General features: G+C 49.4%; 5 protein-coding genes across 8 annotated transcripts; 4 read left to right on the forward strand and 1 right to left on the reverse strand.

Moving 5' to 3' along the window:
* The first annotated feature begins 1745 nt into the window (after window positions 1-1745).
* TRPC3 (transient receptor potential cation channel subfamily C member 3) lies at window positions 1746-49457 on the forward strand. Of its 3 annotated transcripts, XM_054563504.1 has the most exons (13): window positions 1746-1969; window positions 12772-13543; window positions 19169-19357; window positions 24851-25015; window positions 27679-27895; window positions 29344-29577; window positions 31629-31893; window positions 34569-34764; window positions 36114-36323; window positions 37520-37567; window positions 39215-39298; window positions 47452-47527; window positions 48494-49457. In XM_054563504.1, exons 1-13 carry the CDS (start codon window positions 1746-1748, stop codon window positions 48658-48660), a joined length of 2847 nt encoding a protein of 948 aa, XP_054419479.1. In that variant the 3' UTR covers window positions 48661-49457. The 3 variants fall into 3 exon arrangements, with proteins under 3 accessions (XP_054419479.1, XP_054419480.1, XP_054419485.1); XM_054563505.1 differs by lacking the exon at window positions 37520-37567; XM_054563510.1 differs by lacking the exons at window positions 37520-37567; window positions 39215-39298.
* Window positions 49458-52808: 3351 nt separating this feature from the next.
* BBS7 (Bardet-Biedl syndrome 7) lies at window positions 52809-86834 on the forward strand. Of its 2 annotated transcripts, XM_054563523.1 has the most exons (20): window positions 52809-53009; window positions 54351-54416; window positions 58133-58195; window positions 59702-59877; window positions 62416-62602; window positions 64534-64606; window positions 65000-65116; window positions 66662-66792; window positions 70099-70183; window positions 71244-71346; window positions 72970-73162; window positions 74563-74637; window positions 76848-76913; window positions 79726-79865; window positions 81573-81737; window positions 83564-83673; window positions 83796-83899; window positions 84031-84154; window positions 85901-86046; window positions 86797-86834. In XM_054563523.1, the coding sequence occupies exons 1-19, from the start codon at window positions 52974-52976 to the stop codon at window positions 86032-86034; spliced, it is 2148 nt and encodes a 715-aa protein (XP_054419498.1). In that variant the 5' UTR covers window positions 52809-52973; the 3' UTR covers window positions 86035-86046; window positions 86797-86834. The 2 variants fall into 2 exon arrangements, with proteins under 2 accessions (XP_054419498.1, XP_054419506.1); XM_054563531.1 differs by lacking the exon at window positions 86797-86834 and having other exon boundaries at window positions 84092-84154; window positions 85901-86030.
* A 1670-nt stretch (window positions 86835-88504) lies between these two features.
* CCNA2 (cyclin A2) lies at window positions 88505-93840 on the forward strand. Its single transcript, XM_054561975.1, has 8 exons — window positions 88505-88705; window positions 89429-89672; window positions 90879-90991; window positions 91189-91412; window positions 92090-92297; window positions 92866-92979; window positions 93365-93498; window positions 93778-93840. The coding sequence occupies exons 1-8, from the start codon at window positions 88505-88507 to the stop codon at window positions 93824-93826; spliced, it is 1287 nt and encodes a 428-aa protein (XP_054417950.1). The 3' UTR covers window positions 93827-93840.
* Window positions 93841-94534: 694 nt separating this feature from the next.
* EXOSC9 (exosome component 9) lies at window positions 94535-105960 on the reverse strand. Its single transcript, XM_054563542.1, has 12 exons — window positions 105386-105960; window positions 104975-105069; window positions 104146-104265; window positions 103926-104028; window positions 102933-103070; window positions 101664-101746; window positions 100118-100250; window positions 98942-99030; window positions 98167-98313; window positions 97413-97594; window positions 95019-95097; window positions 94535-94675 (listed from the first exon to the last, which is right to left on the reverse strand). Exons 1-12 carry the CDS (start codon window positions 105449-105451, stop codon window positions 94591-94593), a joined length of 1320 nt encoding a protein of 439 aa, XP_054419517.1. The 5' UTR covers window positions 105452-105960; the 3' UTR covers window positions 94535-94590.
* A 16242-nt stretch (window positions 105961-122202) lies between these two features.
* SMIM43 (small integral membrane protein 43) lies at window positions 122203-122394 on the forward strand. The gene has a single exon (XM_054561986.1). It carries the CDS (start codon window positions 122203-122205, stop codon window positions 122392-122394), a length of 192 nt encoding a protein of 63 aa, XP_054417961.1.
* Window positions 122395-130236: the final 7842 nt, after the last annotated feature.

The raw sequence follows: 130236 nt of genomic DNA on the forward strand, positions 1-130236 counted from the left end.
CAGACGGCTTGGTTTCAACTCTGTGGCATCACGGGACACGGGGAAGCGTCCAAGATGTCAGGCAAGGGGTGGAAGGGTCAGAGGGGCCAAAGTTAGGATGTGTGATGGGGAGGATGGGCAGAAGGACGAGTTCAGACCACACAGGGCTGCGCGGGCCAGGTTTGGGATTTATCCTGAGAGCCTGGGGGCCCCCAGAGACTTCCACGGACCTGCTGGAGCGCCGGCTCTGTCGCAGCGCAGAGGCCAAAAGGCCCAGGAGAGGCAGGCTGGGGTTGGCGGCTGTGGGGGGCCTGGGCTGAGGCGCAGCCCTGCCTTAGAGGCTCCAGAGGGGGAGTATGGGGCAGGGGTTCCACCTCCCTGAGCCCCTCACGCTCACTCCTACCTGTGCCCAATGGGGAAAGGTGCTCCCAACTCTAAAGCACAACCTGGTATCAATTTTTACTTTTTTTTCCCTGTGTCGGATGTATAAGTAAACACCATTGCTTCCTTAAACATACAGATTTATTATCATCTCAAAAAAGAAAAAAAAAACCCACAGCATTTTATTTATTTTTTAAGAATTAAATTCCAAATCGCTACCTTTCCTTGTGGGTGCTTTGTTTAAATTTGGGAAGAACCACTCCCCAAAGAGATGCGGTAAAATTGGACCCAATTAAAAATGAATAACTTATTTTACCTCATCATAGCACGTCTGGTATTTTTGTAATTCTTCCAAGTTGGACGTGCTGGAAAGCTGCCTATTCGAGGCAAGAGGAACTTGGAAAGCGCCCTTGCTGGCCTCGCTTCAGTCGGAGCCTTCCCACTAGCTACCTCCCGTGGGTTGCTCACTCCCCTCTCTAGGCCTCGGTTTTATTATTTCTGAAACGACGGATGCATTCCTTGATCTTTAAGACTCCTTCTGACTGCAATTTCATGAGGCTTTTCTCCTCGAAGAAATACTGCTCTTGAATCTTAAAATGCTTTAAAAAAGATTTTAAATTTTGCTGGAAAATATTCCTTGGAAAGGATAGAAATCCTATGAGATATTTTTTGAGGTTCGTTTTTCTAAAACCCCCAAAGCACGGTGCACATCTAAAGCGCTACCACTCCTGGGGTGCGCGGCCTCGGGGACAGGCACTCGGACCTCCCGGGTTCAACCAAGCCCCCCGGGGGGCAACAAGGAAAAGGGCCGCTTTGCAGCCGATAGTGTAAACAGGCCTGAGGAAAAGGAACTACAAGCAGCCGATTTCCCTTTTTCTTCCTTTGGAAACTTGTGTCTGTAGGGAAAGGAGCCTCTGCAAGAGCCATGGCCCAGTGGGGAGGAGGAAGTCTCCCGCCTCCCTACCTGCTGGCCTGAGCCCTCTCGGCTGGCGGTGTCTGGGAAGGACGCGGTCCCCTCCCCCGGCCCCTCCCGCGCCTCCATCCCGAGTCCCGCTGCCGTCCTAGCAAGTGATGCTGTCGGAGCAGGCGCGGGCCACGGAGCAGGCAGCGCCCGCGTCCCGCTCGGCCCCGGGCCGACTCCTCGCAGCCGCAGCCGCAACCGCCGTGGGCTGGAGGGTGGGCGGCGGCGCGGCGGCTTCGGCTACCTTCCCCAGCACCCGGGTGTCGGCCCGCGCCGCGCGGTCCTCCTCGGTCCCCGCCTGGGGCTGCGCGGGGCCGCCGGGGCCGCGGGAGGCGGGCCGGGGGCGCGGCGGGGAGACGGCGCGGCGGCGGCGGCGGAGAAGGCCCGCGGCAGGCATCTCCGCGCTCGGACCGCGGCCGGCGTGATGTCCACCAAGGTCAGGAAGTGCAGGGAGCAGGCGAGGGTGACCTTCCCTGCGCCCGAGGAAGAGGAGGAGGAGGAGGAGGAAGGCGAGGACGTGGACGCCGAGGCGCAGCGCCGCCGGCGGAGCTGGAGGGGCGTCAACGGGGGGCTGGAGCCGCGCTCGGCGCCCTCGCCGCGGGACCCGCGCGGCCACCGCCCGCCGCCCTGGTCGCCGGGGCCCGACAAGTGAGTACCGGCCGCAGCCCTGGGGGGAGGCGCCCCCGCCGCCCCGCGACGTGCCTGGGACCCCAGACTCAATCCTGTCTGACTCCGGGACCCCGCCCTGGGTCTGGCCGGCCGAGGAACTGCCTCGCGAGCCGACCCCGCGGACGCCGGGCGTGCTCTCCAGCCCGTGGACAACCGCGCGCGACGGCCCGCGGGCTGGGAACCCCCGGGAGGATGGCCCCGGGGTGCCCGCGGGCACGCGGGGGGTTCAAGGCAAGCAGAGTGCACCCAGCCCCGGGCGCGCGCGTGCCCCGACTCATCCCCGCGTCCCGGCGCGGAGCTGCCCCGGGAACGTGGGCCCCCACGGCCGCTCCAGGCCGTCGGGGCGCAGGGAGGGACCGTGTGCGAGACGGAGTGTGGTGGAGGGTTCGCCGGGTCGCCTGGTGCCCTGACGGCCCATTCACAGGGACGTCTGGGTCCGGAGCCCCAGCGGGTCCCCCGGGAGAGAGCGGCGCGGAAACCGCTTCGCAGGTGACTTGGCTGCTGTCCCTGGTCGGCTCGGGGTCGGCAGCTGTGTCTTTTTTAAGGGAAGGTCGCGGTCGGCGCTCCAAAGTGTCAGAAGGAGCAACTTGGCTTCTTCATTCCCAGATCTGCGAGACCCAGAGGGGAGGAAAAGAGGGTGATTCACTGTACTGGGCGCGGGCTCTCAGGTTCCCTCGTCGCGGACCTTGGGCGAGCCGCGGGCTTCACTGTCTCTTTTGGAAGAGCGCGCTCATCTAAGTCGGCAGCCAGGGTCGGACGGGGCCGCGGCCCTGCCCGCCCGGGCCCCACGCTGCCCACCTGGGCGCGGGGAGGTGGCTCTGCAGCGCCCCCTGCTGCCGCCCGGGACCCACCTAGGTAGCAGGGAAGAGAGGCCGGCGTACAGGGGCCCGGGGAGGGTCTGCTTTAGCGTGAACAACGCACCTCGGTATTAAATCCAGTTATTGCTGAAGATTGGCCCGGAGTGGAAGTGGCCCGGGTTGGAGGGGAGTAAAGGGATCCTTCGGGAAGAAAGCACCGCCAGCTCGCTTCCCTGCCTCCCTAGGGTTTTAAGACATGCTCCAATTTTTTTTCTATTGTCAATTTGGCTTTTAGAATGCTGCTCAATTTCTTGAGTCTGGAACATTTTTTTTCTTTCTCCTTAAATTCACACTAAATTGGACACCGGTACGCTCTTAGCCGAGAAAGTAGGGCAGATCGAGATGCCTCTCCCTCTACCTTTTGGAGTTTGAGGTCAGTTACGCAAAGCACGGGGCAGAGGCCTGGGGGACTGGCCCTCCATCAGCTGATGGAACATCTTCCCAGCCTTGAGCTGAGTTTACGGGACTTAACAAGGAAGTGCTGGAGCGCGTGGATTTCCTGCAGTGGCTGAGAAGACCCGGTCAGCCTGAGGAGCGAGACATTCAGGACGTTTCTTCTGCAAGCAGGGCCTCGAGCTCTCAGTGCTTATTTCAGGCCTGTGACTCGGTAACGCCAGAGGCCAGCTTGCCGTCCCTTGCGGAGATTAGCTCTTTATTCCGCCTCAGTCGAGCGGGCCCAGCTTCACAGCGCAGGGAGCGAGTAAGCAGCCCTGGGAGGGGACCCGAGAAGGACGGCCCTGGGCGCTGAGGCTGGAGCCCCTTGCCCCCTGGAAGACTTCCCTGGGGGACCTGGTGGTCACCTCACCGCTCTGGGATTCAGGGTTTTACTCGGGAATTTTAAACAGACTGACTTAGGAGGAGGGATGTCATCTGTTATACCACTGACAAGACTTAAAACAACTTTGATAGAACGCTCGCTGCAATTAGAGATGCAAACCAAGACTTCCTTTATCCTAATTATTTGCTAGCCTAGGACCAAGTCCTGGGTCATTGGCAAGATTACCTCATTCCTGAAGTTTTTTGGTTGTAACGTATCTGATGAACTCCAAAGAGGCATTTGAAGGCATTCTCATGAATTCCGATTCAAAGATATTTCTTCAGCATTTACGTGTGCAAAGTGCAGGCTAGGTACAGCAAGCCGGGAAGATGAGTACTGCACACAAGGCATCTTGTCTGCACGCAAGGCATTTAAAATCTCATGACGGAGAGGTGGAAATAAAACAGACCATGAACGCATATGCCGTAAGTTTGAGTAGAAATTGGAATGAGCACCATAAACACACACACAAGGACAGCGCTATGAAGTGTCAAGTGCAAAGGAGAGAGCGACAATATAAGGTTGTAGAGGAATTGAGGAAGCCTTTGTGGGCCTTAAGAATGGATAAACCTGGAGACAGAGACAGAGTGGGTAATTAATTCAAGCCCTCTCCCCTCCCCTCTCCCTCCAGACCAGTCATGTCCAGGGATGTGAGTTGAGTTCGGTCAGAACGCAGTGTGTGTAGGGAAGCAGTGAGGTCTAGCGGGATGTGTTGGTTTGGGGCATTAATGTGCAGGAGCTTGTATTCCAGGAGGAGGGAATAGGGAGTCCCTGGTTGTTTCAGAGCAGCAGCAATTTGATGAAAGCCACTCTGAGAGCGCGATGGATTGAAGTAGCAATTGGCAGAATGTGAATAAATAAATTAGGGGCTCTTGTAGCCATCCAGGCTGAGATTAGGGTTTGTAGCAGTGTGGTCCTGGTGGGATGGAAAGAGAGCAGGGGATTAGAAGAGAGAACACACAAATGGAATCTTTGGGAATTTGCAACTAACTGCTCATGAGGGCCTCATACAGAAAGCAGGGTCTGAGATGGCTTGGTGATTTAAAACTCAGAGATGCTTAATGTCATTGTTGAAAAGAAAAGGACAAGAAGGAGGTCTGTTTTTTTTCACCTCATTCTGATAGAGACGTCAAACAGAAAGATGGAAATGCAAATGCTCAGAGAATTTGGAAGTCTGCTATCTGATGGGAATTGTTACCGAATCCTGTGAGCCCAAGGAATGTGGTGGGAGAAACAAAGGGAGCTGGGGCTCCCTTATCTAAGGGAGAACATTTTGTTAGAGGGCAGAGGGAGGGAGGGAGAGAGGGAAGTCCAGGGCGCAGGGAAGGAGGGAGGCGCAAGCGGCCATGAGGCCAGGCTGCCCAGAGGGAGGGGTTTCCAAACAGGGGAGGAATTGACCCACAGTTGTCAGATAATCGATTAATCATGAGAGGAACTTGGGCGCCTACTTGTAGCCAGAAGCATCGATCCTTAGAGTAACATCCGTGCAAAAAACCCTGTAGATCTCCGTGCACCGTTATCTTCCGCCGAGAAAGGCTTCTAGAAAAGAGGATTCCGTTTTTTCTTCGGAGGAAGTGCTTCCGCAGTAAAAGCGCAGATTCGTGTTTACGTGATACGGCGTGCCAAACGCAGATTCGTGTTTACGTGATACATCATTTGGCCAAGGAGGACATTGGTACACAGAGGAGGGGAGTCATTTTCTAAAGGTGACTCAACAGACCGGTCGCAGAGCTTCTGTAGTCACCGGAGCGTCATTAACGGTAGTCGCCGCGCTGCCCATCCGCGCTCCCAACTCCCCGCCGCGCCTGACTCCGCTGGGTCTCCTCTGACCAGCCCCCCATTTCCCACACCCCGAGCCACCGGTCTGCTCTCTGCTTCCAGCCACTTGATGTTGTTAGATTCCACACGCAAGTGAGATTGTGCACTGGTTTTCTTTCTGTGTCTGGCTTATTTCACTTTGCATAATGTCTTCCAGGTTCATCCATGTTGTCAAAAATGGCAGGGTCTCCTTTGTTGAGCTGAATAATATTCCACTGTGCTATACATGTGTGTACACATTATCACAGTTTCTTTGTCCATGTAACGTTCTGGATCACCGCTGAGTCAAGTGGCGTAGGATGATAGCATTTCTTTTTTCATTGCTTGTTGTCTTGGAGTCCATACTCATCTTATCTCTTCTTGCCTGCTTCTCTAGGTAAATCTCCAGTCCCTGTGAGTGTTTTCCTGAAAACATCCCTTCTAAAACCCTCTGACTTCTTTTTCAGTGTGATTTTCAATTTTATTTTTCTTCAGAAAGCTTTTAGAGGGAAAAAAAAAAGAGTTGTCTCTTTATCAGGGCTGTTCTGAAATTTCAGCGTGGCGTGCCTTGGTACCGCTCGCTCTTCATTGCGTGGACTGGGCACTTGATGGATCCTTTCACTAACTGGGGGTCCCACCCCGTGGTTCTGGGAAGTTTTCGTGGGTCATTTCTTTTATTACTTGCTACCTGCTAGGCCCCGTCTCCTCTCTTTCTGGAATCCCTATTATTTGGATATTGGGCCTCCTGGACTGAACGCTGGCTTTCTGTCTCTTCTCTCCTGTTTTCCAGGGCTGGCCTTTCCCGTTCTTTCTGAAGTGTTTCCTGGACTCGGTCTCCCAATCTTCCACTGATTTTTTTTTTTTTCCATTTTAGCTGTTATATTTGTGCTCTCTGAGAGCTCTTTCTTGTCTTATGACTCTTCCTTTTTATGGCATTCTTTCTGATTTCAAAAATTCAGTATTTTTAAAAATATTCCTCAGGGGAGGAGGGAGCAGGAGAGAATAAACCCAGCGCTGTTAGTCCGGAACTGGGCAGGGGTCCCCCGGCTTGGCTGCTGCCCCTCGGGCCTGGCACCCCCTGTCTGGAGCATCTCTCCGTATTTCTCCAGCTATTTTACATCCTGGCTTTCTTATAGGGGCGAGGGTTGTCATGTGGTCATATCAGCGAGGGGGTCAGAGATCTGGGGGAAGGGTTTACTACCTACTCCTTACACAGTCTTTGAGCCAGTTCCCCTGTTTTTGGCTCCTGTCTCCTCTCTGCTTTCTGAAATTCCTTTGGCCTTCAATTTCTGGGCCTTTTCTGAGGCTGAGCGGGGACATCAGCCTCTTGTTACAGGCACTGTGGCTGGGCCTTCTTTCCCCTGCTCAGCCTCACTCCCCCGCCTCCGCGCCGGCCCCTCCTGTCCATCCTCACGTGCTGTGGGCGGGGTCACGGGCGTCTCGGATTCAGGAAGATGGAGTCTATGTTGCTGTTCTTTGTTCTCCTTGCTGAGGGGGGTCATTTTGGAGAGGAGATGGGGTAAGAAAGGACTTTATTCCGTCACCTTGAAACCCCGCATCCCTATTATTTGTCTCCGGCATTCACTTAGGGCCTCATGACGACGGTGTTAGTCACAGAAGGGTCGCAGAGGGGAGGATGTTCTGAATCGTAAGTGCTGTTATTAGGCGAATGGAGTAGAGAGTAACCCGTACGGCGTGAACTGAGGGTCGTCCGACGTCCCCACCTAAGCTCATCCGTGCCCCGCCTGAAGATGGCTGGCCCCCTTCGGGAGCACGCTCAAGCGACAGCGGTGGCCGCGGAGCAGCCCTCCTTTCCAACGCGCCTTCAGCACTGCCCAGCGTCGGCCGCTGAGCGGCGGGCAGCGTGGACGTGCAGGAGTCGGGGCCAGGGAGGGGGTCGGGAGTTGTGAGCCGTGGGGTGGGCAGCCTCCCACTCGTGCGTGAGGGGCTCAGCGGTGACTGTACGGGAATAATTAGGACTTGGTAGCGTTTTGTCCTTACTGTAGCATCTAGGTCAGGGATTCTGTCGACAATTATCTGGTCCCAAAGAATCCCCCGTTTTTCCTTTGTACTACTCAAATGATAGGTGGCGATAGGGATTTGGTTTTAGACCTTTTTAAACGAGATTTAAATGTCCACAAGTGTGTGACCTGTTAAGGAAAGAGACGACAGCGATAGTATTCTTCTGCCTTTCTAAACACGTTCTGTCAAGTAGGCCTGATTCTCTGCTGGAGGTGAATTCTCTGTTGAAAAGCAGGTCGCAGGGTGAGGAGACGCGAGTGCTCATCTTCAGACCGCAGACCTGTGACCTTGGATAACAAATGAAGCTGAGAGAACACCAGGCCCCTTTGCTTCTAATAACAGTAGTGGTATATACGTAGTGGTATATACAATATAATATAATATAAATTAGTATCAATTATTTATATAGAGAGACACTAATATATTTAAACAGCCAAATATGAGCTTCTTCGGGGTACGAAGAAGTTTTTATTTTATTGTTGAAGTTTCATCAGCCATGTGAAAGCCAGACACACAGAGCACAGAGCCAGCCTCTTCTCTTAAGGATGCACCGTATCATCAAGGAAGCGGGCGGGAAAGCAGACGAAGGCAGAGCGTGCCCTCGCAGGCTTCATGGAGTCGCTTGCCAAGTGCCCTTCCTGAAAGCAGAAACATCTGAGTTCTGGAAGGCATCTGCTCCGCTTCTTTCTTGGGCACCTACATTGAAGAGACACTATCTAGACACCATGCCGGCAACGGTAGGGGTCCTGCCCCCTGCTCCTGGGGGACTTTCAGAAGGAACACTGTGAAATGGCTTTTTGCCTCTCTGGTCCCAGCTGCCGGGGGCGGGGTGGGGGGGCCGCACAGCTTCCGTCTGCCGGCAACAGGGAGGGCGGTGGAGAGGGGGCCGGAGCCCTCCTCCTGGGACACGCAGATCCCCTGGGCCTGGCGCCGCAGGTGCCTGCCGGCGCACGTGTGCCTCCTGGGTGTGTCTGGGCCGGCACGGAGAGCTCCGGGCGCAGCGCCGATGGCCAGAGCCTCTCAGACGTTCCTGGCTGCGGGGACCCAGCTGTCTCTCTAGACCTGGAAGCGCTGGCATCTCGACGTTTTATGTTTTTGTGGGATGTCTTTAGGGATGGAAGTGGGGCCTCCCTGCTTCTTGACTGGAGTGCTGTGCCTTGCCAGCGGTGTTGCTCCTGTGACATTGTGGCACGTCACCAGTCGTGGTGTCGAGATGCAGCCCCAGAGCGGGAGCTGTGGGACAGGGCCCTGAGCGAGCCCTGCGTCCGGCCCACCAGACTCTGGTCATGCTGGTGGGGCCCCCACCTCGAGCCTTGCATGATGCGCACTTAGGGGCTCCCCGCCCCCCCCCCCCATGTTAAAGGCTGATCCCAACGTGCGTGTTGACATGACCGAGGCCCTTCGTCAGCTGCCCTTTCCTCCTTCCAAGCACACTCACGTGTAAGGTGCCCGCTAGAGGCAGGTGTCCCCAGAGGGGGCTGCATTGCTGACAGGTGCCTGCTTGCCGGGGGGACAGCGCGGTGTGTCTATTTTTGACTTCTCTTCTAGGATTTTCACATCCTTTGTCAGTGCCTGCTGCTGCCCACGGTCATTACCACTTCCAATTAGCACCTGCCCAACACGGTTCCTGGCACGGTGGTTGCTCCCTGACACTGGGTCCCCTCCTCTGTGCTTTCCTCGCCACTTGTCTTCTGCAGCTCCTTCTGCTCTTCGCACCCTTCACACAATGACAGACTGGGTCCTCGCCGGCAGGCGGGCACGCTCACTCTCCTCCGTGCGGCGACCGGGTTAGTCCAAATCACTCGGGTGTGATTCTCATTGCTTTGGCTCACGTGGGTGCTGGTGTCGCTTGGCCCGCGCCCTTGCTAGATGGATGGAGTAGTCGGTTAATTCTTCACCTTTCAACAAAGGATTCCAAGTGACTTCTTTGATAATGTCAGTTGTTGCAGAGAGCCAAAGAGCTGGCGATTTGGGCCACAGAGCCATAGAAACTGTTCTCGGTAGAACCATGACATTCCAACACATAAACTAAACATACAATTTAATACAGTTACCCTGATTTGCAAACTGTTGCTCATTTTTCTTGCTCCTGGGCGCGGCGTGGTAAGGTAGAGAGCACCTGGCACAGGACCTCTGCGTCTCCTCTCCCGGCTCTCGCCTGTCAGTGACCGCGAGGCGGTTACCGTTCTAACCAGGTCTCTTCATCTGGGGAGCTGGTGTCAGATCACAGTATTTTTGAACATCTACTGCCCTGTAATAGGCCCTGTCAAGGTGACATAAGTATAAAACAAAATGGGAAGCATTTATCTTCAGTTGACCTGAGGGGACATGAGTTTCCAAGGAGACAATAAACAAGGAGATGAAATAAAGTTAAGTGCGCAGGTTCAGGGCAGACGAGCAACGTGACAAAGCGCAGGCTGGAGGGGTCGGGGGGGTTTCAGAAAGGCTCAGAAGACTCAGCCTTCCAGAATGAACAGCATCTCGCAGGCATTCTCGTGATGGCCTGTGAAACGTGACCCCCACTGACAGACGCGTAACGCAGGCTGGACGGTGGAAGGTAGGAAGGATCGGAGCCGGCGAAGGGCAGAAACAGGAGTGTGCCCCCAGACGGAAAGAAAAGGAGCACCCAGAGGCGGTGGAGGTCCCGAAACTAGACAACGTGCACGAGCAGCCTGTGGCGCTCTTGTCATTCACCTGTAACAGACTTTCTCCTGAGCCACCCGCCTACTCATTGGCAGAGACAAAAATGAACCCAATGTCCAATCGGTAGTTTAAATTAGTTTTTAAAATTTTGTTTTGTGTTTTCCTTGCTCAACAGACACTTGTTCTCATTCAACAAGTGAATTAAGCAACCGATACATTAAACAAAAGGCTTGCCCTGCATATACCAAGGGACTTGGTCAGCGAGGGCAGGGCCTCTGTGCCTTTAGCCCGTGTCTAAGGGACCTTTGCTTGCTGATTTCTACCACCCCCGCCCCCAATCTCCACAAGGGGTTGGAGTCTCTTTCTGGTCCGCGTGTCCACCCTGGTTCGGGGCTCTCCGGAGAGTTGCTATGAGGCCGATTTCACTGATCTCAGTTTGACATTGTAAAGTTCATTTTCTTTTTAAAGAAATTCTCTCTCACATGGATAAAGTCATTCAGACTCTCGGAAAGCCAGCCCTTCCTCTGCTCTCCTCTGCAGCATCTGGGCTTGGGGGTGGGGAGCCTCTGTGTTCCCTGGAGGGGAAATATGTACTTGGAGTCCTCTGACTCTTCTGGTCTCTGGGTGATGTTTGCTGTCTATTCGGTGCTGCCTGTCAGCGGAAGTGGCTTGATCTTGGCCGACCTGCCTTTGCTGGAACCCAGCTGTGCTCCCTGGAGCCCTGGTTTCGGCTCAGCTCCCACGGGCGGCAGAGCGACGCGCCTGCAGCAAGTAGCCTGGGTCCCGCTCACAGCCCCGGGGGCATCCCAGCCTAGGTGCAGGCTCCCAGGCCCTCATTGAGGGGCCCCCACTACATGGAGCCGCGGGTGGCCCGAGAGAGCCCTCACTGTCCTGCTCCTTGACCAAGCAGGGCGGTCGCAGGCATCCAAATAAAATAAGCAGAGCAGGACCCTGCCCTCCACAGTTCCTCAGCCCGGCGGATCCACACGCTGACTCCTGCCTCCCTCTTGCCCAGCCCTCTTTCTCCTCAGGGACAGGGAGCGCCGGGCTGTGCGACCTGCATGGGAGAGCGTTCTCATCTGCGCGATGAGGGACCAGGCTCCGGCACCAGGCTCCTTAAACAGAAGAAGGGAATGGAGCAACTCCTTCAAGACCATTTCCCTCTTCCCAAATTCTGTTTGCAAAACCCCATTTTTCTTGCGAGAAGCTGCAGATTACCTTGATCTCGCTCTTTGCACTTGCCCTCTAAAATCTGTCTTCTCCACCGCCCCTGAACACACCCACCCACCACCCAACTCTATAGGTCACCCTGCACCCCTGGGCAGGGGCCCTGAGTCAGCCGGGGCAAAGACCTCGTACTGGAAAGGCACAGGAGAGAAGCACCTCACTCATTTCCCAACAAATACCCTCACCGTACAGGCATGCCCTTGACAGCACAGAACTAAGCTGAGTGATATGTTTGCAGGGCCGCAAACAGCAAGGAAAGGTGGGCGGGGCACGGGGTTCGGGGCAGGCTGCCAGTGCCCCTGGAAGTCAGCCAAGGGGTCCCAGCTTTTGTTTTTTGCTTTGGAGAGACGAGTGGCAGTGTGAGCAGAGTTTAAGCAGAGCGAGGTGCAGGGGGCAACTGCGGGGTCCGCAGAGGAAAAGCAGGGCAGCGCGAAGCAGCGGGAAGAGGCAGAGTCGGCGTCTTACTAAGTATTGTCACCTTGGGGCCTCTATGAGCTCGGTGTTCTCGTGTAGGAAATGAGGAGCTCAGAGTGCAGAGACTAACAGGATCGACCTGTTAGCTGCACGGGACCTTGAAACCGCTACGCCTGCCTGAGCCGCCGACCTGCTGGGTGCTGGCTTCAGGGAGAAGGGGCACTTTGGAGGGACCAGGGGACAGAGTTGCACCTGTGGGACCTGAGGTCAAGTGAGCGCACAGGTCCCGGGAAGAGATTGGGGAGCTCAACGGAACAGGGGCCTGGTGAGCATGCCCTCGCTGCGGGGCACTGAGTGCCGACAGGCGAGGCGCCACCTCCCGCGCGGGGGCCGCCGGGGCGGCTTGTGTGAGGACACGCTTCCTGTGTGAACACGCTTTCCAAACGGGAATGTGGAAAACCCTAAGACAGGTTTAAACACAGAGAATAGAGGATCATTGACTTAAAGTCTATGCGAAAAGTCATCTAGGAGGGGGAAGCCTGTGTCCGAAGTTGGGGACAGGACTGTGAAGGTAACTGAGCACGTTTAGAGCTAAACTAAGTTCCTGGATACCACCGGCCCAAAAAAGAAAAAAAAAGACAAGAAGAAATGAAAAGGCCAGGGGTGCACAGTGTCTGTTACTGGATGAAAGGAAGCAAAGGGGTCTGGAGAGGAGGGTGCGATGCCTTGCGTCTCTGCCAGGGTCACGGGGAGGCGTGCGGGTTTGGAAAGGGTTTCTGGTGCGGTTCCTTCTGAAAGCCTTTGTCTGCGGCCCCAGGAGCTCATGTCCGCAGGGCAGGCGGCAGCCCCACGGGTTCGGGTCCGGCAGCCCCGGCGCAGGGGTGCACCTGAGGGGCGCTGCAGGCCGCGGGCGCAGGTGCCGCGGCCTCCAGCAGGGTCCGCCGCCCGCAGGCAGCGCTTCTCCCTAATCGTCTGCCGTTGTTCTTTCTGTTGCTGCTGGCCAGGTCCATGGACGGAAGCCCATCCCTGAGGCGCAAGACGGTGATGCGGGAGAAGGGCCGGCGCCAGGCCGTGCGCGGCCCGGCCTTCATGTTCAATGACCGCAGCACCAGCCTGACGGCCGAGGAGGAGCGCTTCCTGGACGCAGCCGAGTACGGCAACATCCCCGTGGTGCGCAAGATGCTGGAGGAATCGCAGACGCTCAACGTCAACTGCGTGGACTACATGGGCCAGAACGCCCTGCAGCTGGCCGTGGGCAACGAGCACCTGGAGGTGACGGAGCTGCTGCTCAAGAAGGAGAACCTGGCGCGCATCGGGGACGCGCTGCTGCTGGCCATCAGCAAGGGCTACGTGCGCATCGTGGAGGCCATCCTCAACCACCCGGGCTTCGCGGCCAGCGGGCGCCTGACGCTCAGCCCCTGCGAGCAGGAGCTGCAGGACGACGACTTCTACGCCTACGACGAGGACGGCACGCGCTTCTCGCCCGACATCACGCCCATCATCCTGGCGGCGCACTGCCACAAGTACGAGGTGGTGCACATGCTGCTGCTGCGCGGCGCGCGCATCGAGCGGCCGCACGACTACTTCTGCAAGTGCACGGACTGCGCCGAGAAGCAGCGGCACGACTCCTTCAGCCACTCGCGCTCCAGAATCAACGCCTACAGGGGCCTGGCCAGCCCGGCCTACCTGTCCCTGTCCAGCGAGGACCCTGTGCTCACCGCCCTGGAGCTCAGCAACGAGCTGGCCAAGCTGGCCAACATCGAGAAGGAGTTCAAGGTAAGCCCCGCGCTGGCCCTGCCCTGCTTCCCAACCAGCGTCGCCCCCCTGGTTTTTAAACCACCGCAGGGGAGTGGGGAGCCCCTGAGGAAGGAGGCGGCGATGTCCCCGGCTCAGCGTGGTGCTGGGGAAGATTCGCTTTGGGGATGGGACATGCTGGATCCCAGAGCTGTAATCCTGGGGCTGCCCTGTGTTCTGGGTGAGCGTTGAGTAGAACAGGAGGCTTCTCCCCTTTTGTCTAAAGCAGACACTGGGGTGACCGTCTCCCTTCCGAATCTTTCTGTGGTTAGCTGTACCGTGGGACCCAACCTGCGAGTAGTATTAGTCCGCGGCTTACTGGCCCAAGCACTCCTATATCCCTTCAGATTGAAAGTCAGAAGACTAGTAGAGAATGCTCCGAACGTCATTTCATGAACAGGACAAAAATGCCTCTCCCTGAAATCCACAGTCGAATATTCAGCCTGGCCACTGTAGACCCACAGACGTCAGACCCGCCCAGAGATACAGGGACAGAGGCGTGTTTTTGCTTTGGTGGATTTTTAAAACATGAGTGAATTTTATTTCCTGGACATCACCGCCAGGCAAGCAGTATCATTCATTAAAATAGAATTATACATTAATGTAGAACTTTTAAAACTCGACTGCTACGCCCCTCTCTGCATTTTGGATGGTTCTCCCAATATTCGTCCGGAGAAAAGGAGATGGGGATGGCTGTGGAGAGGGTCCGCCGGCCCGGCGTTCCGCGGGGTCTTGTCTCCCCCGGGCCCCCTAAGACGGTGACTGTAAACCTCACTGCCTTGAATCATGTTCTGGATGCAGAGGTGGCCTTCTTTTTAGGTCAGCGTTGTGATGACAGGTCGCAGAGTGATTCTTTTGTCTTTCAGATCTTAACACAGCTTTTCATACTTACGTGAGGTTTACACAAATGCAACGAGCAGTATTATTCAGGCTAACGGGTTGCAAGAAGGTGGTGGGGAAGGTTTGTGGGTTTCGTCCCTCTTCCATACACACCAAATTCCTAGATATCGACCCACCCTCCTCTTGTCCACGTAGAGCTCTGGCTGTACGATAATCTTATTTGTTATCCCATTAAACATTTTTTCCTGACATAAAAACTACACATATTTATTATAAAAAATTTTGAAATATGTGGGAAAATACAAAGAATAAAATAAATATTATATCTACTCCCTTTGAAGAGATTCATTATGGGATATTTGAAAGACTTATTTCCTTGGACCCACAATGGAGAACAAATCAAAATCCTCAAATTAGAGAGGAGAGAAAAACATTCAGATAAAGTAGTTTCAATGTTACTTCTTTATTTTCGCATAATAATAAAAATATAATTCTAAATTTATTTGCCACTTTCAAATATTATTCTAACCTTTTCATGCATTTTGCTTGATATATATTGAAAAGCAAAGAAAGAGATTCTACAAAAGGAAATATTTTCTAAGACTACATTTTGATACTTAAGAAAGGCAGTTAAGTTTGCAATTCTGCTCAGAGGGGGCATCTCAACAAAGCCAGGGCTAAGACTTCTGTCATTCATAGTTTTCCCCTGAAACTGGCCAAATCTATACTGACAGTTCTCAGAATCCCCTTTACTCCAACGGAAACAGTCACCTCTGATAACTTTTCAAAGGTGGGAAAATATTACAAGTAAAGAGGTGGAAAAAAAAAGAAAAGGGAGAAAACACAATTGGGTTTAAGAGGGCAGGCATCAAAGCTCCCAGATATCGAAGGATACGCGAAAATCACCTGGTCTCACCAGGTACCTGAATTACGTGGGCAGCAATTGGGCAGCGGAGCCTGCTCTGAGTCCAGCTGCGGTCAGTTCTGAGAAGCCAGTCTCCAGGGACCGCAGGCCCCGCCCCGGACCGGGTGTTCCTTTTCGTCCCCATTCTCACCCGTCCTGCCCTCCCCCCACCTCTTTGCCCCCTTGTCCCACACCCCTGCCCCTCTGTCAGGGCTTTAGGCGGGCGGAGAAGACGGCTGTCACAGCCCGACCCAGGCCTCCACGTGCCGGCGGCCGTGGCAGTGCTGCTCGCTGTGCGGACAGGCCGCTGACCTCTGCGCCCTGCTTCGTGCAGCTCTCTCTGACCGGCTTCGAAAGGGAATCGTAGACAGCGTGTTCCCCAGTGAAAAAGAGGCGACTGTCCCCTTTGCAGACCGCTCTCCACCTCACCTTCGGAGAAGGTGCCGGCTGCCTGGCTGTTTCCAAAACTCCTGGAAGAGCGCAGGAGTCCTGGTGCTGAAAATACATGAAGGTCATTGCCCCAAGAGGCCGGATGTTCTCAGATACAGATTTAGACAAATTGGCAGAGGGCAGCGTGGTGACAGGTTATTAAGGAGACACTGGGGGTGTGCACGTGCTCCTCTGAGAAACAGGACACTGGGCGGGATGGGCCCGGGGCCTAATCCTCCGCCTCTCAGAGGCGAGCAAGCTGGTCCTTTATTAAGCCGTGAGACCGCAAAGTGAGATTTCCTAGTTCCAAGCCGCTGATGCACTTTTTCACAAAAAGGGGAACAAAGCTATTTGCCTTTCCTGTGCCTCCATTTTCCTCTCTTTAAAGTAGAAAAGCAGTTTCAACTATTATTGCAGTAGGGCTATAAGGAAGAGAGAAAAATGAATATAATCCTAAAGCAAGGCAGCATTTTATAGCAGGAAAATAGTCTAGGAGTCATTTGGCTAAACAGGCCTCTCACTTTACAAACAGGAGAACAAAGGCTGTAGCCTCAGTCCCATCTGCCAGGCCTAGATCTGGGAGTCCAGGGTCCCAGTCCTAAACATTCCATGTCGCACGCTGTACCTGGGAATACCGAAGCCTTCTGTGGGACTTGACATGTGCTAAGCACGCCCTAAGCATTTAATCCTCGCCGTAGCCACGTGAGGCAGGCTAGTTCTCATCCGAGAGGCTGGGTAGCATCCACAGGACCACACGGCTCATGAGTGGCCCACGCAGCATTTGAGCTCAGGGAGTCTGGCTTCCAATGGACGCTGTAAGCACTACGCTGTCTCTGTTGTTAGGGGAAGTATCGGACAGGACCCAGCCTGCTTCCAGTAGAATTTCCATTTTCCTCTTAAGGATTAAAAGGGATTAGGAAAGAGTATGAAGAGGAATTAGAGTGATGAGGAAACCACACCCGGTGATGTCTGCGTGCTGCCAGCCGTAGACCGAGCTGTGGGGGGGACGGAGCGCCACGGTCCCTCCTCTCCCTTGTGCAGCGGCTGGGGCGCCAGGCACCTGCTCAAAAGGGGGCGGCAGTTCTGTCCGATAACTTTGTGACAGGCCCTGGTGACAGACAAGTGAAGGCAATTGAGCAAAACCAAATTAAGAGAAAATTATCAGCAAACGCAGAGCAGACGAGCAGCCTGAGTGGCGAAGTAACGCGAGGCAGGGCCTCCTGGTAGAACTAGCGGCCGCCTCCCGGCCTGTGCGGCCCGTAGGCAGTCCCTTTGCACCCGAGGAGGGGCTGTCTGTAGCCCTCCGTCTCCCCGGGGGCCCTGCCCGTGCTGACAACATGCTACTACCCCACGACCACGACAAAAGTTGCCTGTTGTCTCCAGCTCTGAGTAGCACTGCACTGGGGTGGCGGGCTTGTTCCTGCAGGAAATGTTTAAACTGTTAGGAAAACGAAGTGGTGTCCTTGCAACCTGTAGGACAGATCTTTCTGTGGATGGGGGGGGGGGGGCGGGGGAGAGCCCCCCCACAGCTTTCTTTAAGGCTGGACGATTTACAGAGTATAATTTTAAGAGATCATGAGTCCTTATTTGGGTACTACTGCATTCTTTGGGTTTTCTTCAAGCATAGAAAATGGTCTTTTCCATTTTCTATACAGTGGCCATCCTGGGTTGGACCAAACCTTACAGAACAGCCCGAACGGACGACGAACATAAGGAAATTTCATCTTAAAAAAATGTATTAAAAGGGGAACTTTTGATGGAGACAGAGATGGATTTAATACTTCTTCTGGACGCTATAATAAAATATTTCATTAACCTTTCAGGCATGGAAGGCAGATGGATATGTAACTGACCCTCTGCATAGAAAACAGAGAGTGAGCATTTTATTAATTTTATCAGTTGCCTGGTCCCAGCTTGAATGGAAACCAAAGACTGAAGTTTTTATTCATTTTATGTGTTCCCTTATGAGGGGAAAAGGATTAACTGTAACTGTTCTTTATCTGAATTTCTGATGTCTGTGATGGAAAGTATTCTAGTCTGTGTAGCCTTTAAACAGTGCCTCCTCTTCTTGTTTATTTTAGTTGGTGATGTGATTTTTGCTCATCACATCACATAAATTAATTATTCAAGGGACAAAATTGGAATTCTTCATGCCTTTTTTAAAAGTATCATTTAAAATATGAATTTTGGATGCCCAGGATTTGGAAATGCTGCTGTGCAAAGTGTTATTTAGTTATTAGACACACACGGTGTCTCAGAACATGTTGAAATGAGGAATTCTCTTTTCCCCGAGTATACGAAATTACATTATCACCTGGTTAACTCTCTTAATGAGCTGGGATTTTAGTGAAAGCCATAGAAGTGGAGCTGTGGTCTCCGGAAGGAAGACCCTTGCCTGGGACAGTCATTGACCCGGTGACAGGACCCGAAGGGGAGAACTAGAGCTCCGCCCAGAAGGTGACAGGGTGACAGGCAAGGCTGCCGGGCGGCTTCCTCATGCCGGTCTGTGCACTGCGCGCAGGTGCCTAAGACGCAAAAGGTGAGCAGGTCGTTTTTGGCGAGGTACTAGTTCCAGTGGCCTAGACGTTTTCTCTCAAGTATGGATACACAGCAGCCGTTGGGAATTCGATGGCATATAATCAGACACTTCCTTCAGGTTCTGCAGGGCAGGAAAATGTGCCCTGTGGACAAATGAGGAAAAATACCCACTCTCTCTGCTGGTGCTTGTCCAGCTCTTTACAGTCCCTACCCGCCAGTCATTCCCGGACGTCAGGCCTGGGGCCTGACAGTTGCCCTCTGACGCACGGCCGGACGCTGTTGATGCTGCAGGTGTGCGGGCCGCACTTGGAGAAGCAAAGTCTCCATCAGGGCAGGGGATCGTGAACCGGACACGTCTTCTCACATATGGCCAATCTTCTAGGTCACATCGCCACTTTAGAAAAGTCATCATTTAAATTTTTTTCATTGTACACCAACTGTAATTTAAAAAAAATTTTTAAATGAATAAAATAACGGATAAAAAACTTTTTTCATTATACAAATGGTTTTGTTTGGGCTTTAAGAAAACTATTGTTTATCTGCACAAAAGAGATACAACTCCCTTTGATCCTTTGGTCTTGCAGCTTTAGCATTTATCCAAAATCGCTGAGTACAGACAGCAACCTGCGTGCACAGCATTTCCTGAGCTGTCTCACACGGTGGGCAGGTTACAAGAGGTCCTGGCTCAGAGGCAGGGGATCAAATCCAGCCACATCTAACTCAGCAAGCCTCATACCCACATAGGGACCGCAGCTTTCTACCCAGAGGAAGGGACATCTTTTCTAATGCACAAAAAAAAAAACAACAACAACAACAACAACAAAAAAAGACCCTAAGCACATTCCATGGAATTAAAGCTGATTCTTCGTATTAAACTCCAAACCTCTCATTCTTAGAATGACTATCGGAAGCTGTCCATGCAATGCAAAGACTTCGTGGTGGGTGTACTGGATCTTTGCCGGGACTCAGAAGAGGTGGAGGCCATCCTGAACGGAGACCTGGACTCGGCGGAGCCCGCGGAGGTGCACAGGCACAAGGCGTCGCTGAGCCGCGTCAAACTTGCCATTAAGTACGAGGTCAAAAAGGTGAGTGGCCCACTTTCATTCCGTGCCAGGTCAGAATAGACACAGGACCTCCACCGTGCCGTAATCCCAGGACATTTATATTCGATAAGGGTAGATGTTATTGGGAAAAGGATACTTTCTTCTCCCTGAAAGAGAGTAAGGGAAGTGCCATGGTAACGCAAATACCGAGTTTCTGATCCTTTCCACTTGCTATTGGCTGTGAGACCTTGGGTAAACCATAAGGCTTATTTAAATTTCTGGGGTTTTCTATAAAAGGAGGATAAAGTGTTTCCTATCTATCTCGCAGTTTTGGTGGGGTTTCAGTGGATTAAGGTATGACAGAGTAGGCTGTAAATTGCTTGTTACAATGCAAGCAACAGGCGAGTGAACTGTGAAGACCCTCAGCAGCACTGAAGTGAAATGACGTTTCATGGCCCCGCCAGTTACAAGGTGACGGAGTCGGCCCCACGGACCCCGCTCAGAGCATCCTGGTGGCAGAGGGTTTGCCATCTCGGAGAAAAGAAGATAATTTCGAGTAAGATCGATGCTAACGCACTTGTAGAAATCTGTCTGGACATTTACTCACAGGTCTTGCGCTACACGTCTCTTCTCGTGCATTCCTGAGAGGGAGGATTGGTCTCCGTTGTCACGGGTCCTCGGTCGTGGCTCTGAAAGTGCCGCGTTAGCAGAGACAGCCCATCTAAGGGTGCGTGTGTGTTAACCGAGCTGCCACGCAGAGCCGGAGGCCTCCCGCGTGCTCATTTAAGATAAATTGCGATGTAGATTATAACGTATGAGGTGTCATTAATAATAAACTTGCTGTCAGTCAGCTCTCAGGCACCGACGACAAAAAGAATATATTTGGAATTGAAAGGAGATGGGAGACTTTGATGGTGTTTCTGGTTAGTTTGTCTTATGCTGTATGATGAATAGTAAAGTTTTGATCGAGAATGTTCATTTGATAAATGTATATAAGAACTCTATCCTGGAATGCCCAAAAAAGCCCCAAGTTGCCTTTTTTTCTCTTAGAGGCTACCTCTAACACTCGCCCAGCACACCCCCGTTTCCACTCCAGCGACGAGGGAAAACACGCCATCCGTCCTTTCACCATTTTTTCCCACCACCTCCTTTCTAGTCCCCAAGAAAAATCTCCTCTTGGATGATAAGGATGCCTGAGCCTGTCCCCGCAACGGTGGCCCTGAGGTAGCCAATGGCTGTAGGAAAGGCATTTCAAAATAACTTCACAGGTTGTAGAATATTTCCCCTCCTAACAAAATTGGCTCATATTTATTCAAACCAGCCCATCATTTCACCAAGGAACCCAGTTTTATGTCATGCCGGGCTGTGAGGTCCCGTGAGAGACGCAGGCAGCCTCTCCTGCCACTGCCCAGATCCGTCCCAGACCTGGGTCCGGGTCCGCCGACCTCTCTCCGCGCTCCAGGGTCTGGGCTCCCGGAGCGCCGGTCCTCCCTAAGAACCGCACCGCGGTCCCTCCGGGCCTGAGGGACCCAGTGGCAGTCCGCCCAGGAATGAAAACATAAACACTCTGCATGGGAGAGACCGGAGCATGAATTTAATGAGTTCTTCCCCCTGCTCTCCTGGTTCCTCCCTGGTGGGATTATGTTTAACTGCAGAATGATCAGCCGGAAGAGAGACAGGCAGCAACAGAAACGCACACCGCTATCCCCAGCACCTGCAGAGAAGGCTCAGAGGCGGAGCCACGCAGCGGGAGCCGGGGGGTCGTGTGCCCGCAGAGGCCCCAGGGTGCGGGTGCAGCGCAGCCCCGGCCCCGCACCGGGCAGCCCCTGGGCCGGGCGTGCGCCCGACACCCCGAGGTAAGAGAGCTTTTGCACCCGGCCGCTCGAAATCCAGAAAACGCGTGCCGTGTGAGCTCTCTGTGCACATGCCGCCATTCAAGAACTTTAAAAAGAATACGGCATGATCTCAGTTTTATCCACAAGAATATTTTCTTTTAAAGTGTGTGAACTGGGGCTCCAACAATGAAACTAAAAGCAAAACAGAGCATTCCCACCAGGGTTTTGCCCCCGAGCGCACCCACGAGGACAGTTCTCCTAAAGGCTGATCTGAGGGAAGGGACAGGGTAACGTGAATATTTTTTTTAAGTTGAAAATTATCTACAAATTGTATTCCACAGCCTGCCCTGAATGGCGGTTTGGTTTATAATCTAGTAGTCATTTTTAACAGGAAAAAACCAATGCTTTTTCTCATTGCCACAGTAGTTCTGTTCCATGGAGAGACTGAGATTTTCTCGTGTGTCAATCATTCTCCCTTTAAATCAGAAAACCTCGAATAAGGGTGTTATTTTTGGAATGATTTCAGTTGCCAGCCGCGGAAGTTAGGACGCGGCCGCGGAAGTTAGGACGCAGCCGCGGGATTTCCTGCAGCTCAGGGCCTGGTACACAGCACACGGGGGTTTTTCAGGGGGTAAAGCAATCTGCAGAGATAAGGTCACTGCCCTGTTTGAAGTCCTTTGAAAAGAGCAAAACTCATCTGCCAGAGGGATTAGCTGGTTTGCCCTAGTTTTTTATTGCATTAGTTTTTATTTTCTTTTTCAAATGTTCCCTGTGCCCCCGTGTTAGGATTTAAAATCCCTGGAGGAAGATAGCTGTTTGTGTTTTCCTTCCGTGGATTAAAAGAAATATGGCGGTGTTCATGCTCTCAGTCGGGTAGGTAGATGGCAAAGTTCGTGGGCCAGGAAACACGCCCGTTAGGCTGAGCGGTAACGTATGGCAAGAAAAGTGCGAACACCATGGTTTGGGCATGTGTTTGACATCGATGGAGTGTCTGCGCGGCGCGTACAAGTCACCGTGGGGCACGGATCGACCATCACCTGTGTGCCGTGCGGAAAGGATCGATTTCCGTCAAGTCTTGGAGGCTGTAACCTTATTCGGAATAGTTAATGCCAAACAGCACGTCTTCAAATTTAAAGACCAGCTCGAGGAGGAGGGCCGAGAAGAGGGAGCCATGCTACAACATGGGTGCTTCTGTCCCCGAGGGCTTAAAACCTACGAGAGAAAGGCTGGGCGCTCCCAAGAGGGAAATCTGCCCACCAGTTCCATACGGACACGCCCACCTGCCTGTCAACCCCGTGGGCATTTTCTGTCTTGCTCGAACCCTTAGCCTATTAAAAAGTGCGCGTTGACCTCCCGAGCAGTAATCTGATTTGATGACGTCACATCCCCGACCTGTGGATTTCCCAGGATGTACCACTCCCCAAGCCAAGCCGGGCTGCGGTCACAGGGCTCTGCCTTTGCATCCATCCGACTTCCCACAAATGCAGGCCCTCTAAGCACCAAGCCATTTGGACCAGCTTTCAAATTAAGACTATGTGAAATGCTGATTACTTATCTTGGCAAGCACAGGTCTCCTTTCTAATAGCCGTATTTCCATTTATTGACAGCGTGCTGTGTGCCTGCAGCCAGGGCCCGCTCATCACGTCACGCAGGGCTGATGCGCCCGTTTTCATGCTGATGCACCCAAGGCCTAAGTCCTCGCCAGGGCTTATGCTATCTTGGAGAATGCGTGCGTGCGTGCGTGCGTGCGTGCGTGAGTGTGTGAGGGAGAGCAGGAGACGGCAGACAGCTGGGGACTGGGAGGGGCGGAGGGTTGCTCCGAGGAGGAGGGTGAAACAGAAAGGAAATGATCCAATAGGTACAAGGGCAGGGGTGGAAATTTGCAGTTTTCAAGAATCCCAGGAAATGGTCCCAGAGACCCCTGGGGGCCTTCAGCCTCAATGGCATCCGCACGTCGCACCGTGAGTTCAAATCATGACCACATCGACCTTGAAATACAGCTTTCAAAAGTCAGGACTTGGGGAAAGGGACAAAATCTTGAGTTTGGAAAGAAGATCTCATATCTACTTTGTGACTGGCAATGACCAGTGACTCCCAAGACCTGGGAGTTTAATAACTGAATTGAAAGGAAATTAAAGATCAAAAACTTTTTTTCACGTTGAGCTCATCAAGCCAGAAAAGAGAGCGTCTTCTTTTGAGCATGTTTAACCCTCCCAAGCCCTACCAGTCTGTATTACAGGAAAAAATCAGTGAACTATTTCAAGTCTAGTATCTGTAGACCCAACCTCGACCACATCGGTCAACCGGCTCCTCCCCCCACCACCAGCGTGGTCACTGTCCCGCGGCTTCTGGAGCGTGGGCGCCGGGGGCAGGAGGGGGTGGGGGGAGGGCCTCCACTGCCCGCCCTGGGGGCGAGCTTTTATTCTTTATTAATGAAAAGTGCTGATGGAAAACCACTCGCCCATAAGCGGAAACCTCCTCATTGCCCTGCAGCTGGGCTCTTGACACACAGCCCAGTAATGTGCCGAACTGTCTGGGGTCCCTACAAATCATGAGGCTCGATTCGGGGACTAGGGCTTGGTCACAGGGGGACCCTGCGTCTGCCGGGACCCACGGCCGCTGCCTTTGCCTCTCAGAGTTCACAAAACCCTCTCCTGGGTGCTGCCTAACAGGCGCAGTGTTGGTGTTCATCCTTGACTTTTGTATCGCTAAACGATCTTTTTCAAACCCGTGTCGGCCCTTCTAGTTGATGTGCGAGTGGCCCTGAGTAATTCCCGAGCCTGGACAAACGGCGCCTGGCCATTCAGAGAGAGGCAGATCCGGCTGCAACGGGGCAGCTTTTGGCATAAGGACCTTCCCGTGGGCCTGAGGACAAGTACAGCCGGCTCCCTGAATGAAGTCCCAACTCTCCACAGATGCAGGCAGAGGAGTTAGCAAAAGCAGGCGATGAAATGAAACATGATGGCCGGGGCGAAGGAGATCTAAGTCGCTCATCTTTCCAGATTGGAATTGTAGTTATGAAATCACTACTGCAGATGAATGTTTGTGGTTTTTTTCTGACCCGTGATAGAGGAAGCAATAAAAAGAGGACAGATGACTCAACAGGAAGGAAGCGACGTTTGACGCCGGCTCCTGGAGCCATGCAGTGTGGACCGCACATAACGTCTGCAGCCTCACTGAGTTTTGGTGACTCTTGTGCAGGTTTGCAGCGGCCATGCCTACGTGCACGTAGGCCACATCCTGTATATATGTTCACACAGGTAGTGTTTTAAGAGTTGCTTTTGAAGCTTAACACATTCTGCTTTTAGCTGTAGTCTACCATAAACCACATGAGTTTTCCCTTTTCCATTAGAATGGAGAGCCAGTGAGCGAACAGACAGTAAGACAGGACAGGTCCACAGAAGAGCGCTCCTGTCCGCTCTTCATGGCCAGGAAGGAGTCTGAATTATGGGGAGCTTCAAATAGAAAGAACTGGGTCAGGACAACACCAGTTTTGCCCTCTTGCTTCCACTTGAGTCCTTCTATTAGCTCTGGAGCAACGTGGGAAAATGGAGGGAAGGTGACAGAGAGCAGGACCAGAACATTCCAGCGCCCACATGCTGGGAGCGTGTGCGTTAATAGCTCTAGGAGGTCAATCGTAACATTGAGCAGTTGAACTGTGGCCAACAGCAGGGTAACCGGCTCCCTCTCTCCCCCCCAGTTTGTGGCTCACCCCAACTGCCAGCAGCAGCTCCTGACCATCTGGTACGAGAACCTCTCGGGGCTGCGGGAACAGACGACAGCCGTCAAGTGTCTGGTTGTGCTGGTGGTGGCCTTGGGCCTTCCGTTCCTCGCCATCGGCTACTGGATTGCGCCTTGCAGCCGGGTACAGCTTTCTTACACTCTGCGTTACCTCTGTGTTACCATGTCCTTTGGGGGTGAAGAAGGACAAAGCCTCCTCCTTCAGGCTCTTAGTGGTTTTGCCCGAATGTTAATTGACTCCAGCACACGGATGCTGCTTTGTAACGACTCGATCGATTCAAATAAGGGGTGAGAAAGCATTCGGTGCCCGTGGGCAGCTCGCCTTTGCAGGCACACAGTGCTTAGGCTTCTACAGTAAAATCCCCATGGGAGGCTGGAGGAGGGGCCGCCACAGTGAAGCAGCATGTGCTCTGGACCTGTTGACGCTCACTAAACAGAGAGCCGAGGGGCAGGCTAGGGAGGGACGGAGGGCGTCCCTGCTGTGATGCCACCAAGACACAGTCAGCCTGCCCGCCGCACGGTGCGCGTCGGGCCCGTCCCCACCCGCCGTGGCTGAGTGTGGTAAGCCCAGCTGCAGGCGTGGCGTTCCCCACAGTCCAGGGAAGTGCATGGCAGCGGCCCCAAGCTCTTTGTTCTTCTTCCGAAGAGAAAATGTAGACTTTGGGCTGGGGGCTTCGGAACTTTTCGATGGTGTGTTCCTTTAGTTTTATTCAGGACCCATCCCCATCTCCGCTTGCCCGTGGGGAGGCAGTTGGGCGCGGCTGAGAGGACCGCTGACCACGGTGGGGTGAGGAACGCTGGGCGCGCTCACAGACTCTGCATCAGGCTCCTAGGGGGCACTGCCAGGAGAGCAGGCTGTTCTGAGATCCTTTAATCCTGTTTTCATACTCGGAAATCTCACTTTGTTTAAATTAGAGGCAGTTTCAGGCAAAATGAGCCAAGGCCCTGGAACGACCTGGAAATCCGTCATCTCGGGCCCAGCAGCCTCCCGGGCACCGTGGATGTGAGAGGGCATCCACCCCTCCCCCCTTGCACTCCAGCTGCCCCTGCAGTGGGAGCCAAAATTTTGTCATTTTGATCAGTTTTGACAATGCGACTGAGTTGCGTTGTCCTATATCGTGGAAAAGTATCTTACAAGGCCTCAAATGCATGAATGCTTAAGACTAAAAACTATAAATAATGCAAGAGAGCATGCCTTAATGCAAAAATCATACCCCGTGCAAATAGTTTCCCTTTCTGGGGAAGAGGCGTTGGAGTCCAGTTTGTCAGCATCGGTCTCTCAGGGCACCTTAACCAGGGGAAACATGGCGTTAGGTCCGGCGTGGGCATCTTCAGTCCGCTGCCCCGTGTCTCTCCACCCCACAAAGCCGCGCTCCTGGCCTGGGGACTCTGCCCAGCAGAGAAGGGGAAGGAGGGGACCGAGCCGTTTCTACCCACGTTCACATCTGCTGTAGACCCTCTACCCAATGGTGAAAAGAACGTAGCCAGAATTCTCTACACGTATCCCATTTTTAGGATAAGCATGCTGCTTTCTTTTCATGTTATTTGAAGTTTTAAAAGACCAACCTTCTAGAGACTTGGCAACTCCCAAGAAATCACTCAGTGCTACGAATGGGCACCCCCCCACCCCCCGCAGTATGCAGCTGCAGAACAGCACAGTGACGTGTAAAAGCGTTGTTTATTTTTCTGTAGAAAATGTGACGTTTGCCTGTGTGCATTTATGGTCAATCCCAGAAGGGCTTGACGGCTCATGGTTATTTGTTAACATCAGTCAAGGTTGTGCACATAAAAGAACGTTTGCTTGAATTTGCAGTCTGTTAAATGTGAACCTTGGTACTTGTTAAGGTCCCAGACTGGGTTTAAAAGTAGGGTTTGGGTGTGTGGAAGGGAGAACTTATTTGATAAATCTACCAAATGTACCTAATTCATGGACCGCAGAAGCCCTGGAGACAGGAGGAACCGTTTTCATTTCTCCTCGAACTTGGGGCTCCTAAGGACATCCTAACACATGGGATTTTAAAGGAGTCACCTTAAAATAATTATAAAATGAACTTTAAGATGCTCTTGTGCTATTTATATGCTTTTCCAAATCGGGAATGACTTTCAAGTAAATTAATCTACGTAGAGGTTTAGTCATTGTGTATCTATCTCCCTCTCCTAATTGGGACAGAAACAGACAAAATATTTATCCTGATTATAATATTTTCTGCCTCTTTTTGTATCATACAAAACACAGCTTGATTTTGGACTATTTAGAAATGAGAACTAAAATTTACTTCTATAGTAAAACTCTTTTAATTCTCAAAGAGTTTTTAATGTGCTGCAGATACATCATAACATTTCAGTGATAAATGAACGAGTCTACAAATTTATCATAACATTTCAATTATAAAGCAGTAGAGGATTAGGCACTGCAAGCCTGGAATTTCTTTTCCTAAACCCTCAAAACCTTGACATTGCGTAGTCTTTCAATGTAAAAATAACAACCAGTATGTGCCCTGCAATGCTCAGAAATGCATCTGTGAATGCAGACTATTTTAAGACAAACTGGATATTTGGCAACAGTGAAGTCTGAAGCCTTCTTACATTGTTTTTGCGGGAAGTGTCCTTTAAAAGGGGTGATTTTCACAATGTATAGCTTTTTAGACACAGAAGCAAAGCTTTGCAAGTGTTTTTGCTTTTGTTTTTAAATCCTGTATAGTGATTTTCGTAAGTGGAAGCCAGATTTTCAAAAGTGAAAAGCTGTTTTTGGTTTTGTTTTTGTTTCTGTTTTGGGCCCCGGCACAGCTGGGGAAGGTCCTGCGCAGCCCCTTCATGAAGTTCGTGGCTCACGCCGCCTCCTTCATCATCTTCCTGGGCCTGCTCGTGTTCAACGCCTCGGACAGGTTCGAGGGCATCAGCACACTGCCCAACATCACGGTCACCGACTACCCCAAACAGATCTTCAGGGTCAAGACCACCCAGTTCACGTGGACCGAGATGCTAATTATGGTGTGGGTCCTTGGTAAGCCTTAGCTACCAAAAACAGTGCTGATAGGCCATTTCACTCTCTTTTAAGATTGAATTTCTTGGGGTGCCATTGGTTAACAGAATGATACGGGTTTAACGTGTACGATTCTATAATGCATCATCTGCATGTTATGCTGTGTGTTCTCCGGCCCAATGTTGTCGTCTATTTAGAATGTCATTTTACGTTATGCGGTGGCAATATCGCCATTGTTAGATTAGCGGAAGAGCAAAATAATCCAATAATTTGTCAGCTCGATAATGCTAAAATGTATCATAACACTAAATTAAAAAATTTTATAAGTAACATGAACCTAATATTAATTGACTATGTTTCAGAGATCTAACTTCAATTATTGAATAAAATATAAGTTTTTTAATGCGACTCACTGTGATGATCACATATTTAATTGAAATTCTTGTGAAGTAATGCCAGTGGCTATTAACTGATGAGTAAAGAACATTCCTATCATTTTCGTTTTAGAGATTTTAGGGGAGGGTGTCCATTTCCAGAATGTTTGTTACCTCACCTCACAACAGCCCGTTTTGTATAGCTGGCAGTGTTAAGTAAAGATGGCAGGCAGCGTGAGAGAAAAACAACAGATATGGGAACCCGCATATCTATTGATCGCTAATCCAGAGTTGTTTTTATATGTTCTCTCTGCTTCGCCCAGCGAGTTTCTCGGTGTCTTCTCAGTCCCTGGTTTGATAGGTGGGTTCCTCCCCCTCATTCACACCTGTGGCCTCCGTCTGAGTCAAGCAATTGTTTTATATACATTATCTTGAGCCATTACACTTCTTTGAAAAATCCCACAGTACTTTCCCCTGATGTGGTGAAGGCGAGGAGTGCCCCCTCCCCCAGGGTGGCGTTTGCTCTTCCGGTTTCTCCCTAGCCGCCCCCCGACCCCGCTGCGGGGCCCCTCCTTCCCCCCTCCACCCCCCGCCTGCCTGCTGCCTGCAGGAAGCTGGGCCAGGCCGAGGGGCGGGGCGTGATGGGGGGCTCCGGGAGGGTGGTAGGAGACTGCTCTTGTTACATGTCCACTGTCAGGGGCTCGTTCCGGGGCTGTTTCTCCAGCCATTGCTAGGGTTTGATAAGGAACCAGTGTAATTTCATAAAGATGAGTTTTTCTCGTCTCCAAAAGCCTCATGGGTCAAAGTTGGTTGACGCGCGGAGCCTCCCTGGCTCCTTCCTGCCCCCGCCCGTCTGTCTGAGCACACCTGGGCCCATGTGCGGGGGGTGTTTCCCCGAATGCCAGCTTGGTGGAGGAGGTCATTCCTGGAGTGGAAGCTTCCTTTTCCATTGGCTCTGCCCAGCGCGCCGGATGGTCCGTGTCTTGGGGCGCCTGGGATGGCGCTTCGCAGACAGGGCGTGGTGTCGGTGGAGACCGATGGCTCCCCAGGCCAAGCCCTGAAGGCTAACGTGTGCCCCCGTGTGTGCTGTGGCAGGAATGATGTGGTCTGAGTGTAAGGAGCTCTGGCTGGAAGGCCCGAGGGAGTACATTCTGCAGCTGTGGAACGTGCTGGACTTCGGGATGCTCTCTATCTTCATCGCCGCCTTCACGGCCAGGTTCCTAGCTTTCATCCAGGCGACAAAAGCACAACAGTACGTGGACAGCTACGTCCAAGAGAGCGACCTCAGCGAAGTCACCCTGCCCCCAGAGATACAGTACTTCACTTACGGTAAGTCGCCCGCTGCAGGGTCCCCGCGTTTCAGGAGGGCTGTGGGCACCAAGGAAGGGAACGCCAAGGAAGTCGATGTCAGTGTGAGAGGCGAGCCAGACGCTCGCGGGCCGTGGAGGCAGCAGGAGCTTTCAAGCTGGACTCATGTCCAGGCTGTGGCTCTCCTGGGCCGCGTAGCTTTGCTCAAGTTCATTTAGTTTCCTGTGCCTGAGTCTTCACATCCATAAAAAGAAGGGGCTGCAAGTGGGGAGGAAAGTTGCCCTTCAGCCTAACAACCTGATTTACTCTGATGTCCCCTTAGAACATGACACTGTCTCAACTGGGGAAAATAGCTTGAGAAAGGGAATGATGGGGAAGGTGAGTCCCCGAGAGCGTGGCTTCGAGGGGGCAAAGCAGTATAAGGTGCTGGACTGTGGCGCAGGGGGAGCACGCAGAGACTCGGCCCAGCAAGCGCTGCGCTGGCCCTGCCGACGTAAACCCTGAGAACCGGCAGGGACCACGGAGCAGAGGTCGTGCCCTCCCCCACGCGGTGGTGATGCCACCTGTCTCTGCCATGAGAGCACGAGGCCGGCTGGCGCCCCGCGTGCAAGGACACTGGTGCCTCCCTCCCAGCACACGCCCGCCTTAGGCAACCTCAACCCCCCCGGCCCCCGAGGCCACATCGAGGAGCCGCAATTATCAGATGTTCACGCGGTTGCGGAGTCTCAAGTCTGGAGGAGACTGTAGGCATTCTGGCCTCACCTTCGTTGTACGGGTAAGGAAACTCGGGCTCAGCACTTACGCGTGTCCCGCCTGGGAAGCATAGCTCTTCACAAGTGCAGTGAAGCTCACCTTGCAATGAGGGCGAGCGGCGTGCCCACAATATTGAGGAAGGCTGGGCATCTGTGCCAAAATACGGATGTGCGGTGTACACACCGTGAGATTTACATAGGTCATCTCTTACTGTCCACGAGCAAGGGTGTGTTTGTACCAGGGAGACCAGGTCAAATGGACAAATGATCGCCATGTACAATTAAAGAATTAACTGAGGTTGCATTTGTGTGTACTATAAACCTCAAGTATCACAGTAAGCTATTTATTTAAATGTACTCATGTGTATGTGATGACTGTCATCTGAAGGAGATTTGTGACTTTGGGTTGCACTGCTTCGTAAGTATGTGATTTTGGTCACATTTTTAACCTTTCTTAGTCTTGGTGTCTATACCTCTAAAGAGAAAATAACAATAACACCAGGTCTGTCAGGCTGTTGGAAGCTCAGTGTCTGGTGCATGTTAACCCGTCAATAAATGGTCATTTTTGTTGTTGTTGCAAATGCCTGCGATGCGTGCAGTTTTCTGGGAGTGGCCCAGTTCACACAAAATTAACCACACAGCGCTTCACTGACCTTCCAGGGAAATAGGTATAGTTTGCTGTCACCTTACTAAGCGACCTTCAAAGGCGGTTAGGGGTCCTCGTTTGGAATCTATCTCCAAAACGTGGGCCCCTCGGTGGCAGTTTTCATTTTCCAGGAGCCAGTGTCTTGTTCAGATGCCACGTTGACAGCACCATTGTGATCCTGCGACATTCTTGCTTCTCTATGACATTTTACTTGCATAAACTGTGAGACAAACTCATTTCCCCACGAAATGCAGAAGTTTTGTGCCAACCAGCTTGACAGGAGGAGAAGCTGACTGGTCGATAAATCTAGTGACCGAGGGGGGAGCTCAGGGAGGCCGTTGCTTCACGGTCCTGACACAGCTGTGCCCAATGAAGTGCGAAGCCTCCCTCTTCATCTTTTGCACTTTGTTTCTGCCCAGTTGGAAGTCAGCTTCGTGTCTTTATCATGGTGTTTTCTCCACTGAAATAATTTGTAAGAGTAGAATTCATGTGTTTGTGGTTTCACATGACAAAGAGAGCCCAGACTGGCCATTACATCGAGAGCAGTTTTGACTGAGATGTTAGCCACCTACCTGCAAGGTTACACAAGGTAGATCCTCTGTAAGGCATTGACTTGGCATAGCTAGTGGAGAATGGAGAGTCCCCTTCTAATCCTGCCCTTCCTCTCTCCCCAGCCCGAGACAAGTGGCTCCCTTCTGACCCTCAGATAATATCTGAGGGCCTGTATGCCATCGCTGTGGTGCTCAGCTTCTCCCGGATCGCCTACATCCTGCCCGCAAATGAGAGCTTTGGCCCCTTGCAGATCTCTCTCGGCAGGACAGTGAAGGACATCTTCAAGTTCATGGTCCTCTTCATTATGGTGTTTCTCGCCTTTATGATTGGCATGTTCATACTCTACTCTTACTACCTTGGGGCCAAAGTTAACGCTGCTTTCACCACGTAAGTAAGGTGTCTCGTAAAACCAGTATGAGGAAGAGCAGCTTGAACGCGTCTAGAGGAAGCAGAGGAAAAAGTTGAGCGATGGTAATAAAGATGTTTTTAAGAGCAGGGAAAATATCCACTAAAAACAATTAGCACCTGTGTGCAATTACATTGCTCCCAAGATTCCTCTCGTGGAACTTAGTGACCATTTGGCCACAGGATGAATCAGCATTCAGAAAAATCTGGACAAAATTGGCTATTTTGAGAGAGTGGAGCAATAAAATTTTAATACTGGATGTCTCGTACATTATGTATGACATTAAATTTAGTTTCGTCATTTTGTGGCCATTACTGTTATTTCAAAAAAGAGGCGTCGGCTCAGTGAGAGAAAGGGCGGCTCCAAGCGCACAGCCCACTGCGTCGCAACGCCCTTGCCTTCCTAGGCTCCTGCTGGTTCCCGCAGCAGAGGCTCGCCTTCCCCGGGAAGCCTTCCCTGATTAAGCTTCCTTAGCCTCTGTCCTGTTAAGCTCTCTCAGCATGGAGACGTCCAGACTGTGCCACCCACTGGGGTTTGTTGTCACAGGGGTGGCCCTCCCTCTGCACCGCAGTCCTTGCGGGTGGGGAGGTCATCGCCCTGCCGCCTGCCTTTGTGCCTGTAATGCCTCCCTGGAAACCAGCTGGACAGTCAGCAAGTTCCCTGTAGGCTCGGAGGGAACCTCACACCCTCCCAGACATTGAGTTGTTTTGAAATGAATTTTTTCAAATAGTCAGTATAGAGCAGGTCTTAGAGGTGAAAGGGAACTGAAGCTCACTCGCCTTCAGGGAAGAAAAACCTCTGCTTGAACCCCACAGGGGGGCGCAGAGAGACCCTGCCCACAAGGCCGCGCCCCACCCCACGCCCCCCGGCGCTCTGAGAGCTCTGGGAACACCTGGTTTTCTTGGCGGCTGCGTGTGCGGGCGGGGCGCCTGCTGGGCGGAAAGAACGTGGGCTGGAAAGTCAGGCAGACCTGGGTGTGAGTGCCAGCCTGCTGGGCTCAGCTGTGGCCTTTGATTGCGGTGCTTGATCTTTCCCTGGGTTAGTTTCCCTATTTGCAAAATAAGCACAAAAAGGTTTAAATCAGGTCACAGGGAGGGTTCCGGGAGGTAACTTGTAGAAAGCCTCTTGCCCACAGAAGGGGCTCGGGACCTGCCAGCATCCCCTCCTGCCGCCTGTCCCCTCCCCGCAGGCAGAGACTTCACCGTGTACAGGGTCAGAGACGGTGAGGGGGCAGCGCAAAGGAGCGGGGGAAGAAGGCGGGGATTTTGTCACACAGTTAAATTAGTGGCAGTAACCAGAAGGTCGTAGTTTTTCTGTCTGCATCCGTGCTATGACATCACACGATCAAATGTTTTATAATAGAGAGGAGCTCTGTAGGAGCAGCCAGTTTTTCCTCGTCATCTATCCGCAGGGTCTAGCACAATGTCTAGAGGGGGATAGGAGCTCCATCAATACTTGTTGAATGACTGAATTAATAAACTAGCACTAAAGCCTATAAATCTGTAGAATTATTATTTAGAACCTGTTGTAAGAAACCAACAAAAGTTTTTATAAAGCTTCAGAAAAAGGACTTACTTTTGAGCCCTCCTTTGCAATGGAACTGTACGTGTGTAACTGTTTAATTTAGGGATTATCCTTGCTGTTCACAGCCCGGCGATTACAACTGGGTTATGTGATAAAACCAGCCAAATTCAGCTGGCAAAACCCACTGGAGGGGAAAAGTAGGGACTTAGTCTGGTGAGGCTCCGCACGCTGCTGTGCACAGGGGAAGAGTCAGGAGGCGTATTACTTAAATCGAGAGGAAAGAAGAGGAATCTTTCGTTCCATGGCCTCCTCTCCATTCGCAGTCAAGCGTAAGCTTTAACCAGTAGCAGACTCTCGTCACAGATCATTCCCTTGGGACAGTGTCTGCGGAGCAGCCTGTCCCCTCCCCGCCCTCGGGGCTCAGGCTCTGAGTGCACCTTAGTCCCCAGAGGCACTTGCAGAGACCTGAGGGTTGGTTTACCCCTCTTTTTTATTCAAATGGTAGGCTATTTCTTGCTCACGACATCTTATTTTTTCACCTTAAGACTATGTCGCCGATATCATTTTGTGTAAACCCACGAGGCCAGACCTGCGTCCTTTTCCACAGTGTCTGTGCAGCGTGGCGTCACATGGCCCTACCAGCACTATTCCCCACGCCCCCGCGGGTGGGGGTGTAGGGCGTTTTCTTTCTTCCCCGCCGCCCTGCTGCCAGGCAATACCCGTGCGAGCTTTTCTGGAAGGGCGTGTGTCATCTGAATCCTGGCCTTGTTCTCCTTCGGGAAACCTGGTTCAGATTCTAAGCCCCCTGCACAGTTGCACCCCAGTGGGCGTCCTTCCCGGACCAAGGGCTGGTTAGGGGGTAGGACCCCTCCCCCTGCTGACTCCAAGGGGTTCCCTCTCGGTAACTTGCAGGAAAGCGGGGCGTTGGCGCCGTTCCATCATGAGTCCCCGAAAACCCGAGAGAACGCTTTCTGTGGACTATTACAATAAAAGAGTGCCACTCCCGGGTTTATGCTGATATTTTATGATGGTGTTTTTATCAGTACAGTGTCCACACCCTAACTTAGTTTAACTTTTGACTTAACACCGAAAACTGCTCATTTGTTGACTTGTGCACTTATTCTTTCAACAGCGTGGAAGAAAGTTTCAAGACGTTGTTCTGGTCCATCTTTGGGTTGTCCGAGGTGACTTCCGTTGTGCTCAAATATGATCACAAGTTCATAGAGAATATTGGATACGTTCTTTATGGAATATACAATGTCACGATGGTGGTCGTTTTACTGAACATGTTAATCGCGATGATAAACAGCTCGTATCAAGAAATTGAGGTAAATCTGACACCTACCTGTGGTGTCTCTCCTTGCTGTCTTTTCTAATAACGCCCCACACAGGCCATGCGCCCTGTGGGGAGCTCCAGCTCCTGGCAACAAGGAGGCTCGACCCGGGAAGAGCGAGCCCAGACCTTTCCCTGGGCTTTCCTCCTGGGGAGTTAGCCATGCGCCTCCCGGTGTCTTCTAGGAGCGCTGTGGGGCCCCCTGACCTTAGCCTCACTGTCATGGTATATTTCAGAAGTTTTGAAATTAGTGCTAGAAGTGCTGGCCGTTGGGAAATTCCTCCCATAGGTTAGCCAGCCAACCACCCGAAAGACCCCGGGGGAGGGGTTCCTGGGTGTCTGGCAAACATTGACGATGCTCTGCACGCTGTCAGAACTCCAGTCTCCGGGAGACCCCTTTGCTTTGCGTTCTGGGTTGGGCGGGTGTGGAACCTCTCTTCGCCGGTGTGTACACGTTCCCTTCTGTCCTCCGGTGTAGTGTTCAGCATCTTCTTAGTGCTCTGTGGCTTAAGTCCATTGAGACTCTGGGTGCTTTAGAAAGACGCAAGACAGTGTTGCCGAAGCAGAAGTCAGGTCCTCCAGGAACGGAAGTGGGCCTGCCTAGGTGTGGCGATGGCAGTCCGGGCGGTGTGAAGTGGGCGGGCCCGCTTCCCCCCGCCCCCGTGGGGACCTTCCCCTTGTCCATTCTTCTCTCCACCCTTCTCCCAGTTGGCATGGTCATGCCCGCCCCTGTGGGATAGACTGAGGATCGGAGGAGATAGAAGACAGGAGTCGGCCACAGAGGGCCTTTTGCGACACTTGAGGATGTAAGGCAGACTCAGAAACCCCAGAGCGCAATTTCACCTGAGTGCATCCCCCGTTGCTCTCGGGGTGTGAGATGCTCTATCTACAGCCTGTTGGCTGGGACTGCGGGAAGAAGGAGGGTGGTTAGAGGGTGGGGACTGTTGCTGAACGCGCAGAGCTGGCAGAGGAGGGAGGAATGAATTTTCCCGTCCTCCCTTGGTCCTGAATTTTTCTGGTGCTTTTGTTTTTTGGGGTAGGGGACAGAAATTATGGTTAAATTTCAGTGGAAACACACAGAAGCATATGGGAGAGAAATTTTTTTAAAAAATGAGTATTAAGGAAGTGCTAGTCAGAATAGTATATAGGACAATAGAGATTATATGCAGATAATCGTATATAAGCCACTTATCTATTTCAAAAGCATAATTTAGGTTCATTGTAAGACGGGAATCAATTACTAGAATTTTAGTTTTTAAAATGAGTTATTTACTAGATGTTTTTAGTTTTTACTAGAATCAGTTACTGTAAAATGAGTGATTTCTTTTCTGTCTTGTGACACAGGATGACAGTGATGTAGAATGGAAGTTTGCTCGTTCAAAACTTTGGCTGTCTTATTTTGATGATGGAAAAACATTACCTCCGCCCTTCAGTCTAGTCCCCAGTCCAAAGTCATTTGTTTATTTCATCATGCGGATCATTAACTTTTCCAAATGTAGACGGAGAAGACTTCAGAAAGACATAGAGATGGGCCTGGGGAACTCGAAGTCCAGGGTAGGTATCGGTCACTCACCACGATCCTGCGATAAATGTTGTCTTTCTCCTTGTCTTTTGACGTGTGTTCAGTAATTTTTATGTGTGAACTTAGAAGATATTGAAAGTATTGTCCATTCCATAGTCTTTCATAGACTAATACTTAATATCTTTATAATGTTTCAAGAAGTCACTTCGTCCATGCCTTGCTTTAGGTCATAATTTCATGTAAACTAATAGATTCAAAACAAACAAACAAGAAACTTCTTTAACTTGTGAAAAGTAAACAGAACTCTGTTTCTTGTGTTCCATGCTTCTCCGTTGTCCTTCTGAACTGAAATGGTTTGAGGAGCACGTTTTCCTCATGGTTGTACATACAGCCCCTCGACCATGGTCTTATTTGTACATGCCCCTTATTGGGCTGAATACTTTTTCCTTCATTATAAAATCGATGCAAGCCTAAGAGCACACTCAAATATTAACCATAAATACCCCCTTTTATAAATAATCAAGAATGGCTTGTCCTTGACTGGTCCTGCTAGAGTCAAACTCAGTGAAGATGAGTTTCATGATAGCAGTTCACTATCGTAAACTTAACTCTCAGAGACAGACTTGGCACAGGAGACAGAAGGGCGTGGGCAGAACCTCAGGGAATACTGAACGAGGCAGGTAGGAGCAAATGTGTGGGGCCGTGAAAACAGCCTGAGCTGGGAGCCACGAGACAGCAGTGCCGCCTTGGTGCAAGGCGGGCTTTCCTGAGCAGAGGGAGATGGGGCTGCTCAGTTGCAGCTGGGTAAAGCCTGGATTGGTGCCATTTCACTTCTCACTTCTTAAAATAGATGTGCCTTTCCAAGATCGCGATACCCTGGCCTCTTATTTTTAAAGAAGATGGCCTTTTAAACCTTTACACCTGGAGGTGGGCTCCTCAGGCCATGAGGTTGCAAGGCAGCAATTGGCTGCGACAACCCAGTTCAAACGGTGTCCCATCTGTGCGTAGCGAGAGGCTGTGTAGTGTAAGGAAGAGGCCTCTGCGTCAGAGGCCTGGATTTCATTTCTGCGGCTTGTGGCTCTCCAAGTACCATGGAGAAGTCCCTTCGTCACTTTGAGCCCTACTTGTCTCAGCTGAAAGAGGAAACTGCGTAGGGTTCTTGGGAGAATGACAGGAGATGTACAAAGTTCCAGCCTCAACAAATATCAGTGCCCTTCCTCATTCACAGTTTACAAAGTGCTTTGCTGTACGTTTGAACCTCATGCAACGCTGTGAGGTAGGTGTGGCTGTTATTCCCATTTTATAGGTAAGACCACTGACGCCGTTAAAGCGGCTCACTCATGCAAGGTCACGGCGCGAACCAGCGCCGGGTGGGCGTGGGATTCACGGCGGCTGGGATGCCCAGCCCTTTCTGCTCCTCCACTTGCTCTGCTGCACCTGGCTGCCTCCTGCTCACAGCTGCTCTCCAGCGGGGCCACTTCCCCACCCCCTCCCCACCAGCTGCACCTTCGCTGCTGCTGCTGCTCCAGGGTGGCTGGTCTCTTAAAGGGGCCAGGCTCTGAATGCTGTCTTGGGCAAATTCTGCTACTGCCGAAATGGACTTAGTTTCTCTGGGCATTTAGTCACTGAGGCTTTATTATTTTCAAAGGAGGCCTCCCAAGAATGGGAAGACACAGCTCTGACACTTCACACCTTAAAGTCATCTTTTGGGAGGCAGCTGGTTTCACTGAATCCGAGCCTGATGTTGTCCTAATGTAGAAGGACAAGTACTAACAGGGACGGCACGCAGGTGGCCTGCGGCTGCCTGGACCCCGAAAGGGGGCGTGCCTCACTCGGTCGACAGGAAGGACAGCGGTCCTCCTCGGAGGGGCTGCTGGAAACGCAAGGAGGGCTGGTCTGAGTCCTGGCCACGCCCCTGGATGCCCCAGCTCCTGCTCGGGTTAAAAACTGCCATTTTGATTTTATTTTTTAAATTGTGCATGGAGCTTTTTAAAATCTCAGAAACAGACACCGTCTGTGTACTGAATTGAGCACAAATTGGGAGAAGTCACGTGTCCGTTTTTCTTTTTTAGAAGAACGGCCGGCGCCTCCAGAACTTTTGTAATCCAGCCAGCCTCGGCCGCGGGCAGAGGCTGACGTCGGGGGCCTCCTAGGGACGCTCCTTTCACCCGCCGGGTTTCCTCCTGGCTGCGCGGTAGTAGGACGGACTGGGAGGGCCCCCCTCCGCCGACCGGCACCCACACTGCCTGAGTCATTCGGGGTCTGCCTTCCAAGCTCACCTTGTGCCGGTAGAGGCGGCCCCTTGCTGCACAAGCAGAGCGGCGATGACCTTGTGCGCCCCCTACCTCTGGTTCCTACCCACTCAAATTAAAGCTGAGAAAGAAAAAGGGAAGCCCACATTCGTTAGCCCAGTTCTCTCCGAAGCTGTGAACCTGGCTCAGCCTAAGGCCAAGACACTCGGGAAGATGTGTTGTTTGGGTAGATGTGGTGGGTGGCCAAGTACTCAAGGACGCCGCCCGAACTTGTGTGTTTCTGCACACCCGTGGGAGCCGGGACGGCTCGGCGCAAGCGCAGTCACTCCTGCGCGGCCGCACCTTCCAGGTGCCTGAATTCATTGCAATAAAGCGTCCAAGGGCTCAGGAGCAGCGATGCTTGCTTAGCACGAGCCGACCTTTAAAAGAGGCTTTTCAGTCGATCGGCTCGGTTTCAGCGCGCGCTGCCAACACATCGGTGCCTATGAGCTGCTCACGTTGATTTTTACCTTTGGAAATATCATCCAATCACTTGCAAAACTCGGCTTCCACAGAAGGGTCCTCCAAAGGGTTGACTCCAGGAATGTTATCAAGGAGAATAAAGTAGATGATGTTTTTGATTTCCAAGTGAATGTATTCTAATTTACTAGGTTAATTGTATTTTTTCCTAGTTAAACCTCTTCACTCAGTCTAACTCGAGAGTTTTTGAATCACACAGTTTTAACAGCATTCTCAATCAGCCAACACGGTATCAGGTAAGCATTCATTAGACATTTCTCTTTGTCTGTAATTCTGTATGTGTCTCTGTGTGTATGTGTGTGTAGTGAGTAGAATTTGATTTTTTGGACATACTATGGGGATAGAAGAGAATAGAATATGTTCACATATGGAGGGAATTTTATAAATCAGAGCCCAAGGTCTTTTCTTTTTTTAGTTGAGGAGGAAGTTTTTTTGCTATATTGAAAACCAAGTGTTACCACAATTTCCAAAGGACTCTGACCCCTTGAGCTGGAGAAAGCAGGGTGAGAGGTGGTGTATTTGGAAAATCGTGCTCTCATTTCTCCAGGTTTTTCTTCCAGGCGATCCGTGTTTCAAATGGGTTCTTAGGCTGTGTTGTTTCATTCGTACTACTTTAAAATACCTTTTGCATGTTGATCTTGGATGTGACGTTTGAACACTATTCTCCAGCTCGGAAGAGGTTCTAGTCCTTTATTGCCCATCTGGTTGGTCATTTTTGATTATCCAGTCTTTAGATTTCTGATGTGTCCAAGTTCGGAAGAATTAGGAACAAGGAATTTATAATGTGTGGTGATGACAATGAATGATTATAGGTCTGTTTGTACAGTTTTCTTGGAAGCAGCAAATTCTGCCAAGTTGTTTGATACACAGCCAAAGCCTGACTTTTTAATGGTTATATTATATTCCATTATATGATTGTACTTAATGTATCAGTCTTCTGTTGATGGGAATGAATGCTATTGCCAATTTTAGCTATTGCAAGCCGTACTGCAGTAAGTAACCTTCTCTGTGTGATGTTTGAAATGTGCCAATCTGTAGCATTGTCTGACTGAAGTGTAAGTGCATTCTGATTTTTTAACTATTATCAAATTGATTTTGATGGAATGTGGGCCAATTTAAATTCTTAAAATAAGTGTATGAGAGGGCCCATATGTGCTTTAATTTTGCAATAGTGTGCTCCCAAAGGTTTTTATCTTGCCCAGACGGGTGAAAATGGTATCACAGTGTAGTTTCACTTTGCATTCTTTATCATAAATGAACTTGACCATCTTTTTACCTTCAGTGTTCTCTATACTGAAGATCCAATATATATTTGCCTTTCTGGGTGGCTTTTTTGCTGTCAATTAAGAGGAATTCTTCTAAGAAGTATTTTAAGAAAATCAGTCCTTTGTGATATGAACTGAACTTTCCCCACAGCATGTTGTGTCTTTTTCATCGTTAGGGGTTTTTTCACCCCAGCTTTTTGATTTTTGTGTAGTCAACTTTATAAATTTTTCATGACTTCAGATTTTGTGTCCTATTTAGGAAGACCTTCCACCATATTAGAATATTTTTTAAATTTTTTTTATATATTTAGTACTTTTGCAGTTTCTTTTTACTTGAAGATATGTGATCCACATAGTACATGTTTTGATGCAGCATGCGAGATAGGGACTCCAAGTTATTTTCCAGACGAGGACACAGCTGGGCATGTTGAGTCACCTACCTTTTCTATTGGCTTAAAATACCACCTTTATCCTTTGCTAAATTCCTGTATCTATTTAGTTGTAGTTCTGGGCTTTCTAAGCCATAGACCCACATTATTTTAATTATGAAAATAATGTTTAAAACAAAATCAAACAAATAAAATACATACACACACATTCATAGTCCTTACTTCAGCACTCTCACATGATTTTTCAGGCTCTTCTGTCTTGTTTATTTGTTTGAACTTTAGAGTCAGCTTGGCTGGTTTGCAAAATATCCTGTTGGTATTTTTATTGTGATTGTGTTGATCCATGAGCTGACATCTTTATAATGTTGTGCCTTTCTTCTCAAGAACACGGTATTTCCCTTGCCCTGTGCTCAGGTCTTCTCTCGTGTGCTTGGAATCATTTCAAAGTAATCCTCACAACGTTCTTATTAGGTTTGGGTTGGGTGCAAATCACACAGAACCGCCAAATATACCAGCCACTGAGTGGCACAAAGAAGGTAGAAATTTCTCTCTCTCACGTTCAGGAAGCCAGGAGGTGGCCGTCCAGGGCTGGCGTGGTCCCTCACGGTGTCAGGGACCCGAGCCTTTTCTCCTGTGCCATGCACTGCTTGCCATCTAAGCGTCTTCTCAGGGCTCAAGAAAGCTATTGGAGCCCTGGCTATTATTTCTGGATTTCGAAATACAATTAGAGGCAACAGGGAAGAGAGCTAGGCCTCCTTCCTCGGAGCAATTTCTATCAAGTCGCACAGATGGCTTATCTGCAATGGAACCTAGGAAATAAAGTTTCAATTCCAAGTGGCCTCATGCCAAGCTAAAAAACAAAACAAAACAAAACAAAACAAAAAACAAAACAAAACCAGAAACAGGGAAGAGAAGTGATAGTGGCTGCTGAGGTGGATTGTATTGTTTGTCTTGGGCTTATCTTTATGTCTTGACACATACTGATATCTCTGCTACTTGGTTTCCAAGTTTCAAGTGCTATCTTTTGACCCCGGGCCCTAAAATATGAGAAAATCAGTGTGCTTATTTATCTTGTATCATGTGCATCCTTCTTCCCCATTGTTGCCAGTTAAATCATTAGAACTGTGGGAGAGGGAAAAACTTTCCTCTGCCCATCGCGTTCAGTACCTAAGGCTTGTGAATTAAACTAACCAAAGACAGATTAACAGGAGGCGAATCCCAGTTTATTGACACACGCAGAGCTCACAGGCACCGGAGAAGAGGAGTAACTCCAAGGGGCAGTTGGAATGTGGGGCTTAAAGACCCTCATGGAGAAGCCACAAGACGAAGGAGCAGAGGTTTGGGCTCCCAGGGGTGGGAACTGTGCGAAGGTACCTAAAGGCCCGTATGGAGAGCGATGGGCCAGGCTGACGGCGGCGGCTCCAGGAAGGTCCGTTTGTGCAGAGCCCTCCAGTGCCAGCTTTCTGTCCTGGTAAGGACACGGGAGGCGGGAGGCGAGACCTGCCCTAGGGAGGCTGAGGTCCTGCTCTTAGGCAGGTAGGACGGGGCAGAGATCTCTTTCCTCGTTTCTGGCTCCTCAGTCGCCTCCAGCTCAAAATAAGCCTTCTGCTGATTTTTGATCCCCTTTGCTACCTTGTTAGGAGAACAACCCGCTGTTGTTTTGTTTTAGCCAATTAAGCAGTCAGTTGGTCAGCTTTTGGCCATAGTTTTCTCTTCTGCTCTTGGTTGCCAATTTGTCTTCTCGTAGAGTCTTCAAGAAGAGATCATGGAAACTGTGTTTTCTGAGTTACTTCATGTTCTCAACTGGTTTCTATCTTCCGTATGTTGATACTGACTAGCAGTGAAATTCTGGGACATGACTTTATTTTCTTGATGCATTAGTGAATATTGTCCCCGCTCCCACGGCAGAGTGTTCATGCTGGAGAGTTTGAGGCCAGTCTTTTTTGCTTCTTGGCTAAGGTTGCGGTTTGAAGGACCCAGGTTTTGTTTGTTTGTTTATCTTTTAATTCCAATAACTTGCTCTTGACTGTTCTGTAGGTGGGTGTGTATGCATTGTTCTGGCGCACTGTGTGGCCATTCAACCCGCACATTCAGCACATTCAAGTCTTCTCTCATGTCGGAATGCCTTTTTGAGTTATATCTTGAAACACTGTTTCTGTTCCATTGTCTGAGATTTCTTCTTCAGAGGCCAACCAGACGCCTGCTGAGTCTTCTTTGCATGCCTTCCAGGGCTACCCTTTTTTTCCCCTCTATTCCTCTTGAATTTTCATGCATTTCTCCTTTTGCCTTCCTTTCTCTAAACTGTATTTTATCCTATCTTGATGCGTGCTACTGATTTGCCGTTTGTTTCTGCAATGATATTGGATTTCCCTTCTTGAAATTTTTCAGCTTATATATCATCTCTATCTTACCAAGTACTTCTGGAAAATATGACTTTTCTTTATAATTTCCCCCTCAATGCTGTGTTCTAAGCTTCTGTAGACTTCACATCAGAAGGTCAAGGGAAGTTCTCAGCAATGAATGTTAGCTCTTAACATTTCCCCACACCCCCAGTTGGCCTCTTCATATAATCTTACTTAAAAAAAAAAAGCATAAGGATGCTTCTGAGTTCCATTGAAGAAGGAGTTTGTTTTTCTCTTTATGATTCAATTGTTGCTTTTGAGTAATTGAGAAGCAGTAGAGAAATTCCTCAATTCCTGGTTCAATTCAAACTTCTTGTGGCTGAAAATTGTTTTGCTTCTGAATGAGATGATTCTCGCTAAAAGAACCTCTGGATTTCTGCACATTTTGTGTTTTCTAAGGAAGAGGGTCCCCTGTGCCAGTGGTGCGGTCTTCTGTGCCTCCCAAAAAGTGACGTAGAAAAAGAGAAACTCTGAGAAAAAAGTTTCAGTCAGCTCTACGTACACCAAACTTGAGATAAATGTCTTCATTATATTTAGATAAAATCTCTTTATCATGGACTCCATGAGTGATAACAACAGTTGGTTTAGTTATTATGGATTTTTGTTTTATGCCATGTGATTATAATATACGACTTACCTTAAAGAAATTTGAGGTCTTAATCTATTAGATGGGGATTTCTCCTTTAAAATGGTCCCTTTGGGATGCAATAATTTCAATTCAGAGTATTTTTGTAATATCTCTGAAGAATCACCTAATGCCATGGCAACGGAGCTGACCTTTGCCCCTGACCAGAGCTGCACATCATTTTGACTTTCACACAAGTTGTCTTCCCAACATGAACTAAGGGACAGACCGTTTCCAAGCAGCGTCATGTGCCATGGATTTCCATCCAGCGTGTGGTGTCTTCTCGCCTTGTAGAGAGGCTCACGTTTGGTGCGGTGGTGGATAAGAATACTTCAGCTGTAAAAATTAAGGTGAAGTTTTTTGTGGGATGCATGGAAAGCTGAAAACGTACCTCATTTCAAGCGCTAAGATGGGAACCACAGTTTCCCCTGCAGCTAAAAGATGAAACGGAGAGAAATGTGTCCCTTTCTCGGTGAGGGAAGGAATCCGAGGGGCTTTGCCTGGGATATTTCCAGGGATCCTGAACGCTGTGTGAATTTTCCAAATATTTCCTTTTCTCATTATCACCCCTCTGGCCATAAATGTTAGTTTTCATGGACTTCTTCTAGCACAGTTTCAGATAATGTTACATAAATAGTTTAGAGAGATTGTACTAGGGAATGTAGCAATCTTAGTCTTCAAATTTTATCTTTGCAAATAATACTAACAAGAGCTAACCTCTTCTAAGTGGGAACTACGCTTTTACATGCATTTGATAATTTAATCTGCACAATTTAGAAGTCGAGTTTTGTTGCCGCCATAAAATAAATGAAGAAATGGAAACTTTAAGAATTGAAGCCAACTTTTTTTCACTCAGCTAGAAAAGAAAGGTCCACATTCAGGAAGAAGCCAGGGGGCAGACATCCTTTCACTTGAGCTAACTGGGGGTTGTAGTTGCTTCCTGGTCACTACCATCTTACCAGTGACCACATTCCGATGTCCCCTGTCCCCGTGTGTGGCTGGCACCAAAGTGCCGCCCCTCGGACTGGGCAGGGTTGTGTTTTGAGGCTTTGAAAGGCCATGCTGGCTGCTTCCCTGCACAGCTCCCTGCCCTGGAAACCTGGCTCTGACTTGGGGAGGACCTAACTGTCCGCCTTTCCGTGCGGACAGCCATGGTCCCAGGCCCGCCTACTGAGTAGACGACCCTTTCCCGTTGATGGGGATGATGGCCTTCCATGCAGCCCAGTGGAAATTTATGTTCACCAAGGGAAGAAAGCACAGGAGGGCTCAAGGGCTCTTTCTCTCTTATCTTGGTTCCTTTTTCCTCCCTGCCAGTTGCCAGGGGCAGCTCAGCAAGCGTGCGGGCAGGTCTGCAGGCAGACGCTTGATGGGGAGCAGGGCGCCAGGCCCCCTCCATTTAGGCAGCCCTCACCTTTGTGAGCGATCGCCTTGGACGCCCCTTCCCTTGGCTTGGGGGGCACCCCCTCCTTTCTGTGCTGGGACAAAGCTCATGATCCCTCTCACGTCTCAGTCTTTTTCTTATGGGGGTGAGGAGTAAGCACGTGGTGAGTTCAGTGCTGGTCTGGGTATTGTCACTAAGGCTGAAGGGGCGGTGGCTGGCCCCATCTGCTAGTGGCGACCTTGTCTTAGATCATGGGATACTTAGCATCCTTGGTCATCATCAGTTTGGGGTTTAGCAACAATTCCAGGACAATAGGAGAAGTCCCATTTGATATAAGGTTATATTTCATTGGTATCTATAAAAGTTTTAAATTGTCTTAACAGAGTCAGATTTATCAATCTTTTCCTTTCAGTTTATCCTCTATGTTAGCATTTTCCAGAAGCGTTTCCCTTTTCCTTTAAAAGTTTTTAAAACTTTTAAAGTTTTATAAATATTGGCTCATTGCACAAGTAGATCATCCTAAAAATGCATTAGATAGACTGACTTCTTGTTGGGATTTGTAAGAATGATTTCGTGCTTCGGGAATTCAGTTTGCATTTTCCGTTCAGCATTGATGCTCCTAAGATTCTCTCTACATTGTTGTATGTGGCTATGGCTCATTAATCTCATCAGTGATCATGGTGACATTGTACTATGTAACATACCACAATGTGTCTAGTCTCCTGTTGATACTCGCTTAGATTGCTTTGTTTCATTTTTTGGGTTTTTTGTTTTTGTTTTTTGCTATATTGGACAGGACTGCTATACAGCCCTCCTGTTTAGGCCTCTCGGACCACATGCACAGGCCAAGTCTCCCTAGGCATAATCCCAGGGGGAAGGCTTTCTGGGTGGAAGGGTCTGCCAATGTTCAACTCTAAAAGAAAAGGCCAGATTGTTTGCAGAGTGGTCTAGTTACACTCATGCCGCTGAAGCAGCGATTCTCAGCTGGTGTTCCATAAGAATTTTTAAAACATGCAATACCTGGCTATTTAGTCAGGGACACTGACCTCATTTCCCTTAGATTGTCAAAAAATACTTTTTTTTGGCGTGCTGCAGAATTTTAGTAATTAGTTTATGTGTGCCATGAGATGGAAAAGGTTGAAAATTGCTGCACAAAAGTATAAAAATCCCATTAGTCCACACCCTTCCCATCACTTGGCATTATAAGATTTATTAATTGTTTTCCCCTTTTTAGATGTAAAATTCCCTTTTCATTGTAATTTGCATTTTCCCAAGAAAAGAGCTGAGGACTATTTTATATATTTATTGAACATTCATGGTTCTTTTTCTGTAAAATGTCTGCCTTTTGCCCCTTTTTCTATTGGATTATCTGAGTTTTTCATATGGAATTAAAGTTCTTCATATAGTTTGGATCCAAATTCATTATCAGTTACAAGTATTGCCAATATTTTCTCCCAGTTTGTGGCTTGCCTTCCCACTTTGTTTATGGTACCTTTATCAACAGAAGTTTTAATGAAATTTTAATTGTAACAAAGTTGAATTTATTAATCTTTCTATTATAATTAGAATTTTGTATCATGTTAGAAAACATTCAGCTCTACATTGAATTTATATTGTTCTGTACTGTCTTTTGAAGAACTTAAAAGCTTTGTCCTTCACAATCAAGATGCACGTGGAATTAATTTTTGTGTGCATGGTATAAAGTAGAGCTCCAGTGTAAATTTTTCCATATGGATAAACAGTCATCCTATGAGAGCATTTATTTAGACTGAACATATTCACACTGTATCTTGCTACAACAGGAAGGCATACAACATAACAGAACACAAGAAAAGGTGTTGGAAGGAAATACACCAAAATAACAACCGAGAGTCCCTTTGGTGGTAGGATAATCGATGACTCCATTTCTTTTGTTCTGCTCTGTATTTTCCAAATTCTCTTTAGTGAGCATAGATTCAGTTTTTTTTTTAAAAAAGGCAGAGTAATAAGGTATTATCTACAGATGACAATGTAGTGCCAACACACCTTGAAGAGAATTCATATGCAAAAAAGAAATCAGAACTTCAAACTTTCCAACTTAACCTTTTTAAAAAGCGTCTTCTTCCGTTCCTGGGGGTGGGAAGGTGTTTGTGAATGATGCAGTTAGTCTCAGCAGAAGGTAAAAGGGAGTTAAATTCTGAAACGTGGGTGGTTCATCTGCAGACAGTTATATAAAATGTCGCTCCCCGAGTCGTTCGCTTTGCAGGTATGTGAGGCTCTTGGGAGGCTAGGACCCAGGTTGCTTGTGTGCCTCAGTGGCCATGCACCTCTCTCTTCTTCTCCAACAGCAGATCATGAAAAGGCTTATCAAGCGCTATGTCCTGAAAGCACAAGTGGACAAAGAGAACGACGAAGTGAACGAAGGTAAGTGTCTCCAGGCTGAGAGACATCCCCTTCCAGGTAACATAGGGAACCTGGAAAACCTCACGTGGGAGGAGACTTTAAAAACCCAGGCTCGGGTAACAGTTCGGGTGCCTCTAAGACTCACAGGGGAATCTTAGGTTACGTTTCTGAAGTTCTGTCTTTTTAAAAGAAAAAGAGTTTAAACACGTCAATCAGCAACAACTTATCACCACTCAGAACACCCTGATTCTTAGAATGTGAAGACTACTGTCTTTCTTTTAATTCCCCGTTACATAACCTACTTGGTAGTTTCATGAGTTCACGTGAGTGTTAACATTTTTTCAGTGATGCAGGTAAAGTAATGGTTGACTCAAACAGAATCCACACTTCAGAAAAATCTTTACTTTTCTTGTCCAAAAAGAAATCCCTACCCCTTATTCCCATCTGTTTTCCTCTCTTGCCTTTCATGTTTCTCCTTGGCTCCTTTCTTAACTGTGCCGATTTTCCCCAGTAAGTCCTGGGCAGGGCACCTGTGTGAACTGGGAAAGTTTCTCAGGAAAGGCTGGCGTGTGGCCAAAGAACCGGCCCAGGGTTGGAAAGAAATCAGCCTGGAGAAATATGCTGAAAATTACAGCTTCCCGCCCCCATGCGGGCCGCCAGGCCTGTTGGTGCTGATGAGAGAAACAGAGAGCGCAGGCAGCGAAACTTTTGCGGGCTCTGAAGCCAGCACTGGGTTAATGCCCGGAGCCCCTTGCGAAGCTGAGTCCGTCCAATGGTGGTGTTTGTGGAAGAGAAATCTGTGGATACGTGAGTGAGAACCAACACAAATCCAGTCCTGGAGACCTAGAAAAAATCTACCTTGGCAACGTTAGGAGGCAAACGTATCTACATTGTATGGCTTTCACTCTGTTCTTTTCTAAATCCAGAGAGCAAATTACCAGTTGTGGTTTGTTTTGTTTTGTTTTGTTTTGAATACAAATACTTTAGGTGAATTAAAAGAAATCAAGCAAGATATCTCCAGCCTTCGTTATGAACTTTTGGAGGACAAAAGCCAAGCGACCGAGGAACTAGCCATTCTAATTCACAAGCTCAGCGAGAAGCCGGCCCCTGCGCTCAGCGGTGTGAATGACTCGGACCCCGGAGGGCAGCTTTGACCAGAGCACAAATGTGGGCGATAATGTTTCTAAGTGTGAAGTACTTGAAAAACCATGGTGTCAATTTTTAGAACTAACTACCTTTATCATGTGAATCTTTAAAAGTTAGGTATTAAGGATTTTACCATTTCATCACATGCGAATGGTCTTCATTTGAATTGTCTGCCTTGACATCATGAACAATTACAAGCCATTGCATTTAAAGGCCCAATTACTGCCATTTTTGTCCCTTTGAGAATGACCTGTACGACATCTTTGCACTATCTGTTTGCCTCCAAGCGACTGTGAGGAAGCTCCTTGGGGACAGGGACCACATCTTGTTCATCTTTGCGTCTCCAGCATCTAGAACAGTGCCTGGTACAAAGTAGGTGCTCAGTAAATGTTGTTGAAACCAACTGAACTGAACTGCCAACTAAATACAAATACAAATACAAATAAAAAGGCCATCACTATGTAGCACACCCTCTCTTTTGTCCAAGCGCTGAAGAGATTTTTTTAAAAATAGAGACCGAAGACATTTTACAAGCAGTAAAGTCTTGGTCAGATTTTCTTAGAATTTTTGGCATCACTGATAGTCCTAGAACCTTTCAGTCCCAAAGGAAGGATTTAACAATGAAATGGGTTAATAGAAAATATAATTATGTTACATATTTAAGTTTCATAGCATTGTTCAAAGTGACACATTAAAGATTTTTCTAAAGTATATAGTGTTTGTTTTCTGTCTTAGGTTTTCGTATGTCATTTTTCAGTCATGTGACTTTAATCAGTGGGATGGGGACTTTTTATAAGGGGGCTCTGCACAGTTATTTTATTATAACCCCCCGATTTCTGCCTCTGATGCTTTATTGCTAAATAAGGTATCAACAGCTGACTTCCTGTCTTGCCCATTTGCTCCTTCCTGTTTTGGGGGGCACGCTCCTGGGCAGAACCAGGGCAGAGCAGTGGCGGGGCACCTGGAGAGGTGTGTCCACGCATGGCCAGGTGGGACCCACTTCCCTTTGACACCTGTCATGGCCCTGGCTTCCGATGATCAACATCCTTTTTCTGCTCAAAGCATTTCAGTTACACTCTCTATGCAAAACAGATTGCAATGTGTCTGTATTTGAATTACCATGTAACTGAGCTGAAGGCCGGTAATGGCTACGATGCCTCATGACTTTAATAGGAAAGGGGACACAGGCCAGTAGGTTCCCTTGCCTCATAGAACACTCAAAGTACTAAAAAAAATAAATCCAGGTAGGTTTAAATGTCTGATAGAGTAATGCTTAACATCCTGGTTCTCTATTCCTGTCAAGTCTTAGAGGAATACGAATTGTGATCATACCTCAAAGATAGTTTCATAGGCCCTAAACACCAATTAAATACATGATGCTTTAAACAATCATTACTTTCACACAGCAAGCTTTCTAGACATGAAGACAAAAATGAACGTTAAGTGGAACTACATAATGCTCTTTCAAGGCAATTTCTTAACTTCTACGTCTTGGGGCTTAAAACAATTAAAATTAAGAAGAGAACTTTATACATTTTTGCTACCATTGTAGACTATTTAATTACCTTTTGTGCTATTCTAATAGTACTTTGTCTTAAAGGTTTTTCAAACTTTATGTATTTTATGTTATGCCTCAGAACTGAATAAAACATTGAATTTTTTCATTGTCATATGTTACTCTAGCATATGAACACAGTAAAGATACAGAGTTTGCATAAGGACAGTACTCTCAGCCCGGCAGTGTTGTCTAGGGTTCCGAGTGTGGGCATTTTTGAATGGGACATTGAGTAATATTCCTGACTGGGAGTTGGGGAAATGTTGAGCGGAAACGTGTCAGATTCCACTGGAGGCACTCAGCCTCGGACCCTTGGAGTCTTGAATAAGATGAAGCGCACAGCCTGTGTTCAAGTCCGTGCCTCCCACAAGTGCAGAGCACTCAACGCAGGTCGCACATGCTCTCCTCCGTCCCGGGCCGCGTTGTACCCTCCCCCAAACCCCGAGGTTGAAGTCCTGCCCCAGGGGCTCAGAATGTCACTGTATTTGGAGATGCGGCTTTAAAGAGATAATTAAATTAGAGTGGGTCTTAATCTGATACGACAGGTGTCCTTATCAGGAGACGAGGACATAGACAGAAGACCAGGTGAGGACACAGGGTGAAGATGGTCAAGGAGAGATGCCTCAGGCAATTGGTTTGGTTCCCTTCTGACACCTTGATGGTGTACTGCTAACTAGAGAGATCCTGTAAGAAAATGAATTTCTGCTGTTTAAGCCACCCAGCTTGTGGGACTTTGTTATGGTGGCCCTCTCTTTTCAATGTGCATTCAAACCCCCTAAATTCTATAAAATTCTGTACAATTCTGTGTTGGTATCTCCTCACGGAGATTTTTCAACTTCTAAAATTTATCTGTGTTTTTGTTGAGCCTAAATTAATATATATTTTTGAAATCGCTACACGGCTAACCCATCTCAAGGCATTATTTTAATATGGTTATTTTAGTCTCAGAAAAAGAATTGTCTGGAACAACTTGGAACCTAGGCAAAACCTCATATCCTTCTGTTGGAAATAATGTGTCTTCCCAAGAAGCAACTCTTTTCACGGGTTTAATTCTTGATTCACAATCATTTGTGAACTCTTCTTTCGTGGACCCCATAAACCAGGAAAGAGACAGTATCCTGTTCACCTACGGTATTTCTGCAGGCAGAGCACACTGCGTGCACAATGGAGGGACTGATGGATAGGAATCAAGGAATGTCAGCTCCGGGTCAGATCCTGGGTCACCACAGGTCAGAGTGGTCTGTGGGTCCCTGAGGCCTCTTCAGGGGTCCTGTGATTTTGAAACTACGCATTTTCATGACACAAACATTATTCGCCTACAAAAGCCATGCAGGTGAATGCTGCTGGTACTCAAGCATGAATCCAAGCAATGGCTTTAAACTGGAGCACTAGTCTCTAGCCTTCATGCCACATTGGCAGGAAACGAAAGTTCTATATAAAAACATTCATTATGAAGCAGTTAAAACTGTTCATTTTAAGTCTTCACTGTTGAGTGTATTTTTAAATATTCTGGGTGATGATATGGTGAGTGTGTACAAAGCGTTTCCACTAAATGCCGAGGTGCACTCGTCTCAAGGAAAAGCAGGGGTGTGTTGTTACTTGGGCTGCCAGCTGAACTCATTGTGTTTTTTCCTGGAACACTTGTCTCTTTTGAAAGCACAACTGACAAATCATGCTTACTCAGACTTGGCTATTTGTCTGGCATGCCCTTTCTTATGAACTGAAGAAGGGAACATATTTCAAGGAAAACTATTGACATTTGTTGCCAAAGCTTAAAATTTGAGCCTTTGCTCACAAAGTAGAGTTTTGCAAAATGTGTATCTACCGTCTGAGATTAACAGCTTCCCAATACTTAAAATCTGTTCCGATGAAATCCGTGGTGATATTCACAAATGGGACTTTGGGATGTTGTATGATGAAGCCACATTCCACATTGCCACCAACCTTTCAAAAACTACACCCGTTGAGTTTGGACCACATTTCCTTCATATACTTCAAAACAATTCACACATACACCAATAGACTGAATGTAGAAGTAGACCTGGGAATCCCTTATTTACTATCCCGGTCGGCAGTGAATCGATTTGCACAGAACGCTAGTCTTTTTACGTTTTTTATTTAAAAAAATAGTTATTTTTCATTGAAATAGTTATGTGGTGATTTTAAGATATATTTTTAAAATTTCAGTTATAATTTCTAATATGGTAAATAGCAATAGATAACTCATAGAAACAAAAGGTCTGTGGGTTCCTCAAAAGTTTCTAAGAATATTATAAAGGTGTCCTAAGGCCAAAAGTTGGAGAACTGCTGCCAAAAGCTGACGCCTATAACGGTGGAACTTCATTCCTTGCGGGATCCCTTTGCAATGTCAGAGAACTAGGTACGAACGTACCCGTCTTCACCTCGATCCTTTCCATTCAAGACGACTTAGACGTACGGCTCAGGGCGGCGGTGCGCGTGGAGCCAAGACTGCGTCTCCGCTCCCCATGGAAACCACCCTACTGGCGCTCAGTTCCTCTCCGCCTCTGATTGGAGCAACTCGACAGGGGGCCGGGCTTTCCTTTCCTCCGCGGCCCTCTCGCGGGAACGTATGACGTCACGCCGGACGCCGCTGCCCCGAGGCCTCACGTTTGCCTCGCCGCCGAGGCCGCTGGAGCTAGGGTCGCCCCTGAGAGAGGGCGACAGCTGTGTCCCCTCCGAGGCCCGGGGTCCGGCAGCCTCTGTGCGTCCCGGCCCGGCGCTGCCTGGCGCGTCCTGGCTGCCGGCATGGAACTGCATTTGCACCGAGCGGATTATTTACAGGTAAGCCCGAGGGGGCGGGGCGGGCCCGGCTACCCGCGGGGATGCGGTCGGTGCTCCCACTGACGTTGTGCGGTCGCGGGAAATGGGGGCCGGCGGCGACCTGCAGGGCCGGGAGCGGCCCCTCGGGTCGCCTTCCCCCCGGGCAGCTCCGGCTCTCCCGTGACGGCCCACGGGAACTTGGAAGGAAGCTGGCGCCTCGGGCCCCGCCGCGACCCCGCTTCCCTCTGACCCCGAACCCCCTTCCCTCCTCAGCCCCTCTCGCAGCGCCCCTTATTTTGTACTGTACGCGGGACCCCACCGGCCAGACCGCCGTCAATGCAACAACGTCCACAACACCTAAATCCCCATGAAAGTCCTCGAAGTAGGCCCCTTGACCGATGAGGACCCAGGGGCTCGGAGGACGCAGTTGCTATAGAAACCGCCTCCGCCCGCGGAGCAGGCGCAGCTTGGGACCCGGCGCCCCGCCCCTCTGCTCCCTGCGCGGGCCCCAGCCGCTCGCGTTCCGCCTCCGGGCGGGCCACCGGGATGCGCGCTGGCGGGCCGGCTGCCCCCACGCCCAGGAGTCTCGCGGAGCACTCCCCCGCCCCCACCTTGCTGGCGCCAGGCTCCCGCTGCTGGCCGCATCCTTCCGCGCTCTCCTCACCCTCCGTTACCCGCCCTTACGTGGATCCAGGAATCAGCTCCCAGCCTCCCGCGGCGCCTCCCTCCAGGCCCTCCTTCCCGCCCCAGGCTAGATCAGTGTTTCAAAATGCAAATCCACATACAGCCTTTTACACTATAACGCCCCCGCGTAGAGAATAACAGAGAGAGGACCACACTGGATGTGAGTTCTTCCCTGATGGGCTGTTTTCTCCAGCTCGTCCGTAGCCATCTGTGCAGGGCTGTTTTTATCTCCCGCACCTTCTGTAAAATCATCTTCAGCTTCAGTTTTATTGGACGTCATTGCCATCAGGATGTTTGGTGTTTTAGGAAAAATCTGTTGCATTTTTAATAATTACTCTGTTTCCAAAGATGTTTAAATCACTTTATAACACCTCTCTCTCTCTAACAACTGCATGAACTAATAAAAGGCTTCTAGAAATATATTTTCATGAAATATCTTGTCAGTAATGTCAGTTTTTGGGGGGGGGGGGGCTTGACAACATAAATTTTGATAAGCGGAAATTTTACTCTTTGGGGTTGTTTCCTGTCTTCTGATGTTTGCAGCTTGTTTCATTAGGTAAGTTCGTCGCTGGTAACAATGAAAAATAACACTGCGATCTGACTCTGCTGATCTCTGAGGCAGTGACTCAGATCACAGATGGCCGATGGCACCCACTGGGCACTGCTGTGTTCCCTTAGGTGGGAGTCACCTCTCAGAAGACCATGAAGCTGCTTCCGGCTGCAAGACACAGAGCGGCGCAAAAGGTACTGTAGACACCCGGCTCTGCCCGTCCCCTTAGCTCTGACACAGGCCGGGGTTGCGGGTCCTTCGTCAGGGGTAAGTTCCTCCTTTCAGCATGGAAATGAATTTATTCATTTGATAATTTGAACAGCGGTTGAGATACCAAGGAATGTTTACAAATGGTAGTTTTTTGGACATTATTATAGACAGTAAATAATATAAGCAAACTTAATTAAAACTATATTCCATTTTTCTGGAAATAATTTACCCTGTGTGTGCTCTTGTGCCCCAGATTGTGTATATGAAACAAATGTAAAACACAATTGAATATAGAGAAAAATGCTCCTTTGAAACCTTATATTTTCAAGAGCAATTAAGTATTTTAATGTTAAATTTTATATTTAACGATATTGACTTTTATGGATATATTGATCTTATTAGACAAGACAATTAAAATGTCCCCAAGACAATCATAATTTCTTGGGAGACTACTAGGATGTTTCAATAGCTACAAAGTAAATACAGTATCCTGATATATCAACATTTGTCAAGATAAGTCAATAGATTTCTGATCGTCATTTGTTATATTCAGTCCACTAGATCAGCACATCTCAAACGTTTAGGTCTTAGGACCCTTTTACTATCCTAAATTATTGAGGATCCCAAAGAACTTCTGTTTATGTAATTATTTCTGTCATAAATATAAATACTTACTGTATTAAAATTCAAACTAAGAAATTAAAATATTTATTACTCTTTTTTTAAAAATTTTATTTATTTATATTTAGAGAGAGGGGAAAGGAAGGAGAAAGAGAGGGAGAGAAACATAAATGTGTGGTTGCCTGTCGCTTGCCCCCTACTGGGGACTTGGCCTGCAACCCAGGCATGTGCCCCAACTGGGAATGGAACCAGCGACCCTTTGCTCCGCAGTCCAGCACTCAATCCATGGTGCCACACCATCCAGGGCTATCACTATTTAAAAAATAATAAACCTACTACATGTTTATGTAAATAACATTTTAATGAAAAATACTATTTTCAAAAACAAAATTTAGTGAGAATAGTGACATCGTGTTACATTTTGCAAACTATTTCATCTGGCATAAGCAACAGTAGTTGGATTCTCTTATCTGTTTTCCTGTCATTTTGCTGTGATGTGTTGTTTTAGTTCAAGTACATGACAGAGATCTAGCTTACACAGATACGTAGTTGAAAATAGGGAGGAATATTTAACTGCCTTTTTATAGAAAATTATCACTCTTCATATTTGAGGCTATACCTACATTTGACAAATAGTGGTCCCTTAAACATTAGGTACAAAGTGGAATCTCAAACCATATTGATTGATTTTTCATATTTTGATCCTTAAAATCCATTGGTTCATCTTGTATTTTGAATGGATCTTTTACTCATGCATGAATTTATAACATCCTTAACCGTTATTTGAGATTATTGTCCCTCCGAGTTACACAAATCTTCCAAATGTTGACACATTTTATTATAGAACATCAAACATGTCACATCTATTAGTGTCGCCGCTAGTCTCATCCGCAAAGTTAAGTATGGTGAGGCTGCCAGTCTCGCTGTGGCAGGTACAAGTCTTCCAAAGCATTGTGTTGGCCAGCAAGTTTGTTTGTTTTTTCCTGTAATATGGCTCTAGTAGCGCTTAGTTATCTTTAACTTCATTTAAAACAGTTTCGTTAGATTGTATTGTGACAGCTGTCATATCTGTGTGCATTTTAAAAACATCAAAATTGGTGAATTTTTTGTGGCTATTTTAATATTAAAGATGGAAGAGAAGTGACATTTTCAGTGTTTTATGCTTTATTATTTCAAGAAAGATGAAAACACAATTGAAACACAAAAAAAGATTTGCGTAGTGCACGATCGAACATGTCAAGAGTGGTTTGGAAAGTTTTGTGCTGGAGAGGTCTCGCTGGACGACGCTCCATGGTTGAGTAGGCCACCTGAAGTCAGTCAAGACATTAATTGAGAATAATCAGCATGAGACCACATGGGAGATAGCCGACGTACTCAAAATATCCTAATCAATAAAGTTGTTGGTGAAAATGAAAAATGTGTCTTTTATATTATGGGAAAAATATAATATATAAATGGAACTTTTGGCCATCCCAATACTTACTTTCACTTGAAAGTTCAAACTGTACCATGTTAGCAAATACTGTCAGTTGTTTTCCTTTGAAAAAACAAGCTCACTTCAATTGTTGATTGTTCGTTCATTCTTAAAAGTGGTATTTCTTGAAAAAAGTGAGTGGTTCAGCTCATCACGCAATGATACAAGTGCTCTTCCTAAAGACTGTTTGGGTTGCAGCAAAAGTGCTTAATGGGTACTTCCTGGTTTCTCATGCTAGATATTAAGGAGACATGTATTCTTGTTTCGAATGAAGTTAAAGACCAAAAAAAGACATATATTCAAGGGTCAAGATTTAATAAAAGTAATAATTTTTATTGCTTCACCGAGGACATTCTTACATGAAACTGGATTTTTTTCTTTTTCCTCAACTCTCAAATGGTGGTGAAAATTACAGATTACCAATTTAGTTTGCTGTCATTATTTTGTTTCTTGCCAGATACCAGTAATTTTACCCACCATTACTTCTGTACCGCCATTGCAAGTATCAACCTAGTGAAAAAGGAACATAAGACTTTACTTGGAAAAATGCCATTGACCAGGCAGATTCCCTAAAAGGTTCTTGTTGATTTCCAGATGTCTAGGGACCACACTTTGGGAATCCATGTGATAGATTGTTTACAAATCATTGGAATAGTGTATTGTCAAGAAGTAAAACCTTAACTATGTATTTTTCATCTTTTCCAAGATCCATGAATCTGCAAATGTGAACATAATTATTTGTGAATGCTCATTGTCCCGGGGGGAGAGTCCACAGCTTCCATCACACACACAAAGGGGTTTGTGATCCCCGCAGAAAGTTAAGAATCAGTAGCCTAGGAACAAAGTCTGCATGATATCAATGTTTTTATACTTAAGACTTGTTTTATATCCTAATACTTGGCCAATTTTTTAATGTTCCTTTGTGTGTGAACATTTATACTTTAATTTTTGGGATGAATGACTTACACACGCGTGTGCACATGCACGCACGTTCCTCCATATGTAAATGTGTGCATATATATTAGATAAAAGGTAAGTGTTTTCCTAATCCATTTCTTACCTTTTGTCTTCTTGATTATCAATTTAAGAGAAAGAGATGTTAAAATCTCCGTCTGTTCACTTCAGAGTAATTCATTGGCCACATTCAGTCATTGTTGAAGCTGAGTGATGGATACATGGGAAATCTTTAGAATAGTCTGTTCACTTTTGCAGATGTTAAAATTTTTCCATTAAAAAGGTTTTTAAAAATATCAAACAGGTCAGTCATAACCTTATTTGGTAATGTTTTGAAAATTAACCTTAAGATGTTCTTATGCTCCAGTTAAGGGAAAAAACATTTACTTCCGTGACATTTCTGTCCCTATTCTCTTGTTCTGTTTACATTGTAGGGACAGAACATGTGGCCAGCTACTTGTGTAACGACTCTCCACGAACTTCTCTTTGGCTTTTTCCTATAATTCTTTGGAGGATTTTCTTATGGGGGTGTCCTAGATTTTCTGATTTCTGCTTTCAAAAATCATAATTTATATATTGAGAATATTGTTTTCTACATACATTGTTAATAGGGAATAATAATAACTTTAGATTCTCCTTGATGTATTACAGGTGGTTATTGGAGATCATGATGGGGTACTTTTGTGCTTTGGCATGAAGAAAGGAGAAGCAGTGGTATGTATAGCTTGTTTCCAGGGGGGGAAAGGGAATTTCTAAAAGAGAAACACACTGCTTAATGAATAATCCTAAGTTAAAAATTTTCTAAAATACAATGAAAAATGGGTTGTGAGGGAAATAGTTATGTAAAGGGCAAAGCTACAGACAGCACAAGAGTCACTTGCCAGCTATTTGTAAAACACCATTTACTCGTTTTCTGTGCTGTGTTACCTCAAACTTAGAGGCTTAAAACAACACATTTGCTGTCTCAGTTCTGTGGGTCAGGAGTCTGGGCTCCCCATTCCTCTTGGCTGCAACACGGTCATGAGCCGGACTTGGTTCCTTCCCCAGGCTCGGAGTCGTATGCCAGCCTCACGTGGCTGTCCTTGCTGTTGTAGGACCGAGGTCCCCCCCTCGATTGCTGTCTGTGAGTCAGGGTGGGCTCCGCATCTCGAGGCCCCCACAGTTCCTCTCACGGGCCTCCCCCAGCACGGTGCCCCCCTGCTTCAGAGCCGCGAGAAGATCTGTCAGGCCTGCTAGGCTGGAGGCTTTCGGGACAGAGTGTGGCACTGTGGGAGTGGCCGTCCCGTCACCTCCGCCGTCACATCGTCATATTCACAGATCGTAATTTACACGTCATAGGGGACTCATAGGCACTGTACTTTACATGGGATTTACAAGACGGTGAAGAGGGTGAAAGCTATCAGAAACTCAGTGTTTCCAATATTCACATATCCTCTCAGATATTTTAAAGTCGCAGGGGAGGAGAAGAATCTGATGGCGATAATAAAATGGAAAACAAGCAGGAAGAAATTAATACACGTGTTGTTTCCCATTAAATAGAGAAATAGTAAGTCAAGGTTTCCAGTAAATTATCTAGTTCTTCATTTATACTCTTAAAACTTAAAAAACTTTTAAAGAAATCAGGAGAGATTGGTGTTAAAAAGATACTCATAGTGTAAAGACATGTCCGTTGGGACCAGCTGAGGAATCTTGTTAAAGTGCAGATTCTTATACTGTAGATCTGGGATTGGGCCTGAGATTCTGTGTTTTTAACCAAGTTAGTGATGTAATGCTGCTGCTTAGTGAACTCCACTTTGTGTTGTAAGAGTTCAGATTTTTTTAAACTTTATTTGTATTATTGACACTATTACTGACATCCCTCCCCATTTCCGCTGCTCTTGGCCCGCCCCCACCCAGCCCTGCCCGCGCCTGTCACCTCGCTGTTGTCTGTGTGCGGCTTATGCGTGTCCTCTGGCTCCTCCCTTCACCTTCTTTCCTCCAGCCCCCCTCCCCCGCCCCCAGATTTTAATGGTGCCACTGAAATGCGTGTGGGAGTAAGTATTCCAAAGTCTGAAGATATTTAGCAACAAACCCCACTGAAGTAAATGTATTTGTATCTAAAAGTATTCCTGTACAGTGGAACGATGGCATTTTGGTAAGTTTAAGATGCCAGCATTTGCACAGCAGAGGAAAATGCTTACAATAAGTGTGTCTACTTATCTTTCCCCCATGGTGTTGCAGGCCGTGTTCAAGACCTTACCAGGGCAGCAGATCGCAAGGCTGGGACTGGGAGGCGCGCTTAACACGCCCCAGGAGAAAATTTTTATTGCTGCAGGATCTGAGATTCGGGGTTTCACAAAAAGAGGGAAACAGTTCCTCTCTTTTGAAACAAACCTCACTGAAAGCATTAAAGCTATGTATGTTTATTTTCCTTTTTCCTTTTCTATATACATTTATAATGTTTTGGATAGGTGACATTTGATTAAGTATCATATCTTAACAGGTTCCCTGGGACATAAAATTGACTAAAGGTATTTTTATAAGTCAGAAATTAAATTTGACCTAGAATCAATATGAAGTCAGTTGGTTGTTGAAATGTTTTTTGTTAAGACTTTTACAATATTTATACATTTATTTTTGACTGGTTGGTTCAATTAAGATTCATGATCAAAGTATAAAAGAAAAATGTGGGAAAAAATCTCCGGACATGTAAGGTTCCGCTTCTCGGCTGCCTCTGAAAGTTCTGGTTTCAAGGTGGCATCCTTTTCTGAGAAGGCGAGTCGTCCACGTCGGCGATTGCCCATAGGGTATGCCTTCAGCTGGGTCGGGGGGACTCTCGGAGAAAAATAGCCCCTTTAATGGCTTCCTGAAATGGGAGATTTTGCAGTTAAAATTTTAGTTTTTGAACCATGGGCTGGAAAGGGCTTACATACTGTCCCTGCTGCTCAGGGAATCCCTTGGAAGCTTACATCAACAAATCCCTCGTCCTGCCTCATGCCTGCTGACCCAGAATCGCTAGGAGCGGGTGAAAGGAAAAGCCCTTCACCTGAGCCCGCCGCAGCCGAGCTGCATGAGCGGTCCGACCTCGGCGTGGCGGCCGGCGCCCGCTCCCGGGCCCCGTGTGGCGCGGCGCTTGTTCAGTGCCCGGCTGTGCCCTGGCATCTGGGCTGTAAACGCGAGCGCGGTGGGTTGGACCAGAATGAACGATGGCGGCTGGAAGTGCTGCCAGTGGGTTGGCCGAAGTGTGGTTCTTCGGAAATGCTCTTGTAGACCAACGTGGCCGATGAGAATTGTGAAATACTAAAATCGAAGTGCTGAAGTAATTAATTAGTGTACCTCCACATTTAGAAAATATGTGGACAGAATTGGGAAGATGAGTCTAGTTTTTTTTTAATTTTGTTTTTTAATTATGGTTTACATTCAGTATTATTTTGTATTAGCTTCAGGCATACAGCATAATGGTTAGACCGTTGCGTGCTTTACAAAGTGTTACGCCGGTATTCCCAGCACCGTGCACACTGACTCTGTTCCCTTGGCTGTACTTGGCGTCCCCGTGACTATGTTTGCAGCCAGGAGTCACGCCTTTAAAGTGTTTTTATTGGAGTGGCACTTGTGGGGTGAAAAGGTCATTGGCTTAATGTTTGAAAAATTATCTCAAGGGGCGTAAGGAAACTAAATGGTAATGGAAAAGATACAATAAAGGTTGTATATATTTTACCTATATATATATATATGATCAGAGTCTCCACATTTTAATAAGATTGTGTAGGAAAACAGGTTATAACTCGAAAATATTCAGTAAGGAAGTTGACCACTTACAAAAGTGGTCACCACTCAGGCATCCTTCCCAGCTGAAAGTTTCCATCTGTCTCACTTTTGTCAACGATAGTGACTGCCGCCTAGTACTTTGGACAATGCAATGCAAATATAACAGGTGAATTTCAGAAGGAAATTTCAGATCTTGAAAAAGAGAAGGAATTTCATTAGGTTGCTAGAAATGATGTAAAGAGGTTGACTGAGACAAGATGCAGAGCCCCAGAGTGAGGCCAGCTGAGCAGTAGCTGAGGAGGAGGAGCTCAGGGAGCATCACCGCAGGACTGGGAATGATCTCGGTGCCGGGGAGAACTGTAAGTGTGCCTTGGAGGGGAGAGGAGGTGGAACCTTCAAGGAAAACCACAGCAGTCTCCTCATGACCGCATGGCAATCGCAAACAAAAGTGAGAGATGCACATGAGTGCATAGTGTTTGTCAAAAAGTGTCGGCTCCTCCCTTGAAAACTTGATCCAGTCTTACGATTTCAGAGCATAGTTGTAATTATTACCTAAATTTTACTAAATATAGTTTGAAATGAACTGGTTTTCATTTCTTTTTTCAATATGCAATTCTAATGAAGACATTTTTTCCACTGCTTATCATTTAAAGTAGATCCACGTCAAATAGACTCTTCTAGGCAGCACAGTGTCGTGGTGAGAAAGCCGGCGGAGTTACAACCGCCCAGGTGGCAGTCACTTGGCTGTCCGCTAGCTGGGTGCCGTTAGGCATGTGACTTAACATCTTACTACTCAGCTGGAGAAGGATGATCATGGTCCCTAGTTCATAGGGACTCATACATGGGGGTCGCTAGGACAGTGCTTTGCACATGGTACACATCAGAAAGTTACTTTCTCATGGATTATTTGTCTTCAGATACAGACATTTACCATTATCTTGTCTTTGTTTTCAGTTGTTCTGACCTCAATTTTTGAGAAGCCTGGGGCCTTAAGATCCTCATTTTCAAGTGTTAAAATCAGTGCTCTACCAAAAAGCTAAAAAAAGCAGGGGGAAATTCATTAGGGCTGTGATAAAATGATAGTAAAACTGTATAAATAAACTTTTATTTTCCTCTCCAAAAAAATTTAGATTTTTATGCTTATTTTTAAAAATATGGGTGTTTTAAAGTACTTTTGATGTTCTCAGGCACATCTCTGGCTCAGACCTCTTCCTCAGTGCAAGTTATATCTATAACCATTACTGTGACTGCAAAGACCAACATTATTACCTTTCCGGGGACAAAATCAACGACGTCATCTGCCTTCCAGTGGAAAAGTTGTCTCGTGTTACTCCAGTGTTGGCCTGCCAGGACAGACTTCTCAGAGTTTTACAGGTAGCTGCTATTTGCACTTTTATAATTTTTCATAACTTAGGTTAATGAATATTGATGAACAGTGTCTACTTGAGATACATTACTTTATTGATTACTACCACTTTTAAATGCTCTACCTAAAATTATGCCTGGAAATTTAAAAATAATACTTTTTAATTGATGAACTAATTTTTTTTTTTTTTTTTTTTTTTACTTGAGGCAAATGTGTTTAAACCTTGGGCAAGTTTTTAGAGAGGCTTACATGGTACAAAGGATAGGTTTCCCCACCTGCATGATTTTTGAGCTACCAGCAATCAGAATGGAGTACCTTCAAAGAACTCTTTCCAGTTTTTATAATACTTTCCTTTTTTGTTTTTGTTGCTTTTTCCGTTGCCCTCCCCTCTCCCAACAAAGCAAATTGAAGGGCTCTAACAAGGGATAGTTGAGATGAGGGTTGTACCATTTGGGTTTATCTGCTCTTTATGACTGTGTGTGGAACAAAGTAAGTACTCAGTACATATTGGCTGGATCAGTGAGTGATAGAGGAAGCATGAAAAACCATAATTTGCCAAAACAGCTGCTTACAGCCATTGTATAAGTAGTGATAGTAATGACTAGGTTTTCTTGAAACTAACTTTTCAATAAAATACACACACCAGGACCCATAAAATAAAGTTTAAGTGCAAGTAACATAGAACCGGGGGGATGAATTGGTTCTAAAATGCAGGCCGAAGGCAGTGTGGTTGGACAGGGTTGCGCTGTTTGCGCCGGGCACCGCTGGCTCGCTCAGACTTCCTGGCCGGTGCCCGCTTTGTGGCATGGCCTTTATAACAGGAAACATCAGTGGTTCTGTGAGGTTTTTCCTTCGGAATTAAGTGATGTTTAAGGTTCATTTCGGAGGCAAGAACGGTTCATTGCTCCCCTTGCCTGGGCTCCCAAGTCCGAGTTGTTTGTATACAACTTTTAGCAGGAACGGGCTGGCATTCACTTAGAACGCGGTGTGGCTGAGTTCTAGGATTCTGCTTCGTTTACATTAAGAAGCCCATAAGCTTTTTTTTTTTTTTTTTTTTTTAAAAAGCCACTAAGGATTTATGGGAAGCAGAAAGTGGCAGTCTCTGCCCTGCCCTCCCGGCTCCCATCCGCCGTGCTGTGGGGTGCTACCCCAGAGGTGGCCTTTTTCAGGCAGTCTGTGTGTGTCCTGTTGTGCTTATGTAGTTATAGGTGGATATCTAAATCTTTAAGCGTTACTTTAAATAAAAGATAAAGCTTATGGCTCTCTTATGTATGTTACATATATTTAAATTTTTTACTGTAATTTTGCATATTTTTTTCATTGAATGGTTTACCATAGATGTTCTTTCCATGAGAGAAAGAGTACTTCCGCCTCATTCCTTGCAGTTTCGCAAATACTGTGCACTAAGTAAAAGCGTTACCAGTGGTAACATGGGAAAAATGACAAAAGGGCCTAACCTGCTTCCTCATCTAAATGCAGGTCTCCTGCCTCCCACGCAGAGAGTTTTGGGAGCACCCAAAGCCAAGGCCGGGGCCTCTCTTAGGAAGGGACGGGGGCCTGTGTGAGTGGCCGAGGGCGCTCTGTTAAAGCCCTTTGGTTGGCCAGAAGCAAGCGTGTTCCCGGGCAGTTTCATTAGGATGTTGACCGGTGTCCTAATGTCGACAAGTTTCAGGCGCACAGACATTTAAAATGAAAAGCACTGAAAGTAGAGACTGTTTTAAATATTTATCATCTTGATCCTTACATTTTATATATTATATTTTAAAATGTGTTAACACATGCAAAATTGCTGACAAACACAAGTCATAATTCATGACCTAATTTTTTCTGCAGTTCTATTCTGGAGTTCCTTAACATGAGTATTGACGTTACTCCTGCGTGCCTGTTTTCTTGTAACTCTGTATCCCGCTTCCGTTTTAAAATGCGTGCTCTCCCCCAGGGGTCTGACGTGGTCTACGAAGTCGAAGTCCCTGGCCCGCCCGCTGTCCTGGCCCTGCTCGACGGGGATGGTGGTAAGTCAGCCTTTTGCCCCACACGGCCCGGCGGGCAGTGCGCCAGCCTGGGGTGGAGGCGCTTCAGGTTCTGAGCCTTTCAGCTATGTTTGAAGTGGAAGTGGGGACTTGTAGAAGGAACGTGAACTTGAATTGAGACCACGGTGTTGTCTGGCAACTTGCCAGTCACTCGCAGTAATGTTATTGAACTTTAATTTTCAGTTTTCTTGTCTTAAAATAGATGCTAAGGAAGCTCAAATGGTTGTAAAATTACATGACTATATAACCATCCTCCCGAGTTAAGTTTTCTGTCTTTGTATATTTTTTAAACGGGATTATTACATGAAAGTCCATATGTATGAAAATATTTTAACAAGATGAGTGGTGGGACAAGCACATGTTGACTCTAACTAGGTGACTCTGGAGAAGACCTCGTGTTTGGAACATCGGACGGGAAACTCGGACTTACGCAGATCACTGCATCCAAGCCAGTGCACAAGTGGGAAATTCGAAACGAGAAGAAGAGGGGAGGTATGTTTTTCATATAGTTCAGATTCTGAAATTTTGGTAATTATCAAATGAAATACCCTAGATTACATAGCCCGTTCTGTTTTATTTATCCATAGTACATATGGAACAGGCTGGCTATTCCCGGAGCCACCGCAGCTGTGTTTACTGTTCATTACTTACCAGGGCTACCATATTTTTGGCATCGTTTTTTAAAATGAGATACAGAGAGTGATTTGGGGCAGATGGGCTCTCAGGGGCGAACGCCTACCTGTAACTTCATTCTGCGCCCCCTCCGCTTTTCACTGCGCAGCGGAGGGGGTTGGATTTCGGAGTAGTGCTTGGTCTGAGGCGAGGGAGAAGGGCGGGGGTTCGGGGAATTACTCGTTTTCTCAGGGACATGTCCTTTTCTAAGGGTAACTTACATCTGACTTGGTGGGTAGTGAGATAGGCCTTTACAAGGACAGCATGGTCGTTCATATATATATCCCCTCAACAAGTCGCCATTTGTTAGGGGAGACAGAGGATACACAAATGAGTAAATAAGGCAGCTTCAGCCAGGCGCCTGCGGGAAGTCGGAGGGGCCGCCTGCAGGGGCGCAGCGCTGGGCGGGAGGGGGCGGCGGCCTCACGAGGTGTGGCACTCGTGCTCAGGTCCGGATGAAAAGAAACAGAGTAAGGTAAAGCTCTGGGGGGAGCGGTGTTCCCGGAACGGGAAAAAATGGGGGCAAGGGACTCGAGGTAGAGGCAGACGCGCTCCATCTGGCAGACAGTCGGCGGGAGGCCGGTGTGGCCAAGGGCATTAGCTCGGCTGAGATGGGGGGGGAGGCAGCAAACGCGCAGGTCCTTGTGGGCCCGGGGGAGGGGTTTTGGGCTGTCATCTCCGTGCAGTGGGAAGCCATTGCAGAGTTGTATGTGTAGGCAAGGACATGATCCAATTTACCACGACGAGCAAAACCACTCCATGGAGAACGGGTTTTGAAGGAGGCAGGTCATTGCTGGAAGCATGGAAGTCAGTTAGGAAACGACCGTGGCAGCTGTTACCGTGTACCCTGGCCTGGGCTCTGGGTGCCGGCGGAGGCACAGCAACGGACTTTGCCGGTGGGTCTGATGTGGAAGTGAGGAGAGAGAGCAGCCAGAGACGCAGCCTGGGTGGCCGGCCTGAGCGAAGCGGGGGGGTGTCACCCTGCAATGCGGGGAGCCCAGCGGAGGAGCGTTGGTGCCGGGGCCGAGGAGAGGTGTGCAGAGTTCGGTCGGGCGCGGAAGGTCTGACCTGCTCGCGATGCCTGGGAAGGTGCTGGGTGCAGACTTCGCTCTGCGGGCCTGGAGCCCTGGGGAGAGGCCAGGGCTGGAGACGGAGACTCGGGCCGCTGCCGCCTGGGCCCCACTGACAGCCTTGGGCACAGGCAGAGGTGGGCAGGAGGGGAAAGGGCGCCTGGTAATGCTCCAAGTGCTCTTTTGTTTGCTTTCATGTCTTGTTTCCCATTCTGATTTTTTCATTCTTACTTGGTATATACTTGACTGTAATACTAGTATTATTATTAACTTACCTCCTAACGTTTTTTTACAGGTGTCTCGTGTGTTGACAGCTTTGACATTCTGGGTGACGGGGTCAAAGATTTGCTTGCTGGGAGGGACGACGGCACGGTGGAGGTGTACGCTTTGGGTGGCGCCGGGGGGCCCGTTCTGCGCTTCGAGCAAGTAAGCTCCTGTTTAAAAAGATTATGAATCAAATCATGAGTTATAGAGATGACTGTGATGGTTTGGACTTTATTAAATGAAATACATTGAAATCTTGTGATTGGCTTAGTATATTGCTGCTTTGATGCAATCAAAATTTTCTCTACTCTTGTGTTTGAATGTAATAGACTGTTGCCTTCAAGCTGAATAATAAGTATTTTCTCATTTGGTTTCTAAATATTGTATATCTAAGTATTAAATGTTTTGTCTTAGTTTCTGTAGTGCAAAGTAGGTTACAGGAGTCACATGTGTTTGGATAACAAATGAGAGTGTTGTGGTAAATGAGGTTTCAGGGATGAGCCTCGTGTTGTTAGGACAATATAATAAATACCTGAGAGGAGCCGTTTCGCTTCCATCTACCCAAGGGCCCGCTGTGTAAGGAAAAACACTCGGTAAGAGTGACTTTTAGTTCACAGGCTTTAGGTGTAACTAAGCTTGCTCATCCCAGAGCACAAAGCCATGTGGGAAGCGCGCTGGCATAGACGGAAGCTGTCATCTCCGTGGGGGTGTTCCCCTGTCCCGGGTTTCCCCACCCGGCCTGTACCGCAGCTCAGTGTCAGTTTTTTTTTGTCCAACTTCTCTAACAGCAGTGCCTCCCAGTCTCAACTAACTGCACATCAGCAAATACAGATGTTTTGGTGTGTAGAGAGAGTATATTACATAGATAAAATGGGATTAAAAATATTTTACAACTTATTTTCTAGATTTATTTCATATTTGTTCATTGATGTAAAAAGTTCTCTTGCTAATGATGCAAAAAACTGTTTAGTCTTAAAAATATGCAATAATTCTTTGTTGGTGATCTATTTTTTTCTCATCAACGCCTGAGAAACTGTCCTTTTTGGGCGTAAGTCCCGTCTGTTCCAAACGGCAGCAGGGACGGAGCGTCCCATCCGCCACTGGGCACGGCCCTAGGACACCCCGCCTTCCCCTCTTCTCCCCGGTGTGTCTCATGGCGGAGGGGCTGCTCTCGGGTTCCGTGACAGCTGCAAGTGAGCGGCCTCGTCGTGGGTTCCTGACCTCCCTCTGTTGTTCTCCTGGTCGGAAGTCCTGACACCGGCCGGACACGGGGCCGCTCAGTCCAAACAGTGAGGGAGCAAGTCGTAAAAAGACTGTAGATGCACCTTCACCAGGGCTCCCCGATGGGCATCCCGCGTTGTTGTTTACGGAAGCCATATCCACACTGCGTTGTCTAGCATCTCCTGCTTTACCCGTACTTGGTTTTTAAAAAACAGAGTTGAATTAGCTAAATCTACAACTCTAAGACTTTTACAAAAATGTACTTGAAGTATAAAAGGTAAATGAACTTCAAAAATACTGTTTTAGCAAAAAATATAGAAAGTAATAGTTTTTTAAGTTTTTGTAACTTTTTTGAGTACATTGGGCTAATTGGGGAACTTCTAAATGAGTGGAAGAATAAAAGTCACAATTAACAGTCACCCAATGAACGGCCCGGGGAGGGAGAAAGTACCTGGCTACCACCCGGTGAAGCCTCTTCCTGGAAGCCGGCTGCCTTCCAGGTTTGCTCTCAGTGAATTGAAGAGGGACCTGATCACGTGGGAGATGACATGTCATTAAAAAACATTTTGGGTCGTAGATCAGCTGGTGATAGTAGGTGCTAAAACAATTGAGCAAATTTCTATAACAAATTTCTTTTTTTCTCAACATCGTTATGTGACTAACGTTAATTAGTGCTTATATCTATGAAAATGAAAAATAGGAATAGAGCTGATGTTGAACCCAGTCTTATTTTAGCAATATGTAAATAATTTTCATTGTGATACTTTCATTGTGATGAATAATTTGGAAGAAAAAACATTTTATTCATCTCCTGAGATACATTTCCTGTAGTATTTTGCTTTTGTAGCAATTATTTACTAAATTGTGTCTATGTATGTCAACTATGTAATACTAACTATAATGACAAATTTCTAATGCTTAGAACTTTCTGATCACAGATGATAAACATTTTCATTTGTTTTTCTTGGTTGCAAGAAGTATAAAAGAATTTCAGGCTTACTAGTATGTTTCGTTAAGTATATGTCGGGGAAATGGAATGAAAATCAGAATTCAAGGAGAAAAAGGAACAGTGTAAAATTTCGCACTGTTTCTCCATTTTTTGTAATTGTTTCTCCATTTTTTAAGTTAAGAGTTATGAATATAAATTTGTCCCGTTATTTAGATTCATTGGGTTCGATGAAAGGATGTGACAGTTTTATTTTAAAAAGATAATCTCTAAAACTTCCAGAAATGACTTTCTTTGTAACTGTTTAGAGTTTTGATGAAAAATCTAAAGGGCAGCTTTAAAATGGGGGGGGGGGGGGGTGATGGTATATAGTTTGTTTCAGAGTTACTTCAGCAGCAACGAGACCAGCAAGGGGTGACGGCCTCTGGCGCCCGTGAGGGCCGCTCACTAAGAGCAGGCCTGTGATGCAGACTTCGGGCCGAGCCCGTGGGACTGGGACCCCCGAGGTGGTCGTGGTGGAGAGGGGCGGCCTCTTTTTGATATGCTGTCCCCTTCCTTCACCTTCTCCAGCCTGTCCTCATGAGAATTACCTAGTGGTGTTTTTCACACCGCTGGTCAAAACCCGGTAGTGGGCCAGCACGTTTTTTCCAGGAATCAGAATACATCAGGGTGCACCGCAAACCTTTTACGTTGTGTATGCTCGTGTGTGAAAGGGTACCTGGCTGCAGTGTGAAGTGCATCGCTTGCTTTCCGAGTAGCTTAGAAGCCACTGACCTAGAGTGCTGGTTGAGCTTGGATTGCTGGTCGGCTCACTCACGTGGTTATTACCAGAGAGCTTGGGAAGGAGCTGCCTAAAAGAGCATGTTCCCCACAGGTTCTGGCAGGTTCCAGCATCATCTTTATTTATCTGAGAAACTCTTGGAGAAAACACGGGAGGCCGGGTCCCTGGACATCGGGCAGTGGACCAGAGGTCTTGAGAGTTTGCTTATGCAGCCTTTCAAAACTTCTTTTTTATATATAGATAAATGATTCTCATTCATTCGGTTACTGTTGTAGCTGATTGGTACACGCAAATACCTGAGTCATTTTCAGTCGTCTTTCCCCTAATTTAAAAACACTGGAATTTCCTGAGGTTTGTGCAGGGTTTTTTGCCCTTCCAACCTCAGTGTCTACATATAGGAAGTATTCAGTAACCGTATGGTGAGTATCTGAACACAGGAAAATGAGTTTTGTGGCTTACTGTGACATATCTGTGAAAGCTTTAGTTGTTAATGAAGTACTTGATCTTAAATCTATTTTAGGCGCTGTCTGAAAGTGTCACATCTATCCAGGGTGGTTGTGTAGGGAAAGATGGCTATGACGAAATCGTGGTGTCCACATACTCAGGTAAGGTGAATGGTAATAGGTAGTTGAAGAAAATATCGATAATAAAAACCATAAATTTAATAAATTGCTTTGGTGACATTTTTAAAAAAGTATTAGTAAGTCACTATTTTTTTATTTTAATTTTTTTTACTTCTTAATTGAATTTATTGGCTTGCCATTGGCTAATAAAATTATATGGGTTTCGGGTATACAATTCTATAATACAATATATCATCTGTATATTGTACTGTGTGTTCACCACCCCAAGAAGTAAGTCACTCTTATCTACAGCATGAAAAGCTTTATTGGTTAAAAAAATAAGTGTGTCTTGATTTATAACACAGTTAACATTTGAATAGTACTTCTTAAGAATGCATGGGCCCTGGCCAGTGTGGCTCAGTGGGTTGGGTGTCATCCCGCAAACCTAAAGGTTGCAGGTTTGTTTCCCAGCCAGGGCACACGGCTAGGCTGTGGGTTCGTTCCCTGGTCGGGTACAAAAGGCAAACGATTGCTGTTTCCCTCTCATATTGATGTTTCCCTCCCTCTCTTTCCCCCTCCCTTCTTCTTTAAAATCGATAAACAGGTCCTTGGGTAAGGATTTAAAAAAAAAAAAAAAAAAAGAATGCTTGGCATATCACTAGTATCTTTAAAAGTTAAGTGATATTCGTTGGTTTAAAAATTAATTTAATTTGTGCTTTGTTATTTATTACACATTTGTATAAGAAATAGGTATTATAAAAACAAGAGTTTAACTTAACATGAAAATAATTTTTGAAAAAGTTTTTATCAGCTATTTTTGCATTTGCCAGATTGTTGATTCATACTGTAAAACTGTAAAACTGTAAATTAAATGAAAGTATTTCAGGCCAAGCAAAAATAGTCTCACAAAATGCTCCAGTAATGTATTTGTGGTTTGAGTAGTTTGCAGCTTAGTTTCTTTTGGTTTTCATTTTGGCCTGGATTTTGAAGAGGAGTAAGTGCCGGGAGTGAGCGAGGGCAATGCTGTTGGGGGGTGGGGGCACGTGGCGGGGCCCCCTTTGGCCGGCAGGCCTGACAGCACTGCTGCCCTTCCCCTTGGCAGGCTGGGTGACCGGGCTGACCACGGAGCCCGCGCACCGGGAGGGCGGGCCCGGCGAGGAGCTCAGACTCAGCCAGGAGATGCAGAGCAAGATTTCCTCCTTACGGTAACTCGGGGCTTTTCTTTGCCTTTTTATTCTCATTTCACAACATGTGGGGCTGGGAGCGGGCGGCGGGGGGGGGGATAGAAATTCCTTACAGGTGCAGTATATTAATTATATAGGAAGAAATTACACGGTAAATTCGTTTATCACTTACTAAATGAAAGTTTATCAGTTTGAGAAAATCAGCAGGCAGTCCTGCTTAATATTTTGGGGTTTAGAAACATACCGTTTGTATGCTTTATTGTGTATTGACTTTCTTAGATCAAGAATTACATATTTTTATTTAGTTACCTGGAATCGTAGTGTGTGTTTTTCACAGGCATTAGAAGGCAGCCAACATGGATGGCTCTGTTCCTCACCGATTCCCGCGGTCCCTGCTCCCACGGGCCTTTCACATCTCTGACTCTGGCCTGTGAGCTTTCTCCCTGGACATGAGTCGTGTCCAGGGAGACTTTGTCGTGTTGACTTCCCCAGGCACAGCGGTTGCTTTTGTGGCCTGTTGAATTCGACAGGAGAATTGCTTCATCCATGAAGCGGGAGTAGCTGAAACTTTGAATGAGTGCCCTTCCTGCTTCAGTCCTGGCCGGCCTCTTGGGGGAGCGAGGCCCGTATTTCTGGGCAGCAGCTGAGGGTCACAGAACTGTTCAATGCAGCAAGTGCCGCTAGTTCCCCAAAGCCACACCCCAGGCTCTCCTCACGCCTGCTCACTGGAGCCGCCAGGACGGCAAGCCGGGACGGTCACACAGCAGGGACAGCATGGATTACTAGTGACAACTGGCTCACGCCCTCAGTACGACGCTTTACGTGCACAGCTAGGTCTGCTCACCGCCCCCCGCCCCCCGCTCCCCGCCCACCATGCAGCCCACGAGAAGCTTCTGTCTGTCCTGCTCACTCAGCCCCCGGAGCATAGGCTCACGTGACACGCTCAGCAGCTATTCCCAGGACACCTGGGTCCCTTTGTTCGCAGCACACATCCCTCCCGAGCTCCTCCCCAGGCTTCCCTCCTAAGCCGGGGTCGCCGAGCCTCACGTCGTTCTGCCCCGTGACTGTCCGCTTTGTCTGCCCGTGGCCTTTCCCGGCGACTGGAGTGACTGCGCCATGCCCGTGCAGCTCAAGCTCGCAGGACCCTCTCCAACGCCAGACAGGGCGTCCGCCGCGCCCCTGGCTCCTGAACGCCCCTGTGGTCCCCCCCACGGGAAAACTCCACAGCCTCCTTCTATGTTGTCTAGTTGTCCTGAGGTGAAAGGGGCATGTTCCCTGGTTTCTCCGTACGGAGGCTGGTTCCTGAGCCCAGGTGCCACCAGGCTCCCTCTGATTAGCACTCCGGGACCCGGGACCAGCTGCAGGGTGAGAACTGGCTGCAGCCGCCTGACCCTCATAGCTTTTTACTGCTACTGCTGGTATAGGGCTGAGCAGATGGTTAATTTTTAGAGTAGAGGTCAATACTGTGGAATTGTTTGGTCAGTCCTAGAAGCAAAAATTTTGTTCCCATTAGTGTTATAGTTCTAGCTCAACCAATAAAAATCCATTTTGCAGAAGTGAATGTCTCCAAATTATACAATAGACACCCTCAGGACCTCAGATGTTCAAACTTCCAGGTGACAGAGTTACACACTTCCCCTGCAGGAGTGAGCTGGAGCGCCTGCAGTTTAAGGTGCTGCAGGAAAGAGAGAGATACCAGCAGGCCTCGCAGTCGAGCAAAGCTAAGTCCGCAGTACCCTCCTTTAGTATAAATGACAAGTTCACGTTAAATCAAGATGATGCCAGCTACAGCCTTATCTTGGAGGTGCAGACAGCGATAGACAACGTCTTAATCCAGGTAAGCAAAATGTCTAATTTCTTTGGGTTTTTTGGACTGGGCCTACTTTGCACACCAGCCAGTCATGTGCACTAATTATCATTGAACACTTTTAGTTGTAGAAGGTAATTTTAATGTTTGTCTTTTAAATGTTATATTTAGTTTAGTGATTTTTAAGGTTTTCTTAGTCTTCCATTAGATTAACAGTTTTCTCATAGATTTTCTAAATTACAGCTTTACGGTTATCCTATGCATGTTAAAGAAAAGACAGATGGACTTAAGTTTCAGGATGAGTCAGAAAGGATGTTAAGGATTTTGCACTTTGGCTGGCCTTTAGGAAAATCGTCAGAGACGTGACTTGGAAAATTCCAGTATTTCATGCCCGTATTAGAACCTTCAAATGCCAAAATAAATAGCCTGCAGTACAGCTCGCCCATTCACCACCAGTTCGTAGGTGGGTCATTGGGCAACAGAGATAACCCCAAAGGTGAAATTCAGGGATAACCATGTACTGCTCCATTCTTCAGTATATTTAATTATTTTTTTTCTTTAAGTTGGAAGATATTCAGGGAGTGGAAAAGGATGGTAGTATGACGAATGGAAAACAAGCAAATAATAGAAAACCCATCAGAAAGTGAGAAAAGAATAAAGGGAGGAAGAAGACAAGGCTTAAGAAGGTGTGGGGGCGAGATCAGACTATTAGTCAAACTCTGAAGGCGGAGGCCCCCTCAGCCAGGGCCGGCGCAGGGGCCGCCGCGCGGACCAGCCGGGCGGGGCGCCCTGGGCCGCCTCTCGGGGCCGGGGTGAGGGCGAGGCCACTGAGAAGGGCCGGTGGGCGGCCCTCAGCAGCCCCGGGGCCGCGCAGGGCCGCGCGGGGGTGGCGCGGCTCTAGGAGCTGTGTGCGGGGCCAGGCGGGCCCCGGAAGCTCTGGGCCCGTCGCACAGGGTGTGACTGACCGCTGCGCTGTGCGCCCCAAACGGGCACAAATGACGGGGGATGCCAGCTCGCTGAAAAATAACTGAAAAACTGCCTCTCCAGAGGAGACCCGGAATTACGCTTTTTCTTGCATTATAACTGCCGTTAAAACTGACAAACATGAACTAACACAGTCAGAATGGACACATTTGCAGCCTATGGTAAAATATTTAGCACCAACAAAAACAGGGAAGATGATACTTTTAAGGGGGTAATGAGATGATATTCTATGACATCTGATATTTCAAATTAGAAAAAGAACAGGTTATTATAACATTTATTCTCTATTATATGTATCTTCTAGAAGTACATATTATCAAATATAAATTCAGAGATTTTGTGCTCTCCAATTTAAGGTGAACATGAGGAAAAACCCTTAAGAGAAAATAGGTTTTGGAAAAAGTGTCAGTTTTCCATCTGAACTTTTTTTTAAATGTTGACTGTAGAGTGATGTTCCAATAGACTTACTTGATGTGGATAAAAATTCTGCTGTCGTCAGCTTTAGCAGCTGTGATTCTGAGGTGAGTAAAACTAAAGAATCTCCGGACACGCTCATTTCCACCTTGTTACTTTGAGTAAAGCCTGTAAACGCCAGTGGGGATCGTGTGCCTTCTTCAGTCTCTCCTTTCAGAACCGTTCCCTGAAACCGGCCTCTGCTCCCCCTCCGCCCTCAGAGGTGTAACCGGGAGCCTGGGGAGCGGTCCCCCTCCCCGCTGTCCCCACTCTGGAAACCCCGTGGTGCGTAGCGCGCCCCGCCGCCCCGCCCGGTGCGCCGCCTCCCCTGCTGGTGGCTGCTGTGCTCGCTGGAACCGCGTCCCCTTCCGTCTGTCGCCCGGGGGGCCCCTCCCTTCCAGCTGTGCTCACGCTGCCACCAGCGAGGTCCTCCTGTAGTGCAGGCATCACTGGGTCATTTCTTTCTCAAAAGCTTTTAAAGCTTTTGTCGCATGGGAGTCTAGATTCCTCGCTGTGGCGTAAAATCCGCCTTCCCTTCCACGCACGTGGTTACTGCCACGCGGACTGAGGTTCCTAAGAGTTCTGGGAAATGCATGCTGCGTGGCTTTACACATCCCTGCATTTCTGCCGCGTCTGTTCCTTGTGCCGGCCCTTGCCGCCCTCGGCGCGCCTGGTGAGTCCGACCCAGCGCTCCTTCTGCCGGGCCCTGGCCGCGTGCGCAGCCCTGGGGTGGAGGTCGCCCTCCGAGCTCCTGGACACGCCCACTGTGTGCCCCCTCGGTTCGGGGCTGGTGGGCAGCGCCCTGAGGGGGGCGCCCCGCAGGAGCAGGGCCGGCGGGCGGGCCTGGGACGACTTGGACTGCGGCGCCGGGGCTGCGTCCGAGGTCGGCCGGCGGTCACGCGGAGGGAAGGGGGGGGACGAACAGAATAGGTAAGGGACAAAGGTGACAGCTGTATGAGGGGCTCATTTTCAATATAATATAATATAGTGTAATTTCATAGTAAAGCGTTTTTTTCTTGATGAGAGATTGGATAGCAGTTGTGTTATATTTGATTTGTCCCTGGTTGTGAATTAAATCATAAACATAAAACATTAGGGCCTTCATTTTTATCATCATTTTAAAAAATCAAGTTAATATAAACATAACATCTTTCATTCTTAAATTACTGTGAAAGATTAATGTGTTTTAGTTACATCGGCTAGATTGTTTGGAGTGAGTATTTTATAGTAATTTAAAGCCTCTTTTCTGGAATGACAGCTTTATAAAAGTCTTACTATGGAGATTTTGAGTACACACCAAAGTAGAGGGACAGGGTGATGGCCTTCACGGGCCGGGCGGGGGTGACGTCGCGTGCGGCCGGCCTTCTGCTGTGCTCTCCGCCCGCCCTGCCCTCCCGGTTCCAGACCTGATTCCAGGCGCTTTAGCTCTTCTAGCCTCTATCATTTTATCCGTAAATACTTAAGTGTCTAACACTTGTTTTTAATCACACAAAAATGTATTTATTTTTAAGTTGATTGATCCCCTGTGTTTACTGAGTTTAAATAATTTGAAATGTAAATGTTCAAATTTTCTTTTTGATATTAGCATCTTTTTTATTTCTTAGGTTATTTATTAAAAATAGGGAAATAGCAGTACGTGAAGATTGCATATCACATATTTCATGTTCCTATTTGCATTTCAGGAACCCAGATATATTTTTTATTTTAGTAGTTCAATATTTAATTTTAAGAAGTTACAATACCTGAAATTACCCATGCAATTTAATTCAACAAACCTGTACTGAATTCCTACAGTAAGCCATGTGCTGTGTTATTTGGTGGGAATACAGAGAGGAGATATTTCTCAGTCCTCTGTAAGTGTCTGTGAAAGTCAAAGACATTCTATTCCAAATGTAGATGTCTTTGTCTTTATAATATAAACGTTAAGAGTTTGCACCATCCGTGACATTTTTAGCAGAACAATTAATATTTTAAAACATTGTTGTAGAGACTCAAAATGGAAAGAGCGTGAGCTTTAGAGTCCTAACGATACGACTGGAATTCCAGTGTCATTACTGACTGGCTTTGGGGAAATCGACCCAACCTTCATGCCTCCGTTTCTTCATCTGTTAAAACTTAGTACAACTTGCCACATAGGGCTGTTTGTAGGAATAAGCAAAAAGCATTTAGCACAGTGCCACCCAGGTGACAGCTGCTCAGTAAGTGGCAACCATCACTGATGCTGCCTCTTGTTAAAAACATGGATTCATCAGTTTCCCTAACTTTGAATTCTTCCCAGTCCGGTGACAACTTTCTTCTCGCCACATACCGGTGCCAGGCAAACACCACAAGGCTGGAGCTCAAGGTAAAAATGTTTGAAGTTTTGTTACTTGAAAGTCTGAACTTTGGCTTTCGTATTGGTATAACCTGCGATGTATCATTTCTTTGTATTAAATGTCGCCCTGAAATGAGTGGTTTGAGAGCGATGACTTTGGAATGATCGGTTAGTCTCAGTTCAGCCCCGACCACTGTCTCGGACATTACCACTTGACCAAGCACCTGCCCTAAGATGACCAGTCCTTAACCTCCTCCAGCTGGAGTGTTTTTTCTAGCTCTCTATTGCGGGAAGTTTCACACATAGGGGAAAGCAAAGACTCCAGCTTCAGCAGGGAGCAACTGATGGCGACCTTGGGGTGTTTTTTTTTTTTTTTTTTTTGAAAAAAAAATTGAAAACTGGGATAGGTTCATTACAGAGGAATATATTTAGGCATATTTTATGTGACCTAATTAAGCATTTTAAATTACATTTTTACTGAGCAAGATAGTACCAGTTAATTTGGAAGTAGGCCTAAAAACTATTAAAAAGCTATGTTTTTTTTTAATTGAGTACAATAATTTTTGAAGTTCAGGGAAAAGACCAAATGCCTGAAAAGAACCAAGAAAACCATGAGAAAGAAGAAAAGGTGGAAGTTACCTAGTCATGTGGTAAAATGTACTATAAAACTATTTTAATAGTATTGTAGGGTATTTGCAAGGCCCAAATAAGTGGGCCATGCAACAAAGTACAGTCTAGGAATAGAGCTCAGCACACACTTAGGGAAATGTAATGCCTAACATAGTTATGTAGGGAGAAATTTTTACTAAGTTACTATTTCTTTTTAAAAACTGATGTTGGCACAACTCGCATCCACCTGGAAGAAAATTAAGTAGATCCTTACGTTGTATATTAAAATATGTTTAGCTCAATTAAGTACCTAGTTGTTTTTTTAAAAAAGAACATTTACTTGTCTTCCAGAGAGATAATGGGTGAATATCAATGAAATATAAAGACTGCCTGTAAGTTACAAAAAAAAAAAAAAGACTACATAAGAAGGAAAACAGGCAAAGCCTGTGGATGTTTAATTCACAAAGAGGAGCTCAAACTAGCTAACAGATATTAAAAGAAAACATTCTACCTCATTATTAGGGAAATTCAAGTTAAAATACCAAACAAACAAAAACCCCTAAGAGTTTGGCGAGCAGCTTTGAAGAGCAGCCGCCCCAGGTGGCAGGGCCGCAGGCCACCTGCAGGGCTGCTTCGAGGCCGAGGCCACAGTGCCACCACACCGAGGAGGATGACGACGACGACGCAGGGCTGCACCGGTGTTTGCAGAGGCAGAAACGCGGGGCCAGAAGGGCAGCTGGTTGCCGGGTGGTGGTTCAGAGCTGCGCCCTTGCTCCCAGGGGCGTGCACACCTGCAATCAAGGGGCCTTGGCAACTCTCGGCGCGGGCTCCACAAGACCTGCAGCACGCAGGTGAAATCCCTACATATGTATGTGTTTGAAACTTGACAAGGGTCTGAATATAGAGAAAGGGGCGGGAAGGAGCCCCCCTGTCCGGTTCGATGGGTTAGGTGGGGGGGTGGGAGCGGAGAGAGGCAGGGCTTCAGGACAGGCAGCGCTAAGGGAAGAATGTGGCGGTCAGAGGCAAAAACAGGTGCTTATGACAGAAATAGAAGTATTCACGTGGAATCGCGGACTTGTCTCTGTGTATCCGTGTAGAGAGAGGGCTGAAAGGGTGGGGCTGAAAGGGTGGTCACCCAAGGGCAGTAAGGACTGTCTCTGGGTGGTCGGCCTTCAGGTGGCTTGTGTGTTCGGTCTGATTTTTCTTTATTCAGATTTTTTAAATAATGAATATGAATTATGTAACCAGAGAAAGCATTGTGACCTTTTATTGTGGAAAAATTATGTTCAGCTTCCCCTCTATGATTACATGTAAGCTTAGCCATTAAAAAGAAACCTTTATCAGATGTATTTTTTAAATTTTCTTTTCAGTGTTTTTTATTTTTTAGTATTTTTATCTTTCCTGTCTTCCCATGCGGAGCGATAGTTGCATTGTAACATTTGCAAAATATCTTGCTTTAAACATTTATTTCTGTCTCCATTCAGGTAGAGTATTGCTTTTTCCCCCCTTCACATGGCAAGAAAAGTGTCAGTTGAAATGTCAGCTTAGAGAAGCCACCTTGGCGACACAGGGACCGTGACCCCTGGCCGGGCTCCAGCAGAGGGGAGTTGCAGGGGCCGGACTCCTTCCCCTCGGCCCCATCCGACCTCTCAGGGCTGCCGCCCCGGAGTCCCCGGGCCATGTGCTTGGGGCAAGAGTGTGAGCGCCGCTCGGGCTGCACCGCAGGCGGGAGTTAAGTTCTCGGAGGTGGTCTCCTGTCAGTAGGGTTTTATAAGCGCCACTTTATGGTCTAATACCCCCATTTCTGAGAAAACGAAATATTCCATGTACATTTTAGTTATTTGGAAAACTTATCCCTTCCACAAAAATGTCTGAATTTTAACCATTTTTGATGTGATTCTTTTATGTGTTTTTAAATATGATAGGGTAGTATGTGACAATGTATGTCTTTTGGCGTGACATAGCATTGCTAAATATAGACATGTCACCTGAAAATATGTGGTGGGGATAACTTTTATAGACAGATTAATTTTGTTTACAACTGCCAAAATGTTTGAAAATCTTCCTTTACTCTAGTGATAAAAAGTAGTTGTTTATAGAATGCCACTATTTTCTTCAAAATTTTACAGAAGAGATAAAGACCTAAGTACTTGGTTACTTGTCTCGAACACTTTAAAGAACGTTTATATGGCCCAATTATTCTTATTTTCCTTTCTCTCTCGTGTTGCCTCAGATTCGCTCCATCGAAGGCCAGTACGGCACACTTCAAGCCTACGTGACTCCACGAATCCAACCCAAAACCTGCCAGGTCCGCCAGTACCTCATCAAGCCCCTGTCCCTCCATCAGAGGACCCACTGCATTGATCCTGACAGGTAGGACAAAGGAGGCGGCAGTTTATTTTTAGGGTATCACATGAGGCAGATAAACGCGCCTTGCATTCCTGTAGTGTCAGTTCTGGTCAGGATATGCACATTTTCCTTCAATGCTGTGGATGAATATTTCCGGTGGACATCAGGTTCTCTGTCTCCTGTCAGAGGCCCTTTGGAGCTGGACTTGCCTGTCCTTCCCGCAGACTTCCTTCCGCTCTGATCCATGGGGTGCCATTCCCTCTCCCAACACCTATCCTGAGCGAATGGCCTTTTTAGCATTTGAGTTTTCTGAGAACAGGACCTTGGTGTGTTAGCCTCAAACATTCTATTTCCTTTCTGTTTCAGCTCAGGAAATAACTCTAGAGCAATTGATCTGGGTAGTCCCTGTTGGTTCTGACTTCCATTCTAATTTAAGAAGCCTCCTGTCTGTGGTTTTTTGCTTTCTTTCCTGAAGATGAGAGGCCAAGACTTAAAATGAAGGAGAATTCATTTCCTTCGTTTTAATGAAGGAAAGAACTGATTTATTGAACATTCTCTCTGCACCACGCCTTGTGCCAGGGGCTTAGGCATCCTTTCAGCCTTACAGCAAGGCAGGCAGGAATGTCTCCCTTTTCCAGATGAGAAATGGATCTTCGGAAAAGAAGTAACTTGCCGACATAAGAAACAGAGCTATGATTTCAGACTAAAGCCCATGTTTTTCCTGTTGCAGCTTATTATTTTAAAGATAGGTCATTTAAATAAGATGCGACAAGAAATAGTCCTAAGGAAAACTTTTTTGAAAACATTAAAGAGGATAGAATCTTTTTGGGGTTTCTTCCTCCTTCAGAGTCAAAGTTGTTAATGGTGGTAGGATGGTGTGCTGGAAAGAAAAGCAGACAGGGAATCAGGAGGCTCAGATTAAGGTCTTCTGTCTGTTCCTGTGTGGCTTCAGGGAAATAACTTTATCTCTCTGGGCCTTAGTTCTCTCATCTGCAAATGAGAGGGTTGTTCTGGATGATCTCAAAGGTCCCTTCCAGTTTTAGATTCCTTAATTCTGTTTCTTCCTAAGATATCTTTTGAATCTTAAATTCCACAAACTTCACATTTTCTTAACTCTTTATAATTATTCATTTGATTTATTTAAACTGCTTGATATATTTTACTCCCTTGTGTATGTGTTTGTGTGATTTTGCAGAATAGAAAGCATCTTCCCACATCCCCGTAGGATAGAAGGTGGGGTTCTCCGCCGCGGCTGGGGAGGAGTGGGGCGGCTGCGCACGGGTCTCCCCAAAGCCCCGCCGGTGCTGGCCTCCCCTCTTCCCCTCGCACTCCTTCTGCCCTCAGGAGGTTATGGTGTTCATGGGTTTAGGTAGTTTTTATAGTAGAAATACTAGGCGAACTTTAGGAATTATCAAAATATAGCGTGATGAAAAATGAAATCCTCCCGAGTAAACTGCGTTTTATTTGTAAAGTGTGTTGCAATGGAAACAAGCCATTTATGCCACTTCGCTGACTATTGAAAGCAGAGGTGGAGACAAGCACTCATTTTTTTCCCCATGGAACCAAAATGTTCACTTACCTGATGGGTGAGATTAATCTGAGAAAAATTAAATGGGCACTTTTATATTTGTTTAGCTACTATTGCACAGTTCTGCTTGTTAATGTGTTCTGTACATGTAATACCTCCACAAGTTTCCACACACAAATATGTATGTCTGCTGTGAATTACAGACCCATGAACACGCTGACTTTAACGGGCCAGTTCAGTTTTGCTGAAGTTCACTCTTGGGTGGCGTTTTGCCTCCCTGAAGTTCCTGAAAAACCCCCAGCAGGAGAATGTGTGACATTTTACTTCCAGAACACCTTCCTGGATACGCAGCTGGAGAGCACCTACAGGTAAACACAACCTGGCACCGGGTCACCAGTGTTTTGATATAAATGGGGCTTCTAAATTGTCTTCTGTTTTCAGTAACAGAATTGAAACCTATACTGTCCAGGAGAATCTATTGAAAAACAAGGAGAATTACTGAGTTTTAAAAAATGACTGCATAAAGGTGAATATGAGAGATCAATACATTTCCCGTTCCCGACCATAACCAGTTAGGAAAAAGACCCTCTCAGGGTGGCAACGACAATAACAGAACATCCCTATAAAAGCAGTCGGAACAGTCTTTATGAGAAATATGTAGAAGTCACATGAAGAAACTTTCTAACTGTATTGACGTAAAAGCCGTAATTCAGTGGAGCAGTAGGTTCAGCAGCCCTCAACATGAAGACGCTGTACACTTGGCAGGCCTTCCCACGTGGATCTGAACGTTATCCACCCTAACTCCAGTAGAAATTCCAGCGGCGTTTCTGTATGCAGAAACAGGAAGCGGGCCAGGACCTCAGAGCCGAGGGGGCGCAGGGTTCGAGGCACGGGGTCCCGAGGCACGGGGTCCCGAGGCACGGGGTCCCGAGGCGGGGGTCCCTGGCCGCGCGCCGCACTTCGCCAGCCGCAGCACCCCCGGCGGAGGCGGGAGGCCCTCCCCCTCGGTGCCTCTGGGGGGGAAGGGACTTCCTGTCTCATGCTCACTTTATCTGTGGGTTGTTTTTGTTTTGCTTTTTAAATTTTGTTTTCTTTGGAAGGGACTGGGCTTCTCGTCCTCTCTGCCCTGTTGTTCAGGATCCTTTGCCTGAGCAGAGTGTTGGGAGCTCCGCGGCCTGCTTCCTAGTCCCGGCTTCCGCGGCGGGTTCTGGGAGCGGCAGTGAACACGTCGCTGCGCCGCCGAAAGCAGCCTTTGGGGACCCAGAATTCTCCAGAGCCCCAATTGGTGTTGGGATCGGTCCTAGGGAGCAGTGCCACTGCGCCCCCGGGGGGCCTCCGCGTCAGACCTGTAGTGGCCGCACGGAAGGCCCTCGGCAAGTCCCCCGCTTCGCTCGGAGCCGCCCACTCGGCGTGGCCCTGGCGTGCTGCCCGTGTTAGTCCGTTTCCGTAATAACGTACCTTTGCTCTTCGCCACCTGTGCCGTTTGCGCTTCTTCCCATTCCAGTCAAAACTCTACTGACCCGTCAAGGCCCAACTCGATAGCTGCATTTTTAAAGCCTTTCTTGGCTCTCTCTAGTCCCATAGCATTTTATTCTTACCTGTCTTAGGTATTTATAGATTTTTTTTTTAGTATATAGTAATTTTTGCAATGGACGCTTATATCTCTAAATTAGATTGTAAGCTCCTCATAGGCAGAGTCTCTTTGTTCATTATCTCGGTACATACCCTGCAAGTACCGAAGGCACGGCCGCGAGCCGCGCGCTGCTCAGCAGCCCTGTTCGGTGTCGGGGTTAGGTGCGCACGCGCGCGCGGGGGAAGCGCAGGCCCGCGCGCTGCGGGGGCGGCCTGCCCGGGACTGGGACTCGCCGGCGGGGTGGCCGCGCCGCGGCACCTCGCTCTGGGGGCCTCCGCTTCCTCTTCGAGGGCTGCGCGTGGCCGCACTGCCGCGTTGGCCTGTGGCAGTAGAAGATGAGCTGTGTGGTGCTGTGTGTTTAATGTTAAATAGCAGCAGTTAAAATTAAGGACTAGTGAAGAATCCCATACTTTCTAAAACAGTTGGGGTCAAAATAGTAAGTCTGTATTAGTCATCTTTCTATTAATAAAAGAAAGTCGTGTTTGCCTGTAGCTCGTCAATATAAACTACTGGGTGTATTTTCTTCTAAAGCTGTGCTTTTAAAAATCATTAATTTTGTAGAAAAGGAGAAGGAGTTTTTAAATCTGACAACATTTCTACTATATCCATCCTAAAAGATGTGCTCTCTAAAGAAGCTACAAAAAAGAAAATTAACCTCAACATATCATACGGTAAAAAAAGAAAAAAGAAAAAATCTTTTTTTGTGTTTTTTCTTTTCTTTTGTTTGTTGTTACAATAAGAATGTTTCTGATCAAAATAACTTTCTAATTGTTCCTGGCTCGACTCCTTCTAGACATAAACGAAGTATCAGTCAAGCACACCTTAGAGCTCATCCACCCAAAGCTGGAGTACCAGTTGCTTTTGGCTAAGAAAGTACAACTAATTGATGCTTTAAAAGTAAGTATATGTGTCCTGGACTTATGATCGTTATTTTGTTCTGATGGGATTTCTAAAATTGCAAAGACTTTAAAGTTACACTGGACTGAAATTTGGACACTAAGTTACTTCTGTTTTTAATTTAAAATAAGGAATTGCAGGTTCACGAAGGAAATACAAACTTTCTGATACCAGAATATCGCCGTATTCTAGATGAGGCAGATCACCTACAGGAAGAATACAAAAAGCAACCTGCACACCTTGAAAGACTCTATGGTTAGTGGACTCTTCTGGAATACCTTGCCCTGTTTCCTTTCTGCTGGCTGTCTATGAAGGACCAGGTGGGAGAAGCTGGGCAGGGGAGACAGGCAGAGATTATAAGTAGTCGTAAGTATGTCATAAGTTTGTCATAAGTATGACAGCCGACTTGTTGCTTATAATACTTATTTTGTCAAGTTCATTTTAATATTTAATATTTTTACTTGACAAAATGCAAGTAAAATTAAGAAGTGAAATAAGTTGAACAGTGTGGATTTAGGTATATGAATAAACCTGATGTGGAATGAATATAAACTATGAAGCATTAACATTTAGGCTGTATTTCATACCAGTAATTTCACACCAGGAATCAGGTTTTGTTGCTATTGTGAAATATCAACATACAGTCTTTAATTTTTGAAGCATAACTTAATGGACATATATGTGCTGTGTCAGCCCAAGACTTGTTTTGCTTTGGGGTGGAAGTTGGGAGTTGCGCAGGTTGTATTGAAAGAGAGCAAGAGCAAGGGGGAAGGAACAGCTTCCATTTTGCCATCTTTACAAATGAGACCTACTGTGCACAGCACACCTGTTTATTTATTTATAGCATCTTTATGATCAGGTGGGATATTCAGTCCTTACAACCACTTTGCAAGGTAGATGATGTTATCTGCATTGTTCATATGTTTTAATGTGAAATCTGAGACTAAAGAATTCATTGTTAACATTGGTAGGTAGTGGCAAATCCTGTAGGCCTCACCCTAAAATACACGCTTTTCGCATTGTCTTCTGTAGCGTTCACTGGTGTCGTCGATCTACATTGATCCTTCAGCCTGTGCAATGAATTTCTTGTTGTTACCCAGAGACCCGCTCACAAACTGTAATAACAATACCTAATATCTTAGTATTTACTGTATGGCAGGCACGGGATTTTATCCTTAGAGAACTGAGATGTGCGGAGCAGACCCACCATCTCTCTTCGCCAGTTCCAAAGTCCAGAGGGCTTTGTAAAACAAAGCTTTCTTCTTAAATAATTTTGTATCCAATCTGACTTGGTTTGAGTTAATTTAATGACAAAACCTCACTTAAACTGACATGAGTGTGTTTATTTATGGTCTTTTTTCATTCCACCTAGTGTGATTGTTTGTCTACATACTTTGTTGCAGAAATAATGCTGTGTTTTGATAGCAAATGCTACCACTCATTCCTCTTGGGTATTACGCCATATATGCTGTATTTCTTTTATTATCTTTCCAAACTATGAAAAATTCTGAAACACGTCTTGCATCTGGCTTGAATTATTCCCATTGCACAACAGAGAGAACTGTAAAGGTGAAATAATTTGCCCAGACCTTTGAACCTAGAAATATTTGCCTTCTAGTCAAATCCCAAGAATGGTCACCATATAGATGGAATATTTTAATCTAAATAAACCTGTTAAGGACGGAATCTCTACAGTATGTCAAAATAGCTTGTTCTGAGAAACAAATGACTTGCCAATGCCATACATACCAAGAGCAGTTCAGAACTGGTCAGCAGTTGATTTGGTAAGAGGGTTATTAGGCAAATGATTTATATTTTGAAACTTGCCTTAAAATGCCCCCAAAATAAATATTTTTAAAGCATCGGTCCTTTTAGGTTTGTGTATAACCTGTGGAATTACAGCTACTTAGACTAGATTATCAAACAGTCGTCTACTTTTATTAAATCCTGTGTCATTAATTACAACTAATCAGTGACAGGAAATTAACATTTTCTTTACAGGCATGATCACCGATCTTTTTATAGATAAGTTCAAGTTCAAAGGTACCAATGTGAAAACCAAAGTACCTCTTTTACTGGAGATTCTGGACAGTTATGACCAAAATGCACTGATTGCTTTCTTTGATGCTGCATGAAATAGAAGCAAGGTAAAGTTTCAGAAAAATTGTCTGTTTAAATGAAAACGTTAAAAGTACAAGCTAACTGTACATATACTTTTACTTCAAGTACTTTTAAATATCTAAAAATATTTCAGATATGACTTTTTAAAGTAATGTTTCTATTTTGACAAATTCAACCATTTAAAAATAAATAGCATTTTTATTTTAAAAGTACAAGTGGAATGATTATAAGGAATTTTAATAAAGTTTTTGCAAACTTTATTATGTTTTGCAGACATGTCTTAACTTTTACATTGAGAAATAATATTTGGAAAATAAAAATACACAATGTGGGACAAAAGTAGGTTTACAGTTCATGTGGAAAATAATACAATAATTAATAAATGAAAATATTATACAAGAGTAAACTGTTTCGGGCACTCACTACTGTAAACCTTCGCTTGCTCCACCCTGTATTTAAATACTTACAAAGTGACACCTACACATTATATGTATAAACTGCTTAACATTTTTCAAAATGTATTAACATTTATTAACTCATTTGATTTTCACAACATATAATATTTTGTCAAATCATATAAGAAAACTGATTTTCACTGAGGTTAAGTGATGAAGAGGACATGCTTTTATTTTGTAAAGCTGGGACTAGAACCCACATTCGGGCCCCTGGTTTGTGTCCTCGTTATGACGTATGCTCTCAACCAGTGGAAATGACCTACCAATTATTTTGTCTAGGAGTTGAGGTTGGTATGTAACTGATTCGCTCTTGCTTCGTAGTGACCGCGCTCAGTTTATGGACTGCCTGCGGGGGCTCCGCGGTATAAACTGTGGACCTGCGGACTGAAACGGGCAGCGTGGTGCGGATTGGGGGACGGGGCGGGGCGGCGCGGCACCCCCGACGTGCAGCTCGGGGGCCAGTGGCGCTGAGAGGGGCAGGAACCCGCGCGACTTGCTAGGAGTTCCTGCACCGGGATCCACTCGCGTCTTTACATCCTGTGTGAGGGAGATAAGACCTCACAGCTGTGGTCATTTTGTTCATTGCTCTTAATTCACATTTACCCATCCATATTCGGGGAAATACTGTATTTAAAGCTTGCTTTAAAATGGCATAAAGGTTATAATGGAAAATAAACTATATTTTTAAGAAGGGCACACTCATGAATTTGTCAGAAAACAATCATGCTTCTTAAATATATACCATTATGTTTATTAGTTATGTGCAAGCCTCGTTACAGATTAAATGTGCAAATTTGTTGAAGGCACATACAGCTAAAAGACTTTTATTTTAATAAGCTCAGATATTTTACTATAATCAAACAACGTTCTTCTTTTTTAATCTTCATCCAAGGATATGTTTATTGATGTTAAAGAAACGTGAGAAACAGCGATCCGATCCGTTGCCAGCTGTACCTGCCCTGACCGGGAAGCGAACCCGCCACCTGCTGGTGCACCCGGCTAGGCACGGCCCGCCTTTCTAGTGGAACACACAGTTGTAGTTAGGTCACTAGGACTTAACTGGGCGCTTTCAGTGGCTGCGACAGCTTGAGGGAGAATAGATAAAAGTTCATGACTAGTTGAATTTCTGGTAGTGCATTACTCCTTGCTACATATAGACCAACGGTGGTGGTTCAGGGTGGCACCTTGTCAAATCAATTGCCTCTATGTTAGGAGAAGTAAAAAGCCTAAGGCTGGAGAAGCACCTGATGGGAGGTGACAGTGTAGTCGGCCACCTGGGAACCTGTTATAGAACGCGGGCCGCGTGGGCCGACTTAGGCACTCCCTGTGGCCCTAAGGACAACCTCATCCCCCTCGCAATGGTCAGAGAAGAGAGCCCCGGAGAGTGAGGCACACGCAGAGGGGCTTGACCTGGCAGCCGGCCAGTGAGTGGCCCGGCGGGTTCTAGACCTCGGCGAACCGGTCGGTCAGGCTGCCTGGGGGCCCCGGGAAGAGGCAGCGCGGCCTGCCGCTCCCTGCGGAAGCCTCGCTAGGATCCAGTGGAGCGGCCACGATCTTGAGCGCCCGCGGGCTCCAGTTAAAGGCCGCGTCCGGCCTGGCCCCGCCCCCGCCCGGCGCCGACGGGTTCCCTCCCGCCGCCCGCGGGGCTGCCCCGCCCCGCGCCGCCTCGTTTGCGGGCGCGGCCGCCTTCATTCGCCCGCGACGTGTCGCTCGAGTGACGTCACGGGCCGCGGCTCTTGTCATTGGTCTATTTCAATAGTCGCGGGATACTTGAACTGCAGGACCGGCCGCGGCTCCGGCGGGCTGCTTATTGGGTCTCGGGGTGTCCTTGTCTCTCCACGCCCGGCGGTGCCTGCCCCTTTTGCGGCCTCGCCGGTTCTCAGCGATCCCTGGCGGGAGGGCGGGCGGGCTGGCCCGGGCTGCGGCGGGCGGCTACGACTGGAGCGCTCCTTGGCGCGGCCGGTCGGCGGGACCGAGTGCACGCTGCTTGGCGCCGCAGGCTGATCCCGCCCTGCCCTCCGGAGCAGGGATGTTGGGCAGCTCTGCGGCCCGCGAGGCGGGCTCGGCGCTGCTAACAGTGCAGCAGACGGCACCCCACGAGGACCAGGAGAACATCAACCCCGAGAAGGCGTCGCCCGTCCAGCAGCCCCGGACCCGGGCGGGGCTGGCGGTGCTCAAGGCCGGGAACCAGCGGGGTCCAGCGCCGCCGCAAAGGCCCAAGACGCGAAGGGTAAAGAGAGGGGAAGTTTTGCATGGGTTTAGCAGGCAGAGTTGGGCGAGAAAGCACCTCTGGTCTTTTAGGGAGATCTGGGTCTGGAGCCCCCTTGATCCCTGGTTTTTGGCGTGCTGGGATGGGGTAGTTTCGTCCTCCCATTACTCTCCCTGCCAGCACTGCGTTTGCCGCTTGTCTGCCCTGTTGCGGTTTTTTTCTCTAGATAATGGGGTGAAACCAAGCCCTGCCACATGAGTGTGGTCTTTGCCCGCCTCCGCGCCTTTCTCTTCGCTTTTAAAGCCCAGGCACTGCTTTGGGACCCGGACCTCCTACCGCTTCCCAGTAGAGAGAAGTTAACTCTACTTTAGGAAAGATTACAAAAAATACTTGGCTTTCGGTAAATTCCGCCATTTTACCGGAATTGCTCTGTTGCTCCACCCCAGGATGAAAATGTTTTTGCCATCTCTTTCCTAAACTTGTCATCTTTCGTCTGCTCCATCCCTCTTGTGGCCTTGGTTAGTTTTTCCATAATTCCACTTACTATGACACTCTCCCACCTTCCCACACATGCCTGTGACAAATTGGAACATCCCTTCTTTTCCTTGACTCAAATTTCTTTGCCCCCAAAAGTTAATTTTTCTGATAGAGTAGTTGAGAGTAAAAGCAGAGACTGAGACCCAGAAGGGGAAGAAAGCAAAATCTATTTAATAAGCTCAAAGCCAGTTACTGGTTTCGTTTTAGGCTGCACCCCTTAAGGATCTTAACGTAAATGATGAGCATGTCATTGGTCCTCCCTGGAATGCAAACAGTAAACAGCCTGCTTTTACCATCCATGTGGATGAAGCGGAGGAAGAGACTCAAAAGAGGACAGGTGAATCCAGAAGCACAGAATGTGAAGATGGCCTGGCATTTAATTCAGCTATTGCGTTACCTGAACCAAGAAAACCACTGGTACCTCTTGATTATCCAATGGATGGAAGTTTTGGTAAGTTTTAACAAACATCTGTATTTAATCAGTGTAACCACAATTATTAAATAAGTTGGATTAATGATATTTTGCATGTGCAGGCGTTATCTTGCCCAATCCTTACTATATAATGAGTTAGGTTTAATGTCACATGTTTCAAAGGGTGTGACTTATCTCTGACCCCCACAGCTAGTACAAGACCCAGTGACCTACAAAAGGACCCAAACCCTAACTGGGTACTCTGCCAAGCTCATGAATTTAACTGTATCTCAAACACTGATTCGAATCTGACCCCAGAAATGTTCCCACTGTTGGGAGAGTAATTTCAGCTGGATTCCTCACCAGGACTCCCTGTGCACACCCCCTCATGGAGGGCCCTGTGAGGGTGCAGATTCTGTGTGTGACACCCAACCCTCCCCGGCCTGAGATCCAGCTTCTGTGAAACCAGCCTGAGCAATCCTCGGATACCAGACAGGAACAGGGTCCTCCTGTGAGCCGGGAGTGGAGCCATGGGCACTTGCCCACAGCCGCGCACGAACAGGGGAGCGGCGAGGCAGCCGCGCACAGGCCGGGCTCCCGGCACCTCGGCTCTGGGGCCGCCGCACAGCCCACGACAGCCCATCTCATTTTACTCTGTTGCTGGGGGGTGGGCCGGAAGGAGCAGGAAAGTCCTTTGGCATTAAAATAATTTACGTGTTTTTATTTAAAATTTGCAACAAATTTTAACCTCAAAGTGAACCTTGAAGTGGAAAGAATAATGGATGATGTTTTTACTTCAGAAGATAATTTGAAATCACACAAGATGACACTTGTTGAACGTGGTGTTAGTCCTGCTCAGTCGTTGCCTAGCGTGCGCTTTGACACCGGCTTCGGGGTCTGCGAACTTTCAGGGGAAACCCTAGGTATCACCTCAGAACCTGGGTTCTAACCGTCCTCGTAGAACCGCAGTGTCACTGTCCCATGGAAGGTGAATGCTACTCTAACGTGATACCTGGTCCTCCTCCTCATTTTCCTGTTAGTGGCCTATGAGTATTTTTTCTTGTTAATTAAAATCACTCTAAAGCTAAGTGGACAGAGGTACTGAACACCAGAGTGAAATATTCTATGTAATTTGTCATGGGTGCAATGCATGCTTTGATCGCGCGGGACTCCTGCAAGGACCATCACTTCGGGCTATTAAAAAGATTAAACTGTGACTGTAATCGTACTTTTGAATTCCCGCAGAGTCACCACACACGATGGACATGTCGATCGTACTGGAAGATGAAAAGCCAGTGAACGTGAACGAAGTCCCAGACTACCACGAGGACATTCACACGCACCTTAGGGAGATGGAGGTAAGGGGCCTCAGAACGCACTCGCTGCGCTGCGGTGTGATCCCTGGGGAAATGGGAGTGAGAGGGCGTTTTTAAGGTTTTCACCTGCCGGTCCATCCCTCTACTGCTATGCTTAGGCTCTAGCATATAGCGGGTTTGTTCATGTAGAATAACCTCACCGCAGCGTCTAACGCTATGCTAAGCAGCTTTCTCAACAGATGAGATGTAAGCCTAAAGCGGGCTACATGAAGAAACAGCCGGACATCACCAACAGCATGAGAGCCATCCTCGTGGACTGGCTGGTTGAAGTAGGAGAAGAATATAAACTACAGAATGAGACCCTGCACTTGGCTGTGAACTACATCGATAGGTTCCTTTCATCCATGTCTGTGTTGAGAGGAAAGCTTCAGCTTGTGGGCACTGCTGCCATGCTGTTAGCCTCGTAAGTCGGCTTGGTTTGTTGGCTTAAAAGTGATCAGTGCCTTTCTGTGTGGGGAAGAAACGTGGTTTTTAAGAGTGTGACCTAACGTCACACAAGGCAGAGTCGCCCACCACCTCGGCGGTGACAGGTGTGGAGGAGGCTGTTCTACTTTAGGGCGTAACTTCTCCCGATCTGGGTGCCAGGGTGCCTTGGCGAAGGGGCGTGCAGGCTGGCTACATTTTGACACACTGAGACTAGGTTACCGAGATTGAAAACGTGGTTCCTTCCATTAAAAAAGTGCTTTCCAGCATATGAGCAAAATCTTACCTCCTCCCCATTAAGACATGGAAACTTAATTTTAAAACTTAAACATAAAATGTTTACTTTTCTAAGAAAATGTCCCAAATGTTCAGTTACTTGGCGGACTCGGGCACCGTTCCTGTCCTGGGAAGTGCCGGGCCTCCCGTTTCCTTCCGTTGACTGCACTGGGGGAGGCGTCTCCACGCCCCTTACTGCTCCGGGTGTTCAGGGTGACACTTACCCAGTCTCTGCTGGACACGGTCAGTTCTCAGCGGAAACAGGCCTTTGGAGTGTGTAGGTTTTGGATTCATTGCATGTATTCTGCTAGAGGGGTTTCAGAACTGGGATACTCGCGCATCTCTTTTAGGACTGACAACTTGAAACTTTTTCCATTGCAGAAAGTTTGAAGAAATTTACCCCCCAGAAGTAGCAGAGTTTGTGTACATTACAGATGACACCTACACCAAGAAGCAGGTCCTCAGAATGGAGCACCTCGTCCTCAAAGTCCTCGCTTTTGACCTGGCTGCGCCAACAGTCAATCAGTTCCTCACCCAGTACTTCCTGCACCAGCAGCCTGCGAACTGCAAGGTTGAAAGTTTAGCAATGGTAAGTCCTTTTTATGTTGCTGAAGTAAGGTTCTTCAGGCACCATTAGGGGCAAGCCCCAGTTTTATGATACAGCCTTGGTCAAGGGGTTTAGTGTGTCGGGCAGATTCATGCTGCAGTATGGGAGAAAGCCTACCAGTGACAAAAGATGGTAGAGATTAAAGGCTTGGGACATGCTAGCCAGCACAGTTGTGTTAAAAGTGATTAAAAGAGGGGCCCCGACTCGTGTGGCTCAGTTGGTTGGGCGTCATCCCGCAAAGCAAGAGGTTTGTCGGTTCAGTGCCCGGTCGTAGGTCCAGTCCCCACCTGAACACATGGGAGGCAACCAACGGATGTCTCTCTCCTTCTCTTCCTCCCTCCCTCCTCCTCTCTCAAAAAATCAATAAATAAAATCTTTAAAAAACAAGAAGTTATAAAAAGAGGGAAAACAGGGAGAGGATGGAACAAAACACTGAGATAGTGGACGTGTCTAAACGTGGGGCAGCAGGAGAAAATGAGGTCGGAAGGCGGAGATCTGAGGTCTGAATTCCAGGTCTCGCGGTCACCGAGCGCACCCCTTTCCGTTCCAGTTTCTGGGGGAGCTGAGTCTGATAGACGCTGACCCGTACCTCAAGTACCTGCCCTCAGTCATCGCCGGAGCGGCCTTCCACCTCGCGCTCTACACAGTCACGGGGCAGAGCTGGGTACGTATCGCGGCTTGCACGCGGCCTCGCCACGGCAGCACTGGGGCCAGAGAAGTTCAGTGACTGTCCTATACAGTTGGCAGTTGTCTAGGTGTACTGACCTGGAAGAACGGTTCAATACTGTTTCAGCGTGATAGGCAGAAAGTGTAGTTATCACTCAGATTTGAACGGTGTACTTAAAGAATCCTGGCCGTCCAGCCAGCTGCAGGGAAAGGAGTAACATCGATCCACGCCCGTGGGAGAGGTGGCACGCTGGCCTGAGCCAGCTGGAAGACCCGTTGGTGCTAGTACTGAAGGTTGACAAACTCAAGCTCAGTGCCAACCATTAACCTCAGTGCTGCTCCTACAAGCACCTCCACGGTGTTCTCCCCCTCCCTCCTGGCAGCCTGACTCCTTGGTGCAGAAGACGGGGTACACCCTGGAGAGCCTCAAGCCCTGCCTCCTGGACCTGCACCAGACCTACCTCAGGGCCCCGCAGCACGCCCAGCAGTCGGTCAGAGAGAAGTACAAGCACCCCAAGTAAGACGGGGCCTGGGGGCTTGGGAGAGGCTGGCTTTTCCGGGCTACCGCGCGGTCGGAGGCCCTCGGCGCTTGTGTCCCACCGAAGGGTTCCCGGCAGCCGTCCTTGGAGCAGGCCAGGCGGCTGTGGCGAGCCGCTGTGGGGGGCCGGGGGGAGGATTGGGGCACACTGGTGCTTGGGGACCAGACAACAGCTTCATCCTCCTTTATGTAGCCAGATGGACAGAAACGGCGCCTCGCAATGAAGGTTTCCTGAACACAGGCTTTTCCTTCTCCCAGGTACCACGGCGTGTCCCTCCTTGTCCCGCCGGAGACGCTGCAGGTGTAGCGGCGGGAGGCTGCCCTCGCCACCGGGCCCGACTCCCTCCCTGGACTGGGGCGCGGTTCTCATCCGGGGCCTTTACAGTCACTTCTGAGTGTGAAGTTATCGTCAAGTACAAATTATGGTATCCATTCCTTTTAAAGTGGTTTTAATTTGTATATCTTTTGTACATGTAACTATCTTAGATATATGCCTAATTTTAAGTGGTTTTGTTGAAGTATTAATGATGCCAACTGTCAGGGTAGTAAGAATAAGAATTAATAAATTGATTTAGAAAACTTGGATTTTGTAAGTCAAATTTAATTTGAGGTAAAAATTTGACTTCAGGATTTCACTCGGAAAAATTTCTCCTATGGGGACTAGGAAGACTTCTAAAATATTTAAAAATTTAACTATATTTTATAGTTTCAGGAAAACAGACAATAGTTCTGACATTTTCTTAAGAATCTAGGCCATTTGCTGACTCACATAATCGAGGCCTGTCTGGAATAAATCTGCTTATTTTTGGGTCGTGATGATCCTAGACTCTTTGGGCCCTTTGGACACTCTTAAGAAATGCTTCTTCACTCCTCAACTTTTACACTTTACTAATGGGACAATTATTTAAACCTGTTAAGTTCTCCAGAAGTTTTATTAAAAACAAAATGTAAAAACTATATAAAGAAATGGCTAGATTTTATAATGGATTTGTGAATAAAATACCCACGGTTGCTAGCACTTAAATAAATATCCTTTTAATAATTATATACACAAATACAACCATGTGAGCTTTAATTAGCAGGTCTCTTCTTTTTTCTCTTCTTCACTGGCTTTTTACTTGGTGCTTTTTCTTGTTTTGCACTGATGGTCTGCGTTCTGTGAATGAAGGGAAAGCACAGTTTACTAATAGCGTCAGCACCGCAAGCTGATTCCGTGGGCAACCCCATTGTGACTGTTGGGTTCTGGAACCACAGAACAGGAGGCCTTACCCCGCGCCCCCCCCCCCCCCCGTAGAAAGTAACGTTTGCCGGCTATGAGTAAAATGCAATGGCTTTGAAAGGCATCCAACAAGAAGTTTTACTGATTTAGGTGCTAGTGCTTATAAACCTCAGGCTGAAGACCCCAAAGAGCAGCTAGATTTCTAACGAAAGGTACGTCTCTTTGTTCACAGTGGGGCCAGATGAGAATAGGGCCAGAGGAAGGAACCAGAAGTCGTTACCTTACTTTCCTCGGACTCTTGCCTGGTTCTAGGATGATCATGTCCTCCTCTTCACTGTCCGACAGCACTATGGGGGCATCTTTAGGGGGACATTCAGAAAGCAGCGTAAGCACAGGCAGGCCTCGCTCGCTGTGCCTCGAAGATCATTTGTTTTCCACAAACTGAAGGTCTGTGGCAGCCCCAAGTTGGGCAACTCAGTTCTATCAGCAGTGTTTTTCCAACCGGCTCGGGTGATGGCTAGCGTTTCTTTGCAGTAAGGTATTGTTTCAGTAAGGTGTATGCGGTTTAATTGACTGGGAAGCCAAAAAACGTGGGCCGCGCCGCGCCGCGAGGGTCTGGCTGCGAACCCGCGGCATCTCTGAGGGTGGCTTCCGTTCTCTGCGGAAGTTTCCTCTCTGGTTTCCAGGTGGCACCTCGAAACCGCATCTCCTACTACGAACGGCCCAGGCCGCTCCGGGTGCAGGCTGACAGGACGCCTTGCTTCCTCCCTTCCCTCACGGAGCCCGAAGCCCTGGCACAGCATGGGCTTTATTCCCCAAACGCTCCCGGACCACGCCATCGTTCGGTCGCATCCCAACAGAAGGCAGGGGACCTCCACACTTCGCAGACAGACGACACGCAGCCCCTCGCAGGGCCAGCGTGGGGACCGGATGGCACGCCGCCCTCGGAGGTGCCACCGTCTATCTGGAAGGGGCCCATTCTGAACATCGAAATTTTAATTTACCCTATTATAAGCAACACTGGAAAGAAAATGCCTAGAAACAATGATTCACATTGCTTCTAGGTCAGTGCGCACATACATTCTGAAAGATTTTTGTTAACTCCCCCCAGAATTACTGTTCCAACTTACACTCCCAGAAACAGGAGAGGAGGAAACCCCTCTGCCACACAGCCTTGCCAGTGCCGGGGTCTGCAGTTGAGAATTACTTTGTATCTTTTGCTCACTTCTCTCTTGAGCCTTCACTAATGATATGTAATGTGAATTAACCCTTTCCTCCGTTGGTTGTTGGTTTATCAGTTTATATTTTGAGTTCTCAATTAGTTTCTACCTTTGTTCATGTGCTTTAGAAAGACTATACCAATTATCTTAGGCCCACCATTACTATTTAGTTGAAATTACTCCTCTTCACATTAATAGAAGATCCTAGCTATTAACCTTATTAAGCTTAGAAAAACAGCTCACAAATACGTAAGGGGCACATGCGAGGCTGCTCACTGGCATGGAAATAGTGGGAAAGTGTTGTCAACATACAGTTACTGTCAATAAGGGAATGACTGAACCAGCGAGGGCCATCCAACACGCCAGGATGCTGTGAAGCATTTACAGACAGGCTGACGTGCATGTGACCCCACAACAAGCCTGCAGCTTCACTTAGGGTGAGGGCACACACGGACCAAGACCAGGAAGAGTGATGTCCAGCAGAGCGACCTGGGAAGGCAGCGAAGGTCCCGACCCGTGGGGCTGTTTTCGTACAGGAGGCCCCGCGGGCTCAGCCACGCTCACCGGCGAGTCTCGCCTCCTCCTGGCAGGCAGCCTTGGGCGGCGCACGGACTCCGGGGCGCTCCCGGCCCCGCGCCCCGCGCCCCCCTGCAGTTGCTGTTCCCGCTGCACAACCCACCACCCACGATCCGTTCCCAGCACGGACCAAGCACAACACTGGCCTGCTTAAAAGAAAACGTCCACAGGCACAAGCGGTTTCTCCAGCACTACGGCCTTCACAATGCCAGGGACACCCAGAACCACCCGTATTCCAGGTAATTCCAGCTTGGTACTGATACCACTCTCACGTGGTGGCCACATGACGCTACTTAACTTTTATGTTAACCAGAGTTAAGGTTCAGGGTCCAGTTCTCAGTCACACAACCCACATGTCAAGTGCTCAACAACTGCACGTGGCTAGCGGCGCTGTGCTAGGGCACACAGGAACCGGACGTTTCTGATTCGCGGAAAGCGCTACTCAAGAGCACAATTCTATAATGTATGTTACGTTTCCGTCTAGAAACCACGTCAAGAAAACAGCACGCAGGGGTAAGACCTTTAAGGAACCTCCCTGTGATCCAGACAGACATATATAAAAGAGAACGAAACATTTTTCAATTGAAAATGCGACTCTGCACACACACCACAGAGCTGCCGCTGCCCCACAAAAGGTAAGCGTGGTCACTGGAGTGAAGAGTGCACGTGGCTTCAACAGTTCAGGTCAAATTTAAATCAAAATATTTCACCCCTCTAAAAAGAGGAAGTACTAATATATAAAAATAAGGTCCCTATTTTAGGGACATCTATAAACAGGGCTAGAACATATCTACATATGAAGCATATATAACTTATGCCTGTACATGTATGTAATATAAAGCGTATAATGCATAACAAAGCCACGAAGCAGCGCCTACCCCGGCTGCCAGCGCTGGGGACGTCCACGTCCGTGGCCACTCTCACGCTGTCGAGGACGATGGCTTCGTCACTGCCTCCTCCCTCCTCTTCCTTCTCAGAGTCTTCCAGGTCGCCCCAGGAATTTTCTATTCCTTCTCCAATCTGGGCGGTGCCCGGGGTCCAGAGCACAGGGTTAGATACACTTGCCGGTTAAGGAAGCGGAGCGACAGGCAAGGCCGCCGGGCGCGGCACCGACAGAGAAGGGGTGGAAGGGCTCTCCCTTCAAGGCCGGAGCGAGCCTCAAACTCCCGAGGAAACGGACTAAGAGCTACACTGAGGACACTGCACAGCGAGGAAAAGTAAAACGTCTCGCCTCCAGCGGGGCTTCCACGGGCATGTGGTGAGGAAGCGCGTGAATAGGACAGGGACAGATTCGGTGAAGGAAGGAAAAATGTCGAAAACATCATGTGCTAGTGGATGGAAGGCTTGACCATGCTGCTGAAATTAAAGAACCATTTTCCAAGGGAAAATGAGATGCTCTAAATTGGTTCTTAACCTAAGCACGTGCAGGGCTCCGCAGGACGGCTGGAGAGGAGGTGGGCGTCACACCACCTGGTAGCCCCAGCGTTCCCTCTCAGGAAGCGCAGCGCTTCAGAAGACAAATTTCAGCGCGCGCACCCTGCACATGCGCCTAACAAATGCCACAGTGCTCTCAGTCTTGTTACGGGGAAGAGACAACAAACAAACAAACAAAACAGGCCCAGCTGAGGATACACTTCAGGAGGCGGCGCAGCTTCCGCGATGATTTCCTCTGCTTTCTCCTCCACGTCCGACGTGTCCACAGGGGCCTTCTCCATCCTAAACGCCGTGATCCTGTGATTTGCTATAGACTCCGCAAAGCCAAACTTCCCCCCTTCTTTCCTGCGTGGGGTTTTTGGGAGGGAGGGTAGTGGGGGGGGGGGAATGGGGTAGACAGCAGATGGAAAAGAAGACAAGTGAAAAGGTTAACTTCTGATGGATGAGAAATACTGGAATAGCTATTTGACTAAGGTACCTTCACCAGCGTCTGACACCTGTCGAGAGGAGTAACACCAGGCCCCCCTCGTCGCCATTTACTGGCCCAGGCACTCGCACTGCTCGGCACCCACAGCCCATCGCTCTCCAGCCCTCTGGCCAGCCGCGTGGGCCCGCGCCCGCCTCCCAGCGACAGAGACGCCGCCTGCTGGGCCACAGGCCCTGCTTCCTGGCACGTGCTGAGGCGGCGGAGCAGCCCGGTTTGTGTCCTTTTTTGCTAATGTGAGTTACCAGATTCTTTTTTCCTAAGAAAATGTTTAACTTTTTTTTTTAAGAAAAATACTATGTGGCTTTTCAATACAGATTGTTTAAATTGGAATACACAACTGGTTCACTCAACTTTCCAAAAACATCGGGTAGAGTCGACTGAAATTAACAAGAAAAGATCCAACTGTGTGGTTACCCTGGGGCAAGAAGGATCCTTAACAGAAAAATCTATAAAAACACCATTTAGTTCTAACAATATTAAACCTACCTCACTTTCTCGTCATTCTCCAAAGCCTTCTGTATTAGCTCTGTAATTTCTGCCACTTTCACGCCAGCGATTTTACTGCACCTCAAAACCTATTTATAATAATGAATTGTTATTTAAAGACATTGAATAAAGAAATTCAAGGTTTTCTCTAACAAAACCAAGAACACGAGATTAGTTTTTCTAACTTTGTAATTTAAGCCTGACTTTTTTTCAAATATGAAGTTAATACAATGTAAACACAAAGCAAATTGTGAGAGTTGTTTCAAAACATCCGAAGGACAAGCAGGTTAAGGGAACAGCCCTGGAAACGTGCTTGTTACGCTACGGAGCAGCCGTGAAGAGGCCCCAGGCCCGCACCGCAGGCTCAGGGCGCCCGACCTCCTCCCGGGCATGGGCCCCAGCCCCGGCCCAGCCCCGGCCCAGCGGGGCTGCAGAGCACCCGGGAGCTTTCAGGAAGCAAGTGTCCGTCCTCGGGCTTCAGAGGCCAAAGGACCGGTCCCTCCGGGAACAGGGACCTGGGAGGGGCACGATGCCGGCAGAGATGGGCGCCACACAAAGCCTGGCTCTACTGCGCACTTGACACAAGCTGTGCGGTGCCACCCAGCAGCTTGTCCTGTGCTCTGCTAACACGGTCTCGACAGTCATGTTGCCCCTATTTCACAGATAAAGAAACTGAGGCGTGGAAACGGAAATCACTGGCCAAAGGTGAGTCAGCACAACACAGCGCCGGGACCCCACCTGAAGCGGCCCGTGCACCGGGGCGGCTGCCACGCGTGGCGCCCGGTGGCCTGTTTCTGGCCCCATGTCAATCCAACACGTAGCTGGGTTTGAGGGCTGCTTACTGTACCAAAATTCTAAAAGATATCTTTTAACCTCATTTCTATCTTTGACCCCTTTCTGTGGGGAGAGACATCTGAGTCTCTTCTTTCTCTGGAAAGTACAAAGTGCCCCTCCACCTGGAAGGGTCCAACTCTGAAGGGCCCCACTGGGGTCAGCAGGAAGGGAGGAAGACACCTCGTGGCCACCAGTCAGCAGGCCAATGACAGTCCTGAAGCCGGACTCTAACACATCCCAGAATCAGACACTGGAAATACCCTTGTTGGACGTTAGTCACAAAGAAAGAACAGGCTTCTGGGAGAAGAGACTGCTGGCCACGGGCCGGAGCACAGCACGGACCTGCTCGTTCAGCAGCATGATCCCGCCGCTGGACTGGAGGGTGCAGATCTCGCGGTGCTTGTTCATGGCGATGACCAGCAGGCCGTCCATGACGCGCTCCTCGCGCTCGCTGGGGTCCACCAACAGAAAGGTGCTGGAAGGAACATGCGGCGGGCCTGAGCACCTGGGGCCGGGCGCCCGTCCGCCTCCCACCAACGGGTGCCCCTCAGGGATGGCATTAACAGGGTCCACAGAGTGACGGTCTCAGCCTGGGGGTGTGAGTCACTTTCATGGGAAAAGATACAAGGGAATGTTTGGTCTTATGGCCACGAAATAATGCTAAGTGGATATTGTGAGTTACTGCACCAAAATCACATTAAGTTCCTAACAGTTTTATTTAAATGATATGTAATTAAAACCTGATGCTATCGCTTTGATTAAATAACCTGTGGCTCATTAATAAAGATGACTTGATTAATTTAAGTCTCCTTAGTGACCTGTCCTCGGAAGCTCTTCCAGGTTCTCCTAGTGGCTCACGTAACAAACGCTGTGTTTCGGCCCTGTCGCCTGGCAGCCTCCAGCCCCACGAGGCTACTGAGCCCCAGGACGTGGCCGGCCCACACAGACACGTTCTGTGCGTGTGCAACACTGGGTCCCCAAGATGCAGTAGGAATAGAGAAAGTAAAGCATTTCATGCATAATTTTTTTAAGACATTGATTACATATTAAAATATCTTAGATATATTAGGTAAAATACGTAAAACTTAAATGTACCCGATTCCTTTTACCTTTTTAATGTCTGGGAAATTTTAATTACAAACATGGCTCATGTACTTCTGCCTGCCAGTGCTGGCCTAGTTTCCTCTAATGCAATTCTGCCCTACAATGACTGAATGTTGAAAGCTTTTCCCTAGTTCTTATTCATAAAACTGTTCCAACATCTCATCTGTGCCTCCCTCTGTTTCTAAAATGGTGCAAGGCTCCAGCTCCTCCCTGCAGGACCATGCTGGGGACCGGGGACCAGGGACCAGGGACCAGGGACCAGGGACTGGGTCGCTGCAGCAGGAGGGATCAGCTGAGAACCGTGAGGAAACGGCCGGAGGCCGACAGCTCCACCACACCTCCTGCCGTGAAGTGTCCCCCGTGACGGCTCCCAGGCTACTGCAGCTCCCGCGCTTCAGGTCCTGCCTCCATCTATCCGCAGTAGTTCCCACTCCCCCTTCCCAAAATGGACCCCGACACGCAAGTCTCTTAACACCTGCAAATCGAGAGATGTGGCAAGATCACACACCACCACGCGGCAGTAAATTCATGAATTTATGATGTGCCTTGAAAAGACACAGGTGGAGTCCCTAAATTACAGAGTTTGTCATGTCTATCGAGAAAGCTCTTCGCCAACTAAAGCCCTTACAAAGGAAGGGCTAAAATTATAAATGCAAAGCTCTTCTCTGAACCATGAGCAGCTGGAGTATTACCGGAGGGCTTGTTCACCTGCCCGGGTGTCGCGGGAAACAGCCCCACTCCCGGCGGCCCCGCCCGCTCCAGTCGGGGCCAGGATGAGACTCACCCTTGCTGGAAGAAGGCAAAGCTGACGCAAATGGGCATGTGGTGGATGCTCAACGGCACGGGGGCCCGCTCCTCTGGAGTGTACTGTTAGAAAACAAAAGACAGGAGCTGCAAAAGCAATCACCCTGCACATCAAGTATTGAAGTACAAGATGACGTTCCTTGAGTCCTCAGTGAGTACCTAAATCGCTTCTTTCATAATTACCTATCTGACTTTGCCATTCATGTGCCTTTTAACTTTATGCATTTGTCAAGCGCTGTATTGAGAGAGACTGTACACACTGTAAGATCCACGCATTTTTAGTGCATTTGCAATACATTTATGGTTATGTAACTATCACCACAATCCAGTTTAACATTCCCATAACCCCCCCCTGCACCGCCCCCCCCACTTCCCTTGAGCCTGCTGCAGTCCGCCCTCACTTCCGGCCCCAGGCAGCACGGGCGGACTGCCCGCTCTGTAAACCTGCCTTTTCTGGGCACCGCACAGAAGTGGAGTCAAACCATTTTCAGCCTTTCACATCAGCCTCCTTTCAGCTTAGGACGCGTCATCCACCCTGCGGTGCGTGTCAGCAGTCCGGCTGGGCTCACCGCTGAGCTGCCTTCCGTGGCACGGACAGGCCATCCGGTTCTCCCATTCCCCAGCTGATAAACTGGACTGCTGCCAGTTTTTGGCCATTACAAATACACTATGAACAGTCACGTAAAAGTCTTTTGAGTGAGTGTATACTTTCATTCTTGAGTATGGAATGAAATACCTAGGATTCCATACCTAGCAATTTACTTTCGTTCTAGGTATGGAGTTTCTGGGCTGTAAACATTTACACTCAGCTTTTTCAGAAACTGCCAGGCTGTACCATTTTACAAAATACCATTTTACATTAGCACCAGCAGTAACTCCCAAGTGTTTTTTTTAACTGATACCTTTTTGTGTGTACTAATCACTCTCTACTTGTTTTTACTTCCTTACACCATCTGCCTTCTCTAAAAGGACATGTCTCCACTGTTGAAAAAGAAACCTGGGTCCCAACCTCTGAGTCTTTAAAAAGAGGCTGCTCCAGTCTGATGCCTAAAAGCAGCGCCCTCACTGGCTGCTCAGAGAACTTTACAGGAGATTTAAGAGACTTCAAAGACAACTCCGACCACCTGTAGTTTCTGCCTTGTGAACAAACTGTAGAACACACCTAACTTCCAGACAGTGAGACTCCCCCAGTAACAAGCTCATTCACCCACAGAGAGGTGCACGGCTCACGTCACGGGAGCCCACTCACCAGCGTGACTTCATCTCCTTGCACAGAGACGTCAGGTCTTCGGAAGTGACACAAGGCTACGATTGCAGCAATGCTGGCAGCATCAATAATATTCCCATCGTGGTTTAGTAAGTGTAGGTCCACACGTATTTGCCAAACCTGAATGCGAATTTAAAGCAAAAGTCAGTCCTACTGATCACGACTACTGGCTATTTAAAAGGAAAAGTAACACTATGTGCCAATTTTTCTCTGGCTGTTAAAATGTGGTTACTCCTTCTCTTGTTATCAATAAAACTCTACTTAGAAAAATGCTAAGCCAGACCAACAGCTGAAATACCAACAGCAGAGTCATTTGACAACAGTAAAATATATGCTCTAAATACGTAGAACCATTTTATATTTAATACTAACATTTCCCTAACTCCAAGCATTTATGATAATTTTACAAGTAAAACAAGACGTGCAAATAGGAAGCTTCACTTTCAAGCATGGAATGGGGAACAGCTGAGTGACTGTTCTGGAGTCAAAAACAATGGTCAAAATGCCCTCATCCAGAATAAAGTTCTGCTATTTTCAGGCTGAACAGTTTACAGAGAGTAAGATTTGCAATGTCAGCCTACCCCTGACTCATTGTGCAGTGCTATGGAAGTCAATAAACCCATCCAAATGAAGGATTTAATCCATTCTTCAGTTTGACATCCACAGAAAAAGAAAATATTACCTGTGTCTATCAACTCACTTAAATAACATAAGACAATAAACAAAAATATATGAAAAACCACAAGTTCTTTGAGTAAGACATTTTAACAAAAATGCAAGTTGTTATTTTCACAATGTTTTTTGTCCCTCTTCAGAGCAATGACATGAAGTGCTATGGGTGGCACTCAGGAACATCTGAAGTGAAGTGAGCCAGTGTGGAAATGAATTAAGCTTTGAGAATTAATGGGCAGATACAGGGATCCATGAACCAACAATATTCATCCTAAGATTAAGAACTCTGGGCACATTCCCCACCTTTTCACCAGCAACAACACAGAGAGATTCAGTGTCTATACACTTCGAATTTCTTAGACATCTTTCCAAGAGGCGATTCAACTTCACCAAGAGATCTGACTGCCTATGAAAATAGGAACGGGCTAATGTCATGAACTGTAACACCAGGCATTAAAACAATACCTCGCTGCAGTTACATTCTCCTCTGGTTAAAGCAGCTAGTTTAAGAAGATTTAAATACCTGCCAGGTTCAAAAGCCGGGGCAGCCATCTGAGAGAGTTCAAGGTTAAAAAATAGAATACCTTCTGTTGCCCTATTGAGTTTTGGAGAAACAAGTTCACAGGAAACCTGTCCAAGAACTCTGCAAAGATAAAGTGCAAATCTGTTGGCTATATACAGTTCCTTTCCAATTAAAAAACAAAACAAAAACTAATTACATTTCAACCTTACTCTGAGTAATAAGACAAAGACACTCAGCACGATGTATCATTAGAGGCTGCTATTATATATGAAGTAGAGTAAAATATATACAGGAATAAAATACATGGCATATCCAAAGAGATGACAAGAAAAAAATCTTATACTTACAATACTAATTATTCTGTAGATCCTTAAAAAAAAAAATTAATGACCTCAACTTTTCTTTTCTAAAACAAGTATCTATTGATACAAGAGAGCATGAAAACTCGAGATTTTTTCGGAGTTTTCCTTGGCATGGTTCACTGACACTATCAGACCAATATCTTCACGACTTCCAAATGGATATTAAAAACCAAATCCTCACATGACTCAAGAGGTAAGTAGCGTCTATTCACTGACAGGACATGCAGAAAAATTTAGTGCAATCAAGAACTATGTGATACCCATGTGACAGAAAATATACTTCTGATTAAAAATGTAAAGTGTTAACTACAAAACAAAAGAATCTTGCATTAAAGAAACGATACTTCTTTTTGGCAGCGAAACAAAGTACCGTGCAGACTTCCTAGCTGCTCTGTATACAACTGAGCCATTAGGTTCTGGAAAAGGTCCCCGCGCTGAGCTTCTATCCAGTTCGAATCTTTTGTTACCTTGTTTTCCCAAGCTCCACAATACAGCACCCGTAATCTGTTCCAAACGAGATCTTGATGCTCCTGTAGTCATAGGTTTGCCTGCCATCCAGGCGCTGTAAGCACAACAGTCACTCGCTCACTCCTTCAACAGCGGGCAGAGAGCAGCCGCTCTGGGCCGGGCCCTGGGCGCCCACCCACCCCCACTGGCAAGTGCGAACTGGGAGCCGGGGCGCTGGCAGTGGCTGGGGTGACTCGAGCCTTGACGAGAACACACTGGAGCCAAATAAAACCTGGGGGGCTGGGGACGCAGCAGCCGCCCCGCAGGGGTTCCCGGGGCCAGCGAGGGGCCAGCGAGGGCCCAGCCAGGAAGCTGCGGGCGGCCGGGCCACCCGAGGGCCCACGCACCCCCAAGGGCCCGGGGCCGTGTACCTTCTTCTCCTCGATAGCGCGGAGGAGGAAGCGGCGCTCGCAGTTGGAAAGCGGTGTCTCCTTCATGTTGGCAGTCCCGGGACCCACGGACAGCGTAACCCGTGGGAAAGAAACCCGAGCCTCTCCACGCGCGCCCCGGTCGCTGGCGGCGCAGGCGCTTACGTCATCAAGGCTCGACGGCGGGACTTGCGGAGGCCGCGGCGGCGCGGCGCTACTGCGCAGGCTCGGAGCGAGGCCGGCGCCGGCGGGAGTGGCCGGGCGAAAGCCGGCGGCTACGCGAGGCGCGTTTCCGAATCCAAATACCTATCTCTTTTACCTGAAAACGTAGCGGTGGAGGGGACCCCAAAAATAAGCAATAGAGGTAGAGATTAACTTCAGTGTCGAGCTGTCACACCGCACCCTTCCCTCAGTCGTAGCGGGGCGGGCTGGACAGGGGTGCCTGCCGCCTTGCAGGTGGGGCAGGTCAGGGTGGCCGCTCGGGCGCCGGGGGGCCGCGCGCGCGGCAGGTGCGGTGCAGGAACACCGGCAGGAGCGGGCGGAGGTGGAGAGTGGGGCACACGGAAGGTGAGCTGGGGTGCAACCTCGGAGACCTGAGACGGCGACAGGCGCTGAGAATGCCCCTCTGTCGTAACGAGTAGTGTCGTAACTACCCTCGGGAACAAAATGTGCTGTCACGCCTTTCCGTCCCTCCGTTAGGTTAAACCGGTGGACGGACTTTTATGGGCATGAAGGAACCTTGGTGTGTCGGTGCTGCCACTCAGTCGGCTCCTTTTTCTTTCTTTTTTTTTTTTTTTTTTTTTTTTTTTGAGCTGCAGCATCAATCATTATTAAAAGCAAGAGCTCGGGCCACCTGGGTTCGGATTTGATCCTGCCATTGGCTCGCGCTCGGCCCTGGCCAAGTTAGCCCACGTGCTTCCCTGTCCTCCTCTGCAGGATGGGAGTGACGGACGTGCATGTTATCACGAGGGGTAGAGACGAGTGAACGCCTGTGAAATGCTTGGAGCAGAGCCGGGCGTGGTGTGAGCATTAGGAACGAAGTGTTTGCGCGGTATTTTGCTTCCATTTGCTGCGGGGGTGAACGGCCGTGAACGCCCACACAGGCTCCATTCCGTCTCTTTGGTCTCTCTTCACTTTTTTTCCTACCGCGGATACAGTGTAATCTCACTTTGTGCTGTTTACAATTCATGAACTCGATAAACTCCCCACATATTTGTGAGGGCCTCCTGCGTCCTAAGAATAATTCAAGGGCTGGAGAAACCGGGTGGACAAGATCCTGTTCCTCAAGAAATTTATATTCTCTTTGGAGGAAATAAGTGGTAGAAACAAAAGAATAACACAAGTCACAAGCTGAGAGCTATCTGAGAATAGGGGTGCTATTTTAGGAGGGGTATTTGCAGGAAGGGCCCACTCTGTGGAGGTGACATTTCAGTAGCTGGATCCTCAGTGATGAGCCGCCGCAGTAGCATCTGGAGGAGCTGGAAAGTGTTTCGAGCAGAAGACACCACATGAGCCAAGGCTGAGACAGGCGCTGCTGCGAAGGCGGAACAGGGGCAGAAATGAGGTCCACAGGTTTGGATCGCTGGCTGATTCTCAGAAGAAGCAAGGGGATTGCAGGCTCCAGGGCATTAAAGTTCTCTAAACGGCATATGTTCATGTTTATAGTTCAGTTTCACAACAGAACTGGCAAAGTTCATCATGTAAACCTTGGGTTCTTTTAGTGGGTGTTTAGTAACTTCTCTTTCCCTTCAGAAATGAAATAGACCTTTACCGAGACAGGCTGTCCTGTCCTGGGAGGCAGCCTGGGTGTGGAGGAAGAATGGACTCTTTTGGCTTCAGATGGACTTTGGGTGAGTTACGTAATTCTGAGCTTCAGCTTCTGTATCTTTAGTTTGGAAATAATACACAGTTTGTGTTAAGTGGTCAGACTAAAAGCCCCTCACACAATGTTCTGGACACAACAGCTATTCAGTGTTAGTTTCCTTCCCTTTTTGGCTGGACAGGGCTTCCCGTGAAACTACCTCGGTTCGCCGGGGCAGCGTGCTCTCCGGGGTGGACGCGTGGTTACCTTGCCCTGTCTTTCCTTCCACTTCTGCAGAATTTCCACTGTTTCTTCCTCCTTCCGCTGTTATGTTGTTGTAACTTCAACACTGCAGCATTTGCTCTCGTTCAGGATAATCTGGGGGTGTCTAACCCATCCTTACTCCCATGTACACACCATCTTAAAATAGATGTACGTCAGGAAACTTTGAAGCACTGAAGGGACCTTTGTTTTATGCCAACAAGGGGGAAGCCTCTGAAGACTGCGGGGCCGTTCAGGCGATGCTGTGCAGTCTGCTCTTTAAAAGACTCAGCTTGAAGTAGGGCGTTAACCTGGATGACCTGCCTAAATGGAGCCTGGTTTTCTGCAAAACATTTGAGTATTCGCTCCTCTTTAGTGGACATCTGCTGCTTTGTCCTCGCCCAGCGCCCTTCTGTTTCTGCGGGAAATGTCCTTTCCCTGACCCCCAGGGATTCCCACGTCACTGTTAACAGCGGACGTGGGTGTGGCTGGGCCTTGCTCCCATGGCCCCGGTCCTCTCGCCTCACTGCCTCTTCACCCAGGCAGGGCCACACGGAGTCCTTCCGGCGGTCTTGACCCTGAACTCTGGGAGAGAAGAGCTCTTTCCTTCTCCAGGATGGCCCGCCCTGAGGGCCAGGCAAGTCGGGAACTGTCAGGGGCCACCCTGCCATCGCGTGGAGAGAACCTGTTTGAGCTTGAGGTCCGACCAAGGCAGCAGAACTGAGAAATAAAGGAGACAAGTGGAGCGCTTAGGTATACTCCACAGGGGTGCCGATGGTGGGTTCTGACGCTGGCTCCGCCTTTTTGAACTGTATTGTTTGGTTTTTAGTGTACCTCAAGATTTTTTGTTGAAACCACACCTCGTGTACAGGATAAAAGGAACTGGGTGACGTGGGCCCTTAGCTGTAAGATTTGCTCTCAGGCATTCGGTGAGCCTGAGCCCCGGGGCTGGGACTTTTACAAGTGGCTCTCAGTCTCCTGCCCCAGCCTCCGGAGGGTGAGACAGGAAGTCTGGGGGCGCAGGGTGGGTGGGGATGGGCCGGGTCTCCCCCTTCCTCCAGGACAGGTGGGCTCTCGTAAAGCCCCCGCCTGTTAAGCAGCGGGCTCTGGAGGAATCGATTCTCTTGAGGGCAGGTCTCGTTAAGAGGAACAGAGTGTTCTGGCCCTATATCAAGACAGATGCATCCCCCACCTTTGCGAGAAACGAGGGGAGGTGTTTCCCCCCGGGCTTCGCTGCAAGAGGCTGGCAGGGCTTCTGGGGGTGAGGCTCGCCTTTCAGTGCCCCCGGCTGGAGCTCTCACTCTCAGGCTTCTCTGCACGGAGCCTCCAGTGGCTGCTCCGTTGCCGCTTGGCTTTCCTACCCCAATGGTGCCTGGAGAGCTTTCTGTGCGTGAGCCTCTGCCCTGCTGAGTGCAGAGCCGCTGGTTTTCAGTTTGCTCATCCTGGGCGTGTGTGCGGACAGCAGTCCCGGTCCCGAGCTGACTGCGTGCTGGGCCAGAAACCGGAAGTCGCAGGAAGTGAAAATGGAGCCAGGTTCTCTCTCTTGACAAACGTGTGTGACGCTGACTACCTGTCAGACCCCATCTCAAGTGCCTAAGAACATTAACCCTAATAATTGCCCTACAGGGGAGGCAAAGCGGTTGTTTTACAGATGGGAAAACCCAGGCACAGAGAGGCCGAGCCACCTGCAGTGGGTCATACAGCTGGGAAGTCACAGGAGCGGGCCTCGTGCCCAGGAGGTCGGTCTCAGGACCATATCCAGGGTGAGGCCGAGAAGGGGAGGGGACTAGAGTCAACAGGGCTGCCATAGGTTTACCCGGTGACAGGTGATCACTGGAGTTAGTGGGGCGGTCACATCACAAGGTGCGAAAGTGTCCAACCACTGTATTGTACACCTGAAACTAATAACTGTGTTGCACACCAACTGTACTTAAAATAATTTTATAAAGAGACTGTAGTCATACCCAGTACACTGTGCTGCCTCATAGACAGGAGTTCGCTCGGATGCCAAGTGGGTGGCCTGCGCCTGAACCCTGAGCCAGTTCTCTCCCTTTCGCTGCACAGATCTTTGCTTCCTCTCTTGACTGCTTTGCAGTGGACACTTGTACAGAAAAGACAGTCACTGTTACTAGATTAGCCAACCTCAGTCTCTCGTGCTGAGACTTAGCAGGCAAGTAGCTGTGCACGGGTGAAGCAGGGCTCGCTAATGCAAAGAGACGCCAGAGGGCCGCCTGGAACCCCAAAGCTCTGGCGCAGGCGGGAGTCAGGTGACTTTCTCCAGGTCACACAGCCATTTAAGTGATGCTGTCAGGATTTGAACGGATGCTGTCTGGTTCCACGTCTGTGTGCTTAAGCCACACTCTCGACTGCCTCTTGATAATGACAGTTTCTACCTCATAGGTAGAACTATATTAAAAGAGGCGGTTATAACCCTCAGCATAGAGCAAGATGCAAAGTAAGAGCTCCATAAACGTTTGTTGAATGATTGACTCTGCAAAGTCGTAGTAAATTATATCAGAGTAAATAGAATGCCTGCATACTCTATTATGGCTAAATAATTAAGTTACGTTTCACCTTTTTAAGTCCCTGTGTATATTACATCAGCTTTGTAATCTGTTAGTCTAAAGACCTGTCGATGACCTATGTTGATAGGACACTGGATTACCTGGCGAAATTTGTTGGTACCAAGCCTGTGCTGGCTCCTGATGGTCACCTTCACATTTCTAAATGCTCACAGACCATCTGTTTGAGGATCTGTTTCAGAATTTTGCTCGCAATCAGTGTCAGGCTCATCATTTACATCTTTGCATTTTTGGAATTTGGGGAATTTCTAGTTCTCTTCAGGATGAAAATGCGTTCATTGGTTGATTCTTGCATGTGCCCTGACCAGAAACCCAACCCGCAACCTTGGTGTGTCTGAACAACACTCTAACCAACCGGGCCACCGAACCAGCCAGTTTCGGTTTTTATCAAAGTGCTGGGCTGAGTGCACTATATTCAAAAAGCATTTGAATCACAGCCAGCAGCTCCTATTTCAAACCCGTAATTGTATCCAATTGTGAGGCTGATCCAGGATAAAGTTAGATTACTCATCTGTTAGAGGAAATTTAGGTAGGATATGAGTCATGTACTGACATTCTTGTGCTATCTAAATAATTCTATTTTTTTTTAACTAAACCATATGTTTTAAAGGTGTGAAAAAAAATAAAATGTAAAACTTTTGTGCATCAAAACCCTGAACCAATCAGACCTTTTATCCATTTGCATTTCTGAGTTATACTTGGACTTTGAAATAGGTCAGTCATTTTCTTTGCAGTAAACCTTTCTCACTGCATTTTTCCTTAATAAATAATGTCTGATCACTTAGATATAGCAAGGAGATTAAGCTGCATGTGCTTTTCTTTTGTTCTCTGTCCAGATGGTACTGCCTAAAGCCAAAGGTAGCAGTAAAAGTTTTGAAACAGTAAAATGCATAGTCCACAATCCCCCTTCCTAAATTGTCGAAGGTCCATTGTAGGAGATGAGAGTTAAACTTCATAAGGTCATTTGGTCACATCAGCCTTTCATCTCAATATTTACCTGTAAAACACTTAATTTTCCGTTCCATTGGGAAGTTTGGGAACAGCAGGTAACTCGGGGTCGGGTCGCAGTGGGATGGATCTGGCCGTGCTGCAGAGCTTGAAGTCTGGCCCGCCCTGTTTCCCTTGGTGGGGGAGGGGAGGCTGCTGGGCCCCTCGGAGGACCGGTGCTGAGAGGAGGAAGCCCAGGGGGCCCTCGGGGGGGTCTCAGAGGGTCACTCGCCTGTGACCTGAGGATTTCAAGTCTCTGTGCGCGCGCGTGCATGTGTATGTGTGAGTTAATGGACTTGTCATACCTTCTTGTTAAAGTGATCATTGAGCCTCTTTCTTGACTTTTTAATATAATTTGATATCATTTACCTTCCTGAGATTCTTTCCCCGTGACTTTCATGATCTTCTTAAAATACTGTTTCTCTGCCTTCGGAGACTTCCAAACGCTCCGGGTTTCTCTGCCCGGTCTGGCCTTTCCTTTCAGTCCCTTGTCGGATCTCTTTTCCTCAGGGCATCTCCCACGTGTCAGAGTTCCAGGGGATTCCGCCCCAGAAAATGTCTCCCTTCGTGTGCGCTCCCCGGTTTTCCACCCCCGTGATCTCCGTTACCAGCAGTGCACTGGTCGCTCCCAGATACGTTGCCCCCCGGCCCCTCCTGCACGCCGGGCGTCGCCCGGGGCTCTGTGCACTTTCCTGTGAGCTCCTGCCGCCTTCCTTCCCAGCCTGTTCTGCCTCAGGCGGCCCCCGGTGAACAGGCTCGCCCCCAGAGCCAATAAGCTGGGGCGCCACCCTTGGCTCCTCTTCCATCACACACCCCGCTCCCCGTAAAGCACCACGTCCAGGGGAGGCCGCCTACTAAACCGCCCCCCATTTACTCGCTCCAGCCCCATCGCCGTGACTGCAATTCAGGCCATCGCATCTCCTGCATACATTGTCGTGTCAGCCACCAACTTAGCCCCCAGGCTCCGTGGTCTTCATTCATTTTCCAGGTTAGGTGCGATGCTCCTAAAACACAAATCTGTCCTTGCTGTTGTACGTACGACCCTTCTGCGACTCACCATTGCTTTTAGGATAAATTGCAAGCCCTGCACTGTGATCTAGTCCCTATTTACGTCCAGTCGCATCTGTAAACACCTCCGTCTTTATCTAACCTTCTGCTTCATTGAATAATTTTCAGTCACTCGAAGGCGCCAGGTTCTCTCCCACCTCCAGGCATTTTCGTTGGGGTCCTCCCCCAGCCTGGGTACTTTCCCCCCATCTTCTGCCTGGCCATGTCCTAGCCATTCTTCATGGGAGCCCGGAGGAAGCAAGAAGCCTCCCCTGGGACCGCGGGCTGGCCGAGTGCCCCGTGCTTCGGACCGTGTGCGGTGGATGCTCGCGGAGCTCCGCTTGCTGGCCGTGCCTGAGCGGCCCCAGCGGGGGAACCGGGGCCGCGCCCTCTCCGCTTGGCCGCACGAGGCAGGTGCTCCACGACCGCCGGGCCGGCGAGGAGAGCCAGAGCGGGGTGAAGACGGGCACCCACCGGCAGCCACAGCCCGCCCGGTGCTGCCCAGTCAAAGTCACCTTCCCCGCCCTGCGCCTTCCTCCTGGGTCCCAGGCACCGTTCAAAGCAGCTTCCAGGGGTTGAATTTTTTCAAAAGTCCTGAGTAGATGGGGATTTTCATGCTTAGATAAATAAGGTAACTTGCCAAAGATCAGACATGTGTTAATTGGATGTTTTCTCCTTTTTGGTAGGGGAGCTGTGAATATATACCCTGTCTAACAAGATAGGTTATTCTGTAAAAAAAAAAACAACAAAACACTATAATAATTGTGACAGCCTTCAAGGTTAAGGCTTTAGTTTCTCAGAAACCAATCACCAAATACCTTCAATCTTTAAACTAGAAAATGTCACTTTACCATACATCCTTGTTATGAGAACACTGTCCAACAAAATTCCCTTCCAGAACTTTCGCCAGCATTATAGACTAAAATTTCAATGAAAATAGTTCCTAAGCCCTCCCCCGACGGACAGACGGCATTCCCGTCATCTGCAGTCACGGGAAGGCCACCACGGCGTGGCATCATGGAGCACCAAGCACCTCCAAGCCGGGCTCCTGGAGCAGACGCACCACGAAGTCTGTCCAGAGCCGGGAAGCTGTGCCGACTCCGCACGGCCCACGGCACGTGGCCGCCCAGCCCTGCTCCGCACCTTCTGTTTCCCCACAAGAGCGTCATCATTTTGGTAACAGAGCTTTGGGAAGGCAGCTTGAAACTCTGCTTTTCACAGAGAAGGTGGAAGGTGTGGGCACAGATAGCGCGGTTTCAAATGGCAGCGCTCAGCCTCGCCCGGAGGACTGCAAGGCTGTTGGCTGAAAGGAAATCCATAGCCATGAGCACGGGAAAGAGCCGCATAAGCCCGAAACCAGTGAGCGCGTAGGAACGGCAGCAGGACCTGCTGGGTTTGTGGCGATGCTTTTGGCGCTGTGGGTAGTGTCAGGGAGAAGCCGGGGACAGACGCCGTCACCTGGCTGGTGCCTGCCTGAGCTCCTAGCAGCCCTGCAGCCTGCATGAGGGGCGGAGTACCTGACGCTTGGTCATCAGCTTCAGTGAAGCCGGACTGGGCTTTGTTCGTGGGCTCACTGACCGCACACGGGGAGGGGGTCCCAAGACTGGTACAGGGCTCCTCGTGCGTCGCTGTCAGGGCGGCCTTGGCGCAGAGAAGGAACCTGTCAGATCAGCAAGGCTCTGTGTGACCTCTGGTCCCGAAGTCGTTCCTTGGGTTTCAGGGGGACAAGTTGGAGACCCTGGGACCCAGCAGGCTTGCCAGAGCCGGGTGAGCAGCCCAGTGGAGCAGGCATGGCGCCCTGGAAAGCGTGCCTGCCTGTGAATGGGCAGCATTCCCCGGCAGCAGGAGTGAGGGTCAGGATCCCGCACGTCAGCCCCTTATCTGCAGCTGACTCGGTGTGGGTAACGGCCCTCCATGCAGACCTGCCGTGTCTCCGCGGCACCTGCCCGGGGCCCAGTGCCCACCCTCCTCTCAAAGTGCACTGTTCCTCTCTGCCTCTTTGTTCACCCACCCACCTTCCTTCCTTCTTGGCCGCCCAGTAAACAAGAAACCAACTAGAAAGCCCTGAAGTTGATGTTTCTCAGCTTTATCTTCAGTCCCACTCCATTCTGCTCGTTTATATCACTTTGATACATATGCTATTATGTGGCCCTTTTCCATAGTCTGCCCTGTAATTGTTACCTATTTCTTTGATCTCTGAATGCAGTTTTTTCTGAAGCAGAAAATAAAAATTCCTTAAAGATGGGGATGCATCTTTTATTTGGTATTCTCTCTAATGAATAAAGGGTGAACTGTGGACAATACAGAGTTAATACCAGGGGTTTTTCTTCTTGTCACTTGCTGCCTGAGACATGCAGTCAGCTCCTTGAAGCCCTTGTGTGGCTGTGCTGGGAACTCTGCATGTGTTTGTGGTTCTATCTTGGACAAGCTACCTGACCTCTCCCATAGTTTTACTAACATGTTTTCCAGATCAAGATTTTTATCACATAATAAAACCAAACCACCCCCAAATCACTACTGGATTATGTTTTTGTGTTGCAGCCTCTCGAGGCTGGGCAGGTCCGCTCAGGGCTCAGGTGGACGGAAGAAGATGCGAGGAGCCTTGGGGATGCTTGACCTGCCTTTATTCAGGAGAGTCACACAGGCACAAGCCCAGTCCAGGGAAATCGCACAGGCCGCAAAGCCTGTGTCCACACCGTGCACAGGCCACAAGCCCCTGTCCAAGTCGGTGCCCGACTCCCCGTCCCATCCAAAGCTCCTATTAAATACTAGCCCCAAACAAAGCAGACAACCGGCAAGAAGGTGAAGTAACTATCCTGAGCTGCACCTGCGAGCCTACTCAGGGCTACAGGGCAGTTTATCGCACCTGAGCTCAAGACCATGAGACCCAAGCTCGAGGCCGTGGGAACACTGCTTTATCAGGCTCCTTCAAGGTTGTGAGGGGCTGCTCCCTCCAGTTACCCAGGCATCTGGGTGAGGGAGCCCGACCGCCTCCACGTACCCTACAATCCACCCCTTCTGGGTTCCTCACCGCACACGCTATGCCAGGATACCTTCCCCGGAGTTCCCCTGGCGAGGAGGGCAGAGCCCTGCCCCCATAAACCACAACAGTGACATAAGCTACAGCAACAAGCAAGCGATACACAAGCGCTAAGGCCACCCGTAGGTCCATAGGCCGGGGAAGTCCCCAGACTGGTAAGGCTTCAGCCACACACCCAAAGGGCTCCAGTGGGGACTGCACCCCATGCATCCTCTCGCGCCTTCCAGAAACGTTCCAGGGCCAGAGACGGATACAGACTTGCTGGAGTCCAGCCCACGCGGGCTTCTCCTTTGGGGTTCTCAACACAAAGGGGGCTGCTCCAGCCAGCTCCCCAGCTTCAGCTGTGAGCTCCCTGAGCCATCCCACACAGGGTAGCCGGTCAGCGGTCGGGGTCGGTCCTGCCGCTGCTCTGCCCCAGCGCAGGTGTCAGTCCGGGTGGCACCGGCCTTCGGACGGCCGCTGTTCCACTTGTTCTGGGGCCGTGTCCAGCTCCCGACGGAAGCAGGAGCAACGCGCCATGGAAGCCCAGACGAGGTGCTCACTGGGAGTTCCGGGCAAACCCGGCGCGCGGACTGATTTGCCACTGAGGGATAGGGCTAAGATGTTACTTTGCACCCTAGGGGAGGAAAGACAAAACAGAGGCACCGGCAGGGGCAAATCACGACCCCCAGGTCATACGCAAGCCTCCTGGCAGCCGACAGGAGCGGGGCGGACAGAGGGGGTCTTCCTGGCGCGCCTTCCAGACTTCCGTGCCTCGCCTGGGGGCTCCGCGACTGCTTGCAGCCACGGGAGAACCCCCAACAGGCCAGAGGGAAATTACAAAGCTGCCCGGAGCAACCTCCCGTGGTCTGCTGGCCCTGGATATGTCACTTTTAGGATTGGGGCCAGGTCCCCACCACCCAGGGCACTATTTCCAAGTCCTGCTCCACCCCTTGTCCCCAAGGGGCAACGAGAGCCACCCAACGATGCGGGGGGGCTTTCATTTCCCAAGGCCGGGCCCGAGTAGCTGTTTGCCCTGGCCCCGGCCCCTCCGGAGCGGGCAGGGGGACGCCCCCGTTTCCCGTGCCTGGTTTCAGCGAGGCCCCCTCAGCCTGCACGGGCAGCCGCATGGGAGCTGCCGTCTGGTGGAGCAGGGCTTCCACCGGAGCAGGCCCCCCAACCCGGCCCCTCTCCTTCAGAGCCCGGAGAACGGTCCGTAAGTGCTTTGTCCAGCCCCTCAGCGTGGGGGTGGCAGCCGCGGCTCAACGGCCCTGCTTTAAGAGACCATTGCACTGTTCCATCATCCCAGCAGCTTGGGGGCGATAGGTCTTGTGGAGTTTCCAGTCAATCTGCAGGTCTCGAGCCCATGGTTGTACCAGGGCCCCAGTAAAATGTGTCCCCTCATCACTTTCAGTGATCAATGGGGCGCCCATAAGCAGCACACAACCGCTCGAGGGCGGCTATGACTGCTCTCTGCTCTGGGTGCCCTGCAGGATAAGCAGCTAGGAGTCCCGTGGCTGTGTCCACACCTGGAATAACACACTTACGTTGCTCTGAAGGGGGCAGGGGCCCGAGGACACGCACGGGCCACCGGGTCGGCGGTACCCGTCCTCGCACCGCTCGCCCCCCAGTTCCCCCAGGCCTCCCGTGAGCAGACAACACAAGCCTCGCAGGCGTCTTGTGCTTCTGCCAAAGTGACAGGGAACCCCAAGTTTGCGACAGACCGTCCAGGCCCTCGCATGGGCGCCCGGAGGCCCGCGCTCGCCGCAGGCTCCGCTTCCTCCCCTTGTGAGGCCCAGCCGGTCCTGGGACTCCTGCCACTCTGGCTGCTGCGATTCCTGTGCCTCTGCCCTGGGCTCCGCCCGTCAGTACGCCCGGAGGCCTGCTCCCCTGTCTCGCCGTCTGCGCCCGTGTGCTTTCTGGCAGTCGCTGGGTCGTGCCACCAGCTCTAGCAGCTGTCCCACCAGCAAGGCCTCGGGCAAAGCGAGCAGCGTGGCTAGGCAGCTCGGCCCAAGAGCGCACGGGGCCAGAGCCAGCGTCCCTTGTCCTTTTACAGTGGCCGGCAGCCCGGCCACTCCCAAGCCAAAGCACATCCCTGGGGCAGCACCCACTAACATCCAGCTCCGTGCCTGGCCTTGGCCCACAGACCCAGCCAGTGCTCGCTCCTCACCCACCGGGCCGCTGCCTCTTCTCATCAGCGCGGTGGGAGCCGGCAGTGCCGGCCCCGCCGCCAAAGCCCTCGGCCTGGGCCGCAGTCCTCCAACTGCGTGTGGCGAGGGAGGGAAAGGGGATTCTGGGCCACCCAGATTCAGACCCCCCCCAGGCCTGCACCCAGTTCCATTCCCGCACCCATTTCCTGTGAATTGCTCAGCACGACTGAGGAGGGGATTGGCTGCAGCTCAGCCGCTCAGAGGCTTTTCTCCAGGGTGCAGATTTGAGCCTTCAAGCCTTTTTTTCCCTCCTCCCTGGAGTTTTCATAGTTTTGCTGCATCAGAAAGTGCAGTCTTCTCTGCTGAAAGAAACACCCAGCCCATGCCCGCACCCACACGGGTGCTGGACCACGCCAGGCGCGACCCTGGCTCAGCAGCAGCAGCAGGTGACTGGGCAGTTGCGTGGCTGCTCCCCTGCGTGCGGGGTTCCTTCCAAGGCCTCAGTTCTGGCTTCCAGGGAGCCTTCTCGTCCCTGGAGTTCCCTTCGCTTCGTCGCATCATGAAGCTCGGCCCCCGCCTCGGCTCGCAAAGCTGAAACAGACACCCAGCCAACGGCCCCAAAGCTGCTGGACCGTTGCAGGGTCTCCCCAACCTCCCTTCAGGCCTTCTCCGCGGTGTCAGGCGCACTGCTGACATCAGCCACTCCCCAGGGGGAGCCCACGATGCCAGGAGGCGCGTCACCCAGCGCCGTCTCCCAGTAGGAGGTCAGCCCTCGGGACCGTCCTCCTGGACTTCATCTTCCATCTTCCTACCCAGAATCCCTCCTTTTTGCGACGCCACTTGTGTTACAGCCTCTTTGGCTGGGCAGGTCCGCTCGGGCCTCGGGTAGACGGAAGGAGATGCGTGGAGCCTTGGGGATGCGTGACATGCCTTTATTCGGGAGAGTCACACGGGCACAAGCCCGGGTCCGGGGAAATCACACAAGCCACAAAGCCCCTGTCCAAGTCGGCGCCCGACTCCCCGCCCAGTCCAAAGCTCCTATCTCTCAAATACTAGCCCCAAACAATGCAGGCTGCAGGCCAGAAGGTGAAGTAACTATCCTGAGCTGCGCCTGTGAGCCTATTCAAGGCTACGGGGCAGTTTATTGCACCTGAGCTCAAGACCCGCGGTGCCACCTGGGCTCAAGGCCGCGGGAACACTGCTTCATCAGGCTCCTCCAAGGGTGTGAGGAGCTGCTCCCTCCAGTTACCCAGGCATCTGGGTGAGGGAGCCCGACCGCCCCCACGTACCCTACAGTTTTGTTCCCCAAAATCTTCTGGAATATAAAAACAAGATAGATTGGAATGAAGAGCTTTGATGTAATTAAATTTGGAAATAATCCCAAATGCCTTTTTGGACTTAGAGTGTGCATGTCTTCGAAAACAATTCAGGAGGCTGCACCTCTGCCTCACGGTGCTGGAATTGAGTTTGTGCACTTTGCAGAAGCACTCTGTTCCTAAGTGGAAGCCTGGAGCTGGGAGCAGATTCGATCGTGTGCGGGAAAGCGCTCCGTTAATTGGTCCACGGACGTATGTCGTTAGTATCAGTCGTTTCTACCAAGCTTCCTGGGGACGACGAGCTGCCGACCCCCAGAAAACACTTGGGAGAGCAAGGTTCTGAGCCTTCAGAAAACCTGCCGACCAGACAAGGGATAGGAAGGGAGCGGGATAAAGCCGAGGACGACGCATGTTCTGCGGAGTGCAGCGCCCCGTAGCCCTCTCGCAGCCAATGTGAAAACAGAGAGGCAGAGGCTTCATGCCCTGTGCGCCTTTGTTTTCAATGTAAACACTTTATTTTTCTGTTCCATTCAATTGATTGTAAGAAACATTCACTGAACAACTGCTGGGATGGTTGGGTTCATATTACCTAACTTTTGTGCTTTGCACCCCAGTCATGCACATACCCATCCGCGCACTTCCCTGGCAGCGCCTGGCCCGCTGGGTGAGAGAACGGGGCGGGGGCGGGGGGGGGGCAGGTAGGGGGCGTGAGAAAGCCAGCGCTCTAGCATGCGTTTTAGGATGTTTTGGATCACAATCTGCCTGAAAAACTGTATTCCCCCTACAATATTTTAAATTGGCATCTAAAAATTTGTATTAGGAATTTAAATAGCAGAGGAATTTGTTACAGCACGTTGGAAATATCTGTATTTTAAAATAAGGCAATTTTATCACTCTTCATTCGTATAAGTACCACAGTGATTCGAATATATCATCTCCCATGTAGAACATCAATGAACAAGCTGCTGCCCTGGCTGGTGGGGCTCAGTGGACTGAGCGCCGGCCTGTGAACCAAAAGGTTGTCAGTTCGATTCCCATCAGGGCACAGGCCTGGGTTGCGGGCCAGGTACCCCGTTGGGGGCGTGCAAGAGGCAACCAAGCAATGTTTCTCTTGCACGTCGAAGTATCTCTCCCTCTCTGCCTCCTTCCCTGCTCCTCTCTCTAAAAATACATACATACATACAAGCTTCTCTCTCACAGAGAAGTTCCATATTGCTAATTTTCCCCTTCCGACTTCCGTTTCTCTCCCACTCCTCCCGGAGACTGTTACCCCTAAGGCGGCCGTCTTGTATGTTGAAAGTCTTTTACTGGCAATCTCGTCATGCTTCTCTCTGGATTGCCTTACGAGTGTGCAATGTGCATTTGTTAGAACAGCACAACCTTCCTGTGTCTGATGAGCCGCCATTGCCTGACTGTTGGTTGGCGGGAACCCTGGGCCTGCAGGCAGAGGAGGCCCAGAGCGAAAGCCCTGGGGCGGGGGGGGGGGGGGGGGCGGTCTCCACCCAGGAGCCCGCTGCGGAGCCCAGGGCCTCCCAGGCTGGCGCGGGAGAGGCGTCTGGCCTCGGGCCCGCCAGGTGGCGCTGGGGCGTGGGGAGAGGACAGGGAGCACTGACCTGGATTGAGTCACTACAGGGACTTCTTCGCAGCAGCGGCTGGCTCCTGAGAGGAAAGGAGCCCGTGGAGCTCATGAGGCTGAGAGCCGCCGGAGCCTCCCGCCCTCCTTTGGACCTGGCTCCTGGCTGGGCTGCCCAGTGGGGTAGGGACAGAGCCCCTGAAGCCGCTCTGCAGACAGAAGGGCTGTTTCTTGCTGCCTAGAAAATAAAATGTATCTCTTAATGAGACAGGCAGGGAGACTGTGTTCCCAGCCTGGATCAAAGGGATCAATTGCTTCAAGGGCTGTTCCTTAGTGTAGCAAGGGTCGGGATTAAGATTAGGAGCAAGTAAGAGAGATGTCTTTCTCGTTAACATGAAAAAATTTGCAAAGAGGAGTACGTAAGCGGTCCCTTAACACAGGACTAAGTGGAAGAAGCCGGTGTGACTCGGCTGCATACTGCCTGGCTCCAACTACATGGCCTCCTGGAAAGGGCGAACTTGCGGAGACCGTGAGACGCCCGGGGCAGAGGGCTTTCAGGAGAGGGAACCTACTCTGCACGGTCCTGTAGGGGTGGCCGCATAGCATCATCCGTTTGCCCAAACCCAGGGAGCGCACCAAGAGTGAGCCCTCCCGGAGAGCCCGGGCTTCGGCGGATGATGACGCGTCAACGCAGGCTCCTCCGTTGTGACCAATGTAGCACCCTGGGGGGACGTTGATGGGGGGAGGCCTGGGTGGGCGGGGCAGCGGGCCTTCAGGAGCTCCGTACGTTCTGCTCAATTTTGCTGTGTATTTAAAACCGCTCTTAAATATAAAGTCGGGAGAGAGAGAGAGAGAGAGAGAGAGAGAGAGAGAGAGAGAGGCCCCCTTGATGATTTTAGGAAAAAGTACCTGAGAGATGAAGATCTGGCTGTGACCGCAGCACTAACCAGGCCAGGTGCCCTCGGGGAGTCTCCATCTACCCGCAGGGGTGCCGGCATCGGGGTCTGAGGACCTCCGGCCCCAGGTTATAGGAGGGTGAAGAGAAGAGCGAAATGCAGTGGGAAAGAAGAGTTATGCGCTGAATAAATGGTTTTGGGGAAACAGGGTAGTTGTATGGGAAAAACAAGGGCGGTTCTACCTTACACCATCAAACACTGAATTCTGTGTGTATAAAGACGCACACCCTGGAGAGCTGCAAACCCGGCGGCAGAGGCAGGGCCTGAGAAGCGGTCCCCGCCATCCGCGGGGTCGCGGTCAGCCACTGCGTTTTGGGGTGATGTTACACAGCAGGGGGTGAACCGATTTCCTCCCAAGCTGCCCCTATGGGCTGTGGGGGGCTTCGGAGGGGAGGCAGGGACTAGAGGAGCACTTGAAGGAAGTTGTTTGTTGTTGCGTTTTGGTTTTGCTTTTTTCCAAAGAACTGAGTTTCCTATCGCCGCTGGAAAGCTTGGCGCCCTCCAACTTCCTTACCGCGCTTTGCTGGTGCGCGTTTCCGAACGGCCTGCCGCTGTCCGCCGGAAAGCGCGCCCCGCGCCCGGCGCCTCTCAGCCGGCGGGCAGGGCGGCAGCGGCTGGAGTTCACCGGCGCCACAGCCTGTTCAGCCCACCCTCGCTGTCCCCTTTAATTCCTTTCGGTCTCTGGCCACCGCGCCACCTGCCCTTTGGGAAAGGCAGGACCGGGGGAACGAATGAAAGAAATTATCAGCAACGGCGAGAGGAGGCCAGAGAGACCCCTGGGCGTTGGGGGTGGGTCTGAAGATCATTTGCAGCACAGCAGCCCGGGCCCCTGGGGGCTGAGCTGGGGCCTCTCCCTGCCGTCCCGGCAGCAAGTCAGCTCCTAGGACAGTCTGCCCGGGTCCGGGAGCTCAGGAGAGACCTCGGCGATATGGACGGGAGGCTCTCCTGCCTGCTGCGGGAGAGTCGAGGGGCAGGCAGGGCTCGCACCAGCTCCTGGGCTCTTTCCCCAGCCCGGGAGGCCGAGCGCGGACCGGAGGAGCCCGGAGGTGGGGGCGCAGGCGGCGCGCCTCCCCGCCCGCGGCACCCGGCGGCGCGCGCAGGCCGGCCGCTGAACGCGGCGCCTCCGGCATGGAGTGGGAGCTCAACTTCCTGCTCTACCTGGCGCTCTTCTTCTTCCTGCTCTTCCTACTCTTCCTCCTGCTCTACGTGCTCATCAAGCAGCTGAAGAACTCCGTGGCCAGCTCGGCCGGGGCGCTCCAGCCGGGGCGCCTCTCGCTGCGCCGGGAGCCTTGGAGCTTCTCCCACGAGCAGGCGGTGTGACCCGCAGGGCGCGGGACGGGCGGGAGGGCGCCGAGCGGAGCGGCTCGGCTGGATCTCGGTCTCGATTTTCTGTGGGCACGGCCGCCGCGGTCCGGGCCGGGGAGCCGGCTGCGTGGGCAGGTGGGTTCCGGCGCGGGAGGGTCGGCGAAGGGGCGAGCTGCTCCGCTCCGCGCCCCCGGCCGCTCAGGCTCCGTGGCGCCCTGGTGCTGGGGACAGCAGGTGCGCGGGTCTGGGCTGGTGCTGTGGCCTTAGGGAAGAGCCCGGGCTTCCCCTTCTCTGGGGCGGGGAGAGATGCAGAAGAGAGGACATCAGCCTCTGGAGACGGAATGGCTTTGGGCACCTGCCCGCCCTCCTTCCAGGTCCAACTGCATTTTAGCTTGTACCCAAGGGGTGTGGAAAACCAAACTATTTAGGTAATTCATTCCAGCCCCTTCCCAACAAAATGGGATGTCAACCCGAACATCCACATTGTGGAGAAAGAATGGGGGTTCGGGGAGCAGGAGGAAGCAGGGCGCACTCCATGTACTGCAAATGCTGCTTCACCATCGGCGCTTTGGTGGGCGCTAAATGCCGTGCGACCCGGGTGCCAGGGAGGGAAGAGCAGGTGGCCCGATACTTATGGGGAGTCCTGTTCTCCCCTGAACCGCCGCTCCTGTGCTAGCCACCCACCCGGTAGGCGTCCGCAGTTGCGGCGCGGGAACCGCGGGCCGGCGCGGTAGGGAACCCTTCGGGGCTGAAACGGGCGCTGGCGAAAGAGGCGCCGTTCGCGTGTTGTGGGGCCGCGGGACAAACGGCGGGAGGGGCGAGGCTCTTTCCAGGGAAGGAGACTGGGCATCTGCGGGGGGTGGGCGGGAAGGAGCGGCCTTCTCACCGGTCCAGACAATGTTCACTTTGGAGACACCCCCTTCATCTTACAGGTGCTGCTTCCCTCGTGCGGTCTGGAGCCCCGAGGGCGCCCAGGACCGAGCCTCGGTTACAGCTGGGCCCCGGGGCCTGCTCGAGGGCAGGGAACCCGAGGAGGCGGCTTTCTGACCGTGGTGAGCGAGCCGCCCTGGGTTTTACCAGCTGTGGCTACACTTATGAACACCCCGCGTCTAAATAAGCGAGAGTTCGGAGGGAGGAGACGTGTGCGATGAGATAGAGGTCCAACCGGCACTGAGAACCGGGGAGCTTCGCCAGGACCCAGGGCCGGAACCGGTGCGCAGGCGCCAGCAGCGCCCGGAGGGTGGGGTGTGGGGGTGTGTGCAGCTGTTCCGCGGCTGCAGCCATCAGTCCCTCTTTTGGAAAACAGCGTGGGGGGTCTTGAACTTGACCTGGGTCATAATACAGGTGTGTCTTTCACAGGGAAGACTGGGGTCTGGTCATGGCAGGCTGGAACCAGCCGGCCGTGGCTTGTCCGTAATGTTGAAAATATGGATTCATTTTTTGGCACAAAGAAGGACTATACTGAGAGGCTGAAAACAATAGAAGACTGAATTTTGCCTGAGTCGTTAACAGAGAAGCGAAGGGGAAGACAGTTATTTTGATAATTCAAGTGAAGGAAAAAGTCATCTCACTGAGGTGAGTCATTACGGGGCGAGTTTTTGCCTGCGACAGTCAGACAATTCCCTACATTTTCTGTTTCGCTCTGCTGGAATAGACCGTTGTTCCTGAAGTCCGTGGTTTATTTTCAATGTGATGTCACGAGCGACGTCTTCCCTTCGTATGTGTGCACACCTGTCCTCCCTAGAGCTCTGGTCAGACGTGGTTGGAACCCCGACTTGGAACCCCAGGGTCCGCTGCGGTGATTCCATACGGTGCTCTGGACGGTACTCCTCTACCTGGTCGCCACCTCCGCAGTGGTTTAGGTATAGGCTGCGTGGTTACGATGCGTGTGGGGGGACTTCATTAGGAGTCACAGTCGTTTACAAGGAGGGAAGCCAGGCACTCTGTACTTCATAAATGACCGGGATGCAAACCCGTTTAACCTCCTGCCGGGCTCCCTCACTTTGCGACCCCCCATGCTTCGAGCTGCTGGTTCGGGGTGTAGCCCCCCGCCCCTTCTCCATCGCAGGCTCGGGGAGTCCCGGGCGAGCGGTCTGCTGCCCTCCGGGCACGAAGCCGTCTCTCTGTGGCTCTGGCTCAGTTTCCTGGGCGGGTGGGGCTGCCTCCCTCGCCTGTGCCCAGGGCCCTTCCGCAACCTTCTTGTCATCCAGCTCACCAATGACTTAGTCCGCACTTAGCCAGGCCCCACCTGGAGCGCGGCCCTGCCTCTGGGGAGCCGGGCTCCCCACATTGGCTCTCAGAGCCCGGTGCCCTGGTCTCCCGCCCTTTGCTCTGTGAGACCCCGCTTTTGCAAGTCGGACGCCTGTCTGTCCGCTGCCTTGTTCTAGTCATTTATCCAGTCATCATTTTTCCAAAACCCCACATGTCCTGATCCCCCACGGTTTTGAACTCACACTTTTGCTACCGCTACACATTCTGGACCAGAAGCCCAGACGCCCACAGGGGTCCGGGTTCCGGCGGCACACACCCGGTGGCCACCCCACCCCCTGACCACGCCCTGGCCCCGAGTCGCCCGACCGCACCGTCTCGAGGTCGGCGTGCACGCGGGCTTGGCATCAAAGCTCCCGGAAAGTCGGGGACTTTTAAAGTAACCACTCATTTTATACAGGCAGCCCGATTATGGAAGATTCCTCTGTTTTATGTCTAATAAAAGGTTTTGAGCGACTCTTCCTCAATGTTCGAAGCTGGGTTGAATTTCTTACATTGTAAGGAAATGGGCCATAATTCAATTATTATGTAATATCAGTATTTTCCTTCCAGTGCTCTTACTTCATTACCGTTTCTAAATTTCGGCAGTTTAAATGACCCCAAATCTTACTAGGGTAATTTCGACTGTTTCACTGAGAACCAAATTTGTGAGCACAATGAATGCGCACTTGACCTTGAACAGTAACCCTCTGCGGCTGAGTGTGAATGGCATCACGCGGACACCTGTGGGATCCGAACTGTGAGGCAGGGCGGTTCCAGGGCCGAACTCCAGCTGTAGGGCCCGGCTGCAGGCACAGCACAGTGCCAGCCGGTTCGGTTCCCCAGAACCAGCAGGAAGACCCGTGCGGAGTGCACCGTGCCCTGCGTGTTCTGGGCGCGACGCCAGCATGTGCCTTTGGTTCGCTCCCAGGGGTGGAAGCAGGAAAGTAGGTGAGTGAAAAATACGCAGTTTCCCATTTTTAGCCTCACATTTCATGTTTCCAGTTTTGTCTGCAGCTTCAAAATAAATGGAATAGTTAAATTTTTTGAGTGGCCCAAATTTTAAACACGGTGCTGTTTAAACCGTTAAGGATGGCGGGAAATACTTGCTTTTCCTCACGCAGACCCGCTCACCTGGGGACTTGCAGAATGCTAGGGCCGCTTCTGCGGTGCACGGAGGGCGTCTGCGGAGCGCGGGGCCTTGGCGCTGGTCTCCACCGCCGCTCTCGGGAACTCGTGCCCGCGTAGGCTGAGTCCATAACTGAAACCCGGGGATCCTTCGGAAATCGCCGCCAGGCCTTTGTGCCGCACACAGGCGGGAGGGTTGAGGGGTGGGTCTTCGGCGCTGATTTATTTGTTTGTTTGTTTACATCAGTGAAATAAATTCTCAACTCTCCATTCCTTGCATTGCTTACACAAAATAAATGAAGTTAGACATTAAATGAGGCTCTTATTAACTATCTGAGTCATGAGCATCTCACCAGATAGGAACTGGGGTGAACTGAGGCAGATCTGTGTTGAAGACAGGAATCAGAGCCTACTAGGCACTCAGAAAACTTGCTGATGGACTCGGCCAAAATCCTTTTTTTCCTCAATTGCAACCTTTTATATAATAAGCCAAATCGTTTCCTCCCCTCTTGGCCTGTGTGGATGTGAATGGGTTCAAGTTAAAACTTTTGTGCTCACTTTCGCTTTATTTGTTTGACCCTGCAGTTGCTTGAACTTACTGAACTATGCATGGACCCCCTCAGGCAAGGTGCTGTTCACTTTGAGATGGGAACCTCGCTCTGCTCTCGGGAACCAAGGCAGACGGCTCTCTGGAAGCTTCCGCATCGCACAGTGGCTTAGACAGAGGGCCGTCGTTTTGCCTCCTGCAACGAGGACGCAGGGCACCGGCTATTGCTGCTGTTGCTTTGGTGGCTCCCAGACGTCAGGCAGGGTCACGGTGGCCCCTGAGGTTCCTGGCTTTTCTCCTCGGCCCCCTAAAGAGGCAGAGGAAACGCCAAGGGCCTGCCAGGTCCATGCGCCCCCTTGCAGAGAGCGTGCTCGCCGCCCCAGCTTTTCCTGAGTCTCCTGGGCCAGACCGCGCCCTGGGCCACTGCAGAGGCGCCTGAGAAGCGCAGCCGCCTTCCGCAGAAACCCCAGCCCTCTCCGCAAGGCGGAGGGCGACGGCGCGTCTCGCGAGCAGCTGGCAGTCTGTGCCCCGGCTGTGAAATGCAGTTAGCCGTCAAGGAGCAGGGTGCTGGACAGCTGGCGGGGGCACGCCAAGCCCCCGGCTCTGCTCAGAGTGCGCAGGGAAGCCCGTTCGGCTGGCCTCCTCCGCAACACTCGCCGGGACCTCCTGATCTCGTCTCTCAGCCCGTGGCCCGCCCCGAGGAGCCCCTGTTCGCTGCCGTGGACGTGGGCTCCACGCGGAGGCTGGGGCAGCGCAGTTCCCACGGGGCTGCCCCTTGTCGCCTCGTTTATCTCTTCTCCAATCTTCCCCACAGGTGTTGGGAGGAGCCTGGCCGGTGTATTTGATCCCCACCTGGGGAGCATCCCTGTCACGCATAGGGGAGGCCGTTCGGTGTAAAGAAGGCTGCTTCCCCCTCCTGTGACTCCACCCGAGTCTGGGGATATTCTGGGAGAAAAACTGCTCCTCCAAGCTGCTCCCACAAGCAGCCTACACCCTGGCTGAGCAAAGGGAGAAGCAACACTTCCCACGGCTGGGGCTGTCCAAGAGAGCTTTCTGTGGCGACGGAGCTGTCCTCTTTCCACCTGTCCCTAGGGCAGCCCCGGCCACAGGACTGGGGACGGAATTTCAATTTTATTTAATTCCTGCCCAACGTAAACAGCCACCCGTGGCGAGTGGCTATTGCACCGCCCAGCACGGCGCAGGTCCTCGTCCTTCTTGCGGCTTAGAACTAGCCGGGAGGGGCCTGACTGAGTCACAGGCCCCCTGTCCCGCAGCCTTCGGGGAGCGTGTCTTCCAGAGGAAAAGGGGAAAATGGAACTACATTCAAGACGTGAACCGGACGTCTAGACCTTCCGCGTGCGAACAGAGTGGCCCCCGGGAGCAGGCCCTGTGGTGGGCTTCGGCGATGCCTGGCCATGGGGAGACCGTGGTGCGGGCCGCCTCCCCTTCCCAGGACGACACCCTGCGTCCCTGGGCACAGGGCTCCAGCGGAGAGGCTGTGTTCTCTTGCGCAGTCCATTCTGGGTTACTTCCTTCTTGTAATGCTGTGGCTGCTAAGTGATTTTTCCGTGAATGTTTTTCAAAACACATAATGGTTTCTATTTTTTAAAAAGCTGTGAAATAAAAACATAACTATATGTCACTCAGTTTGTTGTGTGAGTTGTGATTACCCAACATTTTTTAGAAAGTTCATTAGGATGAGATTAATGGATAGAAGGAAATAGTTATTTTTATATCAGATTTTCTCTTAATGGCATGTCTCTGTGCCGATTAATGTATCTTTTAAAAATGTTTCATTGCATTCAGAGTCGGTAAACTAATGGGGCGGGAGCGGTAGCGGTCTCATTCTTCAACCCAGCGTCGGTGGGTTTTCTACCCTGAGTGTCCCCGGGATCTCCTGTCTCTCCAAGGGCCCTGTTTTGGGCTGCCTGTCTCTCATTGTTGACTTGTAGCAATTTTGGGGGTATCCTAGACTTTCTTCCTTTATGAGATCTCTGCTTTGCAACAATTTATTCCTACTTTGTGGCTAGCCTGTTGGTTTCCTCAAGGTATTTATTAAGTATCTACTTTGTACCATCTGAGACACTGTTTCAGATGCTATGGAAACAGGGGAATAAGGCAGGTAAGGTCTCTATGTTCCCGAGTTGATGTAGTTCCTCCTTGTGCCGGACTCCTGCTGCCTTCTGTAACCCCCGGTTGTCGTGGGTTCCTGTCCCTTGACTCTTCAGGGCGTGTTCACATCCAGTTATAATAGTGTTGCATAATGGGTTACTTTTCCTTCTTCAGCTCTCAGCTTGATACTTTTTCAGTGGCGCTCTGACACAAGACCCAATAGCTAGTACAGACAGGTGCAGGTAGCTGTGCGTCTTAAGTTCAGTGTGCAGCTAAATTTCATTGCGTGCCAGACACAGCGACATACGCTTGACAGGTGACATTGACTGGCTAGGGTGAGCGCGCTGCACCTCGCGGCTCCCTGTCTTTGAGCTTTGTGCAAGGATGGCAGCTACAGGACTGAGGTGGGGTTCAAGGGGCCGACAAAGTAAAGGCTGGTGGTCCTCCCCTACCCCAGGCGCAGCAACAAAGGGGAGCTGGAGCTGCCACCACCCCTGGGTCTAAAGGGGTGAAGGGAAGCATGGTTTTAGGATCCAGGAGAGGGACACAGCCAGCCACAGTGGACCCGGCGGGGGACGCAGAGGGAAGGAGTATTCAGACAGCACCGTCTCCCCAACCTTTCAGTTCTTACCTGTGCCTTCCAGGGGCGGGGCCAGCCCAGCCAGGAGCCGGAGGGCAGGGAGCCCGTGGTGTCCCTTTGGGGACACACGCCAGGGTTGTCAAGGGCAAAAAGTCCCCCTGGGGGTCAAACGGGATGCAACCCCGCACTCAGCTCTCCGTCGGGGTGTAAGTGGCTGCGCGCTGGCGGGGCGCCGGGGTCCCCGGCCGACCTCGCAGAGCCCCCGTGGGGGCGGGGAGGGGGCGGGGCGGGGCGTGGAGGCCGTTTCCAGCTCTTCCCTAGTTACCAGAATGGAATAGTGTTGGGAATCCTCGGCTAGGTCACATACACCCGTGATTGTTTCCCAGGAGAGATTCCTAGCGTAGTTGTTGCGTTGAAGCAGATGGGACCTTTGTACAATGTATCTGTGGCTGTTAGATTTATTTCCAGAAAGCGGATAGCCGTTTATACTCCAGCCAGCTGTCCGCGAACGGGTTCCTTTCCTCGCACCTTTTTATATGGATAATAATGCTTTATTATTATTCATAGTCCTTTATTTTTTATTATCTTATTTTTTCATCACCATTTATCTTCCTCCTTACACCTCTGCAAAAAGCTTTTGTTACTCTTTTATATCTTTTCTAATCTGGTAGACTAAAACAATCTGTGTTTTAAGTTTACTGATGAGATTAAACATTTGCTAATAATGTAATTGGGTATTAGGCAGTTTTCGTCTAGTTCATGTTTTCTCAATATTGGGGTACAAACAAAAAATGAGGAGTAAAAAGCTGTTACCCTGTTACAATTACCTTATATGATAGTATCAGCTTCGTAGCAAAAATGGTAGCAAGAAAGATAGATTAATCCGTTGACAGTTTGCCCCAGGTCTTCCCACAATAACTTAGGTCGCTAGCTCTTCAGGGACAGGTGGGCGTGGATGTCGGCACTGTGGCTGCACGTGGGAAGCTGAACGTGACCCACCCCCGGAAGGCAGAGCCCAGCGTGGGCTCTCCCCCACGGAGCTCTCTGCCATCCCTCTCCCCCACGCAGCGCACAGGGAGCTTTTCAGAGGAGGACACGCTCTGCCATTCTGCCTGCTCCGCTCTGGACGCCCTCCAGTCTGCTAATCCTCCGCTCGCAGCGTGGCGCTGTGGGCGTGCGCGTGGGCAAGCGAGTCCCCCATCCCTCCGGCGGGTGTGAGTGTGAACGGGAGGGAGCTTGGCAG

Source organism: Pteronotus mesoamericanus, unplaced genomic scaffold, assembly GCF_021234165.1.
Source record: "Pteronotus mesoamericanus isolate MK-2021 breed Mesoamerican mustached bat unplaced genomic scaffold, CSHL_Meso_final contig_163, whole genome shotgun sequence".
Taxonomy (NCBI): Eukaryota; Metazoa; Chordata; class Mammalia; order Chiroptera; family Mormoopidae; genus Pteronotus; species Pteronotus mesoamericanus.

Bases quoted from the DNA above. Each gene is read 5' to 3' on its own strand.
- EXOSC9 (XM_054563542.1), bottom strand. From the start codon at position 105,451: ATGAAGGAGACACCGCTTTCCAACTGCGAGCGCCGCTTCCTCCTCCGC. The intron at 101,747-102,932 runs GTGAGTGGGCTC...GTTTTCTAACAG, and splicing joins AAGGAGATGAAGTCACGCTG to TACACTCCAGAGGAGCGGGC. The intron at 98,314-98,941 runs GTAGGTTTAATA...AACCCCACGCAG, and splicing joins GAGAATGACGAGAAAGTGAG to GAAAGAAGGGGGGAAGTTTG.
- BBS7 (XM_054563523.1), top strand. From the start codon at position 52,974: ATGGAACTGCATTTGCACCGAGCGGATTATTTACAG. The intron at 65,117-66,661 runs GTATGTTTTTCA...GTTTTTTTACAG, and splicing joins AAACGAGAAGAAGAGGGGAG to GTGTCTCGTGTGTTGACAGC. The intron at 76,914-79,725 runs GTAAAAATGTTT...GTGTTGCCTCAG, and splicing joins CCACAAGGCTGGAGCTCAAG to ATTCGCTCCATCGAAGGCCA.
- TRPC3 (XM_054563504.1), top strand. From the start codon at position 1,746: ATGTCCACCAAGGTCAGGAAGTGCAGGGAGCAGGCGAGGGTGACCTTC. The intron at 1,970-12,771 runs GTGAGTACCGGC...GCTGCTGGCCAG, and splicing joins TGGTCGCCGGGGCCCGACAA to GTCCATGGACGGAAGCCCAT. The intron at 29,578-31,628 runs GTAAGTCGCCCG...CTCTCTCCCCAG, and splicing joins GATACAGTACTTCACTTACG to CCCGAGACAAGTGGCTCCCT.
- CCNA2 (XM_054561975.1), top strand. From the start codon at position 88,505: ATGTTGGGCAGCTCTGCGGCCCGCGAGGCGGGCTCGGCGCTGCTAACA. The intron at 91,413-92,089 runs GTAAGTCGGCTT...TTTCCATTGCAG, and splicing joins GCTGCCATGCTGTTAGCCTC to AAAGTTTGAAGAAATTTACC. The intron at 92,980-93,364 runs GTACGTATCGCG...CCCTCCTGGCAG, and splicing joins CAGTCACGGGGCAGAGCTGG to CCTGACTCCTTGGTGCAGAA.
- SMIM43 (XM_054561986.1), top strand. From the start codon at position 122,203: ATGGAGTGGGAGCTCAACTTCCTGCTCTACCTGGCGCTCTTCTTCTTC.